Source organism: Glycine max, chromosome 18 (assembly GCF_000004515.6).
Source record: "Glycine max cultivar Williams 82 chromosome 18, Glycine_max_v4.0, whole genome shotgun sequence".
NCBI lineage: Eukaryota > Viridiplantae > Streptophyta > Magnoliopsida > Fabales > Fabaceae > Glycine > Glycine max.
Genome location: NC_038254.2, coordinates 1,074,182 through 1,197,035, shown reverse-complemented (window position 1 = coordinate 1,197,035; position 122,854 = coordinate 1,074,182). Strand labels below are relative to the sequence as shown.

At 33.1% G+C, this 122,854-nt stretch overlaps 15 protein-coding genes, 2 non-coding genes and 2 pseudogenes across 25 annotated transcripts; 6 read left to right on the top strand and 13 right to left on the bottom strand.

Moving 5' to 3' along the window:
• The first annotated feature begins 3,171 nt into the window (after positions 1-3,171).
• Positions 3,172-4,628, top strand: LOC100796506 (zinc finger protein STOP1 homolog). Its single transcript, XM_003552003.5, has one exon. It carries the CDS (start codon positions 3,445-3,447, stop codon positions 4,459-4,461), a length of 1,017 nt encoding a protein of 338 aa, XP_003552051.1. The 5' UTR covers positions 3,172-3,444; the 3' UTR covers positions 4,462-4,628.
• A 15,824-nt stretch (positions 4,629-20,452) lies between these two features.
• LOC100813228 (probable LRR receptor-like serine/threonine-protein kinase At5g10290) lies at positions 20,453-28,454 on the bottom strand. 2 transcript variants are annotated; one of them, XR_419306.4, is made up of 12 exons: positions 27,989-28,454; positions 26,839-26,971; positions 26,611-26,682; positions 26,167-26,310; positions 26,022-26,093; positions 25,845-25,910; positions 24,923-24,993; positions 24,682-24,813; positions 23,549-23,890; positions 22,541-22,935; positions 21,449-21,884; positions 20,453-21,351 (listed from the first exon to the last, which is right to left on the bottom strand). XR_419306.4 is itself a non-coding variant. In XM_006601872.4 (11 exons), exons 1-11 carry the CDS (start codon positions 28,062-28,064, stop codon positions 21,567-21,569), a joined length of 1,821 nt encoding a protein of 606 aa, XP_006601935.1. In that variant the 5' UTR covers positions 28,065-28,454; the 3' UTR covers positions 21,370-21,566. The 2 variants fall into 2 exon arrangements, 1 of the variants encoding a protein (XP_006601935.1); XM_006601872.4 differs by lacking the exon at positions 20,453-21,351 and having other exon boundaries at positions 21,370-21,884.
• Positions 28,455-31,882: 3,428 nt separating this feature from the next.
• Positions 31,883-34,478, top strand: LOC100812690 (monoacylglycerol lipase ABHD6). 2 transcript variants are annotated; one of them, XM_003552765.5, is made up of 4 exons: positions 31,883-32,698; positions 33,331-33,423; positions 33,515-33,582; positions 34,154-34,478. In XM_003552765.5, the coding sequence occupies exons 1-4, from the start codon at positions 32,060-32,062 to the stop codon at positions 34,374-34,376; spliced, it is 1,023 nt and encodes a 340-aa protein (XP_003552813.1). In that variant the 5' UTR covers positions 31,883-32,059; the 3' UTR covers positions 34,377-34,478. The 2 variants fall into 2 exon arrangements, with proteins under 2 accessions (XP_003552813.1, XP_040867934.1); XM_041012000.1 differs by having other exon boundaries at positions 31,895-32,620.
• A 73-nt stretch (positions 34,479-34,551) lies between these two features.
• On the bottom strand, positions 34,552-34,642 carry TRNAY-GUA (transfer RNA tyrosine (anticodon GUA)). Its single transcript is given in 2 exon segments — positions 34,552-34,587; positions 34,606-34,642. It is a non-coding gene; the product is annotated as a tRNA-Tyr (tRNA).
• Positions 34,643-36,421: 1,779 nt separating this feature from the next.
• LOC100793352 (chaperone protein dnaJ A6, chloroplastic) lies at positions 36,422-40,790 on the top strand. 2 transcript variants are annotated; one of them, XM_006601871.4, is made up of 9 exons: positions 36,425-36,623; positions 36,702-36,800; positions 36,997-37,167; positions 37,496-37,637; positions 37,801-37,858; positions 38,863-38,905; positions 39,250-39,298; positions 39,383-39,463; positions 39,550-40,790. In XM_006601871.4, the coding sequence occupies exons 3-9, from the start codon at positions 37,061-37,063 to the stop codon at positions 40,390-40,392; spliced, it is 1,323 nt and encodes a 440-aa protein (XP_006601934.1). In that variant the 5' UTR covers positions 36,425-36,623; positions 36,702-36,800; positions 36,997-37,060; the 3' UTR covers positions 40,393-40,790. The 2 variants fall into 2 exon arrangements, with proteins under 2 accessions (XP_003552045.1, XP_006601934.1); XM_003551997.5 differs by lacking the exon at positions 36,702-36,800 and having other exon boundaries at positions 36,422-36,623.
• Positions 40,791-41,842: 1,052 nt separating this feature from the next.
• Positions 41,843-41,927, bottom strand: TRNAM-CAU (transfer RNA methionine (anticodon CAU)). Its single transcript is given in 2 exon segments — positions 41,843-41,878; positions 41,890-41,927. It is a non-coding gene; the product is annotated as a tRNA-Met (tRNA).
• Positions 41,928-42,335: 408 nt separating this feature from the next.
• On the bottom strand, positions 42,336-43,811 carry LOC106794194 (linamarin synthase 2). The gene is made up of 2 exons (XM_041011943.1): positions 43,808-43,811; positions 42,336-43,339 (listed from the first exon to the last, which is right to left on the bottom strand). Exons 1-2 carry the CDS (start codon positions 43,809-43,811, stop codon positions 42,408-42,410), a joined length of 936 nt encoding a protein of 311 aa, XP_040867877.1. The 3' UTR covers positions 42,336-42,407.
• A 174-nt stretch (positions 43,812-43,985) lies between these two features.
• LOC100812142 (UDP-glycosyltransferase 85A5-like) lies at positions 43,986-45,165 on the bottom strand (annotated as a pseudogene).
• Positions 45,166-46,194: 1,029 nt separating this feature from the next.
• Positions 46,195-65,583, bottom strand: LOC100811612 (small subunit processome component 20 homolog). Of its 2 annotated transcripts, XR_005889680.1 has the most exons (32): positions 65,432-65,583; positions 65,078-65,200; positions 64,644-64,801; positions 64,062-64,106; positions 63,834-63,912; positions 63,651-63,724; positions 62,277-62,383; positions 61,899-62,081; positions 60,901-61,104; positions 59,983-60,214; positions 59,823-59,894; positions 59,385-59,734; positions 58,858-59,050; positions 58,179-58,425; positions 57,753-58,092; positions 57,156-57,330; positions 56,893-57,033; positions 56,525-56,786; positions 55,942-56,397; positions 55,072-55,535; positions 53,804-53,940; positions 53,524-53,705; positions 53,034-53,414; positions 52,596-52,721; positions 52,343-52,408; positions 50,483-52,266; positions 50,109-50,388; positions 49,108-49,341; positions 47,926-48,462; positions 47,701-47,833; positions 46,833-47,144; positions 46,195-46,700 (listed from the first exon to the last, which is right to left on the bottom strand). XR_005889680.1 is itself a non-coding variant. In XM_006601870.3 (31 exons), the coding sequence occupies exons 1-31, from the start codon at positions 65,498-65,500 to the stop codon at positions 46,888-46,890; spliced, it is 8,091 nt and encodes a 2,696-aa protein (XP_006601933.1). In that variant the 5' UTR covers positions 65,501-65,583; the 3' UTR covers positions 46,195-46,887. The 2 variants fall into 2 exon arrangements, 1 of the variants encoding a protein (XP_006601933.1); XM_006601870.3 differs by having other exon boundaries at positions 46,195-47,144.
• Positions 65,584-68,139: 2,556 nt separating this feature from the next.
• On the bottom strand, positions 68,140-69,424 carry LOC102664041 (EPIDERMAL PATTERNING FACTOR-like protein 1). Its single transcript, XM_006601869.4, has 2 exons — positions 68,902-69,424; positions 68,140-68,812 (listed from the first exon to the last, which is right to left on the bottom strand). Exons 1-2 carry the CDS (start codon positions 69,040-69,042, stop codon positions 68,570-68,572), a joined length of 384 nt encoding a protein of 127 aa, XP_006601932.1. The 5' UTR covers positions 69,043-69,424; the 3' UTR covers positions 68,140-68,569.
• Positions 69,425-71,350: 1,926 nt separating this feature from the next.
• Positions 71,351-78,272, bottom strand: LOC100790010 (uncharacterized). Of its 3 annotated transcripts, none has more exons than XM_003551990.5 (14): positions 77,973-78,272; positions 77,827-77,899; positions 77,208-77,350; positions 75,042-75,143; positions 74,765-74,836; positions 74,576-74,667; positions 74,400-74,481; positions 74,196-74,288; positions 73,936-74,000; positions 73,259-73,271; positions 73,095-73,175; positions 72,164-72,272; positions 71,869-72,071; positions 71,351-71,712 (listed from the first exon to the last, which is right to left on the bottom strand). In XM_003551990.5, exons 1-13 carry the CDS (start codon positions 78,162-78,164, stop codon positions 71,971-71,973), a joined length of 1,218 nt encoding a protein of 405 aa, XP_003552038.1. In that variant the 5' UTR covers positions 78,165-78,272; the 3' UTR covers positions 71,351-71,712; positions 71,869-71,970. The 3 variants fall into 3 exon arrangements, with proteins under 3 accessions (XP_003552038.1, XP_040867933.1, XP_040867932.1); XM_041011999.1 differs by having other exon boundaries at positions 77,671-77,899; positions 77,973-78,048; XM_041011998.1 differs by having other exon boundaries at positions 77,671-78,112.
• A 1,078-nt stretch (positions 78,273-79,350) lies between these two features.
• On the top strand, positions 79,351-82,950 carry LOC100791062 (ras-related protein Rab11A). Its single transcript, XM_003551992.4, has 2 exons — positions 79,351-80,104; positions 82,322-82,950. The coding sequence occupies exons 1-2, from the start codon at positions 79,872-79,874 to the stop codon at positions 82,758-82,760; spliced, it is 672 nt and encodes a 223-aa protein (XP_003552040.1). The 5' UTR covers positions 79,351-79,871; the 3' UTR covers positions 82,761-82,950.
• Positions 82,951-84,052: 1,102 nt separating this feature from the next.
• LOC100810540 (RNA cytosine-C(5)-methyltransferase NSUN2-like) lies at positions 84,053-88,285 on the bottom strand (annotated as a pseudogene). Its single transcript, XR_003265466.2, has 5 exons — positions 87,212-88,285; positions 86,937-87,129; positions 86,140-86,470; positions 85,477-85,988; positions 84,053-84,780 (listed from the first exon to the last, which is right to left on the bottom strand). The product of XR_003265466.2 is annotated as an RNA cytosine-C(5)-methyltransferase NSUN2-like (transcript).
• Positions 88,286-88,430: 145 nt separating this feature from the next.
• Positions 88,431-93,352, bottom strand: LOC100785406 (lanC-like protein GCL1). The gene is made up of 5 exons (XM_003551981.4): positions 92,790-93,352; positions 92,498-92,676; positions 90,674-90,785; positions 89,495-89,965; positions 88,431-88,991 (listed from the first exon to the last, which is right to left on the bottom strand). Exons 1-5 carry the CDS (start codon positions 93,063-93,065, stop codon positions 88,671-88,673), a joined length of 1,359 nt encoding a protein of 452 aa, XP_003552029.2. The 5' UTR covers positions 93,066-93,352; the 3' UTR covers positions 88,431-88,670.
• Positions 93,353-95,560: 2,208 nt separating this feature from the next.
• Positions 95,561-98,551, bottom strand: LOC102667736 (WEB family protein At3g02930, chloroplastic). Of its 2 annotated transcripts, XM_006603027.4 has the most exons (3): positions 98,318-98,551; positions 97,624-98,172; positions 95,561-97,023 (listed from the first exon to the last, which is right to left on the bottom strand). In XM_006603027.4, the coding sequence occupies exons 2-3, from the start codon at positions 98,141-98,143 to the stop codon at positions 95,762-95,764; spliced, it is 1,782 nt and encodes a 593-aa protein (XP_006603090.2). In that variant the 5' UTR covers positions 98,144-98,172; positions 98,318-98,551; the 3' UTR covers positions 95,561-95,761. The 2 variants fall into 2 exon arrangements, with proteins under 2 accessions (XP_006603090.2, XP_040867931.1); XM_041011997.1 differs by having other exon boundaries at positions 97,624-98,551.
• Positions 98,552-101,690: 3,139 nt separating this feature from the next.
• Positions 101,691-103,139, bottom strand: LOC100305466 (uncharacterized). The gene is made up of 5 exons (NM_001248856.2): positions 103,075-103,139; positions 102,580-102,651; positions 102,424-102,500; positions 102,245-102,335; positions 101,691-102,150 (listed from the first exon to the last, which is right to left on the bottom strand). Exons 2-5 carry the CDS (start codon positions 102,649-102,651, stop codon positions 101,980-101,982), a joined length of 411 nt encoding a protein of 136 aa, NP_001235785.1. The 5' UTR covers positions 103,075-103,139; the 3' UTR covers positions 101,691-101,979.
• Positions 103,140-103,987: 848 nt separating this feature from the next.
• Positions 103,988-105,693, bottom strand: LOC100783277 (histone H3.3). The gene is made up of 5 exons (XM_003551977.4): positions 105,500-105,693; positions 104,950-105,021; positions 104,759-104,835; positions 104,567-104,657; positions 103,988-104,470 (listed from the first exon to the last, which is right to left on the bottom strand). The coding sequence occupies exons 1-5, from the start codon at positions 105,647-105,649 to the stop codon at positions 104,300-104,302; spliced, it is 561 nt and encodes a 186-aa protein (XP_003552025.2). The 5' UTR covers positions 105,650-105,693; the 3' UTR covers positions 103,988-104,299.
• A 3,614-nt stretch (positions 105,694-109,307) lies between these two features.
• On the top strand, positions 109,308-119,238 carry LOC100781127 (LMBR1 domain-containing protein 2 homolog A). The gene is made up of 14 exons (XM_003551973.5): positions 109,308-109,785; positions 110,825-110,904; positions 111,581-111,739; positions 112,452-112,665; positions 113,361-113,447; positions 113,522-113,661; positions 114,378-114,458; positions 114,565-114,629; positions 116,058-116,230; positions 116,957-117,087; positions 117,204-117,291; positions 117,824-118,037; positions 118,160-118,260; positions 118,436-119,238. The coding sequence occupies exons 1-14, from the start codon at positions 109,618-109,620 to the stop codon at positions 118,886-118,888; spliced, it is 2,154 nt and encodes a 717-aa protein (XP_003552021.1). The 5' UTR covers positions 109,308-109,617; the 3' UTR covers positions 118,889-119,238.
• A 2,298-nt stretch (positions 119,239-121,536) lies between these two features.
• On the top strand, positions 121,537-122,552 carry LOC100780058 (uncharacterized). The gene has a single exon (XM_003551971.5). It carries the CDS (start codon positions 121,656-121,658, stop codon positions 122,349-122,351), a length of 696 nt encoding a protein of 231 aa, XP_003552019.4. The 5' UTR covers positions 121,537-121,655; the 3' UTR covers positions 122,352-122,552.
• Positions 122,553-122,854: the final 302 nt, after the last annotated feature.

The window sequence follows — 122,854 nt, the reverse complement described above, 5'->3', positions numbered from 1 at the left end:
CATTGCTTCAAACATATAAGAAGGCATCACCAATAGGTTACTTAAAGATTGAAGAATGAAAGTTTAATAAAATTAAGACTTTAATTAAATAACTTAATAGTTGGATCTAAGTGAAAAGTTACATGATTATAATAATGTCTTATTTACAACCAAAGATGATTTATGTGTTGATATTGTGGCTTAAAGTTCGGACATATGTTGGCTTAAGTTGATCTTCATATGTTGAGTTAATATCTACAAAAGGTTGAAAGGTGGAAGTTTAATAATATTAGGGTTTTAATTAAATAACTTAATGAATGGATCTAAGTGGGAAGTTGCATGAATGTGGTTATGCCTTATTTATGACCAATTATGATTTTTCTTGATACTATGAATTAAAGCCCATACACATGTTGGTTTCGGTTGATTTTCACATAGAGAATTCAAAAGGGATAATATAAAGATAATACAAGTGTGTTGTCGCATATACATGAACATGTGTTGATTTGTTAGAAAATGAGCACATACTCCATCAATTAAGTGAAGAAAGTTTACTGGAGATCATGGTTTGATCTTGATGATGAGAGGATGTGTGATTTCATTGGTGGTTAGGTGAATGTATCCTTATGTTGTGGTAATAACTACACCACAGCATATTTTGACAAAGTCACAATCACTCCGATTGGTTAGATACTAGTATGTTTGGTTAATGTTTTTTTTTTTTTTTTGTGTTATGGACTAGGGAGTCATGTTGAAATGCACCATGTAAGGGGACACCACCATCGAATTGCTTAAATGAAAAGTAATCTTCATGAAGTATATTGTTAAGGCAAAATGACAAATAATACACCCTCAATTGTTTTGATTATCAAAGAATTTTATACAAAAAATTATGTTGCATTCATACCAGAAAAAGCATTTATTAACGACTAATAAGAAGATTTCAACGATTCCTGGCGACAAAAGATTCCTTTATTTGCATCAGTTCAATGATTTAAATCAACACCACGATCGAAGGTGACAAAGGTTGGAGGACCTTCATCACGGAGTAGTGAGTAGGCAAAGAGCATTTGGTGGAGCCCAACATTTGTCCTCTTACTTTGGTGCAATATAGAGCATTTTGATGCCCTTTTATGGTTTTTGAAGGGTGTTGTGAAGGTTGATTGATTGATTTATTGGTTCTTAATTTGTTATATTTTACTATTTTGTTGTTTGATTTGTATGTACTTGACTTATTATTATAGTATTTTATTTTTCTCCTTATGCCTCTCTTTATCGTTTTTTTCCTTCATTTCTTCATCAATTTGTTGATTATGGATGATGTAATACAATTTTTTTTTTCATTTATAAGCTATTGTTTCTTATTTAAGCTATGAAGCTTATTTTTAAGATAATGTCATTGCCACCTAAATATGATCCAACGAGAGAAAAAAAAATTATTTTTGTCATGATCATCAATTGTGTTTTTGCGGCAAACTACTGTACAAGTCTTCAAAATCTTCTTTTTGTGATCTTCACACAATAGAAATGCTCAAAGTTACTAGAGTTAAAGATATTTTTAGAAATAATTTTCCAAAACTTATATCAAACTTGAAAATATCTCATATTCATGTAGCCAACAATAATTTTGTATAATTTAAAACAAAAATAATCTTCCAATATTTAAGTTCTTATAGTGAAATTAGCTATACATAAGTCAAGTGCTAATAGAAATTGGTGGGAAGATAAAAATATTTAAAGTTTTTAGATTGTGATGAATAAATAATCCATGACTTAAATATTTAAATTTAACGACTTTACTTATCAACTCTAATGGATTATGGAGTAATTTTCATTAAAAAGTCATACCCTACTTTTCTTTTCCTTCAGCATGTAACTTAAAGCAAATGTCTATTAACCGTAATAAATTACAATACAAATAGATTGTAACCTCAATTAAGTTATACGTATATCGTCAGAAACTTGAATATTGAAATCCTTAAGTTTTTCAATTGAGGATTAATCTTACATTTATACCTGTGAGAATATCCTACCAAAGAAAAAAACAAAGGGAATATTTATTTTAAGTCAAAAAAGCGACTTGCAATTTACAACGAAGGCAATGAAATGGACATCCATTATTTCTAAAGGTCAACGTCAAGGCCTCAAGGGCGCCCATGCCATATATTGTCTTAATTACCAAACTACGGTGTTAATTTTTATATTTTATATTTGATTTGATAATTTTTATACCGTATTTGATAAAGTGTTAAGTTTTATACTACCGTATTTCAATTTTGAGTAATATTTTTGGACATCTTAACAGTGGAAGCATACATACATTGATACTTATCATTGTTTTTTATCCATTATTCAACAACGAATAAAATTTTCACAATTATCTTATATTTTAAATTATATAATTAATATCATGACTATCACATTTAATACATAATTTTTAATTTATATTTCATACTTCATAATTTTTTAATTAAAATTATACTAAAGTACATAAATATATATAAACAAATTATAAAAATATTTAAATCTTAATAATTAGTATTTTTAATTAATCATAAAAATTCATATTTTTTATTCACTTTAGTTAAATAATTTTCATTTATTTTAACATTAGAAATTTAATTTAATTTTTTAATTTATTGAAATATAAAAAATTTACTTGAGAGGTAAATAGCTCTCATTTTACATATAAATAATAACAACAATCGGATTGTAAAGTGTAGTGAAACGTAAAATAAGAAATATTTACCTAAAGTTAAGTTTTATATAATTCAATAAATTGAAAACAAAATTAAAACTCATTTTTCTAAAGTTAAAATAAATAAAAAATATTTACCTAAAGTTTTTTAATGATAATTATTTACCTAAAGTGAATACAGAATATAAATTTTTATGATTAATTAAAAATACTACTAAGATTTTAATATTTTATAATTTTATTATATATATTTATGTATTTTAGTATAATTTGATCATTAAATTTTAATTAAATTATGAAATTTTAATTTTATACCTAAATGATATGAAAAATAAATAAATAAATAATATAAAAGAAAAATTAAAAATGATACGTTAAATGTAATAATCATAATATTAATGATAAAATTCAAAATATAAGATAATAATTTAAATTCTATTAGTGATTGAAGATGAAGTTATTTAATCGCATATTTACTTTACATAAATTAGACAAACTCATTATTTAATCTACACTTTCTTTTAAATGATTTCTTTTTCTCCATAATTGTTTTCTAGCAGACAAGCACCAGTGTTTCTCTTAATATTAGATGGTCAACGCAAATAGTAGTTCATAGTTCATTGCATTTCAATAATGACCCATTAATTAATTATTTACTGAATTAATGTGAGCTCACTGCAACACAACACCACCAAAACCAGCACCACCCCTCTTTTCCTCTCTATCTCTTTTCTCCCGTGTTGCCGTTGAACTTCCTTATCCTAAAAATGTCCAATTCTATCTCCGACCCGACCCGAATAATTCACTCTCAGGATCCGAATACCACCGCGGACCCTCAGGTTCCGCTTCGGAACCTTTCCCAGGTTCGGAACAGAATGGATTCTCTACAACACTTCCTATCTCAATCCATCAATACCAACACTCCCCTCACCGTCGATCAAATCGCCATGGTCTCCAGCCAGATCCTCTCCTCCATCCACCAAGTCATCGTCAACGGCGCCGCCCTCGTCTCTTACTCTCAGAATTCCATCGCCGCCGGAGCACCGGATCCACCGCCGTATCCGAAGAAGCCGAAGCCGGAACCTTCAGTTGCCGATAAAGCGAAGCAAACACTCGATTCCAAACTCGAGCCTCTCGAAGGCGACGACAGCGAAATCGTGGAGCTCGACGCCGTCGAAATCCTCGCGGAGCACATGCACTTTTGCGAGATCTGCGGGAAAGGCTTCCGGCGCGACGCGAACCTCCGCATGCACATGCGCGCGCACGGAGAACAGTTCAAGACGGCGGAGGCGCTGGCGAAGCCTTCGGAGAAAGCCTCGTGGCTGCGTGCGACGCGGTTCTCGTGTCCGTTCGTAGGCTGCAACCGGAACAAGCTCCACCGGCGGTTCCGGCCGCTGAAATCGGTGATTTGCGTGAAGAACCACTTCAAGCGAAGCCACTGCCCGAAGATGTACACGTGCGAGCGGTGTCGCAAGAAGCACTTCTCGGTGCTCTCGGATTTGAGGAGCCACTTGAAGCATTGCGGAGGAGAGGCCAGGTGGAAGTGCACGTGCGGGACCACGTTCTCAAGGAAAGACAAGTTGTTTGGCCACATTGCGCTGTTTGAGGGCCACGCGCCTGCGCTCGCGTGTGACTCAGAGGGTAAAGGGAAACAAATGGTGGAGGACGACGAAGATCCAATGTTGATGAGTGAAAGTGGATTTGAATTGGATGATTGTTTTTTGGATCAAGAGTTTCCCGAAGGCTTCTTTGATGATTTTGGGTCCATTGATGACTACTGTTAAGGTAAGTGTTTTAGGGTTTCCTAGTAATAGACTTTGATTATGTATGTGTATTTAGGGAATATTCATATTCAATTGCTAGATTTGTATTTATGTCCCTATGTTATTGAAGGATTAAAATTAAACAGTGTTTATAACACAGGATGGAAATAAACGATTAATTTTATTTTTGTGTTGCCTTTCAAAAAAAAAAAAAAAATTTTGTGTCTGAAATAATATTGAAAAAAATTCAAATAAATTAACACATAAAGATATTTATTTGGTGTAATTTTTGAAGCATTAAAATTCTCTCCTAACATTCGAAGATGTCACACTCACATATATCCTAATATCCACAATTAAGAGTAATCTTTACTCTTAATTTTTTATCAATGGAACAAGAAAATAAAAGCAGGTCCTTTGTATGTGTAGCAACATGCATGCATATATTAATTATAATCGTCTCATGTAATCTCCATGTCCGTGGGTAACGAACTCTTATGGTGAGATGTTCCCTGTTCAGAGACTGGTGTTTTTATGGCGTTGAAATTGGATTGTGTTGATACACGTTGGATTAGATGGAAAAGTTGGAAATGTAAAAATGTGTTGGAGCACTTTTAGTGCATATAAAATTGGAATCGGGCTTTCAATCTTCACCTTTTTAGTTTTTAGTGACTGGCCTTTTTGCAAGCTTCTTCTGAAACACGATTATATAGGCTGCCTTTGACAAGATTCATGCATTAAGTGGTGCAACAAATCAAGTAAAGAATCATATAAACCATTAGAAGAAAATCTCATTGAATGAACAACCTTTTTTTTTTGGTGAAGTACATCTAGAGAACTAACTCTCTCTGGAAGGAAGAATAGGAACAGAAATCAAAATTAAAGCTTGTAAAATACAATCAGGAGCAATCTCATGCTCTTCAAAACCAAAACTCATCTTCAAAGCTTGCTTTGCCATTTCATCCACAACACTGTTGGCTTCTCTGACCACATGATTCCAAACCTCATTTTCATATTGCCCTGAAAATCTGTGAATCTCTTCGACAAGTTGATGCTGAGGATGACCCAAATCACATCTCCCATCAAGAAGGTTTATAGCCTCCCTAGAATCCGAATCCACACGAATAAGTCGAAAAGCCGACCATGCAAACTTAAGACCAAGTAAAATGGCTCGAAGCTCAGCATAAAGAACACTGCCTCCTCCACGTTTGGCCTGAAAACTGCAAAGCAAGGAACCAGCAAAATCGCGGATTAGCCCTCCATAGCCCGCAAGACTGCCAAATTGAGCAACAGATGCATCACAATTCAGAACAAAGTGGCCAGCTGCAGGTGGTTTCCACCTTATATCTGTCAATACTGCAACTAGGATGGCACATATGAGAAAACACTTTGAACAATTTCCCTGCTAGCCTTATAGGACAGGGCAACGTTACAAGCTTTATTAATAACATCCATAGGAGGCCAGATTTCCTGCGAGAAAATAGCTGAGTTCCTTTTCCACCAATGAAATTTAAAAGCCAAAAAGAGAACTCCACTTGATATCATGAACCAAATGACTCGCTAAGAGTTTCTCCAAGGAAGCCTCTGTCAACAGGATAAAGACATACGCAAAGGCCAGATGAGAGATAGGGGATCCATGTCTACTCAAAAGGATGAGCCTATCATAAGCTTTCTCCAAGTCTATCTTGATTACCATCCAACCTTTCCTTCCGGTCTTACTCCTCATGGAATGAAAAATCTCTTGGACAACAATGATATTATCTCCACTCTGCCTGGAAGGAACAAAGCCTGATTGACAGGGACCAACCAGCCTACTCATGAAGGGTCTAATTCTCAAGGAAAGTAGCCTGGTAATGTCTTGTACCCCCACATTACACAAACTAATGGGCCGAAAGTCTTTCATGAAAATAACCTCCTCCTTTTCGGGAATCAGAGTTATACACGTTTTATTAACGTCTGTGTGGTGATTCTGGAAAACACCCGGAAACACTTATCCCAACCACATTGAATGCACAGCCTTGATTCATTGAATCAAACCAAATATACCACCATTAAGTACATAATTCTGCTTTCATAATTATGTTTATGACCATTAGAGTTATGTGTATAAATATACACAATATAACCTTTGTAATAACAAAGTGAATGACTGAATAATAAATTAATAATACTATTGTTTTCCTTTCAATTTCAATAGTCTTTCCTCGACCCTGCACCCTTAGTAGGCATGGCAACGGGACGGGTCACCCTTAGTAGGCATGGCAACGGGACGGGTCAGGGGTGGGTTTTGCTTACCTCACCCCACCCTCACCCCACCCTGACTCCCCATTTTCCTCCCCGCCCCCAAAAACCAATGGGTGTATATATTTACTTCTCATCCCCGTCCCCGACGGGGTCGGATTTTCCCTGTCCCGTCCCGTCCCCGACAAGTTTATAAAATTTTATTAAAAAGTATAATTTTTGATAAAATAAAAAATGAAATTTTAAATAACAACCATAACATATTTTTAAATTTTACATGACAATATAAAATTCAATCTAATAGTTTCATGTTTAAATGTGTTTTGTAAATTAATTATTAGCGGGACGGGTTTGGGGACGGGGTCGGGGCGGGTATTATTAATCCCATCCCCGACCCCGAACCCGACTTTGACTATTGGGGAAAATCTGACCCCGATCCCGGTCGACTCGGGTTTTCTCCGTAAAAGTCGGGCGGGTCCGGGGCGGGACCCACGGGTTCGGACACCGTTTTCATGCCTAACCCTTAGCAAGGCTAATGATACCAAATTTACTTTTAATTGAAACTAATTAATGTGGTAATGAAGACATGCACTAGACCGATACCTCGTAGATTCTAAACATTTGATTAAAAAAATTCAGGATATTAACCATAACTTAGGGAGGTATTGTACATTGATGAACAATATTCATGAAACGTTGAAACTAGAGTCCTTTAGATGCGCATACAATGTGGGAATCTGGGTTACTGTATTCAGGATGATGCATAACTAAAGTTGGGAATTTGCTTTTCCCTGGTACCCATAAATCTTCTAAGTGGTGTGTAAGTTATAGTCAGCCTAATTCAACCCATTTTACAAGCTAAAAGGGTTAGAAAAATGTTGATTCTCTTTTTTAAGGATTGATCTGGCTTAACTCACTTAATCCATGGATTGAGGTGACATATACAACCTAAGTTATTTGAGCCAACGCCTATATTAAGCCTTTATTTATTTATTTATTTTTTTTCCTTTCTTGGTTTAAAATTTTGTTACGAATTACATATATATATATATATATATATATATATATATATATATATATATATATATTGTTGAGCTTGTTATATTTATGTTTTTTTCTTCTATTTTCTTGTATTTTTTTTAAGGATTTACTATTTTTTTCCAAAACTTTTTTGAATTTTTTTAATCCCTAGTCTAAATTTTGACGGTAAAAATTTTTGAACTTTTTCTCCATGAATACGTTTAATTCATGATGTCAAATAACAATGTTAACTTAAATAATAAAATAATAATTACAAGATTGACAAATTGTCATGTTATCATGAAGTCTAATTAAATAGAAAAATGTGTTTTTTTGGATAAAATATATTTTTAATTTCTTATTTATTTAAAATAATTAATGATATCATACTTATTGTGCTGACAAGACAATTAATTTGTTTTCTTCGTTTTTATTAATGAACTATTATTGCAAAAAAAAAAAACAAGTGTGAATTTTTAAATAAGAAATTTTCTTTTTTTTTCCCATTTTTTGTTTGTTAATATGATATATAAAGATCATTAAAATACTACATATACTACTTGAGTGTGAGTTGACAATCACTACCTCAAAGATCATTTTCAATAGAAGATTTTATTTTTATTTTGAGATGTTAGTCACTTTTTTTATGAATCTCACATTATCATATCATTGATTAGTTTTTCTTCATTTTTTACTTTAATAGTAAATTACATTCGAAGATCTTAAATCATTTTTTCAAGTTTTACAAGAATTGGATTCAAATCAATTTTATAAAGAGAGTAAAAAATTAATTTTTTAATGGATGCAAATTTTAACCGTCCTTCTACAAGAATTAAATCTCCACGTAGAGATCTAATATCCTGCTCCAATAATCAATTTTAGCCTTAAAGTGAAAATCTCCTTACAAGGTTATTGGAAATGCTACCTTTGCCGCTCTAGCTTCATTTCTCTACTAGCTAAAATATTAAGTGGTGCCCACATAGCTCTAGATGAGGTATACGCTATATTTGTGTCTCTCGTGCGAGAGTTTTCTCAAGAACTCCTGTACCATCTAAGATCACCTAACATTATAGGGATTTTGTTTTTTATACCTAAAAGCATGTGTGTATAGGACATTAATAAAAGTGTTATGTTGAATAACTGATAAAATTTTAAATAACATAATAATAACGAATTAAAATAAAGCATTGTTTTGATACACAAGCAAATCATGTTTTCTGTCAATGAGAAGAACAAAATCATCAGTTGGTGAGTCCAAAGATGAAACAAGCGTGTGTGAAAATCAAAGCCAAATTCGCTTAGAATGTATTTGGATATAGTAATTTAATTAGGTAATGTAATTTTTTATAGGAAATTATTTTTTTTTATTAAGAGTAACTGTTTGGATATTTTAGTAAAAGAAATTCAAAAATTTTAGAATTTTAAAAGGGATTTTAGTTAATTGAAAGAATAGAATTTCAAATTCTATTTTCAAGGGAGTGAATTTGAAAATTTTGTAACTTACTCTCTTGAACTTTTCTCTCTCAAACTCAACTCAACGTACCTCATCATCGTCGTCTTCTCCTACTCTCCCATTGACCCCGTCAACTTCGATCTCTTCATCGTCGGCACTACTCTATCAGAATCCGTCATCACAGCCGTCACCTCCGCTGTCGGCAAAACCATCCTCCACCTCGACCCCAACTCCTTCTACAACGGTCACTTCGCTTCTCTCGATCTCCTTCCACGATCTCACTTCCTACCTCACTTCCCCACACTCCCTCCCCTCCGCCGCAACCGCCACCGCATCCTCCGACTCTGACAACATCGTTGTCATTGACCTCATCCACCAACCCCTCTGCACCGACGCAGAAACCACGACCTACGATGAATCTGCATTTCTCAACAAAAATTCAACATTGATTTGGAAGGTTCAAGGGCACTGTTCTGCGCGGACAAGACGATCAATTTGTTGATGAAATCGGGCGCGGCGCAGTATTTGGAGTTCAAAGAAATCGACAAGAGCTTCGTCTACGAAGTGAACGCGAGTTTGGCGAACGTGCCGAATTCTCGAGGAGCGATTTTTAGAGACAAGAAGCTTTCGCTGAAGGAGAAGAACCAATTGATGAGGTTCTTCAAACTGGTTCAGCACAACCATGGTATCCAAACACAAAATTTTAAAAATAAAGAAATTTAAATTGAAATATTTAAAATTCTTTAGAATTTTAAATTGTCTTATCCAAAAACACTCTTAGGTCAAAACGAACTTTAGCCAAATGAGCTAGTCCAAGTTCCAATTTGCACATAGCTATGGACCAATTTTTTTTTTGTTATGCTCGAGTCACGAGATATTCATGGCGGCAGCCTCCAATTCATAAAATTCTTAAGAGGGAAATTTGACAGCATCGGCAACTATGTTTGCAATTGCATCACTGCTCAATCATCCTTCATGACCACTGTTCTTGTCTGACCTCACATCTCACATGTCACGTTATTCATCAAACACCAACACGGTTTAGTCAAATACTTTTTCCCTATATATACACACTATATAACATAATTTGTAACACAACAATAATACGACAAAAGCAATTGAACATTATTTTCAGCAATTGAACATCGAGACAAGACAAACCACTCAGAATAAACTAGAACTTATTTTGTAGGAACAGCGGTAACAATGTCGGTTTCTTTAGAAGCGTTGGCAATGGCTGGCGCAAGTGATGTGGAATTTGCCATGGATATTGAAGAATGGGAACGCAAAGATTTGGAGCAGTATCCACCACCCCATTTACTAGCCCATGAAAAAGAAGGGAACAATGGAGTATATGGCCTTCCTACCACCCATTTTCTTCCGAATCACAACACATGGGAATATGACAAGGAAGAAGAACATGGTGTCACCTTCACCCATCATAAAAAAAAGTTGGACAGAACTACGGAAACGATATGGTCAGAATTCACGAGGTCAATTAAAATAATCGCGAGAGCACTTGAAACATTAATCATGGTCTTGTGTTATAACTTATAAGCACAAGAGATTCAGGTTCTAGGTAGTAGCTAGCATAAATAATTTCATGTATCTTATAAGTTCAGTTTGCTAGTTAACAAGGATGACATTCGGTGCGTGCTCAGAACAAATGTTCTACATCATCAGTATTTCGGGAACCAACGTTCTATATAGCTAAATATGTTTCACTTTAGGGTAACGATTTTTTTAGAAGAGATTCTTATTGTAATGGAAAATATATAGTAAACGATCAAATGATTATTTTTTGTATGTTTATTGTAATAGTGACACATATTATGTATGCTTATTTTTCTTAATTCATTTTTTTAAAAGGTAAGCAAAACTATCAAATTTAGAGTGGTGTTATTAAACGGAAACGAGGTTTTATTACTTTTATATGTTTTACATTCAATGTTTCAATATTTTTTGGTGCCTCTCCACGTAAAAATTACTAGGACGCGACATCTCCCATGAAACTGTGAAAGTAGGAAAATTTGGTTACTATAAGCCGTCTTGTTCGATTTAGATGACACCAGAGACGAGAAGGATTGAAAGTAGATATAAAATCATAAGTGTATTTTTTTAGTTTACTTGATAATTATTAGCAAGGCAAAAAAATTAATATATAATCGTAAATCATAAAAATGAAATATAGAAAGGATATTTGCTTTTAATAAAAAAAACATTTATTATTATTTTAATTAAGTTATTTTAAGATAACGATTAACATGTCATAAAAAAGAAAAGAAAAAAAGAAGAGACAAACATAAAACAAGAAAAATGGAGAATTAAATTGTGTTTTGTTATTTTAAAAATTAATTTGACCGATAAAATATTTTGTTCTACATAAAACCTTTAATAGACAATGTAAAAAAACTTGTATGTTATTTTAAACAACCATCTTCAGGCTCCATACGCACTTTTTTTAAATAAAAAAAAAAGAGAGAGAAAGAAAGTGCAACTTAAGATACACTACTGTAAGAATTAAAAGAAGATGATTCTCAAAGAAAAAAAATTAAAAGAAGATAATTCTTCTTTTAATCAGTAGAAGATAAATCTTCTAATTTTCTTACAAGAAAATACAATAAATGCTCTTAGAATGTAAGCTAGATTAATGTTGAAATTGAAGTTGATATAATCTTGAAGTTGCGAATAATATTTAATGTTTCATTCTCTCTATTTATAATTATTCTTTTTTGCGATAAGTTTATTCAACCAAGAGAGTTCATTCAAAACACATAAATATTTGGATATATGTATTTTTTGCACTTTTTATGATTTTAAATAATGTCGTAGATTGTGTCTTCAATATTGAAATGCTTAATATTTTTTGCACTTTTTTTTTTTAATTTTCCATGTATTTATCTCAAAGACTATATTCTCACACATCTATTTCTGTAGCAGACATGGTATTCAATATTGTTGCATTAATTATTAAAGTTCAATATAATATTGTCTTATTTTATTTGATAATATAGAAATGCTTAATGATATGATCCTAAAATAAAATAATCTTTAGATTTATTGTTAGATATAGTCATCTATAGAGAGAGAGAGTCTTCAAAATTGTTGTTTATTCTTATAATCTTTAAAATGATGCTTATGAAAACTATATATATGTTTCATGCAGACAACGTGAATTGTCAGAATGCCAGCTCAAATTGCCACTTTGCACATATGACATTTCATTTAGTCCTCTCAGGATTTTCTTAATTTGAAACATCACCCTTGATTAATTAGCATCACGGGCTGATCAAACTTACCACATCTAGTTAAGAATCATTACACAGAATGGGTTCTGTACGTCGTAATTGCCTACATCATCTTTAATAAGATATTGATCAAATTCCTCATCTGTAGTCAAGATCTCGATCTCTGGTCAAGCAATGTTCTATAGTACGGATGAATGAACCTTTGACGGACTATAATAATGCAAATCTCGAAAGAGTTTGTGAAAAAAAGTTCTAAAGATAATGTCGTGTCGTAAAACCGTACTAGTCAGTTCCCATTGTCAATAGTTAGACACGCTTATATATTATTCTTGTAGTTGTACACAATGCATGTTTAACCAATTAACCCAATGCTTGGAGAATGGACAATGCATTGTGCCAATTATACCGTTCACACTGCGACTTTTTTAGTTTCTAAAAATGTTCGTACGGTCAGAGATTTCCAGTCGTACGTGTTAAGATTTTTATTTAAGGATTCGTTGGTTTGCCGTGAAAAAAAAAGTTAAAAATAAATTAAATAAATGATAAAATAAGACGAGACACATATTTTTATATTTTATTTTAATTTAAAACTTCTATTTTAAATTATTTTCATTTTAGTTTATTTCACTCTACCAAACAAATCTTAAGTAACATTTCATTTTTTTTTACCAAAATTAAGTAACATTATTTATCATTTTAGATCATACTCAAATTTATGAAAATTTATATTGATAAGATTATTATGAAAAAAATTAAAATTGCGAACAAAATATTAGGAAAATGCATTTTAATAAAATTATAATTTATGGTATATATCAATATATTAATTATCTTAATTATCTGTTGATTTTTTATAATATTTTTTTCACTAAAATAAACTTTTCTCGCTTAAGAGAAAAAATTTCAAAAGCTTTACTAGCTAGATAGATTTGTCAAATTCCTAATGGTCAAACATCATTCTTTAGCACGAATGCATATTCAATTCCTGTATCCGTGTTCATATTACACTGGCAATACAATGCATGTTTATTTTCTTTAAGATGCTGCCATCTGTCTATTTTGTTTGTATGGAGAGTATTAAATAATTTTATATTATTATTTTAAAAGTAAATAAATATTTTATAAATAATATATTATAATTGAATGACTATGTAAAAAAATTTATGTATAATTTTTTTTTCATTTATTATTGTATTAATATATTATTTACTCACAATAAATGTATTCAATATTTTTATGACATATATTTTATTTCATAATTTTGTATATTTGATTTTTATCTCTTTCTAATTTTTTTACATGTAAAAAGACAGTTTCTCCCGTCCATATTCCATGCTGGAAACACACGCCCGTGTGGTCAGAGATTTGAAACTGAAAAAATAAAGGAAGATAAGAATATAGTTTCTACTTTTTAGTTGCATGAAATGCCCGTGCATGCACCCTTTACCTTTTATAGCAGCCAAAACTGAACCCAGGTACTTAAGTTGTGGTATTTATAGATGCACCCTACTCCTCCTAATAAATCATTCATCCATTTGTTAGTTTCCTTTAAATCTAAACAAGCCAAACTAGCTAGCTTAGTTACATACGTACTTTAATTTAACTAGTTGAAGCTTTACTTTGTGCATGTCAGTTGAAGCTTTTGCAATGGCTGGTGTTGATTGTATGGAGAATACAATCAATAATGTTTGTGCATTGGAACAGAGTTTAAGTCCCGAGGCTGAGAAAAGGCACTGCAACATTACTACTAGTTCGAGCTTGGACGATGGCATGGCGATTGAGTGGGTGAAAATGAAGATGCGTGAATGGGCCTCAGCTGTTGCATCAAACAATGACACCAAAGCTAATCTTACAGTTTCAGAGATACTTCTTATAATGGATAATCATTTCATGCGACCAAAACCAGACACATGATGCTCTTTCTAGACGTTGTATTTTTTAAATTTTTTTTATTTTTACACCCATTGTATTCTATTTGTTCTTTGCATATATATATATATATATATATATATATATATATATATATATGTATGTATGTATCGTCCATATATTCTTTTATTGTTCAGCTTTATATTATATATCAAGAAAATTTTGTTGTTTTTACTCCTTGTGATTAGTTACAGTTTCTTCAATTAAATGGTTGAAAAACAATAGATGAACATGTAAAGTCATGGAAAGCAATAGAACAGAGATGACGAAGCAAATAAGTTATTTAAAAAGAAAAGAAAACTGAATTGCACTGTTACCCATAGAATTGTTTCTTTTTTATAGAATTGTATTTGCTAAGTACACCTTATCTATTTAAGAGTCATGTGTAACATGGAATTAAAAAGATTATGACTATTTTATAATACGAACATGAATACTTTACTTTTAATATACAATGTTAAATATTAATTTAAAAATATGATTTTTAATAATTAACAAAAGTCGGTTATTTTAAATTATTTTGCTATACTGAATGTATTTAAATTAAATTCTAAGAACATATATATTGCAAAAAATGCCATATGATAAGGAAAAATAAATATATTTCATTAGGCTTACGTACCTCGATCATTGTTATATATAGTTTTACTAACATAAATCAAATTATTAATATAACCACTGTGGGTTTCTCTAATGTAATGTATGTATAATAGACAATTTTTATAGTATAAAAAATTAATATATATCATTGTTGCATCATATATATTTTGTATATGTTATATATCTTGTATGTGTTAATACGATCGACTTCAAACTCACAAGAGCATTTTTATACGTCTATAGCAAGGCTCTCTTGGACCAGGAAAAACAAGAGTCCCAAAAAGTTAGTAAGAACACGTTAATTATATATTTTTTGGTTTTCCACAGGTATGTATTCTCAATTGAAAACTAATTTTTACCTGAAACTATCAAATAACTTCAACTTATTTGTAAAGCTCTTAATTTGATCAGTAGTTTTAAAGTAAAAATTATTCCACCAAACATAATATACGATTAATACATCTATTAATTTTGTTTTATATAAAAAAGGGGAGCACTCCCTGAGTCCCTGGCATGTCATTCATGTATCCGCATTTATTTCTAAAATTGGTGACATTTAAAACACGGCTAAAACATGTTTGTTAATTAACATTTAACATTTAAAATGCACGGGTTGAAAAATGGTATCAGTGAATAATGGTGATGACTGATGAGCACGGGTTGAACATGCATGCAAGCATGTTTCTTGCATGCCGTTGCAGGCATTGACTGAATAGTGATATGGGCGTCATGAGTTATGACGTAGTTGCTGATCCAAGTGAACTAATCTATTAGAGAAAGAGAGATCACATGTTGTAAGTATAAAAGAAAAGGAAGTTTACCCATGCAACGTCCGTGAATTGGTTTATTTTTAGTTACCTAAACTTAAAGCAGAAACAATTAATCTAGCTATAGTTAATTTGCTATGGTATATATACAAATGCTTCTATGCGGCTACTACCTCAATTGCAATTCACATGCAGTCACACACATATATATTCTCATTGACCCCTATTAGGAATAAAGGAAATATGTCTATTGAAGCTATGGCAATGGCAGGCATGGATTACAAAGAATGTGCCATCACTTTGGAAGAGTGTTACCCACAACAGCAACCTCCTATGTACCTTGTGGCCGAGCCTAATAATGAATTAGTTAACGTGGCTGCAGTGGAGATGATGAAAGCAAAGATCCGAGAGTGGGCAAAAGCCGTTGCTTCAACTTCCAAGCAACAAATTATCGCTGATGAGAAGTGCAAAGTGCATGTAGTTAGCTAGTAATTTGTTATAGAAAATTAAAAAAATAGCTAGTTTGTTATAGGAACAAAACAATAGTTGCCTAATTAGGCTCAGCCCAGAAATTAATGGATCGAATACCATGTTCTATTCGCTAGCATTATTAAGCAATAGCCATCGCCTATCGATATCGCATGGTATGTTAATTGTAACGAGGATTTGGACAATCTCTTTGTTTATTTTGTTACTCTTTTAATTTGTTTTTGCGTTTACCCTTTTAAAAGAAAACTTTATTTATTTATTCATTTAAAAATTGAAGATAACATTATATATGTTTTTTCTTTGAATATATCCTTTTTTTTTATCTCATTCTTAAACATGTTATATATTTATTATAAATAAGAGAGAAACAACAATAGAGATCAAATTAGGAAGTTAAAAATAACTCAAGAACTCTATTAATTATTAGGTACCTGTTAAGGATTAAAAGTAAAAAAGCATTTATAAGAAAGTGTTATAAATTAATGTACTTCTATAATATATTTCTAATGATTCTTTATATGAGATTTTCAATATTTCTTTATACAAATGACTGTATTAATTATATTTCTTAATTTCTGTACGTAAATAAAAAAGAACGGAAGTATTATGAAAGTATCTATCTGCTATTTAGCCAATTTTGTTTCCATGACTAAGGAATACTAAAAAAGAGAGAGGCATATGTATTTTATTTATTTTTTTGCATTTTATCTCATATTTTGTAAAACTGCGAAATATGAACTGGTTTTTCAAAGGTAACTTGTCAAGCTTCGTAATGGGAGTGTATAAACTGCAACACTGAAGTCAGAATGAATCAAAGTTAAGTTAGAGATTAAATAATGCGTACCTTCAAAGGTAACTTGTGCCTTTACTCTAAGTCACTAATGAGGACAAATCATTGAACCTTATTAAGTCTTAGAATATTCCAAAACAATCGTCCTCCAAGTTTGTAGTTCATGTTTTTTTTTTTTTAGGTTCCGACTTGTTATAACATTATGGTGTTTATAATGTACCCAAGACTTCTATATGTTGTTCCAATAAATCATTTGCCAGTTTTCTCTCAACCCACTGACTACTGCATCATGGCCAACTGAGTACACCATGACTCTCACACGTCCCTAGTGGACAGAGCTCGACAGTTACAAAGCGAGTAGCTGCTACACCTATCAACAAAGAAACGTCAAAAGATGAAGAAAATTATCAATTCACTCACAATATACTTGCACGAGACACATACTAACTAATGCATTAGAGTTCATTTGCAGATACTACACACCTCGCTCAAACTAAGAGATCACCCGAATGAGAACACATCAGATTAGATATTAAAGTCATCAAAAGGGAGCTCGAACATATCAGAACTTGGTAACAACTCATTTTTCTTCTTTTAATGTTACACATTTTTTTATCACTTCGCTATTTTATAATGTTCAATAAAATATTTTATTTAAAAAATGATTTCATAATTAACTAAAAAGCTTGTTAGCTCCTTGTCAAGCATACCAAATCAAACAAATTAATAGTATAAAATAAAAGTTCAAGTATGATATCCTCAAATACTTGTGTAATATTCGATAAAATAACAATGCTCACTAACTATGACGGTTAGAAACAACGATTTTAATTGAATTGTGATCATGTAAATAATAAGAACATGAAGAAACAAAAATTTGAAGAGCAAAAGAACAAAAAACTTTTTTTTTGTAATTTTTACCCACACTTGAAATGCATTAAAAATAGGAAAAATAACAATGAACAAAAGTGTTGGGGTTAATTTCACAAAATCATCTTCTCATGCATACAAAAGTCACCCCTCTAGTTCAAAGTCCAATTATTATTATTAACTCATCAAAATGCTTAATCTCTAATTCCTCATATGGAAAGAATCTAAGTCCCTTAACCAAACTATCAATTCTTTGACTAGTTTAATCAAGCGACTTACTTTAAGAATAAGAGTTAAAAATGACTAACAAGTTTTGCTTTATCCCTAGCTGGACACAAAATTCATTAGGTGTTCTTCTTTATTTTTGAGTTCAAATGCATTTTTCAATGATCATTCAAACCACATAATCAAACACTGGGTGATCAAGTCAAAGCAAGCATTAATGCATAAAAAAATATTTAATAATGAACAATAAACACAAATTAATAACCACATGCATACATAAAGATGAGTTTAGTTACACCTACCTCGAAAAGGAGTGGATCTAACTACATAACTATAAGAAGAATAAAAAGAATACAAAAGATGAAGAGAAATGGTAGGAAAGCCATGGAGAACAAGGGAGAGCTTCTCAACCTTCACCCAAACCCTAGATAGGTCCCCCAGCCAAATCTATTGAATCCCCCTTCAATTTAGCCTTTTACCCTTTTGTTCCAGCCTCTTTACGCCATCTCATCAGTTCCCACACTTAGCCTTTGATTTTTTAGGCTTAGGCTCACAAGTGCAATAACAAAATGAGCTTTTTGATGTTTCCAGGCTTAGCATCAAGATGATAGTAACAAAACAAGTGAAATTTGGCCTTGAAAACTTGCTTCCAAAGGTATAGCTTGATCTTCCAATTGCTATTTTTCAAAAATCTTCAATTCTTCTTCTTTTTCTACAATAAAACATCAAAAGCTAATAAAATTTCTTAAAAGTTAAAGACACTAGACTTATTCCTAATTAATAGTTATATTAGTATAAAAGTTATTAAAACAAAGTTTTAAGTAATGAAAAATGTAAGGTAAATATTAAGATATGTAAGCACATACAACATTCATCACCTACAAATATATTTGTCTATACGATAAAAAGAATCATATAAAAATCATATAATCATATTTTTATATATTTTGACATTTATTCAATGATTAATTTCTATTTTAGTAATTTAACTTAAGAGATTTAAATTAAAATCTTTTAACAAAAACATAGATGACTTAAATATATTATTGTCCTTGTAAAATTAACGAGTTTTGAGTTTAGTCTTTATGGTTTGTTTTTTATTTTCATCCCTAAAAAAATTACTTCTTACTATGCAATTCGTCAAGTGCTTATTTGTTTAAACATTAACAGAAGACCAAGTGATCATCTTAGATAACTCTCATCAATGCTAGTGATACAATGTCAACATGTGATACCTCTAAAAAAATATGCTAGATTTCTAAAATAAATGTTATCTATCTATCTTAAAATAAATTTAGCTTAAATGTAATTTTGGTATGTCTATTTTACTCAATTTACAATTTTGATTCTTTCATTTTAAAATAGATACAGTTGGTCCCTTTATTTTAAAAAATCTTCAATTTTAGTCCCGCTATTTCAATAGAGACATTTGGTCATTCTACTTTAGAAAATTTGTAATTTTGATCAAATTCTTAATTTTACATATGTTTTATTTATTTTAATTAATTATAATGTAAGAAATAATATGTAGAGAAAATTGAAAATGGATCAACTTGAAAATTTTTTAAAATATGGAGATCAGGATTGTGGATTTTTTGAAATAAAGAGACTGAATGTTTCTATTTTAAAATAAAGGGAACAAAATGATGGATTGAACAAAATAAGAGGATCAAAATTAAATTTAATTCAACAAATTTGAAGGATGAAAATAGTGATTTCAGATTTTGGAAGGATGGAAATCAAGAAAAAAACATTTTACAGCGACCAAAACCAAAAATTCTTTCATTTTATAGGGACAAAAATAATAATTTTAAATTTTAGAGGATGAAAAACAAAAATAAAATTTTATAGGATCTAAAAACATTTTTAAACCAAAATAAATTTTTAACTTTCAATAGTTATGTTTGTCAACCGTATTAAACAATAGAAATAAGTCTAATGAGTAATGATTAACTGAATAAGAAAAAACCTAATAATTAATATTTCATTACTTACACAATTTCAATAATTAAAGAGACCATTTAAAATTTTAATCATGAAAAATCAACTAAACTCAACAGAGATTTGTAGACTAATGCACCTAAAAAATCTAAAATTGGGAAGCATGCCATTCCTGTGTTTAGTTATCCCTCCGGAATTATTTCCATATTGGTCACATTTAAAATTCGGAAGCAATGCAGAGCGGTGGTGTGACCACAGGTTTAACATGTTTTTTTGCAATTGCATGCCGTTGCAGGCATTAATTGAGGGATGTGGACGTCATGAGTTATGACGTAGTTGCTGATTCAAGTGAACCAACAATTACAATCCTGTTCTATTAGAGAAAAGAGATCACATCACATGTAGTACTATAAAAGAAACCAAGTTTGCCCGTGCAACATCCGTGAATTGGTTTATTTTCAGTTGCCTAAACGTAAAATAGAACAACCTTTGTCCTTTGTTTGCTTTGCTATATAAACTGTTCTTGCGGCTAGCTGCTACCACGACGATTACAATTCACGGTCTCACTTAGCATCATTATATATATTCCTCATCCCAATTGTTGATCCTAGATACATAGATAGAAAACATGTCTATTGAAGCTATGGCGATGGTGGGTATGGATTACAAAGAATGTGCAATCTCATTGGAAAAGTGGGATCCCCTTTACCCACAACAACCTCCTTTGTACCTTCTGGCTGCAGAGCGTAATGAAATAGTTAATTTGACTGCAGAGGGGATGAAAGCAAAGATCCGAGAATGGGCAAAAGCTGTTGCTTCAAGTTCCAAGCAACAACGTGTAACAAATGACAAGGGCAAAGTGCATGTATTTAGCTAGTACTAATTTGCTAATTTGTTATAGGAACAAAACAAATGTTGCCTAAGCTTTACCCAGAAATTGAATACCATGTTTAATTCACCAGCATCGCATGCTATGCCAATTAGTGCTATACACACTAATTTGACCTCATCTTTTGTAAGTCTACGCACTAATTTGACATGCCCAGAGTCATGCACCTAATCTTTTAACGTCATCATCTTGCTAGTATCTCTGTAGCCATCTAATTATTAATGTTAATGATACATTAGACGCATACGAGCATAAACACGGTCAAATTCACATAACTGAAAATCAGCAACAACTTGGTATCTGATTCCTACAGGAAAACTCTCAGAAAACCTTCACTTATAAGTTGTTGAATGGTCGATTGTGCCTGCACTGAAATTTAATTCACGGGGTGCTTTGCTTTCATCACTTATGAGTTGTTTCCCTCCCTTCCCTTCCCATCATTAGAGTTACTTCAACAAATAAGGGGGGAAAAGTTAAAACCTTATTTAATTATAGAAAAAAGTAATCTCATAGCAAGCATAATAATCAGAATATGAAGATTATTACCTATATTTTTACACTTGGAGTACAATAACACCTATGTTTGTTTTTAATCGAATTCACCTCTTAAGAAGGGATAATGTGATACAGTATCAACTGTAATGGTCTAAATTTATGTATCTTCTCATCTTCCACCCGATAACTCAACTGCATCTTGGTTATTATAAACCGAATCTTCTCCCCAGTTCATTCTTCTTTGCAGTCTCTCATAATCTTGCCTTGTATTGACCTCCACATGCTGCCATTCCTCCCATCTTTCAGCTAGCCCTTCTCCCTCTAACATTCTTACAACCTCTGACATTGCTGGACGATCCTCGGGTGATGCTTGTGTGCAGAGTAATGCAATTTGTACAATTACTTCAACATCTTCTATGTTGTAATTTTTATTAAGGTTGCAATCAACAATAGTCTCTAGTCTTTTCTCCCGCTGCAGTTTCTTAACCTACACAAAACACAATATGGTAAAACCAGTAACCAATAGATAAACTGAATAATAATACGAACCTTATATATGAAGACAAGCACAAAAACCAAGTAGGCAGGAGCATATCTCTTTACAAAAATTACTTCACCTTTTGCTTATCAACATTGTAAAATGCAAAACCATGACTTAAAAAATACAGTTCAACTTATTCCAAGCTTGATAAGCATGTAGAAGTTCAATTATAGTACAGAAACTTCTAGTAGCTCATCACAAACTTTTACTCCCTGTCTATGTGCATGTTTAATTTCACGTTGAGTCTACCAGCCAACAATTTTAGGTAAATGTTTAAATGATTGATCTCATGTCAAATAATTGATTCTAAGTTCAAAACTGATTTTAACTTGAAGCAACATTAAGTAACTTTTGTATTAGATTAAAACTTACTTCACCTTCCTTCTAGAATAAAAACACCCTAACATATAAATCATTTCACTTTGAAATCAATTTTGTAAATTCAATTTCATTCAAAATTAATTTTGCAAATGTTCACCCTAACACAAACACACTATATCAATAAAATGCCAAAGTCGATATCATCAAAGCACCAAGAGGCATGCACAAGTTCCAAGCATGTTATACATATATGAAACATGATACTAATGAGGTTGTCTCACATGGTCAAGCAATAAGACGTCATCTTCCTCTTCCAGACGTGAAAAGTCAATTGCACGCTGACCTGTTACAAGCTCCATAAGCATAATCCCATAACCAAAAACATCTGTCCTTTCTGAAGATTTTCCAGTGGACAAGTATTCTGGAGCTATATGACCCATTGTCCCACGAACTTGAGTTGTCACATTAGTATGTCGAATATCAACTAATTTTGCCAAACCAAAGTCACCGACAACTGCTTCAAAATCTCCATCAAGTAATATATTAGCTGCCTTCACATCCCTATGAATAATCCTAGGATTGCATTGCTCGTGAAGATATTCTAGGCCACGGGCAGTTCCTAGAGCCACTCGTTTTCTGGTAGGCCAATCTAAAACGGGTTCCCCACGTTTGAGTTCTGCACCAGTATTCATGCAGACAAATTATCACTAAAAAACAACCAAATTATAAAAGCAAACTTAAAAACAATACAGAGATTCAAGCTACCCTCAAATTAAAATACTGCCAGACAAGGATACAAAATTCATAATGCAGACATGGTTGAATTCCATGTCACATCAGGCTTTCATGATTTTAATACAGCACAAATCTGAATATTTAAAATTGGGTACGCCTGCAAGATGAAAGTTGCCATATTTCTACTGAGTTTTAGTGATAAAACACATGTCATCATATTCATCTCTCACATTCTTGTTCTATTCCCAAAAGTCTGTTGGGAAGACAAGAACTACTAATAACAAAAGAACTCTGAAGTTCCAGACAAAAATTTTGAAAATGTCAGAAGTGTCCTGAATGTTAGATTAAAACTTGATTATCTAGGAAATGTTAAGATGGCTTATATGACTGAAACCAAACAAGATATTAAGGTCGGTAACTATTTAACTACATGAATGACCCCTCTAATCCAAGTTACAAATAATGTAATAACTAATAATACTCTCTCTTTTATAGCAAATCAATTTTAATACTTAGCAGACCCCAGGAATTCTCATATCAATGTAACTAAATACCTCGTAAACGATAGGCAACACTTAAGTTCTGCATGAAGGGATAAACTAAGAGGCGTTCAGTTGAAGTAGTACAAAAACCAATGAGCCGTAACAGATTCCTATGGACAGCTATGCTTATCAACTCCACTTCACGCTGGAAAGCTGCATCACCCGCAGGACTTTCATAATCAGTTAACCTTTTGACAGCAACTTTGGTGCCATCTGCTAGAATACCTTTATAAACCTTTCCAAAACCTCCCTGTCCTAAAATATTTTTCTCGCTGAAGTTGTCTGTAGCTATCTGCAGTTCTTTCCAGGAAAATCTTTTTATTTGACCAAATGTAATTCGGCGATCGACTTCACCTGAAGATACATGAAAAAAGGAGATTAAAATAGATAGTTAGCAAGAGAACAATTCAAATAAAATAGATAGTTCACATCAACCTTAATTTTAAAATTGATATTAACTACGAAACTTGATTGTTTCCTTGTTTTAATTTTTTTTCTCAGCTTATTGACTCTTTAGCATACATTACCCTTCCTTTGGTGTACTTCTCTTCTTTTTCATAATACTTTTTATAAAATGAATGTTATACAGTATTTCAACTAGTTGTCACAATTAAAAGCATTACAAGATAGTTCAACCAGTAAATTCTGATGTGTGGTCATGGAAGGTTCAGAAGAATGGTGATGGTATACACTAATGTGTGGTCATTAGATCCAATGGGCCATAAGTTGTCCGGACACCAAAATAAAGCAAAGCCACAAACCAAACATATTGGCAATTCTAATGTGTAAGATATTAGAAGAACTAAGCCTGATCAATAAAAATAAGTTTACATTAATTAACCAGATGTTCTAAAATGGAAAAGATATTACTGCAGCCAGATGCCATTGGACCATCAAGGTGGATATCAGTATTTTTTTCAACAAGAAAAATGCAATTCCAATAAATAGATGGTGCATAACGAGCTAAGAAAAAAAAAATCTAAAATATGGACAAAATGTTTTATATCATATTAATTCATCACTTGATAGTGTTAGATCGGCTTGTAACAGAATGCGTAGGTAGTGTCACCAGATCAATAGTTTCTGATGCTTGCACCTACAAACAATCTAAAAAGCATTGCACAAACTAAAAAGGGAACTCAAACCTGGAACATCTACATAAACTTCACGCTTGCACCCCTTGTACCAGAAGAACAGCAGGCCACCAAGAAAAAGAATAACAACTAAACCTGTAACTGTCCCAGCTATGAGGCCTATTTTTGTTTTATGTGACGAATCTGACAAGTGAAGGAAAACTAGTTTTCAGCTTGTTGCCTGTAAATGGAGGCGAGGGGGATGGGGGTAGAAAAACACCTTACAGAACAAAACAGGATCAACAAAAGTAACCTTGATATGCATTATCAGATGTGCAAAGATGATGGTAATTCACACCACAATTCAAATTATTTCCAGTGAAACTGCAATGAGGAACATAGTGAAACTAAGTGGAACGTAAAAAAATCTAATTAAACAATGGACAGCATCACATGAATCCTAAATTCAAAAGTTCTATTCCTCTCCAAGGACTCCATAAACATAAAAATGTTAAGATAGATGTCTGACTATACAAGGACAAGACACAGAATAATTTTATATGAGAAAATATTGTTGTGATACTTATGATAGAGAAAATAACAGAGAATCAATTAAGGTGATTTGGAAATGTGTAAAGAAGGCCACTAGAAGTAAGTTTAGTCCAGTGAAAAGGAATAAATGGAGACCAAGAAGGACATTGGAGAAAATTATTAAAAAGGATCTCATGGTGAATAATATCTTTGAGAATTTGGTTTATTATTGAACTCAATTGCATTGTATGATCCATGTAGCTGACCTCACCTAGAGAGACAAGGCTATTGTTGTTGTTTCCTTAACAAGGGCGATCAGCATTTTCCAATGAAAAACCATATTTCTTGGAATTGACAAAAAAATCTACCACCTTTTTAATCTTCTGCCTTTCAATATTATATATCAGGTATATGGAAAAAAGTCATACTGTGGAACTTAATTACTAAATTAAGTTGGAGAAATTGAATATGTGATGACTACAAATCTTTCAAAGGAAGATCAAAAGTGGAACCAGGGAAGACCATTAGAATCATAGACTACCATTTGATTATGTAACAGTTGAATGAAGTTGTAGATTTAGGTTCTTTAGGACATATGCATCCACTTTCCAGATGTTTTAGCTATAGTCATTGAGTCAGGGATACAAATTTATCTTTAAAAGGTGCTTTAAATATTCAATCTAATACTAATTTACCATACATACTTGTACATAGGAATGCTGAATAACTGCTCTGGAATCTGCCCGCTAAGATCATTTGAATCTAGCATACTGCAAAAGAGAAGTTTAAGCAATCCATCAGATATAATGATAAATTGATAATAAAATGTACTTAAAAGTTAAAAGTAAGAAACAATAAGTATCAAAAAATAGTTTACATACACATTGATCAAGCTTGGGAGACTGGCAAGTGATTCTGGAATAGTCCCATAGAGATTGTTTTGACTCAATGTCCTAGTTGAAGGACCAAAATTAGACACTTCCAGACATTACAAAAGGAAAATAGATGATAAGATTCCATACTTACAAGAATTGAAGCCTTTTAAGATTACCAAGTGAATATGGTATTTCACCAGTTAATTTGTTGCTTTCCAAATCCAATCTGACCAAGTTTGTAAGATTTCCAAATTCTTTTGGTATGTCACCAGTAATGTTATTCCCTTGCAAAGAACTGCATTATAAATGTGTAACATACATCACTTTCTCAAATCAACAATTAGAAAGTAGGAACCCTAATGAATGATTGAATAGTCTACTACAATTCATAATATACATAGAAGATAGTATATTCAACAATCCTGAGTAAGCATATAAAAATAACACAGAAATCTATTTATCCATGTGATTTCATGAATTCATGTCTTAACAGTATAATGAAACAAAAAAAGCACGATGAGACGAGGAACTGAAACCAGGGACGGAGCAGGGGGAGGGGTCAGTTTTGTGGATATTTCATATCACAAATACTTACAGAATTGTAAGACTTTTTAGAGATCCAATTCTAGGTGTCAACGATCCTGTGAATCCCATAAATTCTAGTGAACTGCAACAAAGTAATAATTATACAATATGAATAAAATGATAAATTATTTCTGTACCAATGAAGGCTGAGGCTATCAAAATCTTCTGCAAATTAAATATTTAAAAGAAAGCAACCAGTGGAGATTTACATTAAGAAATAAGAATAAGAATATCTTACATTCGAACAACGTTGCTATTCTGGTCACATTCAACATTGGACCAAGTACAAGGGTTTACTAGATTTTTATTCCAGTTTGTAAGCTGGTTGGCAGAAACATTCAATGATACCTTCAAAGCATACAATGCATCTTCTGAAATGAACATAAACATTATGCATCTATTAGGGTTAAGACTGAGAGTCAAGTCCAACTCCACTTGCAACTTTGACAAAACTAGAAAGGAAGATAAATGTCAAATCCATATCATTTTCTACTGAAATCTTATAAAAATAATAAGATTATCAGATTTTGTTGACAAACATTTTTATCTATGTATTCATCACAAATGAATAAAAAATTAAACTTTGAGAAGAACATGTCTAACTCTAAACTAAACCAAAAACTGAAGAGTACGTCACTTTGGCTCTCAGCTATATCTACTGTTGTTTGCTTGTAATTTCTAAGTGAGACAAGGGACATTATCTACGTATTCCTCATAAATGAATAAAAAATTAAACTTGAGAAGAACACGTCTAACTCTAAACTAAACCAAAAACTGAAGAGTACATCACCTTGGCTCTCAGTTATATCTATTGTTGTTTGCTTGTAATTTCTAAGTGAGACAAGGGACAGGTTGCTAAAAGAGGATGTTATCAAGGAATACACAAACACATGCTTGTTTCAATAATAAAACAACTTCTAACAATGTGCAAAGGTACAGTTTGCCAACACAATAATGATTTTTCCCGGTAAGAATGGGACCCAAGTTCCAAAGTTTCATTAATTCACATACACTGCTACTAAACAGTTTATTCTCAGGTTGAAAGAATGATCATTAATTCATATGGAGCATATTTAAATAAATTAAAAAACAATCCAACTGACTTTGCAAAAAGATATAGGAAAAGGGCAAAATGAGGATGGATCAAAGTGCCACCTGGTCAATCCAAACAGTCACACTAGTGTACCAGAAAGGATTACGAAGAAACTAAATCTTAGAGAGGCAGAACAAAAATACTATTGAGTCAAAATATGAATGAATCTTAATTGTCTATTAAGTTAAAATCCTGAAACTGACAGAGACAAAGGAATTGAAGGAAATAAAAAGTGCAGTTAAATTTTACATAGCTTTAGCTTAGCATGGCAGATGAAAAGAAGAGAAGATTGAACCTTGTGAATCAAGCTCATGCAGTGCAGAAGAAGAGCATAAGCTAGTCAATAGCAAAAGAACAGATGCCAAATCCATTTTTCCACTGACATCAACCAGTGACACTACAACGTATATTATGCTCTAGTAGCACATGGCAAATCTTCATCTTTGTAGTTGCAATCAGTAAAGAAAAACTGTATATATAAAGATAAAAGGAAAGGAAAGAAAAAATGAGGCAAATTGCCTGAACAACGATATGATACTGTTATGAGATGTGTCAAATGACCAACCGTGAATTTTGAACTATCTATCAAAAGAAAAGAAGCTTAAGTACTAACAGATAGGGGTCAACCACACAAAAAGAGTGAGAAAAAATGAAACCGGGAACAGAAATGGAATCATGTACAAGACAAAAATGAATGAATCCAAGATTATTTGAACCGGTCAAACAAAGTCAGTTTCTTTTCTTTATAACTTTTTGTTGGTAAAATAAATAAAATGAACTAAACAGAAGAACAGGACATAGCAGACAGAACAAATTATTATTAAATTATTATTCTTGCAGTGATATAATAATAGCAATATAGGCAAAAACCGCTATGGAGAATAATAAATTGAAAAAAGAAAACCCTATGATATTTTAACCCCTTTTTTATTAGATGACAATAATACTGAGCGGTGAAGGTAGCATCTAATATCTATGGTCATGGTCTAGTAGCAATCCAATGTGCTATCCACTAGACACTAGTACATTGAAAATAAAGACCAATCATTGTCGTCCAATCTCTATCATTAGCTGGTTTTTTTGTTTTCTTTTCCTTTTTTTTTTTCTTTTCTACGACCCATAAAAAATATTCGATTTAATTTACTTCTTAAAAGAATATCAAATAATTTTCTAAAATTGTAAATGCAATACATTTTAATCTTTAGTCATTTCAGATCTTATATATTAGATAACTAACATGTATGGAGCTAATCAACTAACAGAATTTATCCCCAAAACAATCAAGTAATTAATCACAGCTATCTATCATCAATAGTTGTATCATTATCTTGTAATATCCTCACGAGCTAGAAAGTGAATCATTACTCTCAGCTTAGAGAGTAAAAGAGGGGGGGAAACTATTAGAATCGAGTGGTTTAGTCAAAATGTGAGAAAGTTGGACTGAAATAGAGATTGAAAACAAATAAAATAAGCGATTATAAAACTTTTCATGCACAATACGCCAACTAATATCTATGTGCTTAGTGCATTCATAGAAGCGCGCATTGGCGACAATATGGGAGAGTTGACTGACTAATGACTATCACGATATAATATGGCTAGAACATAGCAATAGCACGCATTTCACAAAGTAGATAACTAAGAGATTAAAATAAAGAAGATAACTAAGTTATTGGATATTGCAAAATGTGGAAACAAGAGCTTTGGACTCAAACTTAATAAGAGAAACAGGCTATATTATGCTTCTTGGATTTCCAACAAACAAGAGAATCACCAAGGAAAAATACAAGTCAAGCAATCTAGTCGGAGTCACAAAAAGCCTTCAATTGAACAGTGGAAGATATAGGGGAAAATAAACCTTGAACAGGAGAACCTTTGAAATATCGAAGAACACAGTGATGAGTCAGCCTAATTGTTACACAAAATATTTGATGTATTGCCTTGTAGAGGTCAAATATAACGATATGCCAATTAGGTGTTTATATGTTAGTACATTAGTATAGTGGGAGCTGGTTTAGTAGCCAACAAACTAACATTAGAAAGAACCAAAAATGTGTATGGGTTTGAGTTGGTTCATATTAGTCTGGGTTTTGCACGCTCAAATCTAATGCTTGAAACAACATTATCCAATTTGCAATTTTAAAATCCCAAATAATTTGATAATCCAAATCAATCTGAAATTTTTCTTTAGAAAAAAGTAAACCTAATTTTTTTATTTAATTTAAGTTAATCGAATCAGACTAATGTAAATCATGTCCACCTCCCGTAAAATCTTATCTCAATCAAGTAAGAATGCACCTTTCACTAACCAGCAAGAAAACACTTCTTATTTCAATAACAAATTTCTCTAATGAGTATTATTATTTCGTACAAATCATCATTGCACAAATAGTAATATCAGACGGGGATCTTTATTTTAAAATAGATATTTATTGAAAAATAAAATAAATAAAAACTGAAATTTGACGAAAAACTGTTTGTGTGATTTTTACGAAAATCAATTCGTAACTTTTTAGCATTTTCCTTCTCCAATATCCCAACAACACTATCTTATATACATACAACAATTCTTAAAACTATCATTATGGTAGGAGAGAAAAACTATCATTCAAGTGAACAAAAGTTTCATTAGTCATTAATATTCCGTCAACATGAAGTTTCAACTTGAATAAAAACCTCGATGGCAAGGTCCAAGATTATTATTTGGTTCCTACTTATACATGAATACCTTTTCATTCAGCCAAGCCAATAAAAAAAAGAAAAGAGTTCTTATATTTTACCACTCCTAAATATCAAACACCTTATCAACAAATCTCTTTTTTTTTATTGTATCTCATGATCTATCATATTAATATTTATCTCTTTTCTCTCTCTATCTCTCAATTTGTCAATTAACTTTTGGTAGTTAAAGACTTTTCCTAAAGAAAACCTCTTCGGTTGGGCTAAAATCAGTTGTTACACATTAGTATGATTGTCATTTTTTACTTATTCATTAACAATTTTAATTGTGCAACTTGTGGTAATTACTACTTATTTTTAAGTGATTAGTTGACTACAGTTAAAGATGCACTAATTTTCCTCTTTAAAAAAAACAAAAAAAAGTGAAATCGGATTAAATAACACTGCATTTGGGGCTTTCGCTCTCGGATTAGGTGAATCAAAGTCCACGAGGTCGTTTGGACTAGAATATTTTGTCCTTTTCAATCTTTTTCGTGGAGAAACTTTATTTAACTAATCAGATTTGTTTTTCTCAAAAGTCAAAAGAAAAAACTACTGTCCCCCGATTTCTGCCCATGGCACCTTTTAAAAATTGTCTTATTTAATATTTTAATTTATTAAGTTATAATTTTTTCAAGATATATTTTTTTAAAACAATAATATATAAAACAAGCTTCGGAAAAGAGATGAAAAATGTAAGAAAAGAAAACATGAATAACCATGAATTTTCTTTGTTTATTTCAAGAAAAAGTAAAAAGTAAAAAGTAAATAATTGTCTTCTAGAAACAAAAATTTAAACTTTTATTTTGTTTTATTTTTCCTTCAATTTAAATTTCAAATTTCTCTTCTTTTTCATTTTCTTTCTCCTCTATCAAACATAAGATAAATGTAAATACTTCTTTTACTGAAAATTTAAATATTAATTTATTACATTATGAGAAATTAACTACTAATTTCTATTGCTAAATTCAACCTTCTTGGTTAACTTACAAATTCTGAATTATGTAATAACGATGGTGATTTTTGTATTTCTTAATGATTACATTAATGCCACATCAACATGTTAAGTATATATTTAACTTAATTTAAGACTAATTAATTGTTTAATAAAAAATTTAATATTCCAAGCACTCATTTTTATAAAAAATAAATTTATAACATGAGAATGAAATATCTAACTTTTATTTTCCATATGAATTTGTGTAAAGGTTGGACCGGTTATATAAACTTAATTTAATACGTTATAGTTGTAAACCATTTCAAATAATGCATTTTAAATTTAGATGTACAAAAAATAAGACATTTCAAAATTAAAGAGATGAAAAAAAATTAAAGGGATTAAAACTTAACTTCAATAATTTTAAAATGACAAAAACATACTTTTTCCAATAAGTCATAAATTAGTAAATTAAATTTATCTATTAAATACTTAAATTAAATTAATCAAAAAGGTTACGAGTTAGTCAAGTAAGGATGAAAAAAACGCACCAAATGAACTCTTTCCCTGCCATGCCATTTCAATCTTCCACTCTGCAATAACACGACTCTGTAACTAATCCCTTTCTAAGTTTTCACCCTGTTTGCTCATTCATTCCTCCACACTTCATGTCCAACACTTATAATTATTATTTTAAAAAAGGGTAAATAAATGGGTAGTAGCAGTAGGAGGTGTTTGAGCTTCACCACTTGGCGTGACCGGTACTTGCGGTATTCCTTCTCCCGGGCCGGACTCAAATCCACAACCACCGATCTCGGCGACGGCACCATCATGCATTGTTGGGCCCCCAAGGCCCATAACCACTCCACCACTTCCCTTCTTCTCATCCACGGCATCGGAGCCAACGCCACGTGGCAGTGGAACCACTTCATCTCCCCCCTCACGCGCCACTTCAACGTATACGTCCCCGACCTGCTCTTCTTCGGAGATTCCCACACGACACGACCCGAGAGGTCGGAGTGGTTCCAAGCGAAGTGCGTGATGGCTCTGCTGGAGGCTCTAGGGGTCCGCCAAACAAGCGTGGTGGGGCTGAGCTACGGCGGCTTTGTGGCGTATGCTGTAGCGGCGATGTTCCCGGAGAGGGTGGAGAAGGTGGTGGTGTGTTGTGCTGGCGTGTGCTTGGAGGACAGGGACATGGAGGATGAGGGAATGTTTTGGGTTAAAAGTGTTGACGAGGTTGTTAGTGTTTTGCTGCCGCAGACACCGCAGAAGGTTAGGGAACTGCTGCAGCTTACCTTCGCCAACCCTATCAAACTCTTGCCAACTTGTTTTCTCAAAGATTTCATTCATGTAAGTAGATGTTTGGTTTTTAGTTGCAAAATTAAGATTTGGATTAAAATGAAGTTCGCAAAATATTAGAATCCTTTTTTCAAAAGAAAATTAAATTTGTGAATAATTAGATTTATTTTAAAATTCGTGCACGTAATTTAAACTGAAATCTAAACATACATTAATGTGTATGGTTTGCAGATACAAAATTATGTTTAAGAAAAAAATAATTTTATCAGCAGATCAAACATTTTTATATCCGTTGGAGTTGTCAAGGAGCACTATAACATTTCCAACGGCAAAGATGTAGTTGGTGTTTGTTATATATAGTAAAAGGAATAAAACAGATTTATATTTATTTTCAAGCTGAAATTGGTTACTACTTGCTATATGTAGCTATCAAGTGTGTGTTTGTATTATCTAGGGAAAATAATTTTGAATAAAACTGACTTTAGTTAAAATTGATTGTTAAAATGAATCAATTTATATTTGAATGTTTTTATTCTAAAAAAATTGATAGAAAAAAAATTATGTAACTTTTTATTTAGCATAGAAGTTATAAAAATTATTTTAATTTAAAATTAATTTTAGAAATAGAATTAATTTATTACTTACTTACCTGATAATTATGAAGATATGTTGTTTACATGCAGGTGATGTGTACAGAGTACCGGCAGGAGAGGACAGAACTAATTCAAGCATTGCATAAGGATAGAAAACTGTCTAATCTTCCTAAGATAACCAAGGTTCTCTTTTAATTAATTTGCTTCCGACCTTATATTTTGAGTTAAATTGGCCACATTTACATTCTTGCTCTGTAACTTTTCAATAATACAGCCTATGCAAATTATCTGGGGAGAGCAGGACCAGGTATTCCCACTGGAGTTAGCTCACAGACTGAAGAGGTAAATTTTTAGAAATTGAAGTTGTTGTACTCATTATTATTGATTTTATCTTTTAAGAGCCATGGGACAATGCAATGGAACTAAAAATTTTGTTCCCATTTTTTTTAAATGAATATTACAAATTGAAGTAATAATTAAAAGCCAGTAAAAAGAATATATTTTTCTTGTTGAGTGAAGCAAAGGAACCATGATGCGTACACTGATAAGTAAGCGTCTTCATGCTTACACTAGGGTTAATCTTGGTTTGTTGTAAGAGAGATGTTATGATTAATCATAATTTATAAGATAAAACATGTATTTGATTATTATATTTTTAGTCAAACTTTATTTTATTCCTTATAATTTTAAATCGAAATTCTTATATACTTTAAAAAATAGGTGAACTTAATCTCTATTTTTTAAAATTTAGTTTCTATACTTTAAACTACAACTATGTGCAATTAAACTTTTGAGAATACTAGAGCAATTTCTTCTTCAACTTTTTGTGTTTGTGCCCCCTCTGTTTTTGTGTAATGTATTTACTTGATTGTTATGAATTTTGTGAATTTTATTACTTTTGCTGTTGTATCAGGCACGTAGGAGAGAAGGCACAACTTGTAGTCATTACGAATGCAGGGCATGCAATCAATGTAGAGAAGCCTAATGAGCTGTGCAAGAATTTAAAATCCTTCCTCATTGATCCATCCAAGCAAGAAAATCACAGCAATGGTCTAAAGGTTGACCCTCAGAAGCAGAAAAACTTTTCAGCATTGTGGATATGTATGTTTCTCGATTATTTTATGCAACAGCTATGAGCCATATTTTATGTTGGGAAAAAGTGAGAGAACCTTAGTACTATATATCTCTGCTACCAATTTAAACTTGAAAGGATTACATGTTGTAGTGTGGTTTGCAAATGTTGAGCGTCACTAGTGTGTTTGTGTCCCAGATGGTAAACATATTTTGTTTAATTTGTCAAAAAGGAAAACATCCGACCTGCCGGATTCGAACCAGCGACCTAAGGATTTCAGCTAGGGATCCCCACTACAGTCCTCCGCTCTACCAACTGAGCTAAGGTCGGATGATGGTAGAATCCGTGTTAGGAAAGTATAAGAAGTATAATAACATTTGAAGCATATTCCACATCTATTCAAGCAAATAGTGAGTTTGCTGTTACTCTAGAGTAATGAGTGGAACATTACACCAATCCTAATCCTACTCTCAGTCATCTGGGGATTATTGCAACTTTGCGAGTTTGTGATTTTTTCTTTTTTACTTGTTGCGTGTGAGAAAACAATTGTAGTATTTTTTTTCTAAGTACTCTTAAAAATTGTATTTTTTTTTATTTTTAAATAAGTTAATTGAAAAAATACCTAAATTTACAATAATTTGATCTAATTCTTGATTTTATTTAGTGTAAAAAGGTTATTTATATCAGTCTTTAACTGACATTGAAGCGATGGAAAACCCTTAACGCCACTCAAATTCCTCATCATTTTACCTTTCTTCACTCTTAAAGATCTCAAAATTGATCATACAAATTTTCACATCAATTCAAATCATGCTTTTAGACAAGAAGTAAATTGCAAATGAGCTAACTAAATCTCATCCATCCAATTTTTAATTAATATATTTAATGATTATCAATAATGATTCACTGATACATTACTTAATTGATAGTCCACCATAGAAACTAACTCGTAAGAGTTAAAAAATTTAACAATCAATTATAACTTATATGCATTTTTTATTGTATACATAATTGACATGTTACAAGTTCATATCCAAACATCAAAAACATTTTCTACTAAACTAGTTACAATCAATTATTTCTCAAGTAATTATTGTTGTTCGGTCTTCTTTGGTCATATGCATCGAAAATCATATTCCAACATTAATCACTTAAAAAATCATCTATTCCAATCTTTCCATACAGAGTACAAATCAATAAGATAAAGATTCTCCCAATCTTTCTATACATAGTACAAATCAGTAAGATAAAGATTTTCCTTAACATAAGTCCCATAAGTCTCGAGAAAAATTGAATATTTTATTATTATTACTTAACTGAAAAATATTAGTGGGAGAGAAATAATGCATAATGAGAAATATAATTAGTTGAGAGAAGCTTAGGTGTGTTTGATTTGTATTTTCATTTCTGTTTTCATTTCCTGTTTTCATTTTCTAAAAATTGTTTTTATTTTCAAGAAATTAGAATTCTGAAAATATGTTTGGTTTGACTTTTGTTTTCTGTTTTCATGAAATAAAAAAACTTGAAAATTTATGATAGATTGACTTCTTGTCTTTTTGTATGTTTATATTTGCTTAAAATTACATTCATTGTTACCACAATTTCATTTCTGAAAACACTAAAAACGAAAATTTATTGTTTTCATTTTCGGGTTGTTTCTGTTTTCATTTTCAGTTTTCGGAAATCCAACCAAACACATTTTCATCACCGTTTTCTATTTTCAGTAAAAATAAAAACAGAAAACAACCAAACCAAACACTCCCTTAGTATTCTCAATGTTCGAAACGGTTAGTTTTTTAAAATAGTAATTAATAAAATACTATTTTAAAGATATTTAAAAATTATTTCATCATATTTAAAACTAACTAATTAATCGAGCAAGAATTAAAACAATTAAAAACCAAAAATCTTTTTCTATTAAAAATATTTAATTAAACATTGATTCGTTTTTACACAACAATTTATTGAAAAACGTATCATATATGATTATAAAAAATCACATATAAATTTTTTAAAATGAAATTGAAAATCTATAATTTAAAAAATGAATAAAATCAATTTTATTCTTAATACAAAATTGAATCGAACCCAAAAAAATGGCATTAGGGTTCTAGAAACAGGGAAGTAGAGAGGCCAACGTTAGTGGTAAACGAAAATAAAAGGGTGAAAGAAAACTCGTCCACGAGGTTCTGTGTCATCCTATAAGCAAAGCAAATAAGAGTGCTCCATTTCCTACAACACTGTAACCTCATCCTCCAATTCCCACACCCACTCCTTCCCACAACACTGTAGCATAGCAGCAGTGGCTAAGGTTTCTCTTCCTATTCCATTATTGTCCTGTCTCAGAATTATCACATAAAACATGTTTTTATTCGTTCCTTCATTGTAGATTGGACTATTGTCGTTCATTTTTTATTCCATTGCTGTCGTGTCTGAGAATTATGACATAAACATGTTTTTATTTGCTTAACAACACCCAAACTTATATGTAAGTCACTAATTCATTCTTCTTTATCCCCTGTGTCGTTTACGGTAGTTGTTTTTCTTCATTCTTTTGGTTTATGGTATATTGATTATTGAATCTGACTAGCTTGTAATTCATTACTCATTACCAGGTTCACTTAGCATCGACAAAGTGCTTTTTGGTGATTTATGTTGTGATATTTTATAATTTTGTTTTTCAGCTAGCAGGATTTCATCGAGAAATTTTGTATTTTTTGGCATATTATCTTGCTGAAAATATATTAGATGGCCATTGCACCTTTTGGTAATACATCAGCTACTCAATGGGGAATTCATCCTCAGATTTTCGCGGGATCGACTGGGTTGGGAAAGATTGCATCATCCAGGAACAAGTTAGTCATATAATTAAATATTTCTTGACTAATGTTGTTGACTTGTAAAGGAGCTAAATCACCTTTAATATAGTTTTATTTATCACAATATCCATGGTATATAACCATGATCCGAGTTTATAACGTGATTTTTTACAGAAATCGTCAGCCATATTAGTTTTATTGTTGGGACATACACTCAAATTCTAAGAATCTTGGGGTTGTTTTGTATCCTACTTGTCATTAAATATTTGTCTTTGACCAAGGCTTACTCAATGGATACACAATTTTTTTCAGCATAGTTCATTGCACTGGAGAGTGTAATTAAATTAAGTTAATTTCCTTGCAGTGTTACAAGCAGGATAAGGTTTATGGTTGCCCCATGTTCGAGCTTTTTTTCTTGTCATTCCTTGCATGCACTATTTGACAAAGGTTCATCGCAAACTTTGCAACATCGCAGGGGATCGAGGTTAATAGTTAGAGCAGATGCAGTAAGTTTTAAACTACTCATGCATGATGCATTTCCAAGCAACAATGATTTCCTTCGGTTTTTCTATACAAATCGTGCTTTATGAAAGCATTCCTCCTTAAATTAAGCTACTCTCATGAACATTCAATATATTGACTCATTATATAATGTGTGCCAATGTGCAGGATTACTATTCTGTACTCGGGGTGTCAAGAAATTCCAGTAAATCTGAAATTAAGAATGGTAATTGATATGTTCAAATATATTATTTTTATTTACTTCATGAATGGCCTATTTTTAATGTAGCATTGTAAAGGAAAATCAATGACCCCAATAGGATCAGCCCATTAACTAATAAATGATTTTCTATTTTCATATAACTCTTGCTACATGCTCCAAACGGTTTGCCTAAAAAGCATGTGAAGCATACAAGATAAGTACTGAAACGACATCTAAAACTTAAGGGTCTGTTTGGGCCAGGGTGGTTGCGATTTTTGGTTTTTAAAAGTAAATTTCAAAACAAAACATGTTTGACTAAAATGTTGTTAAAATGGTTTATAACTCTTTCTAACACACTTACAGTTTTACATCAATTTTAAAAACATAAAAGGATTTGTGACTCCATATTAGTTTTGAAAAGCATCTACTACATTGTCAGGCACCGTCTCCCTTGGTGGTGCCGTCACCACTGTCAACCCCACTTCCACTGCTGCATACATGTGTGCAGTATGGAACAAAAATATTTTAGGGCCTATTAATTTGTCATTCATTTGAGATATTGTGGCTATATTTCATTCAGAATTGTAATGACATTGTCCGTCTAATTTGTCATTAATCAGAATTATATACACACTGTTGCGTACCCAAACACTTCCAAATGACATTTCTGAATCATTATAATTCATTAATTGGCATGGACAATGATTTGGCTGGGGATATGCTCTGCCAGAATGTCAACTACAATTCTGGTATAAGATCCTCTAGGAAAATTTCCACCCAAAACTTAACATTAAGACTATACATATTTTGTTTTTCATTTCTTTGTAATGTAGGATAGATTTGCAGAAGTTTAAAATTGCGGATGGGGAACATCAATGATCAGGAGGATGATGATAGAGGGTAGTGATTAAGAAGTTATTATTTGCCAGTTCCTGCATATGATTTACTTGAGTGTGCACATCTTTTATGTGTTGATTGTCTGATGTATCATTATAATATCAAATTTCTCTCTACTTTGGACATTTCAGCTTATCGGAAGCTTGCCCGGAGTTATCATCCTGATGTGAACAAGTGAGTTTTTCTTTCTTCTTTCATATTGAACATCGTCTACTTTCTGATTCTGTTCCCTTGCCTTGTTCCCCACTCTCTTTTTTTTGCTTTTAAAATTTTTATTTCTTTTATTTCACTGTTGCTGTGGACAAAGTGGTTTGGATGTCTTTGATTATAAAGCCCGTGGCTTGTTCTTTTTAAAAAGTATGTTTTGTATATTCCCTGAACTGCTTATTAGATAAAAAAATTAGGCCAAGAACCTCTGCACTCAGAAGTCAATTTTGCTAGGTGCATAATTTTATTGTCTTCACAATCATTTAGTTAATGTTGTTTGAACTATTATGGATTTTCACTTTCTGCTGCAGAGAACCTGATGCAGAACAGAAATTTAAAGAACTTAGTAATGCATATGAGGTAAATCTACAGCTTGTTGAACACAGCTGGCCATTATGCATGTCTACTCGTAATTGATCTTCTGTAATTCAAATTCTTTTGCAGGTCTTGTCAGATGATGAGAAACGATCCATATATGACACATATGGAGAGGCTGGACTTAAGGGTTCAGGAATGGGCATGGGGGTAAGCTACCTTTAAAGATGATGAGGAGTTTGACTTTGTTATCATATTTCCTGTTTCTCAAAGACGGATCATTTTTGTGATTTCAGGATTTCAGCAATCCTTTTGACCTGTTTGAGACACTGTTTGAGGGCATGGGTGGCATGGGGGGAAGCAGAGGATCTTGGAATGGAGCAGTTGAGGGCGAGGATGAGTATTACAGTCTTGTTTTGAACTTCAAAGAAGCCATTTTTGGGGTGGAAAAAGAGATAGAGATTCGGCGATTAGAGAGCTGTGGAACCTGCAATGGTTTGGGGGCTAAACCAGGGACTAAATCATCCAAGTGTAGCACTTGTGGTGGTCAGGGTCGGGTTGTCACGTCGACAAGGACTCCATTAGGCATCTTTCAGCAGTCCATGACATGCTCTTCTTGCAGTGGAACTGGAGAAACTTCAACACCTTGCAGCACATGTGCTGGGGAAGGTCGAGTGAGAAAGACAAAGCGGATAAGTCTCAAGGTTCCTGCTGGTGTGGATTCTGGCAGCCGTTTAAGGGTCCGAAATGAAGGTAATGCTGGAAGGCGTGGGGGTTCTCCCGGTGACCTCTTTGTTGTTCTTGAAGTTATCCCTGACCCCGTGCTTAAGCGAGATGACACAAACATTTTATACACATGCAAGGTGTCTTATATTGATGCAATATTGGGGACAACAATTAAGGTTCCTACTGTGGACGGCATGGTGGATTTAAAAATCCCAGCTGGGACTCAACCAAGCTCAACACTTGTTATGGCTAAGAAAGGTGTTCCCTTGCTGAATAAAAAGAATATGAGGGGTGATCAATTGGTTCGGGTGCAAGTTGAAATCCCCAAAAAACTGAGCAAAGAAGAGAGAAAACTTATTGAGGAACTAGCTGATTTAAGCAAAGGCAAGACTGCTGCCACCAGTAGGAGATAACTTATTGAGGAACCTGTATCCTATGTATTTCTAGCCTCATTTCCTTTTATGATGGATGGTTCATTCTTGACCTTGAGACTCACAACTCGGGGCTGCAGCTATTCATTTCAGAACTGTGGTGGGATTGGTTAGCATATATTGATAGATGTAGGTTACTAGTTTTTTATTTATAGACAGGCAGATATGAAGAGCAGAAGAAACTAGAGATCTTTCTTTTTCTTTGGAACTTATTATATGCCTTAGCAATGTTATTGTTTTTTTAAGGGTGGGGGTGGGGAAGGACTACAGCTCAGGTGCAATGCCATCTTTATTTTCTCAAGTGTTGTTTTTAGACAAAATTGGAAATGTATACTAATTTATTTAAAGTTATTTATAAAGCCAAAAAAACTTATTGTTAACATTTTGTTTGCCACAATTAATTTTTGCAAATGTCAGTTGATCTTGTAGCACTAGCGGTGTTGATACCTATAGCATATGGTGACTTTTTTCTTCTTCCGTTTACATTGTATTGCAGAAGCAATAAAATCTTAAAAATAAGTGGCAATTGTGTTGACGAAAAAGATGGTGATACTGATTGCTGTGCGTAAGTCGCAAACAAATTTTTTAATATATCAAATATCTAAAAGAAAAAATTTATTATGAACCTAAAACAAAATACGAGTATTTATTAGAAACTTAAAAAATATTTTAGTCTTTAATTTTGAAGTAATTTTTATTTTGCAAATTGAGTTTGCAGAAGGAAACTTGGTCTTGCATTTGTAGAAATTTGGTTTCAAACAAAATATAAGTGTGCAAACATATTTTTGAGAGTAATAGAATATGTTATGAAAGTGAGTTTAGTGTCCAAACTAAATTTGGAATGTATTTTTTAGAATAATAAAATGGTACGAAAGTGAGTTTACTTAGACTAAATTTGGAGCACTCTAAACGGAAATCTAAACAAGCTAAATGTGAAACTTTGGGATAGAAACAATTTTACAATTTTTTTAAAAGAATATGTTACTCTGTTTGTGCAAATGTTAAAGGTGCTTTTGTTTAGAAATATTTTTAACTTATTTTAAAAAGTTTTATTAGTAAGTAAGCCTTTGAATAAACTTTTTTGTTGAAAAAACTCAAGAGAGAACTTTATAGTCCCGATCTCCCGGGAAATAGAGCAACATGATTCCTTGTGAAGTATCTCTGTACATACTCTCAAGCCGTACAGACCTAGCATGCTTTTACTAGGTCAAACCTCTTAAGAAAAATCTATATCAAGTAAAATTATATATATTAGACTTTTAAAAAAAGTAAAATTAAACTTACAAAATCTATATCAAGTAAAAAAGTTTGAGAAGATGCAGGGACATTTTGGTGAAAAACAACACCTTTAAAATGGGCCTAATAGGCCAATGGTAGAGAATAGAGAAAGAAGGATCGAGAAGAACAAAAAAATGAGATGAAAAAAAAGTAATGGGGTGAGAGAGGCTCGAACTCTCGACCTCAGGATAACTCAGAAGCTATGAGACCTACGCGCTAGCCAACTGCGCCACCACCCCATTTAATGATTTATAAGCACTGTTAACTTATATATATATATATTTATTTTAAAGCCAAACATTACAGCACATTTTTTATAACTGTTCTCTAATTAATAAATTATTGTATTTAATAAGCAAGAGTAAAGTAACTCTTTTGTAACTATTGGTGACAGTGGAACCTTTACTGTCCTCAGTTTTTTTTTCTACATGCTAAATATGATATTCTTATCTGTGATTTATTTATTATACTTTACTTCTATTTGATTATTTCCTAGCTGGTTATCTATCACAGTTGGAAAATATATTCCAAATACTTAGTTGCTTTACACCAGAGACAGGAATCAGAAGTGCAAGTTACTTTTACATAACCACCAGCATGACAGTTTCTACAATTTATTAAATTGTTCTTCAAAATAAAGACCCCTTCTATCAACTTATTGAAATCATTATCACATGATCCTAAGTTTACTTGTACATAAAAACCCACTAAATTTTGAATTACTCTTCAAAATGAAGAGCCTCTTTTACGAACCTATTGAAGTCATTATAGGATGAGCCACCAATATCAGTGGCTTCTAGTGCTTTTTTCCTCCACTCCAAAACGTTTTGCTTCATTTCCTTTGCCTTATCTCCCTCGATCATTTCCTTAACAAGCTCAACAATCTCTCCACGCTTTACACTATGGTTCAGCTCCATTCCAATTCCCCAAGTTGTGCATGCATATCTACAATTCATTTGTTGCTCCGCAAAGAAAGGCCAGCAAATCATAGGTTTACCTTCACATATAGCTTCCGTTAGTGAATTCCATCCACAGTGTGTTAAAAAAAGTCCAATTGATGAATGTGCTAGCACTCTTTCTTGAGGGCACCAATTAGTGATGTACCCTCTCTCCTTAATCTCATAAAAAAACTCTTTTGGTAAAATTGCTGATTCACCCATCATCACATCAGGCCTAATAATCCACAAAAATGGGTGCATGCTATTTGCAAAGCCCAAAGCAATTTCTTTAAGGTGATGTTCTGTTATCACTGTCCAGCTTCCATAATTCACATACACAACTGAATTGGGTTGCCATTTATCTAGCGATTCGAGACACTTAGAGTCTTCAACCCATAAACTTGACCCAATGGACAAAACCTTGTCCTCAGGAACATGCCTTGTTAACAAGGGAGCTGGGCCAATGTTGTATATGTTGGGAAACTTGGCCTTGATTGCATCAAGGACTTCTAGTTCAAACTCTTGGATCGTGTTAACAATTATTGCGGATGATGTCAAGCAATTCTTTGCTAGTGACCCCATAAAATCGAACAAGGTCTCTTTAAGATCTGTGGTTCTGATAAAGCTTGGCATGTCTTTGAGTCGAATGTTTTTCATCCCTGGAATCCAATCTATGGGCATTTCTAGTTCACTATCGGTAATGGATTCATCATCTGAAACAAGATAATCCCTAGTTATCACTTGACCAATCTAAAATATTTATATATTAGTGCCAAACATTTGTGCCACAAAACCAAATCCATAATCAATACCAAAGGAGATTAAGGAAGAGTTTAATTTGTAATTTTGTGTATATTTTCGACTAAAATGTTTCACCTTGTCGACTAATAAAAAATTATGATATCAGATTAAATAATACAGTAGTATAATTTTTTTTATACTGTGAATACGTATATTATTTTCTTATTACGAGATTCGAAGTGTTAGGTCACTTTCCTAACTATGCAAAATAAATTTTTAGTTGTGTCTAAATATCATTCACTTTATTCGTTAATAATATAAACTATAGAAAAAAAATTGTTAGAAAGCTGCATAGTGACCAAAATCAAAATTAAAGTGAGATTTTATTCAACTTCTAAACTTCTAGAATTTAAGTTTACATACTAACTCTAAAAATTAACCCATGAGATACGAATTGTTTTATATTTATGTAATTATTTTTATTATATTAGACAATAAGGGATTTCTAACATACATAAAGTAGCCCATACTTGTAATATGAAAATTTATTCAAAAGTTAGTTATGTATACTTGTAACATCAAGACCAATTAAAGGAATAGTTTATTCAAAAGCCAATTTTTGAATTCTTGAAATTTAATTTGTCATAATTCAATCACAACACATGAAGTGAGTGTTATTTTCAAAACATAAATTTTATGTTTTGACCATATCATTAAAGAACTTGAAATTCTAAAGATGAATAAAATAGCATAAACTTAAAATATGAAAGAGGGATAGGTTGCTCAAAAGTAGACCTTCGAATGGAATAATTCCTCTATTGGCTAGTTCATTGAATTGCATGTATCCCATGAATCCACATGCAGAGGCAATCCAAAACTGAGCTTCAGGTATGCTCAGATCCTGAGTAGCTTGAATTGCAAAAGTCATAAGACCATCAGATATTATGGCACTAACTGGAGGTGCCCCTGAAGATGTGTTAAGTTTGATCAGAAGCTCTTTGAATGGTGCCAAAAAGTTCTTTCAAGTAGAGTCACACAGGGCGACGCCATCTGGGTTTCCATCACTGTCCCATGATGGTAACCCATCTGGAATGGTCTCATACTAAAAGCTAGGTTGGGCCTTGGGTGATGCTAGGCGCACCCAACATTATTGTTGGTACACCTAGCATTTTAAGTGAATAGCTGAAAATGCCCTTCACTCAAGTTGATCCGTATGACTCATACGGATCGAGTTGTCATGCGGATCATGTTTATCCGTATGACTCATACGAATCATGTTTATCTGTATGAATCATACGGATTAAGTTCATTCGTATGACTCATACGGATCATGTTGATCCGTATGATCATATGGATCAAGTTGATCCATATGGTTTGTATGGACGAACTTGATCTGTATCATACGAATCAAGTTCGTCTGTACAAACCATACGGATCAACTTGATCTGTATGTTTAAATTATACTTACAGATCAAGTTCATCCATACAAACCATACGGATCAACCATGAACTCGCGTACCTTCGATGTAGGATAATTTTGGAATTAATAAAAAATGTTGGGTGGACAAGCAATGGAGATGGTGCACCTAGCATCACCCTTGGGCCTTAACAGAGTTTGGGCCCAATGATCAGACTAAGCGTCTATGATTGGTTCAGTGTAGACAAAAGTTATGTGGAAACCACGCCAGTGAAGGGCCTTGGCCAATTGTATTAAAGGGTTTATATGGCCTTGTGCTGGAAAAGGAACACACACTACATGGGATTGGGGGCGAGGGTTTTTTTCATGTGACAAGCTCATTTTTCTTACTGGAGTTTTCTGATTCACTTCAGTTTATGTGGGTTAGTGCGTTTTATAATACTCATTCCAAAGCTAGCATGGTATTAGTTAATCTTCCATTACTATTTAGTCAATTACCTAGTAGATCATATAAAGGGGTTGGGTTGATAATTACAAAATGTCCTTGTGGAACATAAGCGATGACATCAATGGCTACGAAAGAATAGAAACCAACTTGGTGGATAAACGGTGTGAATGTATGTTCTGATGCGGAAATATATCTTAAACTAACAAGTAACAATCATTCAACAACAACAGACAAACAAACAAGTAACAATAGTTGCACGTCACTTTTTTCTTTAATTATGTTTTAAAATCACAACTCATTATAATTTTTTTAAAATTATAATAATTAGTCACAACCTACTAGTAACGTTTGGATATATTTGTCGCACATTATATTTCCAATTATAATAATTTGTCACAATATTATATGACAACTATACCCATATACTGATAATTAGATATGATCATATTGACAATCATTTAGTGAAAAATTTATCCCTCTGTGCCACACAGGTTATTTTATTAACAGTTAACAGTCGGATATATTTGTCGCACTTTTAACACTTTCAGACTAAATTTTGTATTTTTATTTTTCAGGAACGCATTTGTCAACAAATTACACATTCAGAAACAAAAATAATTGTTTACCCAAAAAAAATATACACATGAAATTTAAGAATAATATTTCCTTTGTTTAGTTTTAAGTCTTGAAGATAGTATATAATTCAGTCAGAGCACAGAATACAACTAATCTAATATGATGAAATAGAGAATCCAATATAACCTAAGATAATGATCGTTTTTACAGAGCTTAAAAGATGAGAATGGGCGACATCAACTCCGTTTTCGGGTAAATAAAAAAATGAGATAAAAAAAACGAAGTTGTTTAATAATTAGTGAAAAAAGGTAAAATAGAGTGAAAATGAGATAAAAGAATAAATAAATATATTAATAATAACTCTTCTATTTTTCACTTGAAATTTATTAGACTAGAGAAAACTGTAAGTAATATTGCTAGAAAGAATTATATGGAATTGTATGTCATGATCCAAGAATGACATTGGGTAGAAAGCAAAACAAGAAACGAACAACAAAAATCCAAAAGAATATTCTCCCCTAATGCTGTATTTCTTTTTATCCTCTAGTCTGTACAGCAAAAATTTGGATATACGCTACAAACAATTTTCATAAATAAGTATCGTTAAGCGAATCATTCATGCTTCAAGCCGCATATATAAGTGGAGAGTCCAATTGAGTTGGTAGTATGTATGAAGTGCTGACTATTGTACACTAAAAAATAAGTGGAGAGTTCAAGCACAGTAGGCTGACCAACAACTGCCTGCTATAGCTGTGAATTGACTTTTTTTTTCTTTTACAAGATATGTTTGTTACCATCTATCATGAAAATTATGAAGAAAATTCCACAAAGCCACCATTTTTCTTCAAACAACCAGGTGACATTGACATGGCTTCATTTATACCTGAAAACCCTGCGTAGATGGAACATTCATAAGATGGCATCTCACATCTCAATTTTTTAGCAAACGAGATTATCTCCAGGAGTATCTTGGTTCATGGCAAGATCAGTGATTTTACGAAAACCTCAATACAGGAGCACTCACAGTGCCAAACTAGAGGTACAGAGATATGGACATTTCTCCTCACACCTCCTTTCAATCAACGCATCCACCTCCCCATTTTTATTGTCGTAATCTTTCTCTTTTTGTTAGCACGATTCTTGGCAGTAATTCTTAACTTCCGTTTGGCATTTCGCATCGGATTGATAACGGCCATGAGCTTTTCTTCTTGTCTCCTCTTATTTCTTTTCAATTTAAGGTTCTTCCTGATAAGGTTGTAAACTTGCACAAAGTTCTGAGTACCCAAAATATTCTCTAGTTTTTTACAGGTGTCTTCTGCCAACTTCTTGACATTATCTGGTAAAAAACAACCATGCTCAGTAATATGTCAGAAAGAATTAGAAGAGGAAAGAAGAGAAGCGATAAACAAAAAATATTAGGTAGAGTAGTAACAATTAACAAAACATTAGAACATTAGGCATGACTAGTCACCCTCACCCCATCACCAAAAAAAATATGGAATATAAAAGGTAAAGAAAGTCTTGGTGGATGGATCAGAATCCTCCCTCTCGTTAATAACAAGAAAGGATCATGTTAGGAAAAAGACACAAATTATAGCAGGACCCACATTTATTTATGTAGGCTCCATTGATTTTTTATGGTATCTTTCTGTCCCATAACATGACCCTCTCACGTTAGTAATGTGAGAGGATTCTGATTCTGATAGGACAACATAGCCAGCCATACAAAAAATTTACAAAAAACAATTCTACACAACATTTCAGTAAGATGGTTACCTATCACAAACTTAGAATTTATCTACTATCTACTATACAGAAAATTAAGGAAATACAAGAGAGGAAACAAGCAAATTTAGGCTGCATTTCTACATATCCTAGTTAGAAAAACTAACCAGTAACAACTTTTCCCGCAAATCCTTCACAAACTTTATATAGAGGCAACAAGATCACGTGTGCATAGTGTTGGCAGTCATCCTGACTAATCTGCGCCATAATATTCCCAAAACTGTTGAAGACTATTCCCATCTGTGTTAAGCAAGAGAAATAGGATATAATATTAATCATAGGCACAATGAACAAGACTAAAGAATGCACATGCAAAGAGCTTGTGTACCAACCTGAATAACATCCATTTGGAGGGCAATCTTCCCCATTTTCCGGAGCAATAATGAGACTAGTGCACGTTGAGCATTGTCAACATTCAGCTGATTGTTATCTTCATATATAGAAGAGAAAGATGAGGACATGAACATGCTTCTTCCTTTTCTTGAATCAAGCAAGTCAAAAGCTTTAAGAAACCGATCCTTTTCTTGTTGCTCAAGAGTAGACCAGAATGCAGGGGGATCTATACATGCATTTTGCCCCATCAAAGAATGCACACCACAGATAGCAAAGACAATATTCTGGGTCATCAGGCTGCTGTCAGCATCATTTATGAATGGCATTTTTAGTTGGCAGCAAAGAGAAGTGGCTATTAAAAATAGTCTACTTGGACTCATAATAAAATAACTTCTTAAGGAGCTTCCATTAGTTTCTCTGCTAACATCTGTTGCACGTGCAAAGTATAGGGCTACAAGGCGAACTGATCTGTTGCGTATCCATGAATGCGGGTGCAACAGCATCTCAGATATTGCTTCCCATATATCCTGAAATGTCTGTACAAAATATTACATGTCAACATGTCAGAGTGCTTGCTATGAAATGTGGGAAACTGAAGAGTGGAAAGTTAAATGGTAAAGTTTTGATTATTCCCACATTAGTGCTTGTATGGCAGGAAAAAACTGCCTACACTCTACAGTATAGAGCTTCCACCCAGCAGTGAGTTTATAGAAGAGTTATTACAAGACATGGTATCAGAACCTTGTCATTCCATTGTTCTTAACAAGATTAAAATTGCAGCACAAGGGGTTGGATCTATGAATTTTACATGCTTCAAGCCCAAAAATTCTTTCATCTGAGCATGTTAAAGACACAAATGATAAAACCATGCATAGGCCTAGCAGTAACAGCTTAAGGTTTTAGTTTGTTCCGATTAATTACCAAATAGCTCATCCTATCAAAACCCAAAATCAAATAGTTCATTTTAGTTGTATTTCTAACAACTTTAACCATTCCTTTTCCTTCATAACTCCAGCCAAAACCCAAAGTCAAATAAAATTACAGACTCAAATGAGCCAGCTAGCAATCCACATGGCCTTTTTTATAAAGAGATTTCGTAGACTACATGTCATGTCATAAGCAATGCATATATACATGTCAATGTCTGAATCCAAATATATTTATTAGACACAGAGATTTACCTCAAGATACTTTGCAAAGCATAAATCACGGAACTGATTAATCATCTTCTCTAACATAACAAGAGAATAGTATGCCTCCTTCCAAAGCGGAATGGCAGATTCAGCAGAAAAGCCCTCTTGCCTGTTAGTAACTGCATCTACGGCAGAATGCAAGATGTGTTTAGTCACAGGCAAAATACAATTTATATGTTCCTGAAATCCTTTCTTTTTTACTTCAATCAGCAGCCCCAGAACCTGTATCGGCAATTTCAGAGGTCAATATGAATGATGCTGACAGGAAAAATTAAAAATGTTCTATGCTGAAATAATTTTCATGATTAATGTCAAACAAAAAAATGGAATTAAATCAAACACAAAATGGATTGGTTCTTGATTCTTCCTGTGATTACCAAAGCAAGTCTTTCCTCCAGTTTCTTACTTTGTGGAGAAAGATTCCTGTGACAATCCTATATGAAAAACCAAAGCTATCTAAATCCCAACATCAAGTATTTCCTTTGAACAGTAGTTCTGAGCATCATTAATACTAATTACTATTCATACACTACACAAAGCTCTTTCTTCAATAAAGTGCACTAGGTGTGGTTCTACTTGCAAACACCAGTCATTTAATGTAATGCTCTGCAGCCATTGTATTAGGAATTTTTTGGTAACTGTTAGGTGTGTCATCCGAGTTTAGACTCATTTCTTTCCATTAAACATGTGATGTAATAGGAGTACAGAAATAAACATTTTATGCCAACATGGCATCTATACTGTCCTTTGGAATATTTGGTCAGAAAGTAATGCTTGTATTTCCAACAGTTCTTCCTATCATATTACAAGCAAACCCAAGGAACAAAAAAATATTAACTACAAAAGACACCACATAAGCATGATATGGTAAGACCATGGCACATTACAAGCAAACCCAAAAAAAATATCAATATATTGAGGTGATATAATATTGAAATTTATGCTTTCTAATAAATTTATGATTCACAAGACATTTTAGAGAACATTACCTGAGCAGCTGCACCCCATAGTTGCTGCTTGCCACCCAAATACCAAGAAAGAGCATACTCAAGAATAGATTTAAGTGAATTAGGACTAACAGAACTAATGAGCTTCTTTATAGCAGCCCCACTCATAGAACGAACAATATTATCATTGTCATTGGCTAAGCACGCTACCAAATGGACAAACAATATATGTGATTGTTCATCCAAAACACTTCTTGGAAATTTGACAATAATAGCATGAATCATTTCAAGAACAGATTCCCGTCCAGTTGAATGTTCATACCTGTAAAGGATTAAAACATCCACACGGCTAAAATCAATCTTTGAAAAAGAAAATATAATATTAATAACAAAAAAAAACTAGCTGAAACACTTGCCTCAAATTTGAGAGCAGGAAATCAAGATGTTGTTGCAAGCGTTTCTCTGAAAGTCGATAATCAAGCAGAAACTGCAACAGAATTTTACTGCATTTTTTGCGAACGGGTTCCATTTGACTTGTCACCATCAGTTCAGCAACCGTAGTAACAAGATCATATATCTCAGGTACCACCATCTTGCGACTGACAATTCCCTTTAGAAGTGACAGGGCCACCAACGATGGATTTTTTTCAAGATCAAGAAATATAGGAAGATGAATTAATAAACTTATTTGATCTGAGGTGAGAGAAATTTTAGTGTTCCTCAAAAGCACAGTCAGCAAAGTCAAGCAAGACTGCATTAAAGGACTGATAGAGTTCACCGAACCATGAGCAATATCCAACAGAGCAGCCTTTACTCTCTCAGCATGTTGTTGAAGGGATGGTAAAGGCAACTTTACCAGTATAGCAAGGCACCCAAGGGAAGTAGATAAGATATCCTCATACTTAGAGCATAAGCCATCACATAATAGCTTGACAAAAGGGTCTAATAAGGATAAAGTATTTTCATCTTTTACATCCTGTTTCATACTCTTCATTCGCTTATGAAATATTCTGAGACCAAACACTGTAATAAGGTGTGAACACAATAAGCCATTAGCAACTACATGGCCTGTAGAAATTCTTTTGGCATTAATACGGCTATCTTTGCCTTCCAATTTCAACAATTTATTCTCGTGCCAACCAATTTCGTCATTTAATCCATCTTCAATAATGCCATAAACAAATATAAATAGATCAGTCTGATCTACAGAGGGGTTGCTTTCAATACCAGTAGCTATATGTTGCAACATATTTTCCAATTTTCCTTTTACATTTGGTGTGATGTGCTTCTTCAAATGAGCAGTCACTGGTGCAAGGAGCTTCAGTGCATAGCTTTTGAATGTTACATTTTGGGCCACCAATTTCAAGCTTTCAAATGATTTTTTCCTCCTTGTTTCTTTCATTTTTGAAGCTATCTTTTCCACCTCCTTTTGCTCAGCAACATCTCCAAGAATGTCATTCTCTATCACAGAAAGCAGATCCTCCAAACAGTAATCTATCTTTCCAGCAACTGGACTTGAAAGACACTTGGACAAAATAAAATTAAGCGTGTATCCTAAGACATGAAGTTCATATCCTCGTCTCAAGGTAGATTGCAAAACCTTGAGAATAAATTGCAAGTATTCCAATCCAAGTTCTTTCAAACAAGTAGCCAATGCCGACCTGGCTTCATCACGAATGCTTTCTAGATGGCTCTTCAAGAAGTTTGAAATTCGATGAACAATTGTTGGAAGATACAAGTCCATCACATCTCCTGGAAGTAATTTAAGTAACTTCAGTGCAGCAAGACTGATATTTACATTGACTTTTTCAGAATCAGAATTCAGTAACTTCTGTATCTTTGGAAGCACAACTTTATACAGGCATGTCTGTATCTCTTTGTTCACATCAGTATCAGTTATATCCATGTCAGAAACTCCACCCAAAGATTCCTTAGGTTCTTTATTGTGAGGAACTTCTGAAAAGTGAAATTTATCCAAAATACTGCAAATCAGGCGTATGAAGAGTTTCTGTTTGTCTGGACTACGGGATGCACCCCAAAAACATCTGATCAATAATGCATAGTATGACTTCCATCCCATCTGACCAGATACAGAAGCAATGGTTTCTATGCATGCATTTTTCATATGTTCTGCCTTTCCTTCTTTCTCATCATACAACATGTTGAAGAAGAGTCGCATGAACACTTTCTCAGTGATGAACTGGTAGTAAACAATAAAATAATTAAATTTCAGTAACTAGGAAAAATACTTTCATTTGAAAGGATAAAGTTACTACCTCTGAAAACTTGTTCACACTGATAACATTCCGAAACCAAGACAATGCCTTGACTCTCTTACGTATCTGCAACATCAATTGTACTTACATGAGACATTCTGCAAGCATTTAAATAACTACACCAGAACTAAAGAACTAACAAATGAATAACAAGAATTAAAGTTTATAATAAGCAAAAGCAGAAGAAAACTGTTTCATTAGAAAATAATGACAGTAAACATATAGCCATGAAATGTTTGGAATAAAAACATACCACCGAGTCAGTTATATTGTCAAAAAAATTCACTTCACCATCCTCATTGCACAAGACCATAAGTGATTTGAGGTTTGACACTTCCGGAAGCTTCAACACCATTTGATGTAACAATTTTATCCATCCCTGCAACAACATAAACCAGTGTAAAAAGTAAAAACATAAATATACAACTATTTATTTATAATTTAAGCTTACATTTTCAAATAGAAATAAACATAGTATTTATGCCAATTTACTATTCTCATTATCCTTGCAATGATAAAAAGTAGGAATGGCAACAAATTTGCCCACTTATATGTGAGACAGACGTGTGCTGCCACAAAGGCAGACATAGGAAAAAGGCCAACTATATGCACATATATGATGGAACTTCATATAATTATGATACAGTACCTAACACTTAAAAATGATTTATGACTGAAGTTTAACAAATACCTTTATAACTGAAAGTGATCCGTCCATCGCATCTGCCATATGCTTCAAGAGAAATTTCTTTGCTGTACGCTGGATGCAAGATTTTGTCCAACAACTATCAGTGTTTCTCATCACTGACAACTGTTCTTCACTGTTTCCTTCTTGGCAAAGGATATGAGCAGAAAAATCAACAAAAGACAGCAATGAACTATATGCACTAAACATAAAAGTTGTTTCTTCTGATGACATGTCATGCACACAATGTGATAAAATAAGTAATGCATGCTCCACTTGAACGCTTCTGAAGAAATCAGTATTAATGATTCCGTAAGCATTTAAAATGGCATCATGATCAAGCCAACCCAAAGTAGATGTTGCATTCAGCTGTCGAAGAAGTTTTGCCTGCATCCCAATAAAATAGTAGAGAAAAATTAAAGAAACAGGGAATGTGGTATGGTTTTTTTCGAAAGAAATATGCATGGATCAAGGGAGACAAAAGAACAGGGATTACCACTGAGAGTAAAGATGCATCAGAAGCTACAAGAGCATCAAGAAGATCACATATTCTCAAACGCATATCCAACTCAGCCGAAATATATAAGGGAGAAACAGCACTTAGAATTTTAGCGGTACTTCCATGTCCTAGTATCGGTATAATATTTTGAATGACTTGCAAAGCTTCAACCCTAACATCTATAACCAAGAGAGTTTCAGTATTAATGCAGAAATTAAGTTGTCAAAAAGGCAAAGGATGAAAAGAGAACAAGTGTGGATATACACTATTCTCTCACCAGAATTTTGAGTTTTATTTTCCAAGAACAGAAGCAATATGTCCACAAACTGCTTTGCCAACTCTGCCTCGCTGATGTACTTGGGCAAAAATTCTAAAATTCTTATTACTGTCTCACCAGGAGATTTGATCAGCTTTCTGTCCAAGAAAAAAGAGAGCAAAACATTAAGTGCTCAACTCCTCATTCTCCTACATGTGTTCTCATACATAAAAGAATGTTGTTTATTTCATACATAATATGCAATAAAAAAAATATAATAAGGCATCAGACTTTCATATGATAAAATTATCATGTCAACACATTTCCTGAGTATGTTAGTACATAATCTTGTTATTTTTCAAATAATCAGATTGTGTTTGCCCAATCTCCTGCCCTGCCTCATGCACTAGAAACTTCCAAATAAATTATGCAAAGGTATTTGTTCCACTTGCAATCCTAATCCTATTGATAAACTTCACTGCTTACCTCCTTTCTACTATGCCATTATATAGTCTTTGTTCTCTATTTCTAAACTGTCAAGGACCAACTTCCTAAAAGCTTAAGCAGAAAGCACATAAATGATTTTATGCTAACACGCTCCCTCACACTGGGGCCTTTGGCCTTGAAGCACAGGCCCACTACCTTTGCATGAAGTCAAATTTTATTATAAGAATGGAAGCAACAAGGAACTCCTAACCACTTGGTCATAGAGACACTAATATATGTCAAGGACCAATTCTCCTAAAATGCTTAAGTTGTTAGGTGAAAGTGCACCATTGTTTATATCTAATATATACCACAAACAGGTAAAGCTCTCAGACACCCAGAATAACAGCAACCCTTAATTAACAAAAAACAACTGCTTGACACACTAATGACCAGTTATCAGTTTTCATTCAGATCTATATTTTCAGCATTGGTCTAGATGGGAAAATTGATTGTCCAAAGGCCCTTCCTAGATGCTTGTATTTGAGCTTGATTATGGAGATTGTAGATACTTAATCACATGTGACACTTACAATTTTTGTTTACCTCATGCTCCTTACAGCTACCATTCATCACTGCCCCTTATCAACTAGACTGTAAAAATTCTTTCTTGCATAGAGAACCACAGGGTATTTTGTATCATTGTTAACAGTTACTTTATATTGTGTAGGAGTAAAATACAATTACCAAACCAAATGCAGAGACTGAGTATTGAGTTAGCAGCAACATGCACACTTACATGGTTAAACTAATTAATTTGGCAACTAAAATTGAGAGAGCTTAAGCAAATAGAACTAATATACCTCTTGATTGCATTATCACTTCCAAATAAACAGCACATGCTGTCCATCAGTACTTTAATATTTGAAAGTAAAACTCTTTGAGCAGAATTGTCTTCATCATTAAACTCATTGTCAAGGCTTAATAAGTTTTCAACAAACTTTAGAACACAATATATAACAGCTTCAGAAGCTGAATTGACAGAGATAATGGAAAATATATCAGGTACAAGACTTTCTTTCCTGTATAATAGTGCTACAAGTTTATTGTTTGCACTCATGGCCAAAAAGCAAGATAACAGTGAACTTGGTTTCTCGCTACTAGCAGCCTCTTGTTTAAATTTATCAACCAGCGGTTTTACTGCAGAAAAGAATCTGTCCCACAAATCAGAACTAAATTCATGATCTTCGTACTTATTGAGTACAAGGGAAATAATTTTCAGGCACAGAGATCTCATATCCTTCAGCTGGTTCAAAGTACCATTAATCTGCACAAACAAATTAAAAACTAGAATATTCAATAAAACAGACAATAAAGATCATAAGAAGGAAAAGTTATGATTCCATCCACATCCAGTAGCTCAGTTAATCTAGTTTTAGTTGCCATCAAGCAACAAGAAGGAGACAATTATAACAAGCAACATAGCAAAGCAACCATCACTGCCACTAAAACATCCACAAAAGATTCAACAACAAGAAAAACAAAGCCTTAGCTCTTATCCCACAAAAGTTGATAAAAAAAGTTAATTTTATTCAAGCACACCAAATGCCAGTGCTAATCACTATTTGTGCCAACATCTACCCTGAAACATTTATTTCATTCTCAAGTTCACTTAGATAGTTCACTACACATTAAAATTTGCATTCAGCATGAAACCATGAACATAATTTTACCTGGGTTTGGTTTGTTGGCACACTGTCCTCCCCAAGAGAATTTGAGCTAGTGCTACAATTGTGCTGATCTGAAGGAAGCCCATTCAAATTTGCATGGAGACTTGAAGTGCAGCTCTCCAATAACCGAACAACACACCCCACCAGTAGATCAAGAAAAGGCCTGATATGCAATTCATCAAAAACCCCAATAATGTCTTCAATGACATGCAAAAAACCATATTTCTTTTTCCAGGATAGGTTTGCTATATTGTCCAAAGTAAAATATTCCAACAAAGCATCAGCTTGAAATTCATCAATAGAAACTTTATCTGAAGTCCAAAACAAGTTAGCAGGCCCATCAGTTTTCTTCACTATTTGCAAGGGCTTTATCAGTAGTGCAAAGAAAAGAGGCAGCTCAACAACATCAAGTCCAGCTATGAAACTAAGAATAGATTTCCGATGACAAATGCTTGCTTTCTGACAAATAAAAAAATGACAAATGATTAGTCTACAAAGTTAAAGGCAAATGAAAAGCATGTGTGACAAAAAAAAAATAGGATGACAGAAATATAAAACAACCTCAAGATACTCAAATTGAGTATACCTTTCGAGATGCAAGTCCTTTCAACTTTCTTACTCTCGGCATCAAAAGACGGATAACTAATGGCACAAGATAAGCCCGGTGGCATTCTTCAATTATTTCAGATTCTCTCGATAAACTCCATGTTGTCAGTTCCTCCCTTAAATTTTTTGAACTAATCAAGTTTCTTAAATGTTCAACATATGGTAAAATATAATCATCCTTCCAGATTAACAGGCAATCCAAAACTCTCATCTGTATTTCAGTATCATTTTCTTCTAAAAGCCTGCCAAATACCCAAAAACAGAAAGGAAAAAAAAGTATGTTTAAAATAGAAGACCATGTGAAAGAAACATTGCAGTATAAGATACATAATTGAATTGCACATCAACCTATGCTGCAGAACATCCTTAAGAAACTGGCCACAGTAAAATGACTTGGGATTTTTCATCAGCTTCAACAAATTTAACCATTCTTTTAAGATGGCCTTCCACTCTTTCCCTTTACAAGCATGAGAATCAAACAATCCCACACTGCAATTTCATTTTGCAAATGAAAAAAAATTGTCAAACATGGTAATTTAAGTCAAGCTTAAGATGTTCATATAGTTCAATGTCATGCTTCATGAAAGAGACAAAATACAGTAAATATTTACCTTACAAGATCAGGATATCCCAAAAACTTCAAAAATAAAGGAATGAATTGCCGAGAGCGAGGTTCAATAACAGTTGGAATTTTTTGCAAAGCTTGCAGCAATAATGCTAATATTGTTACAGATGGTGTGCTATCAGATGCATGATAGACAAACAATTTGAAACAATCAACTAAACCTGAGAAACAAAATCAACTTGATTACCAGGCCTGCAGGATGGCAGATCATGAATATAATCTCAAAAGTCGAGAACTTAAATGGCAACTTTTCCTTACATAACACCCACCAAAATAGTAATAATTAAATTTTTGTTATTTTTCTATATATTGTAAAAAATAAAAGTTAGGAATTTGAAGTTTTTGAAGAAAAAAATTACAAAATCTAACACATCAACTTTTTATTTGGGTTATTACCAACTAAGCTAAATGCAAACTAATTAATTATAATTTCACAGAATATATTGAACTCACGTCCAATTCACCAACAATTAACCAATTACATATAAAATAGTGTCCAAGTCTCACGCCTATGACATCCTGTACGCAAAATGGGGAAGAACTGAGGAACATTATGGATGGTGTAAATAAAATTCAAACGTACCAGCTGGCTGATCAAACAATGCACCATTGACACTCCCGTGCAAGTTAGAAGGGGTATCAAAAATTGTTTGGCACCTTTCTAGATAAGCAACAAGGCTATCCCATACACGTAAAAAATGTAGGCTAATCAAGACAGCAATACATTCTAATACGGGATTCCATAAGTAGCTAAATCGATTATTCAAGATGCCAAACAATCCGTTCAAAACAAGAGGCACATAAACATTAGGAATCCTTCCAGCAGATAGTTCCATCTGTATTTTGGAAATGAATAGCTGAATGCTTCTGCTTGAAGAAATTGAAATAGGAGTTGTTTCAATAGAAAGGAGCAACAGCAGAGCCTGTCATTTCACCAAAAAGCACACTGACATACTGAAGCTTAAGTTAAAAAAGCGGAACAGAATATAAAAGATAGTAAGATACATACATTATTTTCTGTGCATTCGACATTTAGAGTTGGAGAAACTTCAGTTTTCCTTTTCTTAGCAACTGGCTGATCCACTGAAGAATTTTCCCAACCCAAAGGTTTATAGTGACAAAGTATTTTAAGAGTTGAAATGCGAATCTCCTTGTCTGAATGATGTAAATTATCAGAAAATGTTGCCACTGCATCTGCAGTCTTTTCTTCAAGCTCTGGATGATAAATTCTATACACAGCGTCTTCCAACAAAGAACTGTGATATGCAAGTGAGAGGGTTACACAAGTACAGAGCTATAACTACTAATACACCTATTGACAAAATGGGACTACTATAGAATTGGTAGAGACAAATACACAAAATTATTTCTTGAAATTATGTAAAGTGGTCAATTTAGTCCCTAATATTACAAAAATGTCATTTTAGTACCCTAAAATTATTGAACGGTGTACATTTTAGTCCCTAGCACTACCAAACAATGATGGTCATTTTTAGTCCTCAAATTACAAATATATATATATATATATATATATACACTAAAATGACTTGTGGTAATTTTAGGAAATAAATGACATTTTTATAATTTCAAGTACCAAATTGACTAACACTTTAATTTAAGGGATTAATTTGGTTGGAAAACAAGAAGAAATGTCTGGAAGCAATTAACATAAACATATGTTCACCTACCCATGCTTGAATTCCAAATAACCAGCAACAGCAAACAACACTTGTGGAGATGATTTATATCGTTTTGCAAGACTTAAAAACTTTCCAGTTTCATCAGCTCCATGGTTACTGTTGCTGTACAATCTGTTGAAAGAACTTAATGCAGCCCCTATAATGCTTTCCCAGGCCTTTTTAGACATATCTCCAATACAGTCTGCAGATAAAAACAGAGAGAAAAACAAAATAATATAAGAAATTGTATTTTCTATTTTTATTACCTACAGAATTCAACAGCAAAACACATGCAGCAAAATAGAAAAAAATAATTGTAAGATCAACAAATACAATAATCCAAGTGTAAACTCATAACCAGATATTTTCTTAATATGGTCCAATCCAGTTCAATATTATGATAGCAAGCACGACCTAGTCAAAACACAATGGAATACAGAATACCAGCTTTAATATAGCCTAGACACAAGGTTCTACAAGATTTCTCATCAGAAAATCATATCTGAAAGAATACAGGAATGAAGGTAATACAATACCAGATTTCACAGTCAGAAAATTATCTACAGCATCCACAAGCTCCACCATCAAGGACGGATTGGCACCAACAATACACATATGAGCATAGCAACTAACAGCTCCCCACAGCAGTGCCAACACTCCTTCATCAATTTGACATAATACATCAGCATGTGCAATATCATTTATTTTTCCCTTCCAACAACATATTATCTCTTGTAAACGACTGCAAATTCTAGTCAGTGGTGCTTCTTCACTTGTTCCATCTACAAAATCTGAGTTCTGTTTATCCAATTGCATTTTCTCACAGAAAGATCGTAACAAATGTATGACCTCTTCCTCTGAAATCTCCATCAAATCATTCATTGCACTAAAAACAAGTCATAGAAGTCAAATATTTATATATGTATAATATTAAACAACAATTTGATCATGCACACACTCAATTATGAGGTTACCTTATAACATTTCTTCTGAAATGAAGTAAACAAAGATTCTCCTGTAGCAGTTCTCTAATGAAACGCAGCAAACTGGAATCCAAGCTCAAACATGTCAAGAGGGTATAGAAACAAGTTAAAGGGAATTCCAATATCATAATATCACTGTTCTGTTCATTACCTAGAGCTTGCTGATTTAAAAATTGGAGGTGATTCAAAAATCGGAGCCCACTTGAAAGCACACTCTGATATCATTGAGGTATTGCAATTACAGAGCCCTTTGAGAATGGCCAACATTAATTTCAAAATCTTATCAACAACTAAATATATATCTTCCTGTGAATCAATAACTCCACAAGGTTTGATAAATGTCTGCACTAGCAGCAGAACTAGTTCCAGCATAGGCTTATAATCTGCCAAAAATGCAATTAAAATCAATGCAAAACCACATAGACCACTCTAGCAACTTCCTAAAGAAAAGAAAATGCACACTATCCCTATGTCAAAAACATTACATTTGAACGGAAAAAAAATGCTATTAACACGATGCACACTTTGACGAAATGAAAATGAGATAATCTCAAGCCAACTGATAGCAATCGTACCTAAACTCAACCCATTCACTGACTCTTATTTATTACCCATTAATATATGTACACTTAATAAGTGATGAAGAGAAGCAAAAAAATACCAAACAGAAGCTATACCTATAAGCATATATTAACAAAACCAGGACTTGAAATTTTACTAATAAACCACAAGGGGTTGGACACTGATAAGCAAACTGCGCTCCTAATGGAGGACAAAGGTTCGGGTCCTAAAAGCCTCACATTTGGGAATGGCTTAACCATACCTTTCCATGGCGATTACTCTCATACTACTTCCAAGTGTAACAAAAATTTAAATAATAAAAGGAAAAGATAACATTATGGCGGATTCCCTAAACAAACTTAAAATTCAATCCATTTATCAAATACCAATATATGCTTATGATGAGTTTACTATAAAACTACCATAGTTTATTATCCTTGTCAATTAGCTCAACTTAGCTGAACAGATCAAAAGGAAAAGTTCTGTAACATAAAGTATTTCAACTTACCAGACACCTTTTGCCCATTTTGCACCTTTATAGCCGAGACAAGCACTGATAAAATATGTCGTAGGTGCCTGCTATTTCCAGTATTAAGACATTCATTTACTTCCTTATATATGCAATTCCATACCAAATCCAACTCCTTAGACTCCATCTTCTCGCATAGTTTCTTGAAGACAGATTTAACAATTTTCAGAATGATCATTGAATCTGAAATAGAGGCAGGTAGAAATAAGAAACAATGTGATAAAATGCATTACAAATCAACAAAATTATATCTACAGATAGCCAAATTGGCACTAGACCACAGTAAAAAAAACATCAGTTTCCTAAAGAGAGACAATAACCTGTCACAAGAATCCCATAAGTTTTAATAAAAATTAAAGAGAAATTTACAAGAGATACATAACAACAAAAAGCTTGATCGCACCAGGTGAGGACAGGAGACATGAGAAAAAGAAAATTGCACGGACCAATCAATTACTGGTTAACTTTACAAAGTTGAGAATGCGCGAGTTTCTTTCTATTCTAAAGAAAATAGCCTGCTTGGAGGCTAGATCATCAAATGGTGTCTGTCTGATGCTTACACATGGTTTTTCTAGTATTCATCAAGTGCTATGAATAAACCTTCAAAATGTTCACCACATTCCGTGTAATAACAAAATAACTATCTAATGAAAGCAAATTTCATATCTCACCAATTCCAAATATTCATAAAAACTACCATGGGAGGGAGATTTGGAAGATATTATGTTAAAAGGGACAGAGTAAATTCAAAATTGAGGTTGCTTGCATTCCTTAAATCCTTGTCTGGTTTGCAGGGGGATTTAACCAATGAAAAATGTATATTCTCCGATTAACAAAAAGATCAATCATATACTGATGATCATAGTATGTTATTGATATGATGTAGCCTAGCAGCTTGATTGAGCAACAATTACACAAATGATTTGTGAAATCAGAAGAATCAAAATACAATTCTTTTAACTGGAGAACAAGATTACCTTGGTCAGCTTTATCACCAATAGGATAAATTGCTTCACTAGTCAACAACTGTAACACTCGCTCTGCTTTTGAATGGAACCTGGATGAGTGACCTTTCATAATATTAAAAACCAATGCTTCAACACCTGACTCTCTACACAGAGATGGCTTCTTCACTGCATCATCAATTACTCTTCGGATTCCTGTTCCATTAAACAATAATAATAGAAGTTTGGCAACCATCCAAACAAATCAATAGAAGCATAATTACAGAAAGATTAAACCAGGAACCATTTTATTTAACAAGCCCTAGAAAATCAGGGGAATTGTTTAAAAATATAGAAAACAAGACAGAAGGGAGGGGGGAGCCACAACAAAATAATCAATAACATGACTACCTCTTTTGAGCTGCTCATCTGGGGCATTCCTCAAAACAAATGACATTGCTTCTGCCATGAATTGTTGGACATATTCTTTTGGATAATACCTCAATTTTGACGTGACCCTTGAGGAATCAATATCAAGAAAAACAACTCCAAAATTAGAAAAATCAGATTTTAATTCAGTGCCTGGTTGTAGAATAAAATAAACAATGTAATCAATCAGTTGTCCTTCAAGCCTAGCTAACTTGGTTGGGATAATTTTTTGCAAGTTCCATGTAAAGTGTTTAACAACCCTTGGTGGAACGTCCCTTTTCTCATTCTTAGATGCTAGCAACATTACCTTAGTACCCTTAAAGATAATATGATCAGGTATTGCGAGGTGCAGCAAGTTGCAAAATAAAAAAGTAGGATTCACATCTATTCCTATGTACTTTCAGTACCACTGGTACTAGTCTATAAATATATCATATATTTTTTGCTGAGAAAAAAAAAAGTGATAGGAAATTGTCCCAACAATGCAAGTAATGCAGCAAGGCATTACTTCAAGACTTTTGTAAAATGGTTGTCTTTCTCATTTATACACACTTCCAGCCAATGGGCATGAAGAATAATTGAGTCTGTTAAAGCTATATGACCCAAAAAACTAAGGAATAACACAACCACAGTATGTCATTCCATTAAGTTTGTGTTGCTTTCGTGCATGGGGATCTATTGCTATTGCCTACAAAAGTGAACAGAGGTTTAATGTGAGTTTAATGCTTTAGCTCCTTTTTCAAGCTCTCCTACACCTCTTGCATCTCCTATAGCCAAAACACTCCACTGGGACAGAAACAGCATTTCAATTTTTTTAATAACACTTACTGATCTTATACTTCTAGTTTTGAAGGCCAGCATCATATTATAATCAATACTAGCCCCCATCTATTTTGTTTCTCATTCAATTTTCAGATCATGCTACCATTTTAAGGTTGTTGTAGTCTGTAGACTTAAATTAGGGGCCCTTCCATGTTTGCAAACCATATCCCTTTGAACTATATTAAGAATTTAAAATACAGTTTCTAAGATTTTTGCCTCAACTAGCTTTCTGCTTTATCACAAAATTGCTCAGTTAGAAAAGTATAAATTCTATTACAATAATAAATTACAATGCCCAATCAAGGAAAGGGAAGACTACTCTCAAATAATTCATTGATCAAATGAGATAAAGTGTAAGTAGTCAGTTCTAGTCCATATTTAATCTGATGCAAATTAAATTAATCCTTGGGATTTAACAAAATGGTGCAGGTAACGGCATACACATCCCAGAGTATTTCAGGGCTTGCAGCATAGTTAAGTTCATATGGTAATGAAAAAACAAAAAACTACAAAAGTTCAAACTCAACTACTCACTTGAGCACCTCTGATGGATTGCGTACAAGATATTTTTGCAGATACATCATAATGTATGACCATGACATGAATATCTGCATAAAAACAAACATTTCAAAAATTCACGCTTAACTAAGGAAACTACCAAAGAAGAAATGAACAAGATAGACTCATAAGAACATTTTCCAAAATGATAGAATATACCTGCTCAATGATATCTGGCTCCCTATCACCACCACTCTCAAGAAGAGAGACTAAAGAATCAACAATTCTTGGCAATAGACTAGAAAAGCCAATATCCATAATGAATAAGAAAACCATGTGAGCATTCTCGTTAAAAATATAAATGTGCAAGAGCTATGCAAGATTTGACAATTGAAATGAAGGGGAAACTCAAAAGAGCCAAAATTGTCAAAGTGATAAGCAACTTACGGAACAAATTCCTCTAGGAGATCCCTAGATAAAGCTGCAATTAACCTGTAAAACAAAGCCTTGAGATTTATTGGCAACAGCTGTAGAGCAACAGGAAAACAAAAAACACTGAAAATAACAACCAACTAGCCATTAATTAACCAAGTCCAAGGTTACCTGGTTGTTAACATTCAGTACAAATATAATAACACTGGTATAAATCAGAAAATATAATAGTATTTAATATTTACACGTGCGTATAGTAATTAGAACAGCATACTTATACAGCTAGATTCAAATACTAATAAATTTCGATAAATTTTCACAACTGAATTCAACCACTCAAAAAGAATCCCAAATCAATCAATCAATGTGTACATAAAGCTGAAGATAATAACTAGACCTGATAGGAAAGTCAGGAATGCACCAAAATTGTTGTTACTACCATGAATGCAAAATACTTGCTCCAATCACATTAAAACATACCATGTCCAAGTTTTTCAAAACAAAGTAATATGATTTATTGTTACCACTTCATCGTGTAACACACTACAATTCCGTATCAAGCAAAATGAAGTAATCCATGGAAAAAGACTAGCATACCTGAGAATTGGTTCAAGGGATAGCCTTGCTTTTATGTGCAACCTAGAAAGAAGCTTTGATATTAAAGATTCCTTGTGCAACAGCACCAGGGGCAATGTTTGTGTATAAGGCATAATTTCTTCATATAATGAAATGAAATCCTCAGCAGTGTTCAACTCCTGTATTTGACAATTAAAGCAAATAATTTATACAAAGATTGACTGACTGAGATGAAGTAGAGGATCATGCTAGTAATAAAAGTCTGCAATTTTTTTTCTTTACACAATTAATGAATTTGGATTAGTATGCAACTCCTTCTCACCTGTCATTGCTTAAAGACATCGGCTATCACAACATGTTCCTCAAATGCAAATACAATCAATCAAAGAATGCAGCAAAGCAAATAAACAAGTAAAACAAAAAAGAGAGGAATTGAATTGTATATTAAAACATACCCTCCATTCTATAAGGCAGTCTCTGAAAAAAGAAGAACCCTCGGATGGCTCGGCTTTGACCTTATCAAGACTTCGATATACATTGATATCAATCTCATCTACTCTATCCGAGAATGACTTAAACTGTACATTCAATGATTTTTAAAATTAGAAGAAGAAAATGTCACGCAAATAATACAAAAGAGCATACAGATAACAAAATTTCAACGATAACTGGTAGCTACTTCGCAATGAAAAGCTTCAGAGAAGGCTTTTATCAATTCGAAAATAAAGTACTAATTTGTAACAAAGGCGGGGTTTAGGGTTTTAGCAGAAACAACAGAAAAACAGAGAGAGAGAGAGAAGAAAGCTTACGACAAAACGGCGTCCTCCAGGGGACTTGTTGAGAGACTTAACAGCTCGAGCTTGTGAAGCCGTCGCCATGTTCTGTTCTGTTGAAGTGTTAGTGTTACAGTTGCAGCAGAGATGCCGCCAGAGAAAGCGAAGAGAGTAGGGGTTTGCTTTTCCCCCACAATAAAAAGGAAAAGGAATGGAGGGAACAAAACCGACTCAGCTATCAATTGAGTTAAGTCCATTGGGCCAGCCCATTCCCAACAGGTTTTCTTGTATTTGCTATACCACACCCTTTTTGGCTAAGTATGTTCTCCTTCCCTATTTTTTAAAAAAAAAATAAAATTAGTTAAACAACATTTCCTTTCCAGACCTTCTTCTCTCCCTCGCACACCCTATTTCATAGTAACAACACATTTCCCTCTGTTTCATCAAACTCTCTCATTTCTTTCACTTCCTTTATTACCCTTTGATCTCTTGCTCTAGCATTAGGATTTTTTCATTCTCTAAACTTCAATGTAGTATGTTTACACTCTTAATTACTTTTCTTCCTTGTTTTTATTTTTGTCCACTCACGCAACATTGTTAATGTCTCTCATTTTATATATGTAACAACTTGTGGCTAGATCTTATATTTGTCCAAGTTGTAGCGAAGCCCTTTGTAAAGTTGTCCAAATTAAAGGAATGATATCAATTAAACATTTTATCCACTTCAATTGCTTTACTATTTTACAATTTTTTTCCTTTGTATGGGTTTTTAATGATTCTAGTGTTCTGCTTGAACTTTTTGGAATTTGTTTAACATTTTTGAGAAGTACTTTTTGGTACACAAAATAATATTTTAGAAAGTACTTCCATAACACAATTTTATTTTTTAGCATTCCAAAAAAGTATTTTCCATAATGTTAAAAATAAAATTGTGTTCAAAAATAATTTTTAAATGTTATGTAAACTAGGTCTACATGGGCTCGATCTCCTAAGCAATTGAGTTTTATAGATAGAAAAAGGTAGTTGAAAGAACAAATTTCACTAAAAATTGTCAGTTATTTCCTTGGTGAATATTAGTGATTAACAAAACTGATGGATTCTTTACATAAATGTCATGTAACAAAAAATGTAGTTTTGATCTATGCAGATTGAAGTTAAAAATATATTTGTTTCAAGTCTTCCACAATTATTCTTTGAAATGTATCTATAGTGATTTTACTCGAAAAATATTACCTCCAACCAAATGATACTTGTAACATATTAAGAAAACATAATTATATGCTATTTTCATACAAAGGAAAATTATACTTTTATTCCCATTGAACTTTTGTTCCAACACATTTCAAATTTCTATAAATACAAATAAACGTTAGCAATGTTGTGTTATAAACCTTCTGTTTTTTTTTTCTTTTAAATTCCCAAGTTTATTTGTTTGTTTTGGACTTTTAAGATATTTTTTTCAAAGGACAAACTTGTTAAACTCATACTAACATTAATTGATCAAAGTGATAGAGATTTTATGTGTCAAGTGATTTAAAGTTTTAAAACTGACGTGTGAAACAAATCATGAGAGGAGATAAATACTCATATTATATGTGCTTATGATTCTTGACAAAAATTAATCATTATTTTTAGTAATGAATATTTCATACCAATATTATATTGAGTAAAAAAAACTACTAAACTCATAAAGTAACCATTTATATTTTATATAATAATATTTTTTTAAAAATAACGATGACAATGATGATTAAGTTTAAGACCTCATTGTACTACTCAACCCATGTTATTACATCAATCTTAATGGGTATACAGTTCAATAACAACTGAGTTTTAATATAAATATATTAATTAAATAAAAAACATTATGATAACGAGTAGTAATAATAATGAAGGTTGATTAAGTAAGTCTAAATTGAATATTTTTTTACTCGTAACATTTATTACATGTTAACTTATTCGAATTTATAATTTATACGATATTTATATGTTGTCATGATGATATATTTGGAACAATGTATACATTAATTTTGTTTAACTAAATATGAATAGTTCTTTGTTTGAAAAAAAAAACTATAATATTCACATTTTTAGATTAATTTATTATACTCAGTCCAAAATGACAAAGAAGTTGATCTTTTCAAATAAATTTTAAGATCTTTCGAAGAAGAAAAGGTATTGGAATTTTTTTGCTTTCTTAAAATGGGTGGGTGTATCAATTATCTAACTCGAATTCATGGAGACTTTAACGTGACTGTTAGAAAAAGGATGTACCCTTTTATTTTCTTTTTACTTATTTTATTAAAACCTTAAAAAAAAAATACAATGTTTACTAAAGATGGGCCTAGTGGCCCAGCAGTACTCTTGTCAGTCAGAATTGAAAATCAATTATTGTTGGGTGAAAGTTTTTTGCAGCTATAGGTACTGGTGGGCCTTGATAATTCTTTAACGCGGACCCGAAAGATAAGCTTAGGGTCATTACGAAACAATTTAACTACGGACCTACAAGAAAAAGAGTTATCAGGAAAATAAAATGGAATAAGGGAAACATTTCCGATGAACAACATTGAATTGTCACAATATAAAAAATTTGACGTAGGATATTCTTATAATACTTGCACAAATTAACCTACTTTTCATCAATCAATCTGGCCGTTGGTCCTGGACACCAAAGTTAGCTTTAGCCTCTATCGACCAGAAGGAGCATTAAGTATGAAAATTATCACAGAAGAGAGAAAAAAAACTTTCACAAAATTTAGACACAAACATAAAGTGAGATTTCAGGTCCTTAACAAATTCTGTACAAGTGTATCAAACTCCAATCCACACAATCAATGCTGACGAAAATGACTCATCTGGTGCAACCCAAGCAATCCCATTGACCCTTAAAGAACAACATCCGAAATAATTTAAGGGTAAAACTTAGATTATTTTTTTTCCTTTCTATTCTTTAATCAGAATTAAAGTTTTACTTCTTTGATAATCGTAATATTTATTATAAAATAATATTACTTTATCTAATTCTAATTAGAGAATAGTACAAACAACATCTAAAAAACAATATCTAAGTTATTCCCATAATTTAAACCAAAAAAAAGGAAAAGAAGAGGGGCAATTTCCATTTTACAACTCAAGGTGAGGGGATTCATAATCTCCAAGAGAATGTTACAATTTCTAAGGGTTGAAAAAGTGGTCACCACAATGGCATTTCCAACTCAATGGCTTGTAATTGGAGTACCTGTTACCTTGGAGAAAGAAAACTTCCATTGCAGCAGTTGGGGCAAGACCTGGGTGAACTCGTTCATGGCTAGGCGAGGCTGGAACTTGCACTGCCATGCATGGATGACACCGGTTGCACTTGTTGTGGCAAGTAGGAGGCATTGAACCTAATCTGTTTTTCTCCTCACATAAAGGGTCCTTCACATAACATAATACCCAACTTAGTCATTTTCAAACAACACACACACAACAACAACAACAAAATTATGGCTTTAGTTAAAGCCTACCGGTGGAGGAATTGCATGTTGTGGCTGGTTGAAACAAGAAACTGGGCACAGAAGATGGTGGAGTAGAAATGTAATGAGAATAGTAATAAGCAAGATTGGGGTGGTGGAGTTCTGAATTGAATTGAATGAAGCCATGATCATGAATAATGCGTATCATGTCATTTCTTGGTGTCATTACCAATCTTCACCCACACACACTATATTAATATTAAATGTTAACTAAGTATTGAGATACTAATACTACAACACAACCCAGAGAGGGGAAAAATAAAATGGTTTTAAGAACTTATTTTCAGCGTTTTGAGTGATGAATGCTTTTAAGTCTTAGAGGGTGTGTGTGTGTGTTGGCAGTATAGTGCCATGTGGAAACAGGACAGTGAGAGAGGGTGCAGAGTGTGACAGAAAAAGTGAAAGGAACAGTTCAATAGAGGTAAACAAAATGGGAGAATCCACATCAGTATCAAGGACCCCTTGGCCAGTGTTCTATTAGTAGTTGGAGACTGATTATAAAGTGGCAGGGTTGAAAGTGAAAGCATTTTTTGTGTGTCTGAGTGGGTAAAATTTAAAAACACACAATGACAGGTGGTAGTTAAAATTGGCATTTATTAGCCTATCTAATTTTCGTCACAGTTTTTGGAGTATCATTCATCATGGGATTGAGTATTGACTGTCTTTGACTACTTAACTATTTACATTTCACAATTAGGAGGCTTTCCACCGGATTATGGCTACTCATGCAAGCAAAGGGGTGCTATCTGCTAACGAAAAAGAGAGAGTGGCGTTAACATGGTGTAGAAAATGAATCCACTTAACCTAAAAGACAAAAAATAACTCAACTTTGTTCATAAACAGAGTCGTGTGAAAGAAGATATTGACTAAGTAAGAGCTTACAATGATGTATTAGTTTGCCCTCATAAATGTTACTCGTACATATTGAAGTTTCATGTGCGATATTTAATATTTATGAAGGGTGAATACGGGTGGTGGGGCTTGATAAAATTTTGGATCCTAATCAAGAATAATCAAGTTGTGCTTCTCTGAAATCTATAACAAATACTATTCATTTCGGTCTTTACTTTTTACTAGATCATCAGCATTTTATATCATAAAGATTTTAAACCCTGGCACGATATTCGATTCTCATGGATTAAAGAAACTGTTCTAAGAAAATATATCATAAAGATTTAGACAAAATTAGCTTAAGGGTACATATAAATATTTTGTTTTTCAGTTTCCTTTTTCAGCTTTCGAGATTCCTTGCTGTGATTCCACAGCTTGCAATTAGCCAAAGCTGTCAATGGATCATTGACATCGCATTGAGAAGCAGAGAGGGATAGTGACAGTGAGTGACCAGACGTGTAGATACCATTTTACGCAGAGAGGATAAAAAAAAAATTATGCTAAAACTGTAAAATATTTCCACTTTTTTGCACAGGATAGTGTCTTTCTTCTTAATTCTTACAGTCACCAAATGAACGCTGAGGATCATAAAAAACAAGCAAAATAATATTTTGTTTCCTAGAATTTTCCTGAGATTTCCTATCGGGGATTCAGTTATTTGTAAATGGCAGACAAAAAATGTGGAGCAAAAGATAAGGACAATCATGCTGCCTCTAGTATGTCCCTTCTGACTCTTAAGTCAAGGAAACATGTTTGTTGTATATTTAAGGAAATGTGATAAATCAGAAATTAAATAGGTATAAATTAAAATGATTTGATAAATAAAAATATTAACACAAAATCATGTATGTAAATCAGAATGAGCCCATTGTACAACCCAAAAGTGAAAGTACTAAGATTCACATTCTCAACACCAGCAACTCATAAATTAAAATGATTTGATAAATAAAAATATTAATACAAAATCATGTATGTAAATCAGAATGAGCCCATTGTACAACCCAAAATTGAAAGTACTGAGATTCACATTCTTAACACCAGCAACTCCGAATTCAAGAGTGATTATAGATAGACAGCAATGTGAATAATAGCATCACAGTCAGAATAACGTTAAATACTTTAAATTTAATTACGATTTGTTTGCTTCACTTTCCAGCCAGGCAGCCACGCACACTTTAATTTCCTCACGTAATACAGGTACGAACAGATGCAGAAAAGAGGTGTCATACAAATGGCTTTATCCTTAGCTTTGAGTTAGCCAAACGTATTCTGTACTAAATTTTCGATTTCTTCTGTGCGTGTAAAGTCACAGTTCAATGCATTTGGAATGCGAACGGAGAAACAAACCTGCTGTAACCAGCGCGTATGTAAGAATTAAAACCATATTTTTGTCAAAAAAAAAAAGAATTAAAACCATATTTATACCATCTTTAAATATGGTCTTTCATTTAAAAATATATATGGTCTTTCAAAGATTGACCTCATTGTTTTTAATGCAACTTTTTATTATTACATGGCATTAATTTAGTTCTTGTAAACAGTATTTTAAATCAATTACTATTATATTAAATAATTTATGTCTTGGAAATTAAATAATTTTTGAAACAGTTTGAAGGCTGGGAACGGAGAAACAAACATGCTGTCAACGTTCAGCCCAAAGCTACAATATAGTTGCTTTTTTGTTTTGTCCCTTGGAATGTATGAATGTCCATTTTGGAAGCTCCCAATGGTAATCCAAACACACACTATAGTTTACATCATCGGTGGCAAGTGATAAAATCAGAATGAGTTATAGAAATATCCGTTCAGCTTTACTTGGTGTGTCAAAATTAAATTACTTTTTTGAAAGGGAGCTTGGGACTCTCATGTGTCGCGCACATGCGTTGCACTATAGCACGGGCCTGGCACACCCTACAAAAAATAAGAAGAAAAAAATGTGTGTCGAAATTACATATTAAGATTTTTTTTAAAAAAAATAAGTTTGGTTACTTATCTTCAAGAGCGAGAGCATAAAAATGTTTGAAAAATATAATCGATATAACATAACAAACTTTTTTTTACGTTTACCTTTTTGTAAGTCCTTTAATGAGTGCGTCATTCAACATTTCAACTCCAACTCGTCATGTTATACTGGAGGAATTACCTCAGAGACACAGTTAAAAGTTATATTCACGAAATATCTGACTTCAACTTTAATCTATACAATTCCTCATCTTGAATCACGGTTGGAATACTCCATGTTCCAAGAGGGTGCTCTGATACCTTTCCACCTAAAAAAATTCAATTGCCAATAAATAATGGTAGCACACGATTATGGTATAATTATACTGCTAGAATGACTTGACTGACTCCAACAAATTACCTTCTTTAGTGGCTTCTGCACATCTTTTCTGGTAGCTCAGAGAGAGATGTGGATCAAGTGATTTCAGTAAACTTGCATACTTGTCTTCAGCCTCACCAATGCACTTCGCCTGGAATTCAGAATTGGACATAATAATATCTTAAAGATAATTAAACAAGCATATGTTATATAGAAACTATGGTTACACCAATTGTAAGAATAAACAAACTCACCCATACAGACAAATAAACAATACTGATTGTGTAAAAAGATGAAGGCATCACATTATCAAAATTAGATTGATGAAAGTTTTTTCTTCTCTCAAGATACAAGGTGAGAAATGCCAATGACTTCTAAGGCTCTAACAAGAATAATTCCACTATTCATTCTGCACATGCATTGTCAACGAGGTTTGAGTCCAAACTCCATGTTGTGACTTGAGGTTATGCATGACACTAAGAAGCAAAATGTTACTTTAATTTAGGTAATTTAGTTCAACAATCCCATAAGAAAAGATGAAAGCTAAGAATGTGAAATGCTGAATCATACTGTAACTATTTGACTGTAGAATGTAGATCAGCAAATTTCAAGAAAAATGTTAGTAGTAAACTTTATGGCACTCTTTCAACACAGGTCTCAGGCTGGTCCCCACTAAATAATATGGGCCCACTCTCTCTTAGTAGGACTAGAATGGGCTTTCATCTAGCAATAGTGTACGTTAAAAAAAAAGTGTCAAAGAGTGTGTTCCTAACATGTTTCTGATTTTAATAATAGGTGGATATTGATCTCCCCCATCGCCACTGTATACAACATGGAGGTGGTTCAATTAATACATTTGAATTGTTACCAGGAAGTTATCAGCTAACCAACAAATTTCAACAAAGCATATTAATATTCTATCAGAAAATATATAAATTAGCAGCACCATTTGTAAACAGTTTGACATACTCACCAGCATAGCAGGGGCAGCTGAAGGTCCATATATTCGGATAAACATGCGCAAAATATTGAAATTGTTCTCTAAAACATCATCCTGAACAAAGGCCTTCAATCAAATTAAGATTTGGAAAACAGTATAACAGATGGTGGTTACAAAATTTGGATTATCAAAGTCACCTCATAATCATACCTGCAAAATTATCGGAACAGAAAGATTATGTTGAATAACATTATAAAATTGAAAAAACTAGAATAAGAATGAAATCTATACATGCATATGTAATTACAGAAATGAAACTTGAACAACAGCAAAGAAGCTACAAAAAAAAAAAAAGAGTTTGGTCTTATCTGAAAATGGTGATGGGGAACAACTTTCAAAAGTTACAGTAAAAAAAAAACAATTATGTCTGATAACTACAAACAGAAAATTGTGATGATGTCAATATATATTTTTGTCTTAGAACGATTTTTTGGTACAGATTGGATTTATATTTTTATTGTTGTCAGTTTGGTAAAGATATTTATTACTGCTATTGTAGAAAGGATACATTGCAGAAGGAAATACAAAAGCAATTATTATAATACAATCATTTTTTTTTTACAAATATAATGTGGGCATTTATTTGTATCTATATGCATTCATTATATGTGTGTGTGTGTGTGTGTGTGTGTGTGTGTATTGTCAATGAATTTACTGAATACCTATAAGCTATGAATCCTTAAAATAGTATAAAAGAAAAATAAAGGGCACCATATTAGGAGCAACAACAAAATTCTGCTCAAGTATTAAATATGAATGCATGTACAGAATGTTATGGTATCCAGCACCAACTGAAACAAAAGATAGTACTTACAGATCATCAGAAACTTCCACTAGGAACTCCGAAATTGAGAGAAATTCCATATGCAACTCCTCCACCTTTCAAACAGATTCAGAAGAACACAATTATCCTAAAGTCATACATATAGCTAACAATATTTATGAAATTTTATGTAGAAATTTATGTTGCCATCAGTGCCTAACTCAGAAACCATGCGTGTGCACACATGCATGCATCAAGAGTTAGATGAATAATGCAGTATCCACTAAGCATTGTTTGCTAATCAGTTGTACCTTAGTCCCTTGAAGTTGATAGAGAAGAAGATTCAGCACTCGATAATCAAAAGACTTTAAATGAATAGCCTTCATCACATCTTCAACAAGAATCTGAGTATCAAATAATTTATTAAATTACAAACAAGAAACTTTAAAAAGGATTTGGATAAATGTATACCCATTCTCTGAAGAGAATGAAAAGTGCACATGAATTATGTATACCTCCTCTTTGTTTGTTAGTGCAGAACAGAGCTTTCTTTCAAGAGCCCAGTACTCTTCTCCAAGTCTAAGTTCTTCTCTTATCCTTATTTCATCAAGCAAAAAGAAGATTCAACCAAATTAAAATCAACCTTAACTATTCCTCTGGAAATGTAAGGTATAGAAGGCAGAATACACACCTTTCTGTCAAAAGGCCTTTGTGTTCAAGAATAGAAACAAGTGGTCTAACTGGCTCATTTGAGAAGCAAGAAACCAATACTTTAGTTTCTCTCTACATGTAAAATTAAATTATGAGAAAAATTAAAAGTTGGTACTTAAACATGAACATTGAAACTGCCACTGAATAATTATCAAATGCAATCAATCACCTCATCTTTTTCTCCAAATACACAATTTCCATTGCATGGTGTTTGCAGCAATTTCTCATTCATTTTATCTAGCTGCATCATAACAGCTACAGGTTCTCAGCACAAATAGTAGCTTTTGCAGATTCCATACTTACTATTGGAATAAATCACTAATTCTCAAAGTAACACTAAGAAATATGAACAATTTCTTTGTCAAAACATATGCTTCCTAGGAGAGAAAAAAATAGCCCACTTTGCCAAGATGATATCAGTTTAATAACATCAATCTAGCATATACCTGATAAATATAACTCTCTGTGAATGAAAGAATAGGTAAGTATTTGAAGATTGATTGTGGCTTGCTTACATCCAATCCGTGAAACATAAAATAAGATCTGCACTGAAAAAGGAAAGTTCAAATTAACATCAGAATCACAAAGCAAGTTTTGATAGCAAGGCATATTCATTAAATAGTTAGGCTTGCTAAGGGTAGAGAGAGGAAGACTAGAGATTTGGATCAAGTAAAGTGTGTTAAGGATGAAGAAGGCAAAGTCTTAGTGCATGAAAAAGATATCAAGGAAAGGTGGAAGGCGTATTTCCACAACTTATTTAATGATGGATATGGATATGACTTTAGCAGTCTAGACACAAGAGAAGAGGACCGGAACTATAAGTACTATCATCGGATTCAGAAACAGGAAGTAAAGGAAGCGTTGAAAAGAATGAGTAATGGTAAGGCGGTGGGGCCAGACAACATACCTATTGAAGTGTGGAAAACTCTTGGAGATAGAGGTCTTGAGTGGCTCACCGAACTCTTTAACGAAATTATGAGGTCAAAACGCATGCCGGAGGAATGGAGGAGAAGCACGTTAGTGCCAATCTATAAGAACAAGGGGGATATACAAAATTGTGCAAATTATAGGGGAATCAAGCTCATGAGTCATACCATGAAATTATGGGAAAGAGTGATCGAACGGAGATTAAGAAAGGAGACTCAAGTTACTGAGAATCAATTTGGTTTCATGCCGGGAAGGTCGACCATGGAAGCGATTTACTTATTACGGTGGGTGATGGAGCAATATCGCATGGCCCAACAAGACTTGCACTTGATTTTTATTGACTTGGAGAAAGCGTATGATAGAGTGCCTAGAGAGATTTTGTGGAAAGCTCTAGAGAAGAAAGGGGTTAGGGTTGCATATATTCGAGCTATCCAAGATATGTATGATAGGGTATCGACTAGTGTTAGGACACAGGGTGGAGAGTCAGATGATTTTCCCATCACAATTGGTTTACATCAAGGGTCAACCCTTAGCCCCTACCTTTTTACCTTAATTCTGGATGTCCTCACGGAACAAATCCAAGAGATAGCGCCGAGATGTATGCTTTTTGCAGATGACATAGTCCTCCTTGGAGAGTCGAGGGAGGAGTTGAATGAGAGGTTGGAAACTTGGAGACGAGCTCTAGAAACACATGGCTTTTGCCTAAGCAGAAGCAAATCGGAGTATATGGAATGTAAGTTCAACAAAAGAAGGAGGGTTTCTAACTCAGAGGTGAAAATAGGAGACCATATTATCCCTCAAGTCACACGGTTTAAATATCTTGGGTCTATAATACAGGATGATGGGGAAATTGAAGGGGATGTGAATCATCGCATTCAAGCAGGATGGATGAAATGGAGAAAAGCATCGGGGGTGTTATGTGATGCAAAGGTACCGATCAAGCTAAAGGGAAAGTTTTATCGGACTGCGGTAAGACCGGCGATTTTGTACGGAACAGAATGTTGGGCGGTCAAGAGCCAACATGAGAATAAAGTAGGTGTAGCGGAGATGAGGATGTTGCGGTGGATGTGTGGTAAGACTCGATAGGATAAAATTAGAAACGAAGCTATTAGAGAGAGGGTTGGAGTAGCGCCTATTGCAGAGAAGATGGTGGAAAATAGACTTAGGTGGTTTGGGCATGTAGAGAGAAGACCGGTAGACTCTGTAGTGAGGAGAGTAGACCAGATGGAGAGAAGACAAACAATTCGAGGCAGAGGAAGACCCAAAAAGACTATAAGAGAGGTTATCAAAAAGGATCTCGAAATTAATGGTTTGGATAGAAGTATGGTACTTGATAGAACATTATGGCGGAAGTTGATCCATGTAGCCGATCCCACCTAGTGGGATAAGGCGTTGTTGTTGTTGTTGTTGTAGTATCAAGTCTTCCACTAAATTACTATAGTAAATTGTTTGTAGTGTAAAAAGCTGCAATGCAGACCTGATAAATGCCACTTTATTCATCTGTTAATCAATATGGTAATTGATGGCATAAAGCTGGAATTATTGAGATACCAATAGAGTTTATGTGTTCCAAGATTGTTACACTGCCAATTGATATGCAACTACTTGCACATTTTCCAAATTAGTCAAGCATTATAACAGAATGCCAAGATCACGGCAAAAATGTTATTTTAATATACACTTACAAAATCCTCAAGTGTAGAATTTGCCATTTGCATGGAATCCAGCCCGACCATGGCAGCGTTTTCATTACATCTTTGCAACAAACTGTATTCTTTCATCTGATTGCAACTAAGCAAAGAATTTCCAACAAGACTTTGTTGAAAACCTAAGTGAAAGAAAAAATAAAAAAAATGTCACAAAATTAGAATGAAAACGTGAAACAAAACATACGAAGGAAAAACATGAAAAGTATTATATGAATATCAGTACACATTGTTTGTGGTAATGCAGCAGTGGAAGGCATTTAATGCCAGCCCCAATAATAGATAGTTAGTATCAGTTATCCAAGAGTATTATGGAATACATATATGTGAAGCAAATGAAAGTACATATGCTTCACAGTTAGTTACGAAATCTATCGTATAAAACCAATTTCAGCTAGTGTTCTTTCCATTTCAGAGAAAGAAAAGTACTATTAATACATACAATTCTCTCAGCTCAGCAAAACAAAGCTGGGCAATGCCACCAATAGTTGCATCTATTCTTTGAACAGGAGCCAAATAAAGAGCGATTGTCGAGACAGAATATTCGATTCGGTAAATGACATGTGAATATGAATGCGATAGAATAGCAGTGCAGTACCACCAGAATTTTGTTGTTTAGAGGTGGTGAAAAGGTGGTGTTGATACGCGTCTTCGAGGAATGCAGATGAGAGCTGCAAAAGCGAAAGGGAAATGAAACGAAAATGCAAATGCAAATGCAAATTCAAATGAGGAAGTGGAACTGACAGTGGGAATAAAGTGGGAGAGCAAGGAGCACTTGTGGTTGATGGAAAGGTCTCCGCAGGGTTCGATCAAGAAAAGAATGAAATTAGCGAGGAAGCGGTTAGAGTGTTGATCGGAGTTTGAAACGCCCCGTGAATGTGATTCCATGAATTCAAGCATGCTCTGTACTTTCTCGAGTTTCCGTAATTCTTCCATGGCCGAGAACAAAAAACCTTCTCTCACCCAACTCTGCCTCAACAGAAAAACTCTTTAATTGGGCCTGGCCCCCTTCACATGCATGATGAACTAACTACAAAAAGTTAAGAAGACCCATCTTATTTATACTTCCCATTTTTCTCTTTGCACAGACAGCTCTTTATTTTAATTTTGTTTTTTTACAAAATATTTTTTGAGGGAAACTAACTTTCATTGTGTACAATAATAATGCAAGAGAAATGTTATTACACTTTTTTTTTTAATTCAACGGAAAAAAACCAAATGGAAACTACACATAAATCACTCTGGGATAAAAAACACCAAAGCATTAGTAAAGAATAAGTGTTTGTGAAGAGAAATGTTATTACACTTTTTTTAACACTTCTTTGTGTCAATCAACTACCCAACAAACATTATTTTATCCGTCATGTATTTCAATCGAAATCCAAAATAAAAACCACTTTTTAATTTGTAGTTTTTTTGTGTTTAATTTTTTTATTAATAATTTAATAACTTTTATTAAATGAATAAATCATTGAATAAAATATATTTTATGAATGTTATTGATTTATTTAAATTTTATGATTAATTTATTTGTTTTAGATAAATTTAATAATTAAATAAGTTGATAAAATACAAGTTGAAAATAATAAAGAAATCAAAATAAATCAGCATAAGATTAAGTGATACAAAATAGCAAACAAGAAATATTACAAAATAAGTCAATATGGGATACAAAACTATACAACTAAGTAAAGATAATAATACAAAAGCATCAATGCCAAGTATTCCTTCTCTTATAGTGTGTATGTCTCATCGCAGGACATGGTTATCTATGTCTATAAAATCACACATAGAATAGAAATGAAAAAGTTGAATATCATATAAATAAGAAGAAGATTCATAAATCCAAATCTTACGATTTTGGACTAAAGTGTAGTGTCAAATTTTTTTATGTGATTATTTATGACTCATTGCTGTAAATTTCTCCGATGTTTAATAATAAATTTTGGAGCAAAGCTTAATCATAAAAAAGGCTGTTCTAGAGCATCAAAGTATATTTTACCTAACTCTTGAGTTGAGTATGGATTATACAATAGTTCTTAAAGTAAAATCTAATAATATCTTATCTTTTTGATTTCCAGATATCATATATGAGTAGATGAAATATGATTAAATATGATCCAATATAGTTAAGACCTGAATTAATTAGATCTCCTAGGATATAAGATGAGACATTAATACCCAAGTCATACATGGTTAAGTTGTGAACTCAGTCCATTGGATTCGAATATACAGTAAATTTATGGAAATAAACGAAGAGTTTTAAAAAAACTAAAAAGAGGAATTGCCGTCAAAACGATCAATGAGAGAACTCCCCCCAAATGGCAAGACATTCGCACGCGACACTTTTTAACAACCGCGTTCGATGTAATAAAGCTGTTCCCAACCATCCTCCTTTCCCTTTCCGAACACAATCAAGCTTATCAGGAGCAGCACCCAATAACGTGCCACCACCTGTCACCCAAACGGCACGGCACTAGTCGTTTTTTCACTTTAACACTCCTCCAAAAATCAAATCTAAACCAAAAACCGTTGGTTAATTATCACTAAAACTCAAATAATCAAACAAACAAACAAGCTAGATTTGAAATTGAAAGAGCAACAACAAATTTAGAACTAAGAAGAAGAGTGCATTGGAGAACAATGGCTAGTGGAAGAAGCTACGGAGACGCGAACCAGAAGGTAGATTACGTGTTCAAGGTGGTGCTAATTGGTGATTCCGCGGTGGGGAAGTCGCAGATACTTGCACGCTTCGCGAGAAACGAGTTCAGTTTGGACTCAAAGGCCACAATCGGCGTCGAGTTCCAAACGCGCACTTTGGTCATTCAGCACAAGAGCATCAAGGCTCAGATCTGGGACACTGCCGGCCAAGAACGGTTACTTCTACTTCTCTTACAACTACATATACACTATCTTCCCTTATTTTCTGCATGTTTCATTCGTTTCTTTTTATTATTTTGTATATCCTTTTGTTTTCTTCGGTCTTCGCTACGTGTTGTTTGATATGTCTTTGAATTGAACTTTGTTTTGTTCGGGTTCGTTGCGGTAGTTACTGATTAGTGAAAAAGATTGCGTAGTTTAACTTTGAGTTAGATGTTTGATTTGTTTGCTTGGTTGATCTACTCGTCCCATCGTGGATTCGTGGTCTGCGGAAGAAAACATACTCGGTTCAGTGTTTTTAGTAGTTCAGCTTCGTGTTTTCTGTCAACGCTGTTATTAGTACTATTGAATGGTCAAACCTAGTTTGACTTATAATGTTTTGCGTGTGGAGTTTAATTTTTCCTTGTGCAATCTACTAATTGTATGTTGACATATCCTTGAAACAACTTGACTGATGACCACTAGAGGTCAAAGTTAAGACCTAATTTTCTTACGCTGTCTTAGACTCTTGGTGTCTCCGGTTTTGTCTAGGTTTTCTTTGAGATGATTTGAGTGTTGATGTGCACTGTGATTAACTAGAAATTATTACATGGTTTGAGAGTTGAGACTACCATGGTCCAAGACACTCTTTAATAAATGATACATATAATTGGGTTTCATTAATTTTTCCACATAAATTGAAAAACCCGGTTCCATTTCACGTGAATTAGCAAAAAGATCATAAACACACGCTGATGGAGCAGAGAGAGCGATAATAATTCTCACTCCTCCCACACATATTTTTACAAATTAAAATTACATATGATCACATGTCTCAACATCCACAAACCATTTATATAGTTACTAGTAAAATGCTATCAATGCAACAAATTAATTAATCCTATCCTTCATTTTTCAAATACGCATATCCCAATGTCACTGCCTGATATTGTGGAGCTTGTATTGAAAAACGGGTTGAACTTGTTGTTCCTTTCATTTTTTGGACCATGTAATAGTTTCTTGTGATTAACACAGAACTAAAGCATGAAAAAGGAATAAGGGATGGTTGCTACATATCAATCTAGCATGCGTGTTACTTAGCAGACTCATACAATTTACCTGGGAGCAAAGAATTCTGTAGAATACTCTTGACATGTAAAAATGTATGTGGTGCTGGATTGCCCTCTTACAGTTTGCACACCTTTTTATAGGACATTCTTTTAGAGCTTTCCTAGTCCATATAGTGTGCCAATAGAACTTTGATACTATAAAATCCCTAAGTTTCAAATCAAACCATCATTCTAGTTGACCACATTTTTGTCGTGCACTGCATCATTTTTATACTAGTTCCATGTCCAATGCATACAACTTGACTTAAAATAACGAACACAAATTTCCCATTTCTTAATTTGTGAACTGAAATCATGGCAGGTGTTATGTTCTATTCCAAATTCCAAATGATATTCAGAAGTCATATTTGTGTCACTTCAACTGTATATTTTGCATTTACGTGATGGAAAACCACATGGTTGGATTTATAAGAAATTATTCTTGCTTGGAAGTCTCTTATCTGTTAAACAATGTCACTGTTGGGTATGTTTGAAACTTGAAAGTATGTAGTACTCATAGCTGCTGATAAATCTAATTCCTTTATTATTATGCGGCACTGTTAATGTGTGTTTGGCCCTGCATCTAAGAAGCTAATACATGTACTACGGAGGTGAAAATAAAAAACTACCAATACAAGCTTTTGGAACTTGCCTTTGACATGAATTGGTTCTACCTTTTACGCAATGTAGAACCAAACACGCTATTAGTAGATAGACCTATGATTATTATGCAAGTATTTGTACTCTATTAAAAACCGTTTTTGCTATTTCTGGCATTTTTTTTTGTAAAGTAATGGATATTGCTTGTGTTAATTTGTTTAGTAGAGAGTAGTATAATCTGATTTCATTCAGCACAAGAGAGAGAAATGAAATTTACAAAGCAATTAGAAAGACATTGAATCTTTTCTTCATTACTAATTAGATATCATCATTGCCCAATTTGCATGGGATTGAGCTTTTAAAGTAATTAAATATTTTAGTTTAAGTCTATGCTTCTTCATTCTTTACATTAACTCATGCTTTTTATGATCATATCATCATGATACCCAATACCCATGGTTAACGTATTGGTACATCTACGGATTGCAGTTTGCCCTTATAATATATAATTGGTTTATTCTACAGATACAGAGCAGTTACAAGTGCATACTACAGGGGTGCTGTTGGGGCAATGTTGGTTTATGACATCACTAAACGTCAAAGCTTTGATCACATACCTCGTTGGTTAGAAGAACTGCGTAACCATGCGGATAAGAATATAGTCATCATTCTTATAGGAAACAAAAGTGATCTTGAGAACCAGCGTCAAGTACCCACAGAGGATGCAAAAGAATTTGCCGAGAAAGAAGGCTTATTTTTCCTAGAGACCTCAGCACTGGAAGCAACTAACGTTGAAACAGCTTTCATGACTGTTTTGACAGAAATATTCAACATTATCAACAAGAAGAACCTAGCTGCTAGTGATAATCAGGGAAATGACAACTCAGCATCTTTGTCTGGCAAGAAGATTATTGTTCCTGGTCCTGCACAGGAAATTCCCAAGAGGAGCATGTGTTGTCAGTAATCCCAACTTTATTTATAATTTATAATTTGTTTAAATTTACTAGATTTTCATGGTTCTGTGTTCCTATCACCAATTTTTAATGATTTGGTGCATTTCCTTTTGTATATTTTTACATTATTTAAAATTATTTTGCGTGAGTTGCTGATTAAGGACCAGCAGAGGGAAGTAATTTCAATTTACGTTATTTAAACTTAAGTGTGTTGTTTTAGATTTTTTTTTGTGTTCATAAATCAATAATCAATGCCGACCTTTGTTTCGCGGAATTTTAAAATAAAACTCCAACTTTAGACACGAAATAACACAACGGTACGGGCACGGATTTCGTAGGTGACTTTGTTTGCTTGATTTGAAATAGAGTTTGATTATACAGGATTCATCAAACTTTGGCCTTTTTTTTTAACAGATCATAGGATTCATAAACTAAAGAAAATTTCCTTTATCGAGGATGGTATATTTAGATAAAAATTAGTATGCTTTTTTTTTTTTACCGGGATAAAACTAGTATGCCAATCCCCGTAAATGTACAATATAGATATCTTTTTTGTACATAATTATTTAATTATATAAGTTAAAATTATTATATTATATTTGTTTAATGAATTAAATTAATATAAAAATATAGAAACCTTCAATGTGATTCAAAATTAAAAATAACAGTATAATTTCAATAATAATAATAACAATGAAATAATGTTTTAAAGACTATAAATCTTTAGAACTTAAAAAAATAAGATTTAAATTATATTTAAATATAATAATAATTAATAATTGGTACATTTAATTTAAACTTAAAAATAATAGTAATCATTATAATTTTAAAAATGACTAAGTTTAAATTGAAAGATAATATATTATAACAATAATTTAAATTTTAAGAAATTAATTCCACTTTCTTACATACTATAAAATCACTACGTAAAGAAAAACGCTATGTACTACGTAATGAGAAAAGAGAAAATAAAAAAAAAGTTAATTGAAAGAGTAAGGATAATGAAAATCTCCCCCAAGATGAACACTCGGTTTTGTAACTAACGATCTTGGGCTGTGTTTAGCTAACGTCCTGCCCATGAATATCACGGACAAGCATAATATATATGCAACTCGAACAACTTTCTGATATTTGAAAAATGTCGTGCTGGTTTCGGTAGAATGGGACGCATCTCGTGTTTAAGCAATTCTGCTAAACTTACTAGACGCTATGGATATTGATACAAAATTGAGCAATGTCTTCTAACTTGGCTACAAAGAACAGGACGAATAAAAAAGGGAGAGAGAAAAACAAACTCAAAAACTTTCACGGGTGAATCAAAAACCTTAATTTCTGTAATTGTTCTTATAAGAAGGATGGGAGCCATGACTAAACTGTAAGGAGGATAGGAGCCGAGAATAAAAAAGTAAAAACCTAGATTAACTACTCGTAGTAATCAGTGATAAATATCCGTTAATTATTAATTTTTAACACCCAGTAATTTCAACATCTTCATTTTTACCGTTTGATTCTTGTGCTTCATCTCCCTTGTTATCAGACGGTCTGTTCTTATGCATGGAGGAGTCCTTTTCTGTTACTTTTTCTAGACGCATTATAAGCCTTTCGAGCAGTTCTTGGCATTCCAATGCACCAACCATTACAGTCAAACTTGCTCTACCCTTCCAGCAGCCAATGGCTATTGTTGACTCATCCACTTGGAGGGGCCATGCAGCACCTCTGCTCCCTGCAGAAAAAGGAAAAGGTCATGTAAAGAGTCAAGTTAATGGGCATTTACTTTGCATCATGGTGGTGCATTCCTTCACCCAGAACTACAACACAACAGCCGGGCATTAGGTTTGCAGCCCTTTCACCAAACTTGGCATCGACAAAATCTGCAAATTTTACAGCTCTATACTGCAGAAGATGCTTGAAGTCTATAGCAGATGAACTCAGAATCTGTTTGGAGATGTGAGGGAGAATAAGGGGCAATCCTTCAGAAGTGATCCGAAAAGCACATGGTGCAGACCTACCTTCACATGACGTTTGTCTTTCCTGTAAGTGAGGGCAAGTATATGTCACTTATTCACAAGAACAAGAACTAATCAAAGAACTGATTTCTCACTGACAGTCAAGGGTAGATCAATGATTATTTATTTCATTGCAAAGTAATAAGCTTTTTAAAGAAGATTTTAAACAAACTATCTAGATTTTATATTACAATGATCCCATATCAGTTATCAAGTCAAAAGGAAATCATGCAGTAAAGTAGTTTACCATGATTTAATCCAATATGTGTCCCAAAGTGAGTCAAGAAAACCAGAAATAGAAACCGTTAACTCTACTCTAAAGTCATGCATACTGCTTCAATATCTACGTGTTTTTATACACTATAATTTTGTTAATATAGCACGGTTTGACTAAATTTATTTCTGTATATAGTAATACAGGTGGTAACCTTTACCCACACAAGTCTCAACCTGATCTGTATATATATTAAAAAGGATTTTGCTCCTCTGAAAACAGAAAGGAAAGGTGTATCCATCTTTTATTTGAATTAAAGTACCTGTTAAATTTAACCCACTTTAAATTAATGACAAATACACCATTACTTTCCCACTTTACACACGTTCTCACTTTAGACGAGTCAAATTTTATTTAAAATAAGGATCTTGTGTTATAACAAAATCAACAACAAAGATTGTAATAATAAGAAAAAACACTTTCTAATTCAGAAGAAAATATACTTACAAAAATCTTCAGGCCAACAGAAGTTATTTTAAGTTGCTGTCCGACTGAGAAGTTCAACTCCAGAACATCTTTGACTGACTTGGAGATGTAGTAAATTCTTTTCATGTGGCTTGTATCACTGTTCCTAGTTACAAGGTGACCATTGAATGGAAACTGCTCGTCAATAGCATAAAATTCCTTTATGCTGTTAATAACTACTTCATCTTTGAAGAAGACAACAGGGTCAATGCCTCTCCATTTGCCTTGAATCTGCAGTTTTCTTTTGCCTGGAGTATTCTTTGTTATGTTTTCTACATTGCACGGATCTTGAGCTGCCTTGAAATCCACTTCTTCAAATGTAGCAGAACTAACTTTCAAATCTGTATTAGGTCCATTGTCATTTATATTAGCCTCTGAAATTTCTTCAGGTGTACTTTCCAATGGATTAACCTGCAATTCTTGTGCATCTTCATTGTCTTAGTTTGCTTTGTCAACATGTTTAGCAACTTCTTTTCTAGGTTTTACCTGAATTGCTGCAAAAAAGGACAACAATCACAAACCTATTATGGCAAGTTAAAAATGACTACTTGAAGGAGGAGTTAATCCCAATATTCACTAGAATTCCTTGACTATCTTTGCCAGGGTTTGAGAGAGAAAAACAACTGAAATCATATAACAAATTACCTGGCAGAGGAGAAACTTTCTGCAATACTGCAATAAAGAAAGCTCCGGTATTCTGATCATGAGGCAGTAACCTCATGAACCGCTCAAGTGGGAAATCAGAAACTTCCTCAGTAAATTCATGCATCACAGGATTCTCTGCTGCTTAAACATCATCTTCAGAATTTCCATTAACATCATCTATAATAATATCATCTCCATTGCTGATATTACAATTACTATCAACAACATCCTGATAGTTTCCACCATTTGGAAACATGCTGGGAAAAACTACATTTCTAAGAGACATGGGAACATCTTTGCAAGAGACGAACCACTTGCCCTTGTCACATACCTGCACATCCAAACTCACACCTTCAGATGCAAATGCATACTGCTGCACAACAACCTTAAACCTCTAGACTGCTACATTTGAATATTACACAATAATCAAACATCTGCAGGAAATGCAAGTTTGAGTTGGGTAAACATAATAATCTTCTATTTGGAAAATTTGAAATTCAATGTTTTACCACGAAATGTGAACATGGGCATAATTTGATGGACATCCCAATAATCAATTATAAGAATTAACAACAAAAACACAATTTAAAAACAAGCCAACCAGAACAATAACAGTCCAAGTCCATCAATTGACAACGAATAACACCTTTTACTGATGAAGGATACAATTCAAACCAGCATTGACAATATTTGTAAGAGAGATATAACTGTCAAACCAAACTATGTATACAATATTCAAAGATTGGTTATCACCCGAGGGGGTGTGGCAAAGAAGAAACATAGACAGCCCCACTCACACAGCTTTCCTTCAAAACCCTTTCAGATGACACAAGAAAATTCAAGTAGTTTGATTCATAATCATAAGCAATGAAGGCATTATTTCCTCCTAAACTCCAGAAATACGAATCATGCTCGACTTTTCCATGTGTAAGACAATCAATATATCCATTTCTAGACATGACATGTTTTATCGAAAGCGATTCCCTGCTCCTGAAAAATCGAAAAGAAATGAGAGAAGGAGAATAAATAAGAGTGGAAATAGTAAGGGAAGTATTGGTTGGTAATGGTTTGCCTTGTAATAGTGATCGAAAGCGGGGCTTTGAGTAGCGTAGGGATTGCAGAGAGGAATAGGATCTGATTTAGAACGTTTCCATGTCCACACATTCTCTCTGTTCTGCTGGAAATGCTCTTTCCCTCCTTTTCCTCTCCCCATCGTGTTGCAGTCTCACTGCACGCGTACAGTCCAAGTGGTAGCCCATTATTCATCCCGGGTCAATTAGCGGATAACACATAATGGGCTTGGGCCTTTCTTCTCTAAACTCTTATAACTTCCCTTCTTCTTCTTCTTTTTTTTTTTTTATAAAGAAACTCTTATAATTCCCACTTGTACTTGATAGAGAACCACTCTAATTAAGTAATTATTAGAATTTTGGACTTTTGATAATTTACATGAGCAATACATAAGCGATGAAATTTTTGGATTTGGTAGAATTGGTGTCAGCTAATTTCATTGTTAGATGAATGTACAACTAACTATTTTTTTTAGTATCAGCTAAATAAGATAGTTAAATGTAAAATTTGATTCACAACATAAAAAATTAATTTATTTCAAATTTAATTTGAAAAAAAGTTAGAAAATACAAATCATGATAATCAATTTTTTGTCTTGCATATATTCATATTCCTATCTCTTTAATAATAAAAAAAATAATAACTAACCTATGTAATTATTATAAAAAAGAAAATATCAATTTTTTTTATTTCAATAAACACATTAAATTTAATAAATTATATTAAAATGATTAATATTAAATATTTTAATAAAATTTATATTATTTTACTGGTATTCATCATGTACAAAATAATAAAAAATTATCCTATATCTTTTCCTGTACAGTCTATTTTTAACAAAAAGATCATTCAACAAAGAATGAGTTTTTAGCATACAATTAACAGCTTTCAACTTTTAGCAAAATCCCATCTCCTCTACACCAAACGCTTATAAAAAAACCCATAGTCAAGAAGCAAACTTGCTTTCTTAGTAGAAGACGTCTGATTATGATTTTGAAATAATATTGAAACGGCTAGTCGAAACCTAATTCTGCTAGTTCCAATTTTTCTCTCGACATCTTGTTTATTATAAAAGATTATTTTTTAAAATCATTTATGTTTATGGTTATGGGTGTGTAGAACATTACTCGCAGTGCCTATTATGTTTTTATTTAATTAGAAGTGTAAGGTCAATCTTTTTTATCTGATCAAAGATTAGATTATATTTAAGGCAGTCAAAGTTTCAAACACAATATCATATAACTATTAACAGCAGCAGAACCTCGTGGCTTGTTTGCTATAGTCAAGTCTAGTGATGATATATAGGATCTATATATCATATAATCTTTAAACACCTATTCTTTTTTTTTTTCTTCTTTTCATCAGATCATATCACTTATGATTGGTGTTCTACCTAACATTTTCCATCCATGCCACGTTCCTTCTGCTTGTAGAATAAGCACCATCTCTACTTTAACCATCTATAATTCATAACCTGGGAACCTAGAGTTGTCGGGTGCAAGCAGATCAAACCAGAGGCATGCTGTCCCAGCAAGTCCTTGGAAAAGTGAATAGCCATTGGCAGCAGCCAGAGATTTTGCATTATCATACAAGAAGGAAGCGAATGATTTTGCTCTCTCTTCGTATATACTCTCTTTAGTGAGTCTGTAGAGGGAAAGGAAGGCATAGGCATTCCCAGATACCCCATCTGCAAGTCCCACCTTCTTCACCAATCCACTCTTCCATACAACTTCACCTGCTTCTATTGCAGCATCTCTTAGTTCTCTGTCATTAGGAAATACCTGCAAACACACATAACCAAGTTGGTGTCATTTTATCAACCATTTACATTGATACTTGAAGCACAAGTTCTGCAATGTTAACGGAAATGGAAAAGGAAAAAAGTTTCCTTTGTAGCATTTTTTGCATTTTGCCCCTCCTATTGGAGAACTGATAATGTTTTTCTTTTATAGAAAAAAGCTTAATACAATAACAGAGGATTTCACTTTAGTAACTAGTACAACAAATATCACCATTTAGCACTAGTTATCTAAGTAAACCTTAGGAAAGGTGGACATTAAGTACTAATTATTCAAGTAAATTTATTCATGTGTATTTGGTGTTATTTTCTAATATGAATTGTAGCTTCACCTTAGTTTGCATTTAAGGTTAATAGTAAAACTTCAATTTTAATTGGAAGAAAACTGCATTTGCATCTAAGTTTGGCGTTTCTATTTTAAAGCTTTTAAGACACATGCATTATGAAGAACATGGAATGATTAGAGTATTTTGGAAAGTAATTTACCTCTGCTGCTTTGGACAACGTGATGGCCATGCCAGTCGCCCCATGACCCCATTGCACTAACTTATCCCTTGGATTACCTTCACTGGAGGGATAGTTTCCACTGTGAGGGAAACGCTTACTCATGAGGTACCACAAAGTTCCCTTGACATCCTCAGCATCCTCACTTGGAAGTGGAAAATGTAGCAGCACATGAAGGATACCAGCAAGGCCATTTGCTGCACCCAAGTACCTTGTTCCATGCCATCTATACATCAATGGGCAGTCTTTAATATCAGATGCTCCTGCTCTACCACCAGCCAACACCGCATCAATAATAAGCATCAAAATGTCTTTGGGCACTGCATCTTCTCCTAGGTGCTTGTTCACGAACAATGCACCCCATAAGAATCCAGCTCGTCCATACAGAAGATCATATGACATTCCAAAACCACCTTCCTCTGGTCCAACTGGTAGGGCTCTCTCTTTTGCCACCTAAGCATTAATCCCATCATAAATGGTAATGAATAAATGAATGAATATTGTTAGGGGATGCCAGACAGTGTGTGAAATGTGAATGCGAAGATTTTGGTAGATGAAAGAAAACTAAGTTTGAAAAAATCCTACTATAGGCCCTACTACTTCAACATCCATTTGTCTGATTTTAAGATTACAACAAATATGAAAGCGCTCGTCTTTCTCTTGTAGCTTTTTTATGTGAACAAGTATGAACCACGAATCACTTTAAGCGAGCCCAATGAAGTGTGCAGACAAATTTGTCAAAAGAAAACAACGGTTCAAGTGAATGCCTTTGATTTGATTTTCAAACATGTGCTCACACAAGAGGAAACAAAATAGATAGAACAAAAAATACAAACCACAGAAAATAATATGTGCACTGACAGTCTAACCTTTACAAAGTTATCCAATCAAAGTTTGTTAGTTTGTACAATAAATTGTCTTAAAAGTCATACAAAAATATTTTTAGATTTAGAATACATAAAAACTAAATTTCAAAAAGATAAATGATAAGACAGAGACTACTGAAGCAGAAGGAAATTCTTCAATTTTGTTCAATGCAAAATTAATTACTTGCTTACTGAAAATCTGACAACATATAGAGTCAGCAGATTATGCTAGGGAGCCAAAATGTGGCCACATGGTTCATTCATTAAGAAAACAGAGCCAAAATATCTATATTACCTCAATGAATAGACCCAAAAACAGGTCACGCTTTTGAAGGTCCCCCATGTAATTGGCAACGACAGCACCAAGCGCATAAACGCCTCCTCTACCACACAAAAAAGTCACGTGCCTGCAACAACCATTATCTCTTCAGGCTAGAGTATGTGGCTTGAAGAATGGATTAAATGCTTTTTTTTTTTAGGAAACTTTACGACTTTGATTAGAACAAAGGAAAGCTAACCAACAAAAAATTTATGAAACTACTACAGCACGAGTTTAGTGAGTGTTTGTGATAACTATGAGATGCCTCAAACATACTTTTGCAAAAGAATCATCCCTTTGTTACTTATGTGTTGAAAATGCATTCGTATTAACGTAACTACAGTTAAACTTAGTGCATGTTTGATTAAAATTTGCATCTCTCGAAACTACGTTTGCCAACGGATCCATAGGTTATCCTTTGTGTTCGCATTCGTCCCTTAGATGTCCATGGGAACGTGTGCAACAGCAACTTCAACTGGAAGTCAAACATACGCTTAATTTGCACACAAGTACAATCACTGAGTATAAAATTAGACGAGCTATTTTTCTTTATCTCTCTGTGTATGTGTCGACTCCTATTAAAAAAAGACACTGTATAATACTATAATATGAAAACATGAGAGTTATAAGTATCTGGTTGTTCAAGTGAGAAACAAAAGGAATGATATAAGAAGAAAATAAAAGCATGAAAATTTGGAATGATTCAATAGAAGAAACAAAGTATAAAGCATCTCATTTTCCATTTTTTTTTTCCTTTTACTTTCTTTTCAAAAACCAAAAATATCACAAATACAGATAATGGAATTATACATGGATAATAAAAATTATATATTAATTAGTAGACACAAAGCAACTTAAAAAGATAATACACCATAGTTTGATAGTTTACGGTCATGTATCTCCTTTAATCCATGCCACCGTTTTGGCCGATGTAAACTCTACCTTTTTCCCACGTGGGTTTTAATTGATCTTTGAGGAGTGTTTTGCCCCTTCAATTCAGAAAAAAAAAAATCTGAACCCTAAAATGTTTTTAGTTACTTTAGTAAAATATAACTTTAACCTTAAAGATATTTTTATTAATTCATATATAATCGACTCTGCATTAATTACAATAAAGGAAAAGATGGCATTCACTATTTTTCTAGTTTCTCACTATTTTTCTAGTTTCTCATGATGTATAAAAAAATTCTGAGAATGATTTTGAAATCATTTTATTTATAACTAAATAGTGTAGAAAGAAAGGAAATAAAAAACAAAAACAATACAGAGACTCATTAAACAGTAATGCTAATGGAATCAGCATCAAAACTCAAATAACTTAAAGCTTATTAAACCCATTATTAATTTTTATAATAAAAGCATATTAAAAAGTGCAGCTAGAAATAGAATTTTCTGTGTGGCATCACATATCGTCACCCTAAAATGACTAGCTAGCTGTTTTTACCAAATTACACTGAGAATAAAGGGCCATCCATATTCTCATATCTTATCGAATCACCATGACGACACAATACAAATCTCCCCAAATTGCCCAGGGAGTTTGTGTAAATTTAGAAAAACATAACTTTAAAATAAGTATTTTTTTAAAACTACGTAAGATTTGATTCTTTAAAGAGAAAATCACTTTTTTTAAAGTACAAACACGCTAAAATGAATATTTATTTTAATCAATAAGTTTAATTAAACTAATCCTAACGCCAGACTTGGCATCGTAGTCTCCAACTCAAATTAAAATCAAATGAAAACCTGAAACTTATTGAAGATAAAATATTTAGATTTGTTAAAACTTATTGAGGATACCTGAGGGAGGCACGTGCAGCGGTGACACACGTGTCAATGATTTCGCTGGATAATATTAAGTCGTTCCGGCAACCGGTAACCTGGTAGGACCGCAAGCAAGTAAAGGCGGTGCCCAACAGTCCCGTGTACACCGTCGGATCAACCACTTGATCTCTCCGGTTCCAAGTCTCCTCCACCACCTGTGCCAATATTTTAATTTAAAGCAGGTTTATGTTCAACAATCAACACTATAACAGCTTCTAGATCTATCTATAATCTGTTACAGTGTTACGCATATGTAAATGAAATGAACCTTGTCCTTGAGGGAAATTGCTGCGCTCAAGAATGTTTCAGTTTCACTGGGAAGTGAAAGGTTTGGAGCCGTCAGATTCATGGTTTCCGTGATCAAATCCGACGGCTCGTGTTTCCCCTCGTCGCGTCCACCTTCCACCACTGAAGACGTCATTGTCTCACTAAAACTCTCAAATGAAAAGAAAAAGAAAAAAAAAAAAGTGGAGTGTTGTTGGCGACAAATTAGAAGAAGCTGAAAAATGAGAGGAGGCACGAACACGATGGTGCTATTTATCATGGGTTGTTTGGTTACAAGTTACAAGCTTAAAGAAGAAGCAAACGTGTCGAGCAATGGTTCTATGTGATGGCGGTGTATGGAGACACCGTACGCCCTCTGGCCACGTTAGCAATTTTTGTTGTGACTAGAACAACATGCGAATCACATGTCGTTCTGGATAAGATTTTTTTCCCCATAATATGGGTGTGGGCTGCAGAAAGCACAGAAACCGTGTCCGTGCCCAATAGTGGTTAATTTGGAATTTAATGCTCTCCAATGTTAAGAAAACCAACGGAAGTGAACGAGTGATTTGGTCCGTTTTTTCCCACGCTATATTTAATTTTTATATCCTCTCAATTTGTGGTGGACAATGAAATTCTCAACGTGATTAACACCTAATTATGTGTAATTGAGGTGTAAGCATTACTAGTTTGAAGATATGAAATCTATTAGACATGATCAAAAGTTAACTAATATATATAGTAATTAATATCGTGCTAGGGTGCTTCAAAACACGGACATGTTAGTTGAAGTGGTTGGAACTTAGACCTCTTTTTGATTGGTGAGTTTGAAAATCTTGATGATCCATCAAGATAGTCCTTTGCAATTATATACATAAAAAAAGTGTGTTTCAAAACAATTTAATTAAAATATATTAAGATTGTAAATAAAATTATATTAGTCAATAAGTTAGTTCGAATAATATTAGATTTTTTTTTTTAAGCAAGATTAATAAATATTTTGTATTTATAATATGATTAAAAAATATATTATCAACTGATTTTATATTATTGTGTATGATAGAACAATCCTAAAAATTGTTTTACTATTCATAATACTTAAATTTAAAACTTTATTCAAAGAAAATTGAGTTTCTTACCCCCTAAGCAATATGCATTAATATAATTCAGGCTCATAAAACTCAAATAGTATAAAACAAATTCGTTAGTCTATTCAACATTTCGAGAGAATCTGCATCGGTTCCTATTCAACCATAAATAAAATAAAAAGCGGTCCCTATATTTGCTTTCAAGTTTTGCTTTTTATTTTTTTCCTATAATTGTTATCTGTATACTTAATTTGACAAATCATGCATTGAAGAGTTTCATAAACCGGTAAAGTGAAGAGAAAATGCGAAGAAAAGGTGTTTGCGTTTGCGTTTGCGTACAGGATATATAAAATAGCTACACTACAAGATAACTAACTAAACTCTGATCACTTTTATTTTTTCCAGTATACTCAGACCTCTCTCTTTGTGTGTTTCAGTTATCTTTTCTTAATTACATTATTTATTATATTTGTTTTTTTTTTCTTTCTAATTTTCTTCTGTCCACACTCATCTTATACCCATTAATCCATTATAAGTGCTAAATAAATAATTATTCAACTTTAATATTAGGAATATTTCGTAACTAAGTGCGTTAACAACGAAAAATTTGTTGATTTTTTTTTAAAGTGAATAATTAAATAACATGACATCTTTTTCTTTTTTTAAATAACAACAAAAATCTCATCCCATGATTTTAATCACATGACACTTATAGGATTAAAAATCATGTAGTATGCTTTATTGACTAGTGTTTTTAGTGGGTTATTTTGTTCATTTTCTTGGTGAACTTGGAATATGTCTACTAACTAGATTGAGAGTCTAAACCAATTTCTTGACATACTAAAATTTATTAAGGAACTGATCTTTCTTATATAATTTTTTAAACAATAATGTTAATTAATTTGATTGCATACAACTCTCATTTTTTTTAAGTTTACAACAACTTCTCTTATAGGATACATTTTTTTTACAACAGCAAAATCAATTCATTTTCATTGATATAATATGTTGAATACTTAGCTAAAATTCTTAGCAAAACCAATTCTTATAGGAGTATTATAAAATATATAAGAATCAGGATAATTGCTAAGATGTGAGCTACTTCATTGGCTTACCTTCTAACAAACTGAATAAAAAAGGTAGGATAAGTTTTCAACAAATACTTAATTTGATTGAGCATCATCCCACATTCAAATGATCCTCCTCTTGCCGATGAATTTGATATGCTATCATTTTGCAATCCGTCTCAACAATAACTGAAAAAAGTTGGAGCTGGATAAGCTATTTTGGTGATTAGGGTACATCTTTTTTAAATAATTACGATTAAGGATTTATCGTATCGTGTAAAATCTATAAAAATAAAAAACTCGAGCATAATTTACTCTTATTTTTTCTGTGTAATAAAGTATAAACTATTAAAAGAAACAAGTACCTACCATTTACCATTCAAACCACACCGAAATTTCAGAGGATTTAAAGGACAAAACAAAGGTCTAACTTAGGCATTTTCCTGTATATTATACCAAAGTTGCTGTTGCATTGCATGCATTATTCAATATTAGGGTGCTGCTACCGCTACATCATGTCAAGAATTATAAATATTTATATTAACCTTGCGTATCCTGGCATTTAAAAACTGTCGTGTACGCTTAGTTAGTCTAAATCATATTTTACATAAATCTCTCAGATGGAAATTATACTATACGCCACTCTTCCCACACTATTGAAGAAACAAAAACAACGAAAGAGAGCAACAAAAACATGGTTCTCAAAATAGGCGTATAAAACTTGAGAAATTATCTGAACAATTACAAAGCGAAACATTATAAATACAACAGTCTAATTAATTAACGTATGAATCATTAATTCTTATAGGAACTTTTTTATGTCACGTTTGTAAATGTTCCTCGTTGGATGGTTCCTTTCGGTGATTATGGTAACCTCTTCTCCTTATAAGGTCTCCAAATCTTCTCAGCAAAGCTCTTCGTTTCCTCGAGTTGCTATCACTATGGGGATCATCAAAATGCGATTCACCAAGATGGTCATAATCATCAGGGCTATTTCCCATGTCTACATCAGGACGAGATTCTGAATCTGATGATGAATCCACTTCATCAAATATCGAACCCCTTAACGTGTCATCATCAGTGTCTTTGTTATTGGCCTCTTCTTTGCTGTGTTGCTGCTTATTATGGTTATGTGGCGTTATCATTTCCTTCAGATTAAAACTAAATGTTTTGTGCAGACTCTTAGAATCTATTGAGTTGTTATTATGTGCCTTTGCTTTTCTCCCACCTGATTCCTTGTTATTATTGTTATCCTCCTTGCTACCTTCTTTTGTGGATGGCTTATCCATATCCTCATTTTTGAACTCCTTCATTGATGATTCTGATAGCATTCGTTTCAACTCTCTAATATTCTCAAACGACGCAGCTTCGTGGATTTTCAGCATCTCATTCTCGTGGACAAGTAGGTTGAGACTATCTTGTAGTCTAGCATTTTCAGCCTTTGCAATCTCAGCAGCTTCTTTTGCAACATTGGATTCATTCAAGGCTTGTTTGAGTATATCGCGCAGCTTTTGATTCTCTTCCTTTGAAACCCTTGTCTTGTTCTCTGCCTCTTTGAACAACTCAAGGACTCTAGTGCTTTCTTGCTGTGCAAGTAATCTTTCCTCTTCGGCTCTTCTAATGCAATTCACAAACTCGGTTTCCTTGTCATTCCATGCTAAAAGGGACTCTTCAGCTTCCAATCTTAATCTCTCAGCTGTGTTTTTGTACCTATCAGCTTCTTTCCTTGTTGTTTCTAGAATCTCCTTGTACCTCTCTTCTGTGGTTCCTAACATTGTTCTCCAACGCTCTGCATCCCCTTTGGTGTGCTCTAGTTCCACTTGGCTTAAGGTCAGTTTTGCCTTCACCTGGTTGGCTTCTGTTGCCACTTCTTTCAATGCAAATGCCAAATCATCCATGGCCTTCTTGCTGTTCTCTTCTGCCTCAGTTGCTGACTTCAATTCATTTTTAAGCATTTGCAATTCTTCAAGCATGGTTTTGACCTCCATGGTTGATTCCTCACCACTGAACAGCACTTTTTCTAGCTCAGCTTCAATTTCCATATTCTCTACACTTTCTTTTGTGGAAAAGCCATCCTCCGTCACTACAGAAAAATCAAAGAATTAGTGAAAGAAATCGTTTTTCATCACTAATACTGGAATCATAAAGATTTTAGTGAGTTTTTTTTTTCTTTTTTCTTTTATAAAAAAAAGCACATTCGTTTGTACACACATTTTATTATTTGTTAAAACTACCAAAAGGGTTCATTAGTGAAACTCACAATTCCAATAAGTTTCATTAATTAATGGAGTATATTTACTAACTGTTTGGTAAATAAAGATTTTTATAGTAGTTTCTAATTTGTTATATTTTTTTTTCTTTGAATATTTATTGGATTTCTTCTTTAATCTTTTTATTGAAGGTAAAATTTTATTATTTAACTTTATATTTTTTAACATAGATAGTATTAATAAATACTTGTGATTCAATAAAATAGTTTTCCAGTTTTTAACTATCTTAGGTTTTAACTTCTAACTAACTTTGTCGCTTCTAGTAATGTTCATTTAGTTTTGTTAAATATTCTCTTAAAACAACTTGTTAAAAAGTGTGTTCTCATCATTTTTTTATTATAATTTTAGTGACCTATTTTTCTTGAAAATTGCATACAAGTTATTCTTGATGCCAGATTGAGACCCAGACTCACCAGGGGTTTTGATGATTTGGCTGGCACTTACTTGAAGTGCCTTTATTTTTTCTTCAAGAGAAATGATCTCAAGCTTTGACTCTTCAAGCAAAATCTTATTCTGCTCCAGCTGTTTTGTTTGCATTACCAATGTGTCAAACAAATTTGCTTCTGATTCTTTTCGCTTGTCCAGTTCGGCCTCCAGTTCTTGAATTCTCCTTTTATAGTCAGACAATAACGCCATTGCATTATCCTCGGATGATCGAAGACTATCCATCTCGTTCCTTATGTTGTCCAACAAAGCATCTTTCTCTGATGATTCATTGTTTCTGTCATTAGCACCCATTTGTTGTTCTATTATACGTGGCTCTGAAATTGATCTCTTTGAGGCTAATGATTGATCAACCATGACATTAGTCTCCTCAGCAACCCTTTTTATTTGCCTGAGATCATTGAAGGCTCGACCTCTCTCTTGCTCAACTTCTCTCATCTGCTCCTCCATTTGGTTCAGCTTCTCATCATAATGCTGCTGCTGTTGCATCTTCCAATCCAAACCTTGCCAATTTATTCCTTCAAAAGCAACAACCATATTTAGAAGAAACCAAAATAATAAGAATGCATGGTAATCTATAGTAGGAGAAAGCAAATTTTTCGACAATCGATCATCGTGATTAAAATCACAAACAACTTGAGAAAAAAAGATATTGATAATTACAATAATGAATTAAGAGGTAGTGGAGTTGTTCCAAATTTGAAAATGAATTCAGTGCACGAAACAATGAGGTAATGATTGGAGAGGAAGAGGAGGATTAGAAAATATCCTTTAATTGCTAGCAATGGAAACAGGACATGTAGGATATCGTAGGTGAATGTTTGATGGTAGATAAGTCTGCGAATAGGAAGATTCTAATATTAGGTTATGGGAATACACGGGAAAATCGCGACAAAAGAGCAGAAAAAGGGGTTTAGATAGAAATTTCCGAGGTTGACGGGGTTTCCATAGGAACCTAAGGCTTCAACGTCAACGTTGGTTCGTTGGGCAAATGAATAATTAAATAATAATTGCGTTTGCTTGTTTTGTTGGTTCTACGCTGAATGTAGACGAGAGGGAGCTTTGGAATTGGATAAAAGTAGTTCGGCCGACATAGGACGTAATCTACGTCGAACCATTCAATGTTAAATCTTTGTCTTTAAGATTTGAAAACTAAATTTCATAATTTAATTTCTTCAATTGCAGCCCTTAACCGGCATGGATTTTGATAATTAACTATATATGAGGAAGGTTATGAACATATTCTTTAACATAATTCTTCAAACACATTTTTTATAATGATTAAAATTTATTGAAGATTATAAAATCATGACCCATTTCTTTAATGATGTATTGTTGCATATGTAAGCAAACCTATTGATTACTAAAATGGCTATGTATTCAATATATCATAAAAGTAAATAAAAGGAAACAAAATCTCCTTAAAAATAGAAAAATAGTAAAAACCATGGAACAATTGGCAATTTTTAATAGTAATATTTTTACTCAACTTAGTATATACTGTATAATACAATATACATCATCTGTTAGAAAAGCTAGGTTAAAACCTTGTATAGATAAGAAGAGGGTCCAATTGATATAAACCACAATGTACTTCGTGAACAGATTTCCCTTACAAAACATGTTGGCCTAAATATAATGTATAGCCATATTAATAATACAAATGCAGAGTGATATTTCAGTTTTTTTTTTCCTTGCTGTGAATTTGTGAATTGAGGTTCCTTACAAGAATCCAGAGTTTCAGACATGAGTGAAACTTCGTAATTATGGAATGTCATATGAACCATCAACTTAAACAGCTTGGGCTCTCATCAGCGGTCCTTGCAGATCAAAGTGTATTTTTGGATATTAGTTGGGAGAGTTCAGTTCCATTCTTCATTTTGTGTCTTGAAATTTCAAGAATGTACATTAGAATTCCCAAAAACACGTTTCCAAACATAAGCAGAGACATGTAGCGAATTTGGGAAACATGCCATCAAGCTGAAGTAGGAGAGCTCTGTCAATCATAGATGCGACGCCATGCTGTACAAATGCAGTAATGGTAGTTTTCTATTCAATAAACTCTAGGTGGAAATTTTGTCTAAAAGCTAATTAAAAAAAAAAATCCAACGATTCTGCCTGAATCTGCCACATTTGCTGCATGCATGTGCGTTGTCAAAACGCATTACATACATTAAAAATAAATTCAAATTAAAGTCATACTCAAGACTGAAACAGACAGTGAAAATGTAAAATAATCTCAAGGTCATTTTATCTTGCGTACAAGCCTTGAACATATGAGAAGATAAGCCAATCTAGTGTCTTTTACTATCTACTTTCGTTTTTAATTAACGAAAAATGAAATAAGCTTTTTTTATAAGTTAAATTATCTTATGTACAGGTTAAAATTAGCTTTCTAGAAAAGCTAAAAAAAATATTTTTTCTTTTAAAAAAGTTTATTTTAACTTATAAATAAGTTGATTTTAGTTTATAAGAAAAATTATTTTATCTTTTCTTCTAATTTTGTTCTCCCATGACTACCTTTAAAAAAATTATCCAATAAGAACATCAATCCATTTCAAATAAAGGATATCTGCATCTTTTCCTTTTCAATTTAGAAGAGCCAAATGGTTTTTATGCATCTCTTATTTTTGTCCACTTTATATGATGTCTTAATGAGCAACCTTAACTTGAATAAGTCTAAACATTATTGCTTCCTGTTGTGCCTTATTGTATTCAGAAAATTGGCTTTTCGGAATGAATGAGACGCAGCATGAAACAATAGTGGAAGAGTAGGAAGCAACATCCCTTAGGCAATGGTAGTGATCTAGCTTAGTCTTTATACTTAAAGGCCTATAAGATCAAAGTGCTTCGGCAGTGAAGAAAGTGATCCATCATCCATGTCCAATGCATACTTGGCTTGAATATACGAAGTCATATTGGGTTAGATTCTGACAGACTGGGCCTGGAACATGTTCCTTTGCTGCTATTAATGAATAAATGGTAATTTTTTCATTTTTCCTTTCTCTCATAGTATGTAGAAGAAGACTATAGGGATACTGAAATTGAGTTAAGCGATCAAAGCACCCATTTTGTTTTCTACTTGAGTTTTTAAATTTGTGAACTTCATTATTACATTTTTTATATATTTTAGAGAGTAAATCAGAACTTTCATTCGATCATAAATTAAATTGTCATCAACTTATCATTTAGAGACTTATAAAGTCTCAACCAAATTTAACAGCAAGTGTCAACAGTTTTTGGGTGAAGATCAACGACTGCTTTCTTCAGAATAAAGATCATGGCTTTCAGTTGAAAAACATAAGCAACCATAAGTGAACCCCGACAAACAATTTAAGATAGTTCTTTTCTGCGATTTCACTTTCAGAGCGAACGCTATTCCCAGACAAACACTTACAACAAACTACCCTCTTCTCCCCTTTTGTGTGATTCTAGTCCATGTAGAAAGCAACCAAGTATGTGCGGACAAATCAAGACACAAGCAAACTGATCAAAACATCGCTAACGAACATTTTGACTAGAGAGGCTAGTTGGTTTCGATGTAGATTAATAAAAAAGTAAATCAAGTGCTACATAATTCTCAAAGACATCCTACACTTGGCCTATCATATAGCATCATTCTACCTAAACGACATGTAACTTTTACCAAATATTTGCTTTACCTTCTAAATAATACTTACATTACAACAATGTGAAACATGATGGTTGATTCATTGAATATGAAATCCAATTGGCGATGAGACTAATTATCATTGAGCTGCTTTTTATCATAAACTCAAGTTCTCCAGCCGCCGGCTAAAGCTTACTTACGATTCTTCATGCACATCTTTCTTCCTACCCAAATGCAATTATACATTTGACAGTTACCATTAAGAACCCCTCAGGATACACACCCATTTGTTTATGCACGTATTCCATATATACAAGTTACAGATGACCGATTATGCAAAGTGTAAGGTGAATAATACATACAAACGAAGTAACCAACAACTGGGATAGATCTCCCGATAAGAACAAGGCAAAGCACAAGAAACATAGCTTAAACGAGATTAGATGGCAACTGAATGTTGTCCAAAGTGGCTGCACACATCCCGTAAAAACATAAACATTATGACAGACAGACACATATGTCCAAAAATCAATTACATGCCAATTTTCTGAAAGGAAGAAGACACAGTCATGGACACTTAGCAGTATTTGCCCGTATCACAATTAATACCTACTCCCTAACAACCCTATCTTTGAATAAAAAAGAAATCTGAATAACAAAACACCATCCGCAGCCACCCATCATCATCTTCACAACCACCACCACCACCACCACATCAAGCACGCTCACCACGAATCCTTCTTGCCAGCTGGATATCTTTGGGCATAATAGTTACACGCTTAGCGTGAATGGCACACAGATTAGTATCCTCAAAGAGTCCAACAAGGTATGCCTCAGCAGCTTCTTGCAATGCAAGCACAGCATGGCTCTGGAAACGCAGATCAGTCTGCAACAAAATCACACCAAAAATTTCCTTGTTAACAAATTCAGCAAAAAAACACACAGATATTGAACAACAATAACAACACACATTACAATACCTTGAAGTCCTGAGCAATTTCACGAACCAGCCTCTGGAAGGGGAGCTTCCTGATCAAAAGCTCGGTACTCTTCTGGTATTTCCTAATCTCACTGTTTTCCAGAATCAATTATATTATTAGAGATCACGACCAACGGAATACAAAGAACACAAAACAAATTAAAACCCGAAAACACTCACCGAAGAGCAACGGTACCAGGACGATAACGATGTGGCTTCTTCACACCACCAGTAGTTGGTGCAGACTTACGTGCAGCCTAAAGAAAAACAAAGGAATTAAGCTCTCAGGTAAAATTTCAAGGACCCAAAATAAGCCTAGAAGTAAACCGAAGATACCTTGGTTGCGAGCTGCTTCCTAGGTGCCTTTCCTCCTGTGGACTTACGAGCAGTTTGCTTCGTACGTGCCATCTGTGTCCACGCCCAAAAGTAATTTCAGAAAAACATAAACCAGAACATCAATTTCAAACAAAACAAAAAAAAAACAATAGAACCTTTCTTGCCCCTTTTTATCGCATAACCTAATCTTCAAAACTTTAAATATTTATCCATAATCTTCGTTTATTTAATTAAGAAATTAAAGACATATAACACGTTAACAGATGAAATTATCGACTAATTCTCTATAACAAAACAAACATCAAAAACCCTAGAGATTACTAGATGAAAATATTGACTTGGAGGCGCAAGAATTAGAACGCTGTAACTAGAGAAAAATCAACCAAGAAAAAAAATTCAACGGTCTAAACTAAGATACGCGATTTGGAAATCAACAGAAATTAAAAAGACAAAGATATAAGCCCTAAATTTCCAAATCCCAGAAGAAAAACTAACCTCGAACAACTTTTTTTTTTTTTCCAACTGTGGCTGAATCTAGGGGAAATGAATCTAAAGCTCTTGAAAGTTAAGAAGTGAAACCTATATATAGCATGCTCCTGGAGGCGTTTGTCAGTGATCGAACGGATACGATTCATTATCCGTGTGTTTTTTACGTTTTGAATCGTACGGTTCATTTAGTGTCGAGCTGTGTTTTCTTTAATTTAATAAACGGCTACGATGCCATTTGGGACCCCAAATCCGGATCGCCAAGTCTAATTGTCCCATTCCCATTGGTTACTCTAATTCAAAAGTTGTAGCCTTCTTGTGTATTCTTGTCTTGCTTTTAAAAAAATCGAAAACACTAATACATTGCCGAACAAAACCTTCCCTTTCCTGTGCTAATTCTTATGGTATCAATATTACCTGGCATTTTGCAAACTAAAAATACTTGCCAAACTCCATTTTTTTAGTCAAAAACCAGATGCAAATAGTTTTTTTTGCTTCCGTCTTGTTTTAACTCAATCACTTGTTTGGATTTTAATCAAATCCAATACTAATCCGGTCTAACATGATTGAATTGAATAAATTCGCATGCTGAAAAATAATAGCAGCATTAGCATTTTACAGAAGTAAAATTATTTGATATTTCTAATAAGGATTTAGTTTACTTAAAAGATCAACTAAATTTATAAGAAAGAAACCCCAATATCATTTCCAATTTACAACACTTTCAAATTCAAACATTACAAGTTAGTTGGCAAGACTTAATAGTAAAAAGGGGATTACAAGTATTACTTATTATTGTTTCATCTAACGAAACGTTAAATTCGTCTTCTGTTATAAACCAAATTACGCTGGACGGGTTGCGCAATTCGGCCAAATATGCGAGAAATAGCATAAGGATGGAAATCCATAATCAGAACAAACAGACACGATAAGCTAGCTTCAACTAGATTAGACGGCAACAGAAAGTTGTCCAATACAATTCCCAAAGTGGCTGCACAACCAGAAATAAAACGAGAAATAAAGGATCCAAAAAAATCAAATACATGCCAAATTTCTAACAACCAGACCTTCACAGTGTCTTAGGCAGTATTTGCCAATGACAATTAATATGACTACCAAGTAAACACCTATTTTTCCCTAATAACCTATAGGCTTCAACAAAAAGAAAACTTAGTAACAAAACACCATCCGCAGCCACCAACAATCCATCTTCACAAACACAGAACGCACCAACTCAAGCACGCTCACCACGAATCCTTCTTGCCAGCTGAATATCCTTGGGCATAATAGTCACACGCTTGGCGTGAATGGCACACAAGTTAGTGTCCTCAAAGAGCCCAACAAGGTATGCCTCAGCAGCCTCTTGCAATGCAAGCACAGCATGGCTCTGGAAACGCAGATCAGTCTGAAAATAAAACCAAAATCCCCATTAGATTGAGTTACGATCCAATTGTACAATTTTCAATATTGATAAAAAAAAAAAAAAAAAAACAAGCAATACCTTGAAATCCTGGGCAATTTCACGAACCAACCTCTGGAAAGGAAGCTTCCTGATTAGGAGCTCAGTGCTCTTCTGGTATTTCCTAATCTCACTGTCACAAGAATAAATCTCAGTATTGGAGACACGCATAATACAAAGGAAAACAAACCAAATTTAATAAAACGTTTAGAATCGTTATATTTCAAAACTCACCGAAGAGCAACAGTTCCAGGGCGATAACGATGAGGCTTCTTCACACCACCAGTTGTTGGAGCAGACTTACGTGCAGCCTAAAATAAAAGGAAAAACAATAAGCTGCTAGCAGAGAATTCAAAAACCCAAAAAAAAAAAAAACGCAAGCAATTAATTAATTAATATTTTGTCATAATGACTAAAAAACAAACCTTGGTTGCAAGCTGCTTCCTGGGAGCTTTTCCTCCAGTTGACTTACGAGCAGTTTGCTTTGTACGGGCCATCTTAATCAACAACCAACAACAACTTCAGAAAACTTTTTAACAAAAAAAAAAAAAACTATAGGAGAATTCAAATAATGATAATTTGGGAATCAAAATCAAAATACTTATAAACTTAATTTTTATCTCACACTTGAAGAACGCATCATGTATACACTAATCGATTAAATGGCCAAATAAAGGCCCTGAAACTCTATAAAACCCTATTTCAAAACATCCAACAGAGGGATATAGATTTTAATCATAGTACACGGCAAATAACTTAATAAAATAAACTAATACTGCGAAATGGAAGATAATGGAAGTAAAAATCGATTTAATCATGTTACAAACCCTATATCAAAGCAATCAAAGAAAGAAACTTAAGACAAGTTTTGAACCTTAAGGAAACGAAAACGCCAAGCAATTCTTCTACAGAACGAACAAGAAGCAGAATCTAATATTCGAATTTTTTCCAAAAGCGGAAAAAAAGATCACTAACCTCGAAGTATTTCGGTCTCTGCTTCCGAAACGCACTTGCTGAATCTTGAATGAATAGAATGCAAAGTTTCAAATTGTTAGGAATGATAGGGATATATATAGCGTGCTGATGAAGGCGTTGGAGATTGATCGGACGGATACAAATCAGCATCCGTGTGTTTTTGGCCGTTAGAAATCCACGGCTCCTGATGCTTCGAACTGTGTTTTCTAAATTTTAATAACCGGCTAAGATGCAATTTGGGACTGGAGACACGGATCGTGAAATCTAATTGCTTGCTTTCTATTGGTTGATTCCACTGGCTAGTTGTCGCCACGTTGGAAGATAGTAGTGGACAACGTTGGAACTTGGAAGCCACGTGAGGATTATGCGTTACGGAGTAATTGTTTTTTCCTGCACTTTTTTTGGGCCACGGCCCATGAAATGTAAAACAGACTTAGGCTTTTACTTTCAACATCCCCTATTTTGCTTCCTGCACCCTGAAAAAGCCTCAAACGGCCTGCATATATGTACTATTCAATCTGGTATTTACATTTAGAATTTCAGATTAAAGTGGCATCAACGGGATTGACTGAGCTAGGCTTAGATTTAAAGATTCACATTAATTTATGTTCTCACTTTGTTTATGGTTTCTTTTACAAACGAATCCTCCGTTTTCTGCATTACTTCTTCAGAAAACATCCTTTCTAATCCATTGAGATTGTAGTGAGTTATAATGATGTCGATGAATTGGATTCATACTCAATATGAACTTATCCTTCTTTGAAGATTTCTTACTATGGACTTTAATTGATGTTTGGCAGCTGGCTGGTTGGATATTGTCGCATAAATGGATAGTTGGAGACCTATGGAAGAAGCTAATCGAGTACTCAACAGATGTTGGCTTCTACAAATATTATCTCTCGCGGGAAGAAGCCCAAACTATGGAGAAGATGAATTGATTATTTGAGAAACTATTCAAAACAATATTTTTTTTCATATTTTATAACTTGTTGGAGTAATTTTATATTATTTTGAATTTGTAATATTTACTAATTATTAAGTTTAAATTTTAATAAATGTATGTTAATAAATATGTATATATATTTTTATACTCACATGTTCTAAAAAAATAACGCACGTGGTCAAAGTCCTAAACCTCCTCCCACTACTTGGGAGCTTACAATCTCATGTTTTATTTCACTTCTTGATGGGATTTCTTTTCACCCTTCACTCAAGAGTGTAGAGCCTTGCAAGGTAGTCCTTGTTGATTCACACGGGATTCCACATGCCTCGTGCTCTACTCGAATCAGAGTGTAATGTAAGCTGATGATGCTTTCAGCTATTAGACTCTAGACATCTAGGATGCAACATTCTCTGTTGATTTGCCTATTAGTATGACACATGTATATCTCTCCCACAACCTCATTTTCATAGTTTAGATTGCTCTCATTTTGCTTTCGCTTTCTTTTCCTCTAGCTACTAAGATATTTTAGTTCATCAAATTATATCTTGTCTTCTTGTGGACTGAGTAGCAGTTTGAAAGGTTGATCTATATTAAGAATTTTCAGATCTATGTTTATTTCCAACTTTCCAAAGCATTTTGTTGCTTGGGATCCCCTCAATTTGTTGATGTGTTACATGCTACTTTTTTACTTTCTTTAAAATAAAGTTGATTTAGTTTTTTTTTTTTGTGGTTTGCACCCTTGATCTACGATAACAAAAAATAGTGAAATTGTTTAATCATAATAAAAATATTTTTTATTTGTTTTGCCTTTTTAAGCTTTAAACGTAGTCTAAAATTGTTTTAATTGTAAAAGAAGTATTATTAAAGAAAATTTCATCTAATTTCGGTTGGAATTGAAAAAAATAAATAAATTATATCATTGATTATTTGAATTGATACTTGACAATTTGATTAAGTTTAGATTAAATTATTTTTAAAATTAAATCTAAATATATTTAAATTATATTATCTTTACTCTTGACTTTAATTATTTTTAAAATTACATTAAGTCATTTACCTACAAAAATTTTGTTTTTAGTTTTATTGTGATTAATTCTATTATAAACTAAACTAGTTCCAAAATAACTTGTTCATCAATTATTTTTCGTGAATAAATATCATAAGAAACAAAATTTTATTAAAATGAATAAATAAATAAATATATTTGATGATTAAATTTCAATCAAGTATTCACTAAAGGATATATTTTCATCAATGATAAAATCTAGTATAAGTTTAATTTGTAATGTCTAAATTTTTGCATGGTGAAAATTTTTGTTAAATACTTTTATAATAATTTATTAAATATATTTCTTGAATAAATGTCATAAGAAATGAAACTTTACTTAAAAAATCTTTTTTCTATGATTAAATTTCAACCAAATATTCATGGAGGAATATATTTTTATTAACAATAAAATCCTGTTCATATTATCATCAAACTAAAATATGCACAAAATAAAATATATTTTAAAAAATAAAGTAAAAAATAAATAAATTCATGTAATAGTGATAACTGTGAAAATTGAGTTTAATTGATAGTCAATTTTGACTAATAATGATTAGAATTTTTTCATTTTAACGTTGTTTTAAATGAAATAATGAAAAAATTAATATCATTGTAGTTTTTGATCTGCTTCGATTATATGTAGAAAGAGTAGTATGAAAAAAATGGTATTTACAATTTTATAATCTAGTTTAATTTTAGTGTCACAAAACTTTTTTTTTTTCATACCAGAAAACTTTTAACCGTTTTTATTTTAATTAGAAGAAAACATAACATATAAAAAAAAAGAAACTTTGGGATTGTTAGAATAACAAAATGATGTAAAAAAACAATGAAACCATCTTAGTATTTTTAATTAAATCGATTCAAAAAATAAAAAAGAAAGTTGGTTATTGGATTGTTTATTGATTAAAGATTTGGATCCAAAAGACCCCGGTAGATTTTGTACTTTATTTTTTCTTTGATGAAAAAAAAAATAAATTCGTAAAAGTAGAAAAAAATTCATCAAAGAGAATACTCTATCCACAGTAGAGGGAAAAAAATGAATTACAGGGATGAAAAAGTCGTATGCATTAATATGCAGAAAATGCTTGTAAAATTATTTAATATTATTTTTGCCCATTTTTTTATTTTCAAATCTTTTGTAGTTTGTAACATAGAAGTTTGTTGATATTACTTATTTAAAGTTCTTTTGAAGCTTGACTGAGCCGATTCCATGCATTCGCTAGTTAAATAAAAATTAAAAATTCTAATATAATTCAACGACATAGTTTAAATGATATCATAAAATAAAGTTATATTCATATAAAGTATTTTTTCTGTTAAAAACCACGACTCACCTTTGTTTTTATGTAAAGTAAAATTAGAGAATTAAAATGAATTATTTTACTATAACATATTTTTTTTGTTATGCTTACTATAACACATTTTAATATAAAGTCAGTGATTAAAAGTAATTAATATAAGCAAGTTTAAATTAAGCAAATATTTGAAAATTATTTTTGCATACTGTAGAAAAGGTAAAGAAAAATTAAGTGATTAGAAACATGTGTTAAAGTTAAGATTAAATTTTTTAAGTAATATTCAAATATAATTCTTAATTAAAATAAATTTTAAATTAGATTTTACTTATTTTTTAATTAAATTTTAAATTAGTCTTCATCTCTTTTTTCTTATGATATGATGGACAACAGGATTAAGAGAAAAAAAAAACGACAAAAAGGATTCCTGTCGAAGTTACACGGAAACATTTGAATACTTTATTAAAAAAAAAAAAAAAAAAAAGCCCTTGGGTCTAGTTGGGTTATTAGTGATTCATTCATTCAGACATAATGGTATAGAAAATAAGAATATACCGGGACGGAAGGAGAAGCGAAAGAAAGAAATCGAGAGCGTTTCTCGCCGAGGAGGAATGTGGTGCTAAATCCTAACATAACACCTCACACCCCAAGAAAACCATTAAACGACGATGCTTTAAGGGACGCGTGGCTGTTGTTGCGGCTGCTACCTACATACACTTTACCTGACGAATAGAAAAGTCAGTGTTAGCTCTGCGATTCCAAATTCCCAAATCGCAACCGATTTATGATCTAACTCTCCGATTCCATATAGCGAGAGAGAGAGAGAGAGATGTGGGTGTTTTACCTGATTTCGCTGCCTCTAACAACAGGCATGGTGCTTTTCACGCTTAGGTACTTCGCTGGCCCCGATGTCCCTCGCTACGTGCTCTTCACCGTTGGATATACCTGGTTCTGTTCTCTCTCCATCATCATCCTCGTCCCCGCTGACATTTGGGCGGTAATCTCACCTAGAAAAACTTGCAATCTGTGGTTTCCAATTTGATTTTGTTGTTGCTGTTGTTTCTGTTGATCAATTCATCTTATTAGATTTCGGTTTTTGTTCGATGATTTTTTTTGTGTGGAATATGGATGTGTTTAATTCGGCGTCGTATGGTTGCGTAAACGGAGCTTTTAGGATTGTTTTGCTTAGCATACCTTTTGAACTGTTCCATACGCGCTTTTACCACTGCTGCCAGTTTTAAATTGTGGGCCGTCGTTTCGTCACAATCCTTGATGTTGCAGGAAATTGCGGTTGTGATGTGGTTGCGGAGTGTGGACTGTTTTTTAAAACCTCAGGCACTGCCAGAGAAACAATGTTTAGTTGGACGTGTGAATGTGTGATTATTATAGAAAGTTAGAAACAAAACCGAAAATGATGCACAAATATGGGAGATAGTAGCTTTGCAAATTACAGTTGAAGAACAAATGCATAGGTTATATGGTAGCTTTGTAGTTCATAAGGTAATTTGTAGATGCTGGTAATTGTACATAAGTAAATGCAAGTGACAAATGCATGGATTATAATTAACACTGTCCAAACAGAAGTGTTCATCCTAGACTAGAGGAGCTGAGGAAGCCTTAACTTTTGAAAAGGACTTGGATATGGAAGTTCTGAACTGCTGGGTTTTAAAATCAGTAACTGGAAGAAAGATTTAGAATTATAAGTTTCAGAAAGATTTACTTTGCATTGGTGTGATAGTGTCTATAGTTTTGACAAAAATATTGTGCTACCTCCATGCTGTGGACAAGGCAGCTTTATGACTTCTTATTCTGTAGTTAAGCTTGTGTCAATTAAATTAAGGTTGTTATTATTGCCTCTGTTTTCCTAATTAGTTCAACTTGATAATTCTTCAGCTAGTAGATAAGCTCCCCCCTCCTTCCTTTGAAAGGAAGGTTTTGGAGCCTTATATTATTAAAAGTTGAAAAGAATTGTGGTTAATTGATGAACTATATGTGCAATGGTTTCATTTATAACAGTGTTTTTATGACACATGCAGACAATGTCTTCTAACCAAGAGAATGGAGCTATTTCATTCTTCTGGAGCTGGTCCTATTGGAGTACATTTTTACTTACTTGGTATGCTTCAATGTTACATGTTTGCATCACTTTCACATCCTTTTGTGTACTTCAAAGTTCAAACATATTGCATTGTTTAGAAAGGCAAGCAAATTTTACTTCAAATAGACATTTTTTGGTTAATGGTCCAAAGCTTTTTAAAATTGTTTGTTTTATCATGATAAAGCCGCTTTGCTCTCCCATTGTCTGTTGGTGAAACATTCCTCCAGGATCCTTTTTTTGATTCAGTGGACTATGTCTTTGTTATGAATCTGATATGTAATTTGTAATAGGATCAAGCTCAATTAATTCTTTAATGTGAATGTCTATGGTCTTTACAACATCGGCACATGTAATAGGGTCAAGGTGAAGATTAAATTTTCAGTGGACACATGTTTTATTTTCTTTTGGTCCGAACCATTTCTTGGTATCTCAAATGTTAAACTTCCCGATTTGTATGCATTTGACATTTTTTCTGCTACAGAACAGACTTTGATCCATACTGGTAATAGCAATGAATTACACAACATGATATAGTTATTATGCAAAGTGTAAACTTTAAGCGATTTTGTATATTTGCTATCTCATATTATTGCCTACATAGTAAGCATGATTTTTGCAAGGAAACATTTAAATGGCTTTTTACTTATCAGAGATGCAAATTTTCTCATATGTTTCAATTATTTATTCTAAGCAGGGCTGTGGTGCCCCTTATTCAGGGTTTTGAAGATGCTGGGGATTTCACTGTATCAGAAAGATTAAAGACTAGTGTACATGTTAACTTGATCTTCTATCTAATTGTTGGATCCATTGGCCTTTTTGGACTCATTCTTCTCATTTTGACGCACAATAAGTGGTTGGTTCTCATTCTCCTAAACTTGTTTTATTTATTTAGTTTTTTAGTACTAAGATGTTAGCTCACAGTTATTGCTGCCTAGAACCTTTTTTTTTTCAGTCAAGATTATTGTTTGCACTTTCGAACTTCATCTGGTTTCCTCAAAGAAATTTGCATCACAACTAATTTCTTCTTGATTATTTACTGTGTCATATATGGACATGATATGTTTGTAATGTATGGCTGTGTGTTTTGTTATGAACGACATCAAACTCTGTTTTTGTGTTTATGTGGATAATAAAAGTCTTGTTAACCACTTTTTAAGGGACTTCTGCAAAACACTACTCTACCTGATAAAGCTGTGTTTTTGCAAGTTCAGAAATCTAACTTTTATAGTCCTGTTGACATCTGTGCACTTACTTCCAGAGGCTAACACAATGCCTCTGTTTGTGAGGATGTTTCAAGAAAATTCAATATATCATCTTTACAAGATGTTGGGGATTTTATAATATAGATAAATCACATGCTGAAAAGTTGTGAGGACATTTGAAATCAATTGAGTTTATTTTCTTTCTTTTTATTGTTGTCTTTTGGATACTAGTTCCTGGTAAGGCCTAGGGAGGCCCCACCATTAGAGTGACAGTGCCTATGGATTCCACTAATGGGTTCAAGGAGGGAATGCACTATTTTTCCTTTTGGAATGATTTTAGTTGGTTCCTGCTTCTGTAAACAGGAAGGGAAGTCTTTTGGGATTTGCCATGGCCTGCTCAAATACTTTTGGACTTGTTACTGGTGCATTTCTTCTTGGCTTTGGTTTAAGTGAAATTCCTAAAAGCATTTGGAGAAATGCTGACTGGACTATCCGCCAGAAAGTTCTTACGCACAAAATTGCCCAAATGGCTGTCAAACTGGATGATGCTCACCAAGAACTTTCAAATGCTATTGTTGTAAGTGGTTCATTCAAGTTTTCGTAATTTTTTTTTTATAATTTTACTCTTTTAAACGATATTGCTATAAATTGATTTATTGGAAATTTTGGTTTTTGGATAAAGCTCAATATAGTCATATTTGGTCAATGTAGCCAAGCCCACCTAGAGGGGTAATTGTTTGCTGTTTTCCTATTGAAATTTGTACATTTACAGATCTGTTAAAAGTAAGATATTGCTTTGAGGAAAATGCTTAAGTGTTAACCAACACTCAACTACAACTTTTCATTTATATCAAAAAGATCAAACTAAGTACACTGAGATAAGAAAAGAAGTGCAGTCTGTGCCACCTATGACAGAGGACTGCAATCAGAATAGAAGAGAGAAAACAGCCCTTGTGCAAGTGAATAAGACAAAAGCTGACAGCTAATCAACGTGAATTTTAACAGAAATTTTGTTAATTTTCACTTGCAAGCAAGATAGAGCTAACTTTTCTTGTGAGTGTGTGGGAGATGTATCAACTGAGTGGGACTATTTTTATTTGAGAGTGAGAAGAGCAAATATGGCATCATTTGATCCCACATAAAATAGTTCTTTTACTTGATATGCACCCTATATGAATGTCTTGCTTTTTAGTAAAAGCTGTTTTTAAATACTAACTCGCGACCCTCCATCAAAAAACAGTATTGGAGTTTAATGATTGTTTATTTATGTAGGTAGCTCAAGCAACATCCAAGCAAATGTCCAAACGTGATTCTTTGAGACCTTATATGAATGTCATTGATGATATGCTAACTCAAATGGTATTGAGTTTACATTATTTGATTACAAAACCTGGATTGTTTTCTTTATTTAGATGTAACCTTCAAACTTTCAGTTTAGGGAAGATCCTTCCTTCAAACCACAAGGTGGCCGATTAGGGGAAAATGATATGGATTATGATACAGATGAGAAGTCAATGGCAACACTAAGGCGTCATCTTCGGGGAGCTCGTGAGGAGTATTATAGATATAAAAGGTAAAAAGTAAAAACATGTTTGGTTTGGGTCTTAGGGTTTCAGGAAAGAAAGGCTTAGTGTTGTGATATTTGGGCCATTGGGCCCAAACACTTTTTATTTGTTTTTCTCCTTTTTTTGTTTTAGTTTGTTGAACCTCTATTTTGAGTCTAGTTTAGCTTCTCTTTTTGTTTGTTTTTAAATAACCATAGTGTATAATATAAAATAAATAAACTAAATAATAATAGTAATAAAAATATAATAAACTATTTAAAGCACAACATATGATTTAATAAACTAACTAATAATAGTAATGAAAATAAAACTATTTAAAGCATAACATATAACATAATAAACTAAATAATAGTGATAACAAACTAAATAAAACATAATATAATACATCATAAATTATACATAATAGTACTAAAAATATAATAAACTAAACAATAATAGTAATAAAAATGTAATACTATTTAGTGTACAATATATAATATAATAAAATAAATAGTAATAGTAATAACAAAAATTCAAAATAGTGGCCATCCTGCTATAGCAGATTTTGGGCCAGCCGCTAAGCTCCGCTATCCAAGATTTAAAACATTAGTAACTAGATATATGTGGTAGCTTGATGATTTAGTTGTAGCTATTCTGTCATATTATTGTTACAACTAAGGTTTTTTAGAATTTTCCTAAATTCTTTCACTGATACCCAAACATTGTGATTTTGTTGCTTGTGCAGTGAATATATGACTTATGTATTGGAGGCACTTGAATTGGAAGATACAATAAAGAATTATGAACGCCGCAACTCAACTGGATGGTTTGCTTCTAATTTCATTTTCTTTTCTCTTCCACTTCAACATCCTTCTACAATACATTACTAGTTCTTCCAGCTCACCTTACACAATTTTTTGCTGTAATTTCAGGGAATATAATTCAAGCATTAGACCTGCTCGGACTGGCAAGTTGGGGTCCTTATGTGATACTTTAGGTAATAATGAGAATTATAGGTGAACCCATTTGTCCCTAATGCCACTTAATATTTCTTTGCTGCATCTAGAATGGCATTGGCTAATTTTAGTTTGTAATTCTGTTTCTATTAGTTTTCTCTGATACCCACTAACTGATGTAAGCTTGCTAGTGAAACTTCTATGGAGGATGAATCTTTGAGCTTTAATGAAGTCCTTCAATGATGATTTTCTACCATGGAGATGCAGCAGAAGATAAAGGAGAAAAGGTGCGAGGAAGCGCCATTCACTAGGAAATAAGTCATGAAAAAAAGAGTTTTACCACCAAGAAAGTGCCTTGGATAAGAAACTTAGAGAGGAAGCTTCAATGGAGGAAAAGAAAGAGAGAGAGGGGGAAACACAAAATTGGAGGAAAAGAGAGAGAAAAATTGAATTTTGAAGTGTGTCTCACAAGACTCTCATTCATCAAAGTTACAATAAGTGTTACACACGCTTTTATCTATAGCCTAGGTAGCTTCCTTGAGAAACTTCCTTGATAAGCTAGAGCTTAGCTACACATCCCTCTAATAACTAAACTCACCTCCTTTAGAAGCTTCCTTGAAAAGATTCCTAGAGAAGCTAGAGCTTAGCTACACACACCCCTCTAATAGCTAAGCTCACCTCCTTGAGATGAGAAGTTAGAGTTTAGCTACACACACTCCTTATAATAGCTAAGCTCACCCTATGCTAAAATACATAAAAATACAAAAAAGTTCCTATTATAAAGATTACTCAAAATTTACGGAAATACAAGGCTAAAATCCTATACTACTAGAATGGCTAAAATACAAGGCCCAAAAGAAGGAAAAACCTATTCTAATATTTACGAAGAAGAGTGGATCCAACCTTGACCCATGGACTCAGAAATCTACCCTGAGGTTCATGAAAATCCTAGGGCCTTCTTTAGCAGCTCTAGCTCAATTCTTTTGGAGTCTTCTATCTAATATCCTTGGGGGATAGGATTGCATCACTAACATTTTTATGTATTAAGATATTATTGAAAAGATAATGCTCTGTATCCTACTTGCTTAGTTGTGTCTGTGTCCTCTGTAAATGAAACCTCCTATATGGTAATTCTATTTTACATAATTTTCTTTCGTGGTAAGAAATTATATATACATATAGTGCTAATTAAACTTGACCTCTCTTGGTTTTGAAATGAGAGGATTTGAATGTAGTATTGACAGAACATGCGGGAAGTCAACCCAATTTGCTCATACGTACCTAATTGCCTATGTTGTTTTTGGCTTCAAAGTTTGTTGAATTTCATCTCACTTTTGTCTTGCCTTTCTCAATTAGATTTCTTGCATTATATAATCATGCATGGGTTACTCCACATTCTTCTTCCTTTTTTGAGTATGGAATATTTTGGTTGGAGCTTGTCATTCTGAATAAATGGTGCTTCTTTGCAGAATTTTTATGGAAATGCATTTTAAGGAAACAAGTTGAGAAAGGCTTGGCTGTTATACTTGGTATCATGTCTGTAGCAATTCTTTTAGCTGAGGCAACTCTTCTGCCTAGCATTGATCTATCGCTTTTTTCCATTCTTATAAAATCGGTTGGAACACAGGAGGTCCTTGTGCAGGTAGATTGAATTGTTGGTGATTTTTTTTTAACATAAAGAAAATTGAGATGGTGTGTATTTTTTTAAAATATTTTTTCATCTTTCAACAGAATTTTTTTGGATGAAGATTCAATTCTGGAATTTTGGAAATCACACGACATTTTAAAGGAAATTAAAGTCTATCATATCTAATATGAATGTTTTTGTTATTGAGTAAGCTGTGCTTTTGTTTGTGTATTGGTCTATAGCATATATTGTTTACTTTTAGTGAGTGGTTCTTTCTGTCTTTTTTTGAAAATAAACTTTCACCCCTTCTGGTTTAAGGCTGTACATAAATGAGACCCCATGCATGAGGCTTTCACCTAGTGGGGTTTGGGGAGTGTAGATGTATGCAACCTTGCCCCTGCAAGCGGAGAGACTTTACATAATGCACACATTGCTTATGGCATATCACATAATGTGTCTTTGCTTGGATAAAATGATTTTATTCCAACTTGGCTACTATATTATTTGAATTAAGGACAAGCTTCTTTTTTAATCGCACCTCATTGTTGTATTCATCTTGTTCTAGCATCAGACTAAGCTACATCATTCATGTTAATTTAGCATTTAGTATGACTAGTGTCCGAATATTGTAAAATATATTAATATATTTATAATAATGTGAATCATGCATTATTTTATGTATTTTTTTTGCTCTCTGATGAAGGGTTGTGGAAAATCACTTACCTTCGATTTCTTGTCCAGGTGTTTGCTTTTGTTCCTCTCATGTACATGTGCATCTGCACATACTATTCATTGTTCAAAATTGGAATGTTGATGTTTTACTCACTGACACCCAGACAGACTAGCTCAGTTAACTTGCTTATGATATGCTCGTAAGCTTTTATTCATTTACTGCAACAACTGCTTATTTTTATTATGACTAATTTTTGTTTCTTGAATTGCCTATGCTGTTGAATGAATACTAGTTTCATTCTATCCTTGTTCCCAGGATGGTTGCTCGTTATGCTCCTCCTGTCTCATACAACTTTCTCAATCTCATTCGCCTTGGCAAGAATAAAACAACTATATTTGAACAGGTATTCCTCTCATCTTATGAACCCATTGACTGTCAATTCTCTTTAAAGTGTTATTTTTCTTGCCCAAGATGACAAAATTATGAGCACTGGACAGGGTTCCATGTGCTGTGTCTACTGTGATACTTTTTCTTGCTTGTCCTTTTTCACTTATATATCAAATCACTTCCAAATAATCCTACAAATTGTCGTTCATGGTCATAATGGTTGGGTGCATGACATATTGTAACTTTTTTAAAAAAAAGACATGTTATCAACTAATTTCTTCATAAAGTTCATTGACCCAAATTTATTTTCTTTCTTTTTATTCTTTTCTTGTCCTAGATAAAATAACCTATTTTTCTAAGTATCTATGGTTTTGTTGTCTTGTATTTAGTTTTACACACCTTTTATGGTTTTCAAAGATAATTTTTCTTTGGCTAAGTTAGTAACTGCTAAATTATCTGAACTTCTGCATCAGAACATATTTGCTCCCTTACCTTAGTATTATATATTTATTTATTTTAATTGGTGAACGGTGTGACCATGATTGCAGCGAATGGGGAACATTGACAATGCTGTTCCTTTCTTTGGGGATGAATTTAACAAAATCTATCCACTTATTATGGTTATATACACCATTTTAGTTGCAAGCAACTTCTTTGATAAAGTATTTGATTTTCTGGGAAGTTGGAAGAGATATATTTTCAAAACTGAAGCTGAAGATATGGATGGTTTTGATCCATCTGGATTAATTATTTTACAAAAAGGTATGAAATAAAAATTTACGTTGTTGTTAAAACTGTAGTTCATGTTACTAAATCATATCCTAATGTGTGAATACTGACTTAGTGATACTCGTGCTTGATGATTGATTCTGTATTATTTATAGAGCGGTCTTGGCTTGAGCAAGGATGCAAAGTAGGGGAGCAAGTTGTTCCACTTGCAAGAAATTTCAATAACATTGATATTGAATCCAGCAACAATTTTATGGTATGTTGGCATACCTCCCACAAAAAGTTGGACCAATCTTGTCTGACTTGATGCATGTCTTGCAACTTATCCAATTTTAACATCTGGTGGTTTCAACAGCTGCAATATGATATTTGTAACTACTAATTTCTTTTGGTAATACAGTTTTCTCATCTTATACCTTTTATTTATTCAGGAGAGGAATGGTGCTGAAATGAAGCCAACTTCCAATTTAATTACTGATGAAATAAATGGCCGTCTGTCCAAAACTTCGAAGGAAGACACAAGCAGAAGCAGGGAAGCCATCACCAAGAAGTATGCTGTCGTTAGAGAGCAGGGTCGGCCAGCATCTAAGTTGAAGTCAGAAGAGAAAAACGCAGCCTCGGCTGATTCCTTGTCCGACGAAGGGAATACTAATTCTAGCAATTCATCTGGAGGATCATCTTCAGGTTTGACTTCGACGTGGCAATCGATGAAGACTGGCTTTCAGAGTTTCAAGGTGAACATAGGGGCCAAAAAGTTTTTACCTCTACGGCAAATACAGGAAAATACCGGCTCTAGTCATTCCTCGTCTGAGTCCCTTGATGACATATTTCAAAAACTCAAACGGCCAACTTTAAACCAATCTATATACAATGACAACGATTAGTATGGAGGCCAATACTTTTGGTTCTTCTTGTTGATGTATCCATAATTTGGAAAGGACTTACAATTGTAAAAGCGTTCTAGGATTGGGAATGCAGGTCCATATTATCATGTACAGTAATGAGAAAATTTAAATGCTGTACTTAGAAAATGACAATCATACTTAAATCCCCCAAGGCAAACCAAAGAGGGAAAGATAGTGTGCTATACGGAAACTCCTATACGTTTGCAAATCAATCTCACACAAAATCTTGATGTACCAGTGGACGGTGTCACCGACGTTTAAAACTCCTACACTTGGATCAAATTGCATTAGTTTTATGCGATGTCTTTTATGTTTTGCTCACGGATTTATTCCTTGCTCATTTTTTTTTTTATTGTAGATTATGTAAAATTCTTATGCAGGGATTTTCATGTTGAGGCGTGATGTGTTTGTATAACGTTTAAAGCAAAATGAGTTGGTGCAGTGATAGCAATTAGCATATCTACTTTATGTTCTGCGCAACAAAGCGCACGTGGAGGTGTAAAATTGCTTGCAGTTTCCACCTAAGATTGCAAATTATTTCTGATGTACTTCACAGCTTTTTTGCTTCTGAGTAATAATACGAGCCTACTTACCGTTCCAAGAAAAAAAACTGCTTGCGGTTATTAAGCAATAGTCAATTCACCATAATATTTTTATATACTGTGAAGTTAAGCTAAGCACAATAGTCAACTTGACTATTAATTTTTTATATTATGTAAAAATTAAGCTAAGCAATAGTCAATTTGACTATTCATTTTTTTTATATAAATTTAAAAAATAAGCTAAGAAATAGTCAATAATGTAAAAAAATTTACAATGTCAATGTATGAAAATTAAATCCTTCATTAATATACTAAATCGGATCAAAATCACTTGCAATCACTAAGCTACTGTAGTTTCCAGCAGTTGAGATCCAATGTTTTAGAAAGCTATTAGTTTGTTTTATTAAATTTTTAATATATAAAAATTAAAATCAATTGTTGAGATTTAAAAAAAAGACTCTTTTACTGCTATCAAATTCCACACTCAAATTAAATCTTCTCAACTTTTCATTTTCTTTGAATTTATTACTGTGAAATATCATGATGATCGTTAAAGAAATAAAAATGTTTAAAAAGCATAATAAACTTATATTTTATAAAAAAAAAACAATTTTAAAATTATAATAACTGTACTAAGAATATTTATTAACATTTTTTATTCTTAAATTTATTTATTTATTATGTATTTAATAGGAAAATGTTTGATAACTTTGTACAATCGGGTGAGCTAATAAAGGTGTTATGCTATGATTTTTTTATATCATTAAAACTTCTCTATTAATTTAGAAAAGTTAAATCTCCGCCTCTTTCTAGAGAAATAATTTTGTAAAAAACAATGACAAATTTTTTTTCTAAGAAACAATATATATTTTTCCAATTTTAAATTTTAAAGTACTTACTAAACATGCAAATTAATTTACATCCACAACTTAAAATTTCTGAAAAAACTAAAATCTCCGTACTAGTTGGTCCTTAAATTATTATGACTATTTAAGTCAGTTTGATATCTTCGATTCTTACCAATATATATATATATATATTATCACTAATGTATTTTAAAAATGTACTAGTAATGGGTTTTTTCGGGTTTTGATAACCTACTAGGATTGGTCTAGTAGTTTGGATAGTATACACATTACACAATATCTAGGTTCTAACTTTGTTGTTTTACTATACACTCACAAGAAAAGCTTGGGCCGCGGAGGATTCGTGAATCCTTTTAGAAAATAGTATTTTCTACGTAATCATCTGCACACATTCGATTTATCAACGAATAATTAATTTCACCAACAACAAAATTGTAAACAGTTTTAATTAAGAAACTGATTAAGTGGGCGGGGTAAGTACGTGATGATATCATATGCCATATTGTGGGCAGTTTGAACGATGACTTCGTCAAAAAAAATTCTTTCTTTTTTTCTGTTTATTAGTATAATGCATGTAACTTGGTCAATTTGTTGAAGCAATTAGTTATAAGAATTTTGGTTTGAATTAATGATCAGATAATCGCTATAGTTGACTTCTTAATGACTACTAGAACCAAAATAAACGCATACATACAATATCAACAAGCAATAACAATTTGATCTTCAAAATAACAACAATAACAAGCATACATACATAATTTTGTCTAAGTAAAAAAATTCTACTTGGTAATATTAAGAGTTGGAAAATTATTTTTTTTACCAGGTTATCAATACAGAATTTTGTTGATTTGATTGATAATTAATTTTTAAGAAACCTAATTAACTGATCATTTTTAGTGAAATTTTGTTTTTCAATCACATTTTTTTTTCACATACATATTCGATCCTAAACTTCTACTTAAGAGGACAACCATACATGTGATTTTTAGTAAATTTTTTGGTCTAACACTTATAAAAATATTGCTAGATGTTTTTGATCAAATATTATATATAATTCATATTACTAAAGTTCATACGTATAATAATAAAAGGCAGAATTAAATATCACTGGCATTGTTGGTACACCGTTCTAATTTGACAATGAGCTCTACAATTTTCTTGAGGATACTAACTAATCAAACCTAAAAACAATAAAAATAAAAAGTCTTCAACTATAATTAATAATAAATGATCACGTTCAAGTAAAAGACGACTGCTAACAAAATATAGATCGTCTTGTTTGCACGTCGTTTTCAATTACAGATTGCACCAACATATTGCTAGCTCTCAAAAGCCAACATGGAGAAGATGGATTACATTGAACGCAGTCAAACACAACAATCTCGTTCTCATTTATACAATAAATGTTCACATATTTTCCTTATCAGAATAATATTTAAGAGCAACAATATGAGAAACACGAACTTTCGAGGTAAAAGACTACACATATCCGTGCACGTGTTATGTAATAGTGTATTACCATACATTGCATCTTTGACCACCGAATTTTCCTTATATATAATAGTTTCTCTCAAGAACGTAACAAAGGTATCCAATTCGAACGGAAAGGGAAAAAAAATGATGAAAAGGTGCGAATTGGTGTTTGAAGAAGCAAGAAGAGGAGGGTGCAAGGAGCACCCATATGATAAGCAATCACCAGGTGTTTGCTCCTCTTGCTTAAGGGAAAAGCTCTCTCAGCTATACAACACAAACCCTATTATTGATCCTCGTTGTTTTTCTCCAGCTTCTTCGCCTGCTTCTCCTCATCAATCTTTTTCTTCTTCGAAACACGGCTCCTCCGGTCACCGGAGGCCGCGCTTCCGGAGGAACGCTTCGCACGTGGCGGAATCTGCCTCGTGCATGCTGAGCTTGAACTTGAAGAAGAGCAAGTCGCTGGCGTTTGCTTCGAGGCACAGGGATGTGATGATGAGTGGAAGGAAGAAAGATGGGTTTTGGACAAAGGTGCTCAAACTCAAGAGAAATGATGAGTTCTAGGGCCTAAGGGTTCGTTTGTTTTTCTTTTCCATGATCCCAAATTAAAGGTGATCCATGTGTTTAGCTAGCTGTATCATAATTCATAATTGAAGGATGTTTCTATTGGGGTTCTTTTCAGGAATTTCAGACTTCATTGTTGTATTCCAATTATGATAATGATGTATGTATTATTGGAAGATTTATTTAATAGATAGATTTTTTTAACAAATATTTTTTTATATATCCAATGCTTGATGACATGTCTGAGGAATATGTTTTTGTTTTTGGATATACAATACTAATTCTGATCCTACGTGTAAAAAATAAAAGAAAACATTTTCTTGATATAACACCAAAACAACTTGGTGATGAGATGCTTTTCTCATGAACTAATTCACAAGAAAAATATCCCATGCGAGTCGATCCTGGGTGGGATATGAACTTGAGAATTCATCTAGAAGCGCTGTCCATCGGTACAGTAACTTTTCCTCATGTCATGCTCCACTTGGTATCATCTAGAAGCT

Excerpts from the sequence above, each read along its gene's own strand:
- LOC100796506 (XM_003552003.5), top strand. The coding sequence starts at position 3,445 with ATGTCCAATTCTATCTCCGACCCGACCCGAATAATTCACTCTCAGGAT.
- LOC100813228 (XM_006601872.4), bottom strand. The coding sequence starts at position 28,064 with ATGGATTTGGCATCTGTTCTTTTGCTATTGACTAGCTTATGCTCTTCT. Across the intron at positions 26,094-26,166 it reads CTTAAAAGGCTTCAATTCTT|GACATTGAGTCAAAACAATC; the intron begins GTAAGTATGGAA and ends TCCTTCAACTAG. Across the intron at positions 23,891-24,681 it reads AGTTTATGTAGATGTTCCAG|GTGAAGTCGATCGCCGAATT; the intron begins GTTTGAGTTCCC and ends ATGTATCTTCAG.
- LOC100812690 (XM_003552765.5), top strand. The coding sequence starts at position 32,060 with ATGGGTAGTAGCAGTAGGAGGTGTTTGAGCTTCACCACTTGGCGTGAC. Across the intron at positions 33,424-33,514 it reads ATCTTCCTAAGATAACCAAG|CCTATGCAAATTATCTGGGG; the intron begins GTTCTCTTTTAA and ends TCAATAATACAG. Across the intron at positions 33,583-34,153 it reads TTAGCTCACAGACTGAAGAG|GCACGTAGGAGAGAAGGCAC; the intron begins GTAAATTTTTAG and ends CTGTTGTATCAG.
- LOC100793352 (XM_003551997.5), top strand. The coding sequence starts at position 37,061 with ATGGCCATTGCACCTTTTGGTAATACATCAGCTACTCAATGGGGAATT. Across the intron at positions 37,859-38,862 it reads TAAATCTGAAATTAAGAATG|CTTATCGGAAGCTTGCCCGG; the intron begins GTAATTGATATG and ends TGGACATTTCAG. Across the intron at positions 39,299-39,382 it reads AACTTAGTAATGCATATGAG|GTCTTGTCAGATGATGAGAA; the intron begins GTAAATCTACAG and ends ATTCTTTTGCAG.
- LOC100811612 (XM_006601870.3), bottom strand. The coding sequence starts at position 65,500 with ATGGCGACGGCTTCACAAGCTCGAGCTGTTAAGTCTCTCAACAAGTCC. Across the intron at positions 64,802-65,077 it reads ACTGCCTTATAGAATGGAGG|GAGTTGAACACTGCTGAGGA; the intron begins GTATGTTTTAAT and ends TGTCAAATACAG. Across the intron at positions 52,409-52,595 it reads ACAATATAACTGACTCGGTG|ATACGTAAGAGAGTCAAGGC; the intron begins GTATGTTTTTAT and ends TTGATGTTGCAG.
- LOC102664041 (XM_006601869.4), bottom strand. The coding sequence starts at position 69,042 with ATGATCATGGCTTCATTCAATTCAATTCAGAACTCCACCACCCCAATC. Across the intron at positions 68,813-68,901 it reads AACATGCAATTCCTCCACCG|GACCCTTTATGTGAGGAGAA; the intron begins GTAGGCTTTAAC and ends TGTTATGTGAAG.
- LOC100790010 (XM_003551990.5), bottom strand. The coding sequence starts at position 78,164 with ATGGAAGAATTACGGAAACTCGAGAAAGTACAGAGCATGCTTGAATTC. Across the intron at positions 77,900-77,972 it reads TCTCCCACTTTATTCCCACT|CTCTCATCTGCATTCCTCGA; the intron begins GTCAGTTCCACT and ends TCGCTTTTGCAG. Across the intron at positions 72,072-72,163 it reads TGCAGAAGCCACTAAAGAAG|GTGGAAAGGTATCAGAGCAC; the intron begins GTAATTTGTTGG and ends GAATTTTTTTAG.
- LOC100791062 (XM_003551992.4), top strand. The coding sequence starts at position 79,872 with ATGGCTAGTGGAAGAAGCTACGGAGACGCGAACCAGAAGGTAGATTAC. Across the intron at positions 80,105-82,321 it reads GACACTGCCGGCCAAGAACG|ATACAGAGCAGTTACAAGTG; the intron begins GTTACTTCTACT and ends TTTATTCTACAG.
- LOC100785406 (XM_003551981.4), bottom strand. The coding sequence starts at position 93,065 with ATGATAAATAGCACCATCGTGTTCGTGCCTCCTCTCATTTTTCAGCTT. Across the intron at positions 92,677-92,789 it reads CAATTTCCCTCAAGGACAAG|GTGGTGGAGGAGACTTGGAA; the intron begins GTTCATTTCATT and ends ATATTGGCACAG. Across the intron at positions 89,966-90,673 it reads TTTTGGGTCTATTCATTGAG|GTGGCAAAAGAGAGAGCCCT; the intron begins GTAATATAGATA and ends ATTAATGCTTAG.
- LOC102667736 (XM_041011997.1), bottom strand. The coding sequence starts at position 98,191 with ATGGTTGTTGCTTTTGAAGGAATAAATTGGCAAGGTTTGGATTGGAAG. Across the intron at positions 97,024-97,623 it reads CCAAATCATCAAAACCCCTG|TGACGGAGGATGGCTTTTCC; the intron begins GTGAGTCTGGGT and ends ATTTTTCTGTAG.
- LOC100305466 (NM_001248856.2), bottom strand. The coding sequence starts at position 102,651 with ATGGCACGTACGAAGCAAACTGCTCGTAAGTCCACAGGAGGAAAGGCA. Across the intron at positions 102,336-102,423 it reads CCTGGTACCGTTGCTCTTCG|TGAGATTAGGAAATACCAGA; the intron begins GTGAGTGTTTTC and ends TCTGGAAAACAG. Across the intron at positions 102,151-102,244 it reads AAATTGCTCAGGACTTCAAG|ACTGATCTGCGTTTCCAGAG; the intron begins GTATTGTAATGT and ends ATTTTGTTGCAG.
- LOC100783277 (XM_003551977.4), bottom strand. The coding sequence starts at position 105,649 with ATGCTGATTTGTATCCGTCCGATCAATCTCCAACGCCTTCATCAGCAC. Across the intron at positions 105,022-105,499 it reads AGAGACCGAAATACTTCGAG|ATGGCCCGTACAAAGCAAAC; the intron begins GTTAGTGATCTT and ends TTGTTGATTAAG. Across the intron at positions 104,658-104,758 it reads CCTGGAACTGTTGCTCTTCG|TGAGATTAGGAAATACCAGA; the intron begins GTGAGTTTTGAA and ends TTCTTGTGACAG.
- LOC100781127 (XM_003551973.5), top strand. The coding sequence starts at position 109,618 with ATGTGGGTGTTTTACCTGATTTCGCTGCCTCTAACAACAGGCATGGTG. Across the intron at positions 113,662-114,377 it reads GAGTATTATAGATATAAAAG|TGAATATATGACTTATGTAT; the intron begins GTAAAAAGTAAA and ends TTGCTTGTGCAG. Across the intron at positions 118,038-118,159 it reads ATTAATTATTTTACAAAAAG|AGCGGTCTTGGCTTGAGCAA; the intron begins GTATGAAATAAA and ends TATTATTTATAG.
- LOC100780058 (XM_003551971.5), top strand. The coding sequence starts at position 121,656 with ATGGAGAAGATGGATTACATTGAACGCAGTCAAACACAACAATCTCGT.